At 46.9% G+C, this 114,831-nt stretch overlaps 6 protein-coding genes across 10 annotated transcripts; 2 read left to right on the top strand and 4 right to left on the bottom strand.

Moving 5' to 3' along the window:
* Positions 1-15,536: 15,536 nt before the first annotated feature.
* On the bottom strand, positions 15,537-39,695 carry RTF2 (replication termination factor 2). Of its 2 annotated transcripts, XM_064729797.1 has the most exons (10): positions 39,585-39,683; positions 38,808-38,902; positions 38,095-38,188; positions 37,265-37,404; positions 35,786-35,864; positions 29,933-30,010; positions 20,967-21,080; positions 19,329-19,383; positions 19,146-19,229; positions 15,537-16,919 (listed from the first exon to the last, which is right to left on the bottom strand). In XM_064729797.1, exons 1-10 carry the CDS (start codon positions 39,651-39,653, stop codon positions 16,738-16,740), a joined length of 990 nt encoding a protein of 329 aa, XP_064585867.1. In that variant the 5' UTR covers positions 39,654-39,683; the 3' UTR covers positions 15,537-16,737. The 2 variants fall into 2 exon arrangements, with proteins under 2 accessions (XP_064585867.1, XP_064585868.1); XM_064729798.1 differs by lacking the exon at positions 29,933-30,010 and having other exon boundaries at positions 39,585-39,695.
* Positions 24,423-31,611, top strand: LOC135456119 (beta-1,3-galactosyl-O-glycosyl-glycoprotein beta-1,6-N-acetylglucosaminyltransferase 7-like). 2 transcript variants are annotated; one of them, XM_064729796.1, is made up of 7 exons: positions 24,423-24,742; positions 27,234-27,534; positions 28,160-28,252; positions 28,905-29,935; positions 30,348-30,443; positions 31,151-31,378; positions 31,542-31,611. In XM_064729796.1, the coding sequence occupies exons 4-6, from the start codon at positions 28,960-28,962 to the stop codon at positions 31,375-31,377; spliced, it is 1,299 nt and encodes a 432-aa protein (XP_064585866.1). In that variant the 5' UTR covers positions 24,423-24,742; positions 27,234-27,534; positions 28,160-28,252; positions 28,905-28,959; the 3' UTR covers position 31,378; positions 31,542-31,611. The 2 variants fall into 2 exon arrangements, with proteins under 2 accessions (XP_064585866.1, XP_064585865.1); XM_064729795.1 differs by having other exon boundaries at positions 31,507-31,611.
* A 2,486-nt stretch (positions 39,696-42,181) lies between the features above and the next one.
* CASS4 (Cas scaffold protein family member 4) lies at positions 42,182-59,964 on the bottom strand. 2 transcript variants are annotated; one of them, XM_064729936.1, is made up of 7 exons: positions 59,909-59,964; positions 51,997-52,368; positions 47,687-47,791; positions 46,425-46,571; positions 44,606-45,925; positions 43,431-43,490; positions 42,182-42,813 (listed from the first exon to the last, which is right to left on the bottom strand). In XM_064729936.1, exons 1-7 carry the CDS (start codon positions 59,912-59,914, stop codon positions 42,400-42,402), a joined length of 2,424 nt encoding a protein of 807 aa, XP_064586006.1. In that variant the 5' UTR covers positions 59,915-59,964; the 3' UTR covers positions 42,182-42,399. The 2 variants fall into 2 exon arrangements, with proteins under 2 accessions (XP_064586006.1, XP_064586007.1); XM_064729937.1 differs by lacking the exon at positions 43,431-43,490.
* Positions 59,965-65,391: 5,427 nt separating this feature from the next.
* On the bottom strand, positions 65,392-76,993 carry CSTF1 (cleavage stimulation factor subunit 1). Of its 2 annotated transcripts, XM_064730023.1 has the most exons (7): positions 76,189-76,993; positions 75,203-75,364; positions 74,317-74,512; positions 72,476-72,753; positions 70,638-70,835; positions 69,771-70,161; positions 65,392-66,809 (listed from the first exon to the last, which is right to left on the bottom strand). In XM_064730023.1, the coding sequence occupies exons 1-7, from the start codon at positions 76,306-76,308 to the stop codon at positions 66,550-66,552; spliced, it is 1,605 nt and encodes a 534-aa protein (XP_064586093.1). In that variant the 5' UTR covers positions 76,309-76,993; the 3' UTR covers positions 65,392-66,549. The 2 variants fall into 2 exon arrangements, with proteins under 2 accessions (XP_064586093.1, XP_064586094.1); XM_064730024.1 differs by lacking the exon at positions 75,203-75,364 and having other exon boundaries at positions 76,189-76,991.
* A 243-nt stretch (positions 76,994-77,236) lies between these two features.
* Positions 77,237-82,316, top strand: AURKA (aurora kinase A). The gene is made up of 8 exons (XM_064729951.1): positions 77,237-77,478; positions 78,126-78,405; positions 78,932-79,007; positions 79,621-79,812; positions 80,043-80,181; positions 80,504-80,652; positions 81,187-81,361; positions 81,653-82,316. Exons 1-8 carry the CDS (start codon positions 77,425-77,427, stop codon positions 81,836-81,838), a joined length of 1,251 nt encoding a protein of 416 aa, XP_064586021.1. The 5' UTR covers positions 77,237-77,424; the 3' UTR covers positions 81,839-82,316.
* A 434-nt stretch (positions 82,317-82,750) lies between these two features.
* Positions 82,751-89,552, bottom strand: FAM210B (family with sequence similarity 210 member B). The gene is made up of 4 exons (XM_064729952.1): positions 89,381-89,552; positions 87,445-87,617; positions 85,259-85,500; positions 82,751-85,012 (listed from the first exon to the last, which is right to left on the bottom strand). Exons 1-3 carry the CDS (start codon positions 89,507-89,509, stop codon positions 85,284-85,286), a joined length of 519 nt encoding a protein of 172 aa, XP_064586022.1. The 5' UTR covers positions 89,510-89,552; the 3' UTR covers positions 82,751-85,012; positions 85,259-85,283.
* Positions 89,553-114,831: the final 25,279 nt, after the last annotated feature.

The following is a 114,831-nucleotide window of genomic DNA, read 5'->3' as shown; positions in this document are numbered from 1 at the left end:
TCCAGGATTTGGTGAATGGAGCAGGAGATGTTCTCCATCACCTGTGACGCTCCAAAAGCTCATTCTCAACAGAGAACCTGCAGTTGCTTTGTGTTCCTCCCACCCTCAGCAATGCTGCAGTGGCAGGTTTTTTCTCTATGATTTTTCTCTCTTATCACAGGGGCACTATTAGCACAAATAAAAGGACTCTGGTTCTCCAAAGCAAACAGAGACGTTGGCTGCAGCCCAGGGATCCCCAGTGAACAACTGCAACCTGCAGAGTGCATTTACAGTGGCTCAGCAGAATCCCATCCATTCATGTTCTGCACCATTTACAGTAGTAAATACTGTATTTCAGGTGTATTCCTCTTTGGCTCCACACCTTTAATTTGGTGATTTAACAGGGGAGAACATTTCCACACCTCGGGATCCTTCCCTGCAAGGATCCTGGCAGGACAGGAGCTCCCAGGCCAGGCTGTGCACTCTGCATTCATCCCACAGGCCCTGGGACAACCACCAAGCACTCAGGGCCTGCAGACGAAGCTCACTTTAATTAACGACACGGATTTGCTGCCCCAGAGTGACTCCCTCAATGCCAGGAGATGCCAAACCCTGTCTGGAGGCACCCAGGGCCAGATGAGCCATTCCCTGCCCACCTGGAGCAGGGACTGGGGGATTTCTCCTTTTCTCTTTTTGAGCTCTCCCAGCAGCAGACCCCAGCTCCTGGGTCATTCCATGCATTTTCTGCTGGATCAGTGACTGGAAGTGGCTCCAGAGGGCTCCCATGGGCACCAGGTGCCCATCAGAGGCAGTTTCTGCTTTGCTTTCCCAGCTCAGCACCCTGCACATTAAATTCAATTCCCTCTCCCACCACTCTCCCTGCCAGGCAGAGATTGAGGCCATTCCCAGGCACTGTATTTGGGAAAATACAAATACAAATTTCCTCCTGGCACAGCTGGGATGGAGGCACCTCTCTTAGCCTGGCCATGGCCTCAGCTGGAAACAGAAATGCTGGAAACAGAAAAGAAGGACTTACAAACACTCTGGGATGGAGTTCTCATCAAAGGAAATGCAATAGAAGGGAGAAAAAAAAAAAAAGAAAATTGGGAAGTTTTGTGACTACAAGGAAATTTTGTGACTGCCCGGTTTCCCAGGAAAATGCCGAGTGCTCCGCAGCCCCCAGCCCTGCAGAGGGCACCCGGTGTCATTGTCACGTTTGTGAAATATTGCAGTTGCTAATTAGGCAATAATGACCAATGGGAAGGGCATTTTCCAGCTGGTAACTGCAGACTCCTGGCCTGGAAGGTCCCTATCAGTCACCCAGGAGTTACTGAAGGACGGAGGAGGAGAGAAGCAGACCAAAAAGAGCAAAATCCTCATTTTTAAAGTGCTTTTCCATTGCCTGCCCAGCAGGGAGGGAGGGCAGGCACCCCAGGGCTGCTCTGCTCCTGCCCCTCTCTCCCAGTTCCTCCCATTTCCCAATTAATCCCCGTGCTCATGAAGAAACAGGACATTAAATATGCAAGGATTAGCTCATTTTTTAATATCTAGCTAAAAGGTGAAGCTGCAATTAGCAATAATGGGCCTGTGTGTGCTGATCCCTGCCCACTTTGAGGGGAAGGTTTACACCCACTCTGCTCCCAAACCGGGACATTTCCCCCATTTCACACCCGATGGGGCTGGCTCTGCTCTCCCTGGCAGGTGACTGCATTTCAGCGGCTCACAGTTAATTAAATTGCTGTGAATTGCTGCCTTTCCTCGGGGCTGACCCTACAGAACCCTGCGGGTGTGTTTGTGCAGGGGAGCAGCTTGGTTAGGGACACACAGACACACAGAGCTCCTGCACCTCTGGTTAGGGACACACAGAGCTCCTGCACCTTGGTTAGGGACACACAGAGCTCCTGCACCTCTGCTGGGGACACACAGAGCTCCTGCACCTTGGTTATGGACACACAGAGCCCCTGCACCTCTGCTGGGGACACACAGAGCTCCTGAACCTTGGTTGTGGACACACAGAGCTCCTTAACCTTGGTTAGGGACACACAGAGCTCTGCACCTCTGCTTGGGGACACACAGGGCTCCTGCACCTTGCTGGGACACACAGAGCCCTGCACCTTGGTTAGGGACAACAGGTTCCTGCACCCCTGGTTATGGACACACAGAGCTCCTGCACCTCTGCTGGGGACACACAGAGCTCCTGCACCTCTGCTGGGGACACACAGAGCTCCTGCACCTTGGTTATGGACACACAGAGCTCCTGCACCTTGGTTATGGACACACAGAGTTCCTGCACCTTGGTTATGGACACACAGAGCTCCTGCACCTCTGCTGGGGACACACAGAGCTCCTGCACCTTGGTTATGGACACACAGAGCTCCTGCACCTTGGTTAGGGACACACAGAGCTCCTGAACCTTGGTTATGGACACACAGAGCTCCTGCACCTTGGTTGGGGACACACAGAGCTCCTGCACCTCTGCTTGGGGACACACAGAGCTCCTGCACCTCTGGTTATGAACACACAGAGCTCATGCACCTTGGTTAGGGACACACAGAGCTCCTGAACCTTGGTTATGGACACACAGAGCTCCTGAACCTTGGTTAGGGACACACAGAGCTCCTGCACCTCCTCAGCCCAGCCCTGGGGCCACCTCCGAGGGACAATCAGGGACAAATTTCACATCCTGTGCCCTAATTCTACACTCAGGGCCTGGCAAGGGCACCCTGCTCTAAATACAGGCAAAGGAGAGGCAGGAGGGAGCAAAGGAGCTGCCAAACAGGGATGGGATGGGATGGGATGGGATGGGATGGGATGGGATGGATGGGATGGGATGGGATGGGATGGGATGGGATGGGATGGGATGGGATGGGATGGGATTCCTCTCTTTCCCTGGCAGGGAGGATGCTGGTGCTTGGATTTTTAACAAAACCCCAATTTTCACCTGAGTCCCCAGCTCAGATAACAGCAAAGGGACAGAAGGCTGACATTGAGGGGACTCTCCCTCTAAATCGTGAAATCACAGAAGGTTTGGCTGGAAGGGGCCTTAAAGCTCCTCTCATTCCACCCCTGCTATGGGCAGGGACACCTTCCACCAGACCAGGCTGCTCCAAGCCTGTCCAAATTGGCCTTGGACACTGCCAGGGATATCTATATTATATTATGTTATGTTATTTTATGTTATGTTATGTTATGTTATGTTATGTTATGTTATGTTATGTTATGTATCTGTCTATATCTATGTATCTATGTATCTATATGTCTGTCTAATCTATCTATCATCTATCTATCTATCTATATCTATCTATCTATCTATCTATCTATCTATCTATCTATCTATCTATCTATCTATCATCTATCTTTTCAATTCCTTACGGTTGTACCTTGGTAAAAACTGTAAAAATGCAGATGAGAAGGTGCAGAATTGTGAAAAGCAGATTTTGCTCTCCAAAAGGGGTGTCCAGAAATATTCTCCAGTCCAGGATCACAGCTCTGAGATGTCTCCAGAGCAGCAGGAGATCACACACAAAAAGCAGATTTCATGGTCAAGGTTAGCTTTTGGCTAAAGAAAAAGTGATAAAATTGTAGAGGAAATGTCACTTGCAGAGCTTTGAGCATTCAGATTTCTTTTTTGAGAGCAAAAATGAGCTGAAAGCTCAGAGTTTTCAGGCTGTTTTGCTGCCCTGTCCTTGGCACACCTGCAGACAGGCAGGGATTGCTGCACCTCGCTGGGAGCTGCAGGCAGAGCTGGGCAGCACAGGAATCCCATCCTCACACCCTCAGCAGGGTGGAATTCTCCCTTTGGGGAGAAGATGACAGCAGCCAAAAGGAATATGGAAAAATGAACCGTTCAAGCAAACAGATTTTTTTTTAAATGCAGTATTTTCTATTCCCTTGGCCCAAGGGATGCTCTGAGCATCTCTGTCTGACCCTCACTGCCTCCAAGCGATGCCAGCTCACCTCACCTGGATGCAGGCACGGGGCAGGGTGTTCCTCTCCTCCCCTGCCCAGCTTCTCCCATTCCCAGAAAAAGCAGGAAAGTCCTGTTACCCTGTCTGGATAACCCTGATTATTTGCTGTGAGTGTTCAAGCCAATCATGATGGGCCCACAGGAGCCATGAGAGGCTTTTCTGGAACTCCTCTTGGGGATCAAACCCTGCTCATTCCCCCCCAGGTGAAATCCTGCCCTCGGTGGGGTGTTAAACCAGCAGCACCAGTGGCACAATGACAGGACCTGTTATTCCCCAGTGCAAGGAGGTTTTCCCACTCTTGATGAGGAGCAGGAACCCATTAGGAATCATACGAAGCAGGATTTATATGCAGCCTAGATTGATGAGCCATGCTATGCTACCTTTCAAAAAAAATCCCAGAGCAGTCCACACCCAGCACAAATCAGGGGAATAAAGGCTTTTAGCAGACAGTCTGTGAATTCCTTAAAAAAATATTCCATCCTGCCCGTACAAAAGGTCGGCGAGGAATTTACAAACGGCCCTAATCCCCCCCTAATCCTTTAAAACACCGAGCTGTGATCACAGATGCTGCTTGGTGATTATGTGTCTTCAAGGGCTTGTTTGGATACTTATTTAAGAGATACCAACTCACTTTCGTCATGGAGACGTTCACCGTGGCTTGATGTGTTTTTGTTGCACATTCTTGCGAGGAGAAACCCAAGAGAAAGCCCAGGTCTGCAGGGAAAGGGCAGCCACCCCCTCCTGGTGCCACTGGCACAGATTCTGGGGACAACCAGAGCTCAACAGAGCTCAAACCCACGGGGGATGCAAGGGGAGAATCCTCTCCTTCCTCCCACCCTCAGCTGCCTCTTCTTCGCAAGTGGGGAGAGCAATGGCTCATCTCATTCTAAAACATATTTCAAGAATCATCTCATTCTAAAAAATATTTCAAGACTTATTCTAAAAAATATTTCAAGACTCATCTCATTCTAAAAAATATTTCAATACTCATTCTAAAAAGTATTTCAAGACTCACACCAAAAAATATTTCAAGATTCATTCTAAAAAAATATTTCAAGACTCATCTCATTCTAAAAAATATTTCGATACTCATCTCATTCTAAAAAATATTTCAAGACTCATTCTAAAAAATATTTCAAGATTCGTTCTAAAAAAATACCTCAAGACTCATCTCATTCTAAAAAATATTTCAAGACTCATTCTAAAAAATATTTCAAGACTTATTCAAAAAATAATATTTCAAGACTCATCTCATACTAAAAAATATTTCAAGACTCATTCTAAAAAATATTTCAAGACTCATCTCATTCTAAAAAATATTTCAAGATTCATTCTAAAAAAATATTTCAAGACTCATCTCATACTAAAAAATATTTCGATACTCATCTCATACTAAAAAATATTTCAAGACTCATCTCTTTCTAAAACAATATTTCGATACTCATCTCATTCTAAAAACTATTTCAAGACTCATTCTAAAAAATATTTCAAGACTTATTCAAAAAATAATATTTCAAGACTCATCTCATACTAAAAAATACCTCAAGGCTCATCTCATTCTAACAAATATTTCAAGACCCATTCTAAAAAAGCACCTCAAGAGGAGCTGCAGAGGAGGCACAGGGTGTGATTCCTCTGGTGGTGCCTTCAGCGAGCTCCTAATGGAGACTTTGGCTGCTTTGGGTTGTGTGTGATATTTCTGTGTGCGCAGATAACCAGGGCAGAGCCGACTTTTAACTGCTCATATGTGTTTAATTAGAGTTGCATTTTTAATCCTTTTAATTTGTATCTCTTTCTTAATAACCTCAGCTTGGCAAGGGTTGAAAAGGAAAGAAGTGTCATTTGAATATTGGGTAAAACCTGGTAAGAGCTGAGCAGATTGTTTAGCAAAAGGGTTTCAGAATGTTCTTTAAAGACTGTGGGTAGCAGTTGTAGCTAAGCCGAGGTTTGCATCCTTTGGGAATAATTTCAGAGTAGCTTAATAAAAATCCTCTGGAGCTCAATATATCATCCAAGGTATGGGGTGTTTAGCAAGTGTTATTTGTCTGTAATCTCCAGGCAGGTAAGATCACAGCAACTTCGATTTTTGCAGCCCAGTTCTGAAATCTCAATGCAATCACGCCATAAATTCATATTTAACTTTTGCACCAAAGGAGAAAAAGTCATTGCAGAGTTCTGCAATCGCTGCTGATGAAAGGAAACATGCTCAGAGGTTAAAAATCCCATGGGAATGCTCCAAGCTGAATGAGTGAAAACACTTTCAATAATCTCTGAGTCTTGAACCCAGCTCTGATGGGGAGGAATGAACCCATTTCACAAGCACTTGCTTCTTTGCTTCAGATAAATCTGAAATTTTATCTCAGGAAAAAACTCCCCCCTCATTAAACAGAGGATAACCTGAAAAGAACAGATAAAATCAGCAAAAACATTTGCAAATGCTGCCATGAATTTCACCCAACACTGTGGATGGATCTCAGCCTCTGAGACAGCCCAGACTCCTCAGGCAGGTGATTTCTGCTCTAGAAGAAACAAGGCAAAGGGATCATGTGAAAAAATCACATACACCACTGTGACACTTAGGGTGTTTTATGTGGGATAATCTCCTTCTCAGCAGTTTTGCTGCACCACCAAAATCCAACATTTTGGTGTGAAAAATGATCACTCTGGGCAGTGCCTGTGCCCCTCAAATGCAGGATTTGCTGGGTTTCCTGTTTCTGACCAGCTGCTAACAGAGGCCAGCTCTCAGCATCTCCCACTTTGGAGATTCCTCAGCCTCCTCCCAGAGCATGTGAGGGAGCAGCACACAGTGAACAAAAGTTTATTTTTCTTTGCTGTCATGCACAGGCTGTTTGCAAAGGGCCCATGAAGGCCTGAGCTGCTGGAGCTGGCTGGAAAGTGCACATTTCAAAAAAGGGCCAAGTGTTAAAGCAAGATCTTCATTTGTGCTCTGGCAAAACACGGCATCCTCATCCTCAGGACAGCTCCCAGCACCAGGAGCTCACAAAGCACCTCATGTTCCATTTCTGAGGATGGAAGGAGATAACTCAGTGGCCAGGCAATGACCAGAATGGGTCACCTCTCCCTGAGCAGCCCCAAATCCATCAGGAATTCTCTGCTCCCTGCCAATCCAGCAGGAATTCTCTGCATGGGCAGCAGCCCCAAATTCATCAGGAATTCTCTGCTCCCTGCCAATCCATCAGGAATTCTCTGCATGGACAGCAGCCCCAAATCCATCAGGAATTCTCTGCTCCCTGCCAATCCAGCAGGAATTCTCTGCAGATGCAGTAGCCCCAAATTCATCAGGAATTCTCTGCTCCCTGCCAATCCAGCAGGAATTCTCTGCTCCCTGCCAATCCAGCAGGAATTCTCTGCATGGGCAGCAGCCCCAAATCCATCAGGAATTCTCTGCTCCCTGCCAATCCAGCAGGAATTCTCTGCATGGGCAGCAGCCCCAAATTCATCAGGAATTCTCTGCTCCCTGCCAATCCATCAGGAATTCTCTGCTCCCTGCCAATCCAGCAGGAATTCTCTGCATGGGCAGCAGCCCCAAATTCATCAGGAATTCTCTGCTCCCTGCCAATCCAGCAGGAATTCTCTGCAGATGCAGCAGCCCCAATCCATCAGGAATTCTCTGCTCCCTGCCAATCCATCAGGAATTCTCTGCTCCCTGCCAATCCAGCAGGAATTCTCTGCATGGGCAGTAGCCCCAATCCATCAGGAATTCTCTGCTCCCTGCCAATCCATCAGGAATTCTCTGCTCCCTGCCAATCCAGCAGGAATTCTCTGCAGATGCAGCAGCCCCAATCCATCAGGAATTCTCTGCTCCCTGCCAATCCAGCAGGAATTCTCTGCAGATGCAGCAGCCCCAATTCATCAGGAATTCTCTGCTCCCTGCCAATCCAGCAGGAATTCTCTGCATGGGCAGCAGCCCCAATTCATCAGGAATTCTCTGCTCCCTGCCAATCCAGCAGGAATTCTCTGCATGGGCAGCAGCCCCAATCCATCAGGAATTCTCTGCTCCCTGCCAATCCATCAGGAATTCTCTGCTCCCGGCCAATCCATCCAGCATTCCTGCCCTGTGTGTGCCCATGCCCACACTGCAGCCCAGCCAAGGCAAGTCCCTGCAGGAAGCTCTGCAGCTGTGGATATCTGCAGGAAGGGATCTCTGCAAGCCTGCCCTGCTCTGCTCTGCTCTGCCTGCTCCAGTTTTGCCCTGCATTGCTGTGGCCACGCAGCTCTGGGAGGTTTTGAAATCAATAATGGTTGCTCTGGTCAAGGCTCTTGCCCAACGCTGTGGCTGAGGGGATGTTCCATGCTGGGGGTTGTGTGGTGCTTCCCAGAAGGCTCCAGAGTTCTCAGACACAATTGCAGAGTTTTGTTCATTCCTTTTGTTCGTGCCATTGCTGGGCTGTTCTCATATAGGTCATTTTCTGAGTGGGAAACAGGGATAACCCTGTGATGGTGACATTCTGTGTGCCACCAGCCCTGCAGAGCACACAGAATCCACCACAGATCATTTTCTGACTGAAACAGGGATAACCCTGTGATGGTGACATTCTGTGTGCCACCAGCCCTGCAGAGCACACAGAATCCACCACAGATCATTTTCTGACTGAAACAGGGATAACCCTGTGATGGTGACATTCTGTGTGCCACCAGCCCTGCAGAGCACGCAGAATTCACCACAGCAGTGAGGGCTGAGTGGGAGCAGAGTGTTTTATTCCATCCTGCCAGGAAAAACTCACTGATGTGACACTGGGAATTCAGCTGTTGAGGACAGCCTCTGCTCAAAGATTTTCACATTTTCACACCAGACTGCTCCTGCTGATGGATATCCTGCCCTGGGAGGTGGCAGGGAGTGTGATGCCATCTGATGGCCTCGTGTTGGGTGCACAGTAAAGTGTGACAGACCCAAAATGACCCCTTGGGGGGCTCACAGGGGTGTCCTGCCTTTCTGTGTGTGGCTGGGCAGGGATGGCTTGGTTCTGCTGGGGTGGAACAGCCGAGGATCCCATTGCTGGGGCTGTTTGAAGGGCAGCAGTCACACCCAGCACAGCTGCAGGTGCACTCCCAAGGGGAGCATCCAGAGCAAGGCAGGGATGCCCTGCACCACCCTGGGGCCAGGACCTGCCCCTGTCCTTTCTGTCATCACCCTTCCCACTGCACCCCCAAATGCTGCAGCCCTGCTGGGGACACAAACCCTGGGAACCCCTGCCTGCCTTGAATTTATCTCCTGTCCATAATTTTTAGCTACCCAGCCCTCCTAGGGACACAACTCTGGGAACCCCTGCCTGCCTTGAATTTATCTCTGTCAATAATTTCTGACTGATGTTGAAGCCAACATCATCAGCCACCCCTCAGTGAGGGTGTGCTGGCACCTGTGAGGAGGGATCAGGAGGGGATGGCACTGATTAACTCACCCAGCACTAATTAACTCACCCAGCACTAATTAACTCACCCACCCAGCCAAACCACTTTTCCTTAAAGTCTCAGTTATTTTTTTACACCAGGATGGTGCCACCTCTGTTTGCCCAGAGCTCAAACACCAAGGGAGGATTGAAACACAATTTATCAGCCTGTACCAATGCCAATGGGAACACAAGGAATGGGACAAGAGCAGAGCAAGTGCCACCCAAATTCATGGCCTGAAATCTCCTCCAGTGCCAGCAGCTCCCCTGGGTGCCAACCCATCCTTGTGCCATCTTCTCCCCAAATCCTGCTCTGCCTTTGATATGTTAATCCTGCATAAGGCAAATTCTCCCATTAGAATAAAGTCCATTCTGGTCTCCCTGCAATCTGCATGATCCAGTTCAAAGTTAAATTAAAAATCCCAACCTGTGTGAATGTTGCAATCGCATGATGAAATCTGTAAATCTATTTTTAATGTCTTAATGCCGAACGAGGCAAGGCGACTGCTGCTTGGCATTTGCTTTACACTTTTTGGGATTCTCATGCACTCATTAAATATTCACTCTGCAGCCTTTGCATTTCCAGTACTGCAGGACCCTAAAATAGAAGACAAGTTTTTCTTTCCCTCTTTTGTTTCTGAAATTCCAACTTGACTCCAAGATCTCTCCAAATCAAATGTGAAGCACTAAACACTGCAAGGAGAAAATGTTTCAAATTAATACAGATGCCAGAAAATAGGATTTAAATCCTAAACATGCAGCTATTTACATTGTTTTTAGGAGGTGACAGAGCAAAATGTTTGATTTAATTTTAACTTTGATATATGCAATGTTAATTCTCTGAGTAGCTTGTTTTTATTAAGGAGATATTTGAACATCGCTGGAACAATTCTCCCAAATCATCATCTTACAGAACATTTCTTGGGGGAGCAGTTTGTGCTTTTCATTCTGATCTGGGATGGAAACAAGCTCTGAAAGACAGGAATCTTTATTTTCTGTTCGACTGGCTTTGCAAAATGAGTGTATGAAGCAGTGAAATGGATTCTGCAGTTGTCCCTTGGGAGCTGTGCCATGAGAGCTCGGGCTCTGCCTCTCCCTCTGCGCCGCCACCTCTCTGTCACCACTGATGTCCCAGCCGGGATGAACTCCTCGGTATGAGGTGCATACAAAAATCGGGCGTGTGAAACCGCCGAGAGAGCAGGGAAGGAGGGCAGAGGCGATGGATTTGTCCCGAAATCCCGGATTTTCCCAGCAGAGCCGCGGGGCAGCGGGCACGGCCCGAGGGGGCAAAGGGGAGGTTGGGAACCGCTCGGGGTGCCCGAGGCTGGGAAGAGACGGGGATGGACACGGCCGGGATGGACAGCCCGGTGGTTCTGTTCTCCCGTCCCCTCTTTGTCCCCTCTCTTGTCCCTCTCCGTCCCCCTTCTATCCCCTCTCTGTCCTCCCTGTCCTCCTCTATCCCCTCTCTATCCCCCTATCCCCTCTCTGTCCCCTCTATCCCCTCTCTGTCCCCCCTCTATCGCCTCTCAGTCCCCTCTATCCCTCTCCATCCCCTCTCTATCCCCCCCTGTCCCTCTCTGTCCCCTCCTGTCCCTCTCTGTCCCCCCTCTATCCCCTCTGTCACCCCCGTCCCCTCTGTGTCCCCCCGTCCCTATCCCTTCTGTGTCCCCTCTCTGTCCCCTCTATCCTTTCTCTACCTCCCTGTCCCTCTATCGCCCCTCTATCCCCTCTCTGTCCCCCTCTATCGCCTCTCAGTCCCCTCTATCCCTCTCATCCCTCTCTATCCCCCTCCCCTCTCTGTCCCCCCTCTATCCCCTCTGTCACCCCCATCCCCTCTGTGTCCCCCCTGTCCCTATCCCTTCTGTGTCCCCTCTCTGTCCCCTCTATTCTCCCCTGTCCCCTCTATCCTTTCTCTACCCGCCCTGTCCCTCCCTGTCCCTCTATCGCCCTCTATCCCTCTCTGTCCCTCTATCCCTCTCTGTCCCCCCATGTCCCCCTGTCCCCTCTCTGCCCCCCCATGTCCCCCTGTCTGTCCCCTCTCTGTCCCTTCTGTCCCTCTGATTGTCCCCTCTCTGTCCCGGGGCGCTCCCGGCGCCGCCGTGCCCGAGCCGCTGCCGCCCCCTCGTGGCCGCCGCCCGGAAGCGCAGCCCGGCCTCAGCCCGCGGGCTGATTTTGGCTCCAAACTCCTTAAATAAAACAAAATAAAACCAAAAAAGTCTTCAAGAGGCTCAATCCACCCCCGTGCCAGCCATCCCTTCGGGATCGATGCATTCCGCAGCATTTCGGGATGCTCCAGGCGCCGCTCCCCGCTGCGGATCCCGCATTGCCCGGGATGCATCCCCAGGAGCGCACCTCGCTCATTTACAGGTGCTCGTTCGCAGGGAGCTGGGGAAAAGATGTGTGCGGCACTGAAACTTGGCCTGTTCAGTGAAAATCCAGCTTTTTTTGCGGATTTTGCCCACTGGAGCCTCGGCTGGCACTGCCCATGGAGCCTCCCCGCTGCATCCATTGGGACAGGAGCGCTGGGATGGGTTTAATGATTCCTAAAGGAATGGGAACGTGCAAACCAAATGAGCTTGGGGCAGCTGAAACCTCAATGGGGGAGTAAATGGCTGCAGTTTAAGAGATCCAAGCAGCCCAGGCCGGTCGCTGCTGACAGCAATTCAGATTGGGCGGCACTGAATGAAACAACAGCGCTTGTTCAGATATTAGGAAAGACAGGGGGGAAAAAAAGCTCTTGGAGAAACCAATCCTGCAGTGCTGGATGAGCTCCACGGGCTGACTCATGCGGGGCTCTGTCCCAGGAGTCAGCAGCACCAAATACCTGCGGAAGGTGCGAGGTGCGGACACCTCACCTGCCCCGGGACACTGGAATGGTTCGGGGCAGCACCGTCAGTGTGGAACAGCTGGGTAATCTAACGTGAAACATCAGAGCTCAACTCCATCCAACCGAGCAGACAATGCCGTTTGAATGGCCGCCTTCTCAATTTGGTTAATATAATTTATTGGTGCCAGCAGTGAAGAGGAGCTCAGATCCACAAAGTCCAGCTCTGGGCTCACTAAAATCCCATGTGCTGCCATTGGGAATAATGGCGCGTTCGCAGCAGCTGGGGCAGGCAGGGAGCAGCTGGAGGTGGCACCGGCAATCCAGGGCTGAGAGGAGCATTTATTTGCAGGTATTGTGGTTGGCCTGGCCAGCGCTAATAATCATTGCCATTCATAAGCATGAAAGAGTCAAGTATTCCCACCCCCCTGCTGCCATTTGAAAAGTATCTGACCTAATTATTACTATCCCTGTTGTGTAAATTCAGCACTTTGTCAGTCTGAATAAATGTACATTAGCCTTAACATGAGCGAAACAAGTTTAAACAATGAAGGCAGCTTTGTAAAGCTCCCTCGCTTTTTAACTTATTTGACACCACACTAAAGAGCCCATTTAGACTAAAGAGTTCAGCACATTTTGGGACCCATTAAATGCCCAGGTTGAGACTAGATATTCTCCTTTTTCTTTTTTTAATTTGTCCTCCCCAGTTGCTAAAGTCAGCAGAATTGAGCAAGAAGCTGCTTTGCATTTCTTTAGCTTTGTAGGCAAGTTGCAGAAAGCTGCACCCATCCCGGCCAGCACAGGGCAAACCTCACTTATCACTGAGACCAAGGCATTCCTTGGAATTAGTTTTAATTAAAAGAAATTGCTCTTAATTAAAAAAAGAAAAAAAAGAGGAAACTCATAGCACAAAAATGTGATATTCATGACTGCTAGGAAAACTTAGACTGTCAAATTGTTTCTATTTTAGGCTAACAACATAGAATTTAGAGTCAGGTCAGCCTTGCAGAGAATTCTGGAATTATGATGGTTGGAAAAGCGCTCCAGGACCATCCAGTGCCAGCTGTGCCTGGTCCCCACCCTGTCCCCAGCCCAGGGCACCCCAAACCTCCCTGGGCAGCTCCAAGGCTGAGCATCCTTCCCATGGGGAAATTCCTGCTGATGGAGGAGTGACAAACTCCAAATCTGTCCTGACTCCAGCTGCTGGCACATTCAGGACATGACCTGGAACAAGGAGAAAATTTACCCAGTCTTGGCTGCAGGACAAATGCAGATCAGCCCCAGGAGAGCAAAAGGGGCTGAAAAACCAGAGCCTCATCACCCTCATCATTCCCTGTTCCCTGCCCTTCTCCATCACTGAGGGCATTTCTGAGGGCAGCAGAAACAGAGAGGCAAATGAGAGGAAACAAGGGGAAAACTGGGCGGAAAAACCATCAGAGCTGAACACAAGGGGAAGGGGTTTCTCCAGCAGTGAGCCCCTGACTTTTGGGAAAACCTCTCAGAGATCCCACACAAAAACTGGGCTCTGCTGGATGTGTCACAAAGAGCTGGCAGGGAAACATTTTCAAAAGAGAATTTCATTTTACTCAAAGCCACAATGAAACCGGTTCTTTCCCAAATGAGATCTGTGGTCAGTCTGTAAATTGAATTCTGTCACTGACCTGTAAGAGATCCTTGGATCCACAAGAAGTTCAGTGCTTGACAAAGCCACAGCTCTGACGTGGGCAGCAGCTCCTCCCCAGGATCTGGGCTCTTGGATGGATATTCACATTAAAACCCTGGTTTACAGGCAGAGCTGCAGAGGGATTTGGATTCCATCCCTCTTACTCATTTTGAAGCTTGGTTTTAAGAAAAAAACCCCAACTCAATTATAATTTCTAGCTGTCAGGAAGGAATTCTATCAGCTCCATCCTCCAGAAGGAAATCCACACTGTCTAGCAGTAATCAGTTCCATTTGTGACCCTCCCAACAAAACCCTTTTTGTCTGTGATTTGTATTCAGCTTAGGACACGCTGATTTCAGCCCCTCTGTGGATTGTAATGTCTAAACAGCCTTTTTATTTTTAAATGAAACCAAGAAATGATTTGGCAGGGTCTGAATCTGAGGCAGAATCTCCCAACTGCACTGGGGTCTGGGCTCACACAAGGCAGCACACTCACAGACAACTCTGTTTGTTCAGTTCAGCTAAGAATAGGACATTAGTAAGAAATATTTTAATCTAACAGGCATCATGTTTTGAAGGGAATTTTCAGCTTTTTTGGCCAATTTGAGTGGCATGTGATGATCTCATGGTGTGGCAGCTGGAGAACAAATGAAGCTGCAGCTCTGACCACTGAGGATGGGCTGGGAGTGGGAACTCCCTCGGGTTTTGGGATTCAGAGGCAGCAAAGTGGAAAGGACCAGAGTGAGAAGGAATTTGCTGCATTTCAATCCAATCCCCAAATTCCACACCAAAACAGCCCCCAGTTATACAACTGGCACTAACTGGATTTTTTTTAAGGTTTTCAGAAGAGAGGCCAAGGCTTGAGCAGCATGGAAGCAAAACTGCGCCATGAATTCCCCAGAACTGCCCCATGGATGCAGCGCTGCCAGAAACTCCTGTGGATCTCACAAAACACAGATTTCACATTCTGAGGCTTCTGCAGTTCTCAACTTTCACCAGCATTCAAATTCACCTACATTAAAAGAAAATTAAATTGCCCTCTCCAACAAAGAGCAAACCACAACAAAGCAAACATCCTGCAGCAAACTATTCCCTTGAATCCATTAAAAATTGCCAAGTCAACGTTGCAGTGCCCATCCCGGGCTGCCAACAGCACTGGGCTCCTGTCTGCCACCAGCTGTGGCAAAAACTGCATCACAGGCCAGAAATATTTCATATTCCAGCCAGATTTCATGTTCCACATGCCAACAATACATCACATTCCTTCCCAGCTGGAGCTCTGCAAAGCCCCCACTGCAAACACCTCCATAAATGTTTTAAGGTGGGGATGGGGAAATACTGGACACAACCTGGCAGAGAGACAGAGCTGATGGACCCAGGGGTACAGGAAGAATCAGGCAGGAATTTGTTCTAATAAATGAGAAAATCAGAAGAAAAAGAGTTTCTATTATGGCCCAATGGGCAGGAAAACCTGGGACCAACAGCTTGCCTGATTTATCACTAATAAAGACAAATAAACTGAATATTATGTTTCTCTGTGTATTTTTAGCAAAGTATTAACTAAATCAAAAGCATTAAATAATTCCCTTTAGGATTTATAACTGCTGGAAGTAGAAGAAAAATGCAGTCCTATAAAATACAAATATGGTTTTAACATGTGCTGTCAAACAGAATTAAACTGCAAATAAAAACCCTACTATGGGACACCTTTAGTGCAGAAATTTCATTATCTGTAAGCAACAAATAACAAAGGATCATAATGAAAAGAATACAGAACAAAGCTGATCCCCAGCCATGCATACAAAATGTGCCTGAGTGCTTCCTGGAAGCTCCAGCAAACCTCAAACTGTTTGATGTGCTCACATCTCTGGGAAACAAAAAAATTCTTATTACCACCATAGAAATTCTGCAGCAAACCAATTTTTAATTATACCTATCAAAATAATAATAAAATCCCAGCAGTTTCATTCAAGCTGTTTGAATCATGGAGACCACCTATGCAAATATCAACAGAGCATTTGAATCTCCAGGTAACTACTGCCAATTATACAATGGGGACACTTTTAAAATTCTATTACAAGGATAATTAATCATTTTCACACACAAAGGTAACAAGGTAACATCATGCAGTGGTTTTTAAAGCCTCCTACTTCCTGCATTTCTATTCTGGTTAGCTTGTGCCAGGATTAGGAAAGCAGATTTCAATTTTAAAAGAGGGAGAGAGGAAAGTGAAGAAGTTGCAGCCTCCCCTCTGGTCATTCCATGTGGGTATTTTGGGATTCAGAGATGAACAAGGGAATATTCTGCTGCTAGAAACAGGCTACAGCAACATGGCCAGGGATGTTGCACAAACATTTTCATGACTGTGCTCTCATCTACTCTGTCAAAAGATAAATTATTTGAAAAAATCTGCAGAAGCTTTTAGAATTTTAGAGTTCTGCTGAGGGCCCAGTTGGCTTGACAAAAAAAAAAAAGAATGACATTAATGACATTATTTCTATTTTTGCTGTCAGAAAGTTACTGAGGGCTTGAATTCTGTAGTAATACACTGAAAGCTGTAATTACACAATTATTTTGTGGCACAAATGAACAAGAGGAGGAGAGCAGGAACTTCTCCTCTGAGGACACTGTGACTGAGTATAACACCCAACTGGGAGGAGAAAAGGAGAATTTTTGTGCAAAAATTCCAACATTTCAGAATGAAATCTGCTGCTGCAGCATGGATTCTGCTGGTCTGCTTCATATTCCCCAGGAGCTGCAGCTGACACAGGTTCTCCAGCTATGACCAGGTTTATAACCAGCTCACAAAGAGGAATTGCAGCACAAAAGTTCTGCACAGAGGGAGCCATGGGGAAGGAGGGAAGGAGGGAAGGAGGCAGGGTGCTCCTCATTGTTTCAGAAATAGTAAGCTGTGTGAGTAACCCAGTTGGAACACTCCTCCTTGGAACGTTTCGCTGAGCTGTGAGTTGTAAAAATAGATTTGTAAGCCTCAGACTTGTCCTCGCTGTCTGCAATGGATCTCTTGGTGCTGCTGGAAGCTTTATTGACTTTTCCTGGGACTGCTGGGTTTCCATTCTCTGAGGGGAAAAAGGAACACAAAGAAGCACGACAGCTTATGATGGAAAAAGGTGGTTCAATAAAGATGAAAAACAGTGTTTGAAAATTTAAATATATGCATTTTTCAGCTCTCTCATAAATATCTCCCATAACTGGATGCAACAGCTTTTAGAATTCACACTCAAAATAGATTTAGAAATCTTGAGAGAGGAATTCTGCAAATCTCTTGCACTGCAATTCAGAACTGACAACATTAATTCCTCCAAGTGAAAAATGCCTGATGAGCTCTGGTCTTTAGCCCTCACAGCCTGCAGTGCTGTTTGGAAATCAGCTCCCAAATGCCCAAAACTGAGTTTGAGCCACACCTTTCCCCAGGGAACCCCTCTGCTCCCTTCATTCTCTGCAAAGTTATGACCAACAACAATGCTCTGCATCATGTGGTGTCTGCAGTGGGGAAATGCCCATCCTCTTTCCTCAGACCATTTCTCTCAGTGTATTTTATCTCCTGCTACATAAAAATCCTTTTTTGTTTTTACTATTTCATCTCCCAAATTGCAGGATGGTGTTTGAAAAAGCCAAGTCTCTGGTGAAGAGAAATGAATGCAGAAATTCAACATCCTGAGTCAAACTCAGGCACAGGGGCTCCCAAGAATTGGATGTGCAACCCTAAATCCTCACAGAATTTGGTGTGCCACCTCAAATCCTCACAGAATTAATCCCAAATCCTCACAGAATTGGATGTGGAACCCCAAATCCTCACAGAATTTGGTGTGCCACCTCAAATCCTCACAGAATTAATCCCAAATCCTCACAGAATTGGATGTGGAACCCCAAATCCTCACAGAATTGGGTGTGCCACCTCAAATCCTCACAGAATTAATCCCAAATCCTCACAGAATTGGATGTGGAACCCTAAATCTTCACAGAATTTGGTGTGCCACCTCAAATCCTCACAGAATTGGATGTGCAGTCCGAATCCTCACAGAATTAATCCCAAATCCTCACAGAATTGGATGTGGAACCCCAAATCCTCACAGAATTTGGTGTGCCACCTCAAATCCTCACAGAATTAATCCCAAATCCTCACAGAATTGGATGTGCAACCCCAAATCCTCACAGAATTGGGTGTGCAACCCTAAATCCTCACAGAATTAATCCCAAATCCTCACAGAATTGGATGTGCCACCCCAAATCCTCACAGAATTTGGTGTGCCACCTCAAATCCTCACAGAATTAATCCCAAATCCTCACAGAATTTGGTGTGCCACCTGAAATCCTCACAGAATTGGGTGTGCAGTCCGAATCCTCACAGAATTAATCCAATCTACAGAATTAATCCCAAATCCTCACAGAATTGCATGTGCAACCCTAAATCCTCACAGAATTGAGTGAGCAACCCAGAAATTGTGTGTGCAACCCCAAATCCTCACAGAATTAGGTGTGCAACCCCACAATTGTGTGTGTAAACCTAAATCCTCACAGAATTAGGTGTGCAACCCCAACAGAAACAGTTTCCAAAAGCACTTTTTTCTTTTACACCCTCAGAAAATAAAAAAATTCATTAATATTAATAGAATTACGAGGTTGCTCAACAGCCAGGAGCAATTCTCATCAGCTGGGATGAAATATTTTTACAAGCCTCTCCTGTATAAAAGCAGACAGTAGAGGGCAGGTCAGGCATTGCTGATGGAATTTCAGCTTCTCCCAGTTTATCTACAGATCATCATTCTCAGATTCTTCCAATTATTCTGATTTTTTAAGGTACAGGGTTTAATTCTTCCCACAGAAACCTCAGACTTTAAAGATGTACCTATTCTGTTTGAAAATATCAGTCTGGGGACATTAAACAGCAGAATAAATAAATATTAAATAAAGAGAAGGGACCACTCTTTGGATTTAAGGCTGCTGTAGGTTCATCAGTTCATCCCAAAGTTCTATTCCAGTGTTCTCAAGGTCCCACAGCAAATCAGCAGGTAAAACAGAGGATTAAAAGTTAAATAATCAGGGGTTTTAAACAAAATTCATTCAAATAAAATGCCATAGCATAGTTTTTGATCAACTGTACATCAGGAAACTGCAAATTCTCCCCCACTACATCACAGCCAGGCAAACAGACACAGCAAACCCAAGAGTGTGTAAATAAGAATCTCCAATTTCATTAAGTCAAGTTCCCAACTTAAAACAATATTAGAATGACATAAACAAGCAAATCTGGCCCCATTTTCACATCAGGATTAACCACCAACCTGAACTTTTGGTGAAGATTATCTGCCTGCTTTCCCCAGAGCTGGAATTGACACAATCCTTTCCACTCTTAGCTTTTGAAGGACCTGGAGAATTTAAATAAATAAATAAATTTTAAAAAACAGAAAAATGAAATCCTGACAGCTTCAGGACTCAGAAGGTGAGACAGAATTTGAGAATATCACCTGCAGAGGGCTCTTGCTGAGAAGCTGCTGCTGCTGTCTTGCCTTTCTTTGATTTCTGAAACAACACAAGCAGAAATCTGTACAGACTGAAAGGAGAAAAACTCCCAATTCATATTTGATAGACACACAATTGAATTCAGAACATTTTTATTTCTTACCCAGTAGAACTCTTACTTCCACATTTTTTGTATTATTTCTACATGGAAAAAATAATTATCTTGAGAACCCTGCAGTTACATTAAAGAAAACTATGCAGGACAAAGTTGGATTTGTCTGGATTTAATATTTTGGGTTGTATACTTTGAAAGGGGGGTGTGTTATTATCATAAAATAGAGGGGAAGGGAAGGGAAGGGAAGGGAAGGGAAGGGAAGGGAAGGGAAGGGAAGGGAAGGGAAGGGAAGGGAAGGGAAGGGAAGGGAAGGGAAGGGAAGGGAAGGGAAGGAAGGGAAGGGAAGGAAGGGAAGGGAAGGGAAGGAAGGGAAGGAAGGGAAGGAGGAAGGAAGGGAAGGGAAGGGAAGGGAAGGGAAGGGAAGGGAAGGGAAGGGAAGGGAAGGGAAGGGAAGGGAAGGGAAGGGAAGGGGATAACAGCACCAGGACAGTGAGAATTGTGCTGCCACTGGTGCTGGGGCTCCCAGGCCTCAGAAGTGCAGGGACAGCAGAGCAGGTTCCAGCTGCAGGGACCAGCTGGGACACCAAACTCACCACCTGAGGCTGAGAGATTTGCAAATCCTATCCTGTAATTCCCCACCAACCAAACAAATCCCATTTGCATCCTCCCCCAGGGCACACAGAGTCCCAGGAGCAGGGCACGGTGTCCCTCTGTGCTGCCACCCTAAAGCCACAGCTGCCCTGCACACTCAGGCACTTTGCTGGGCAGAAATTGTGGGCAGCATCACCTCCCAGATTATTCAATATCATTTGCTCCAAAGCTACAGGTGCTTTTTAGGGCCCTGTTTCTAAAGAAAACCAATGCAACCAACCACTCACTCATCTGCTGAGATCTGCTACAGTCTAGCAGCAAACTATAAATTGATTTTTTACCCCCAACCTTTAACTACCAAGTACTGAGGGAAAAAAAAGAAAAAACCCTCTGAACAGACACCATGAGATTATCACTTTTATTAGAAGTCATCAGACATGAGATGCAGAGACTGTGAAAAACAGGAAGCAGAGCAGCAGGATTTTTATGGAAAAGCATCCTTTTGATGTATTGCCCAGGCCCAGAGATGCTGCACTGGCACAGATGAATAAAGCCCCTGTGAGGAGGAGGAATCATATGCTCCCCAGCAAGCAAACAAGCATTTGTTTGAAAACAAACCAGGGAAATATTTGCATGGCAAAATCGAGGGATGAAACCTCCATCTCAAGTCTCAGAGGCTGAAAGCATCAGATTTATGATTTATGGTTTATGTTCCTGAGATCCAGCTAAGTCTGAGCACCCTGAGCTGAGTCAGCACCAAAGGTTTGTAAATTCCTCCATCTTTATAAAGATCAGCAAATCTAAGAGCAGATTCGTTGCAGACAAGAATTCTTTCCATTTTATAATAAATTATAATTATATAATAAATACAATTATATAAAAAGATACAAATTGAATTAGATAATAAATAATATTAAATAATGTATAAAAATCTCACCTTTTCCAATTTACTTTTAAGTCTTCTTTCCTCCATCCTTTTCTTCAGAATTTCCACATCCTCTTTATTACCATTAAGGACAATCACATCTTCCTCTTGAAAGGGAACACCACACTTCATGAAAGAAAAGAAAGGACAAAATTGGATATTTCTTTTTCTGTCTCCTCTCAACAACACTCTGAACTAAATATTTTATTTTTGTATTTTCTTTTCATGGTTTCCTTGTTTTACTGGCACAAACGTACTTGAAAGTATTCCTAATTAGAATGGACTCAATTTACTGAATCCCACAGCTAAAACCCGAAAGTACTCTCTGATTTTTAGTTATGAATGCATCTGATAAAGACCTGGATGCCATTCTGCTCTTGAATTTGTCTTTCACCTTAGATAAGAAATAAAAACTGATGGGAACAAAGGTGTTATTCCTCCACATGTGGAACAGACAGAAAATTTTTCTCTTCAACTGGTAGACAGAAAAACATGAAGGGTTTTTTTATTTGGGTTTGTTTGGTTGTTTGTGTTAATTTTACTGTGGGAATAAAAAGGAGTCATAAAAGCAGAATAATTCATTACCCTTGCCTTGCTGCCTCACTGGATTGTATCACAGAGACCATACCCTTATCTGATTTATCAAACACTCCCAAGTTTCCAACTACTTTCATAAATTAATCTGGATAATGGCTGTAATGTGCTCTGTGTACCTCCACACGTTTCATGGCTGAAGGCACAAATGTTTTCCTGAGCACATTTGCAATAATTTGATGTACCAGCCCATTGACCATGATGTTTTCTTGTCTAAGATCTCAATTTGCTTTTTTGTTTATTTGTTTTTGTTTTGGATTTTTTTTTTGGGGTTGTTTGTTTGTTTTTGGGTTTTTGCTTTTTGCTTGGTTGGTCGGTTTTGGGTTTTGTTTTTCTGTTATCTTGTTAAATGCTTTCTATTAATCTGCAAGATTAATTTATAATCCTATCTCTGCCATTACTCTCCTTTTTCTAAGTGAAGGTTTAGAAAGGTTACTGCTGTATTTGCAGGAGGAATTAAACAAATGAAAGGACATATGGGCAGGACTTTGCTCAAGTGCTGAGCACAGCTTCAAAAATGAACCTGAGACTGAGAGGAGAGCCAGGGTTAGAGAGAGGCACAGCAGGCAGGAAGAGCAAAAGTCACACCCAGGAAATGGGGGAGTAGCTCATATTTCTCCATTTCTACTCATGGAGAAATCCCAGCCTGGGCTGATCTCACACTTGGGAGTGAGAAGAAAAAAAAACAAGAATTTCCGTCCAAAATCAAGAAATTGATTGTCAAAATTGAAAGTCAAATCAAGAATTGAAGAAAAGAATTTCAGTCTTCATTCTGTGACAGAAGCTGGCAGCTGACTTGGCTCTAAAGAAGCCCCACAAATTCCTTTATAGAAGCCCCACAATTTCTTTTCTAGGGTGGTTTCCTAACACAGCATTTTTCAAAAACGTTTCGTCAGCAGACTAATTCCATTAAATGTTGCATTTTTAAAAGAGCAAACAAATTCAGGTTCCCTTCTGGAAAACACAGGCTGAATTGTTCAAAACTGAAAAGTATTTACAAGAAACAAGGAAATGAGGACAGTGTTCTTTCCATTCCCTGAAAAAAAAAAAAAATTTTGCCATGACAACATTGGATTATGTCAGAGACCATACCCTTCCAAACATCTTAATGAGATAAAAAGCAGAAAGAAGTTTCAGTTCTGCAAATTCAGATGTTTCTTCCTTCAGATCAATTAATTAAGGTCTTGGGGCAGATGTTTCTTTTGTGATATCACAGGGTCTCCTCTGCTGTGCCTTGTTTATCTTGGGCCTTTAAATATATATGAAGGTACCTGCTGTAGTTCTTAGCACCTTGAATAGAGGACATTCCTAAATGACATAGTTTTTATCTTTCTTAAAGTATAAAATACAAGATTTTTAAAATAGTAATGAACTCTTAATTTAAGACTTCTTCCTGAATTCTAGAGTTTTACAGTTTCAGCTGCCTAAGACAAGAGTTGTACATTATTTCTTGCTGTAAATACATTGACTCATTTATTTTTTTATAGCATCTAAAATGTAGTTCTGTGCATGACTACTCCTGTCTTAATGTAACACAAATAAACAACAGGCAGATATGTTTTCATATCTAAATATTTACACCAGTGTCACTGCCTGGTGTCTTCAGAGGAACCTAAAGGCTCTTTCCCACATTTTAACAGTGAATTCCTGCATTTCTCCTGAACATAACCATTACCAGGAAATGCAAAATTCCCACCAGGACATGGGACATGGATGGCCACAACCTGAGTGTCCCTCTTCAAACAGGGACATTTAGGAGAAGGATTGATCATCTCACTGTTCATCTCCCAGCCACACAAGCTGATGTATTAAAAATTATTCTTGCTTGCCACATTTAACTAAAACTTGTTTTAAGAGAGAGAATTTTCCAGAGGTTTAGCCATTAAAAGTTCAGGAGTGTAAGATTTGCTGAACATGTTTTGTTTTTTTTTTTAAAAATGTCACCTAAGCCAGACATGCAATGGGTCAGGGAGCAAAGGACAAGTTGGAGCAGTGGAAATTTCCCACCTAGTCATTCACAGAATGTGAACTTCCACTCAGGAGCTGCAGCATTTGCTTCCAAACCAGTTCAAGAAAAAGCCTCAATTTACAGAGTTTCTCTTAAAATCAGTGATAATTTTGTACCTGTCATACCTGCAGCTGTGCCTTAACTTACTTTGAGGTTTCCTGTTTATTTCTGACCAACATGCTATTTTTTCAGGACATTTCCTCCCAATCTCAGCACATTTAAGCTCAACTTTCCGCTTATTAAAGAACTTTTAAAAGGCTGTAACAGCAAACAGTGTGTGTGGGAAGGTTCAAAGGAATCTGCTCCACAGCACAGCAAACCTTTCTGCCCCAGAGAACACACAGGGTTACCAACTCCTGGTGCATTTCGAGTTGTGGTTTTACAATTCGGGGTCTGCCCTTGTTTGTTTGCTTATCTAGCTTTTTGTATCAGCTCTTTTCATTTTCCTGGCCCAGCAGGGCTGCTCCTGTGCTGACAGAAGCGTTCAGACACAGCAGTCACACCTAAACCTCCTCCTCATCTCCTCACCCACCAGGGCCAGACGCTGTTCTGCAGAAGGGCCAGCAGTTCCAATCAAACCCTTTTTTTCTTATCTCAGGGCTTGATCTCCGTTTTGCACAGGCTGTTACATTTATAAGAGGCACTCACATTGAATTCTTTCGCTGACTTACACTTTAATTCTTTCTATCTCCCGCTAAGCCGCTTCTCCCAAGTGAGGTCTGTGCTTCCAGGAGATATTTCTCTTTTCATGAGAGATCCTTTTCAAGGAGATTTATTCTCTTTTCAGCAGAACCGGAAAGTTTCGGCAGGCGAACAGTTAAGGCCAGGGGGAGGAGGAGGAGGAGGAAGAGGAGGAGGCGGAGGCAGCTCGCGGTGCTGCAGCCGCAGCTCGGGGGGCTCAGGTGGGACAAGGGGGCACACACAGCGTTGTTCCAGCTCTTCAGTGATATTCCCAGCCCTGTGCAATATTCCCAGCTCCTGGATAACATTCCCAGCTCCTGGATAACATTCCCAGCCCGGTTCCGGCTCTTGTGCCGGGAAGGCAGCAGCGTTCCCGGACAGCACTGCGGGATGGAGCGCTCCGTTAATGGTTAACGGCACCGCCAGCCCTGCTGAAGGACAGTGAGCCCCAAAATCATCTTTTTTATTATTATAATTATTATTATGCTGCCGTCTCCTGGACCAGGTAAGGCTGCATCACTTGCTTCTTGCTTTTTCCTTATGTAAAGTGGTCATTTTACTGAGAAAACGCTGCGCCAAGCTTTGCACTTCCTTTCCTTCTTTACGAAGGATGGAGGTCATTAGTGCTAATTGTATTCTAAAAATCACAGTATTTATGCAACTTATTATTTTTACAGCTCTAGGACTTAAGGGTTTAAGTAGCTTGCATTGTTTTTGTTTTAAATTACTGTGAGGTCAAATGCACAAGGGGAAAAAAACGTAACAGGAAAAGAGGAAAAATAGCAAAGACAAACACTAAAACTTCATCAATTGGCTGTATGTGCAAATTACGCAGTGTTTTTAAATAATGATTTAAATAACTGGGTTTGCTGGAGAACTGTTTTTACTCAATGCATCTCAAAGTCCAGAAGCAGACTCCATGTTCTGACCCCCTTTTAAACAAAAAACAAAGCAGTGGGAAAAGCGTTTAAAAGAACTGATTTTAACATTCTAAAAAGGATTGAATTAGTCTTCTCTTGTTTATAAAATGTCTACATTAATGGCTGCGTAAATACCTTTCAAACAAAAAAAAAATCAGCTGTAAAAAAGTTGAAATAAGTATTTAATGCAGTATTTAATGCTTTTTCAGCATTTCATTAGTAGATGAAGCATTCCCAAGTCATTTGTCTCACTAAATTACAAGGTCATCCGAAGCAAACTTGATCTAAACTTTAATATTAGGCAAAAGCAAAGAGCACAGAGAAACCAGAATGTTTCAAGGTGCAGTGATGCAGTTCTAAGTGCAATGGCAGGAGAAACAGCAAAAAGCAAAAGGAGTTGTTACCACAAAAGGCACAGTGTGTGCTAATGGGGTCTCCATTTCACAGCCTTTTCCAGTCATCATCATAATTCCCCTTTCCTCTAGAGTTTACTTTGTTAATTGAGATGGAGTATCGTAGGCTTACAGCAATTTTCTGTAAAGCCATGTCCTTAAAAGCATCCACAAAAGTGCTTGGAAATCTCTGCTGTTTTTTCTGTTATTCCAAGAATGTCACACACTACTTGCAGGAGTTTTAAAAATTCATACAGCTCTAGATTTAGAAAACCTGTGCACAAGGTAAGAAATGCTGAGTTTCAGAGGCATTCTGCTAACAGAAAATCCTTGTCATGGCACTCTTACATAATGAGACTCAAGGGCAGGACAGTCCCAGCAGGCTCACTATGGACAGTGGACATTCCCAACAGGATCTCTTGCTCCTCAAGGAAATTTGGGATAAAAATCCTTCCAGCAGACAGGGCTGAGAGAATGCTGCTAAACAACAAATTTCATATCCAGTGGCACTGACAGCTGCAATTCCAGCTCTGAGTCTGGTACCAAAAAGCTTTCATTCCATAATATCCTCCCGAGGCTGAAAGATGTCAAATGTTCTTGCAGTTCCCCATAAACATGTTAACACTGCAGAGGAATTGCTGCCTCTTACCTGATTATGGGCTGTTTGTGTACTTTTATGCTGCCATAAAAATACAGTTTCTAGATGTCAAACAGTCCAGTAGGAAAAAATCCATGGTAAGCACTTAACAGCCTGAAAAGCCCCAGAAGCTATTACTTGCAGGGTAATAAAAATTCAGGGGTATGAAACAAGCAGCTTACAGCTTGACTCTCTGGAATTACACTTTGCAACCTGTCCAAATTGTATTTAAGGGAAAAAACCTGCCAAGCACCTTCATTCTGGACAGGTTCAGAGAATATTCCAGGTTGGAAGGGACCCACGAGGATCATTGAGTTCAACCCCCAAGTAAATGATCTGTACAGTGATGAACCCACAATCTTTTATATTTAATCAAGTATAAAATCCTAAATATTTTTACAGTTGTCTGCTGTTTTTAGTGTAATTCTTGTATTCAGAATGAACCTTCCCTGTGACACCCCAGAGATCTCATGACATTTGCTAATTCAGAGGAATCTCAATGTTCCTCCTGCCAATTTTTCCCTCAGAATAAAGAGTTTGTCCAAGTTCAGCTCTGTTAGAACCCTAGCTGCTGAGAATTTTAAACTTTCTGTACTACCAGATACTGGCCCCTAAGACAACACTACATTTAACCTGAAGCTGTGAGAAAGCTTCCAAAATTAAATAACAGAACTAAGATTCTAAGTGTGTCGTTTGAATAGAAGTGTGTAATATCACATAGTAGAAAACTTTAAAATTTAGTAATATAAACTAAAACTTTAAAATATAGTAATATATATAAGGCAAAATAGAAGTTTTAGAGCAGAAGGTGGTCCTTCTTCATATTCTTCTTTACCTTCTTCTTCATAAGTTTAACTAATATTGTGTAATGAGGGTAATTAGGGCTCCACAGAAATCAGTGTTTTCCCCAAATCCAGCCCCTGGGTATGAACATCATGGTCCTCAAGAAACCCCTGTGGGCTCTGGCACAGAGAGGATTCTGTGAAAATGAAATGAATGGATTTAACATCATTTTTAATGCAGAAATGCTGCTTTTTCCCCTTGCAGTGGCATCCCTGCTCTCCTGCTTTCTGCACAGCACCCAGAGGCTGCCAAGGACCTGATTTTCCGCAGCGTTTTGCTGGGGTGGATGGAAGGCTCCCATCAAGGTTGTTTACCCAGTCCATGGATCCCTGAGGAGCTGCAAGGCTGAAATCCCCTCCTGGGAGCTGCTGCCTCCTGCTTGGCTTGGAGCTGCCTAAAGAACATCCCAGGAAATGCAGGAGCCCTGCACCTAACAGGCAGCTCTGCTCTCTGCAATGGCACTGGGAAGGAGGCACCATTCCAGCATGAAATCCAGGGCATACCAGTAAGGAGAAAAAGATAAATACATTCTTTCCCAACAGCCTAACAACATCTTAAAAATGTGGGAATAAGGAGGGTCCCTTCCCTGGGTTCAGTTTGGTTTCTTGATGCTTTTTGAATTTCATGTCTCGTTGCTGCTTTAACTACAATGCCCTCTTTATTTGCAAGCTTTTCCTGGTTTTTTTATTAAACAAAAGTATTTTCCACTTCTTTCTAATGAAAACCTCGAGCCTTCTAACCACAGCAGCCATAAAAATACAGTTTCTAGATGTGACACAGTCCAGTAGGAAAAAATCCATGGTAAGCACTTAACAGCCTGCAAAGCCCCAGAAGCTATTACTTGCAGGGTAATAAAAATTCAGGGGTATCTTTATAAAAAGAAACTATCTTTATAAAAAGAAACTATCTTTATAAAATTCTGGTTTTCTCTGTTCCTGTGTAAAGCCAAATACTTCATGATTTTGACAGCTGCAACATGTAAAATATTTCAATGCAAATTTTGTTTAAAAAAAAGAATGGAATGAAAGAGAAAATTAATTACCTTTAAAATAAAATTAAAATATTTTAAAAAAATTAACTATTGAGCTCAATGGGAGTTGATGGACCTTCTCCTTGGTATTTTTCTCTAGAATTTTGAGCTTCAAGGATAAAGACTTCATGTAATTGCTGTGGGATTCAGGACTGCTACACTCTCATTCTTCTGACTGTTCAACAAGGCAAAGGTAAGGAAAAAACCACATTGGAAAAACTCCTGTGCTAATACTGCTGTAAATTGGTTATCTCAGAATGCCAGTACTGGCATTGTGTCCTTATCTCAGGGTATGCACAAATACCAAAAATAAGAAATGAGTGTTGTCCCCTTGTTCGGTTTTCCAAAGCTCAAATACAAAGATGTCAGAGGAAAGAAAAAATAAAAATCTCAGAGTCAGAAACATTAGCTGCCTTTATAAGGATAAAACCCAGTGTATTTCATGGATTACGTTTTAGCCTCTTCCTTCTGTTTATTTAATAAATTTTCTGTTGATTTAATTTACTGAATTCTGATCCTCTGGCAGAACTTCAAGTTTCCCAGGCCTTGAGGAAATCTCAGCAGCAGCTGCTGAGCACAGGGAGCTCCCACCTGAGGGGCTCAGACCTTGGTCAAGCAGTGAAGAATTCAAAGCCATTTTGGGTCCTTTTGTACCATTTTGAGATCATTTTGTCCTGGAAAGACAAAATTCCTGCCTTGTGGCTCTGCATTCCCAGGGCTGAGTGCTGAGTGGGCACACACAGTTCCTCCTGGTAGCAATCCCAACGTTTATAAATGCAGCACTGATGTGGCATCTATTAAAAAAATAAACAGTTTTTTCCCCTCTATCTCACTTTTTCTTTCAGATGATCTGAATGTTTAATTGGACTATGATAAGAAGACAGGAGCTGGGAGTAAAAGATGAACCCACTTCATGCAAAGAAATCCAGATTTTTAGTGTGTGTTGCTGCCTGCATGTCCATCTACACCTTCATTTACCTAATGGTTCCACTTTATGATGAGTCAGATGAGCAAAAATTCCAGGTCAAAAGAGCAGAGTGTGGTTTTTACCCCGATGAACTTTGCTCTGCTCTTTTTGTGGGGAAACCTGCAGCCTCTAAAATTGGAAACTTTTGTCAGAAGGCCTACCAGCCCAAAGCCCTCAGCTGCATTCAGACTTCCTGCAGCTGCTCCACAGTGCTGAAGACTCTGCATTTTATCACCAGCCCACTGTCAGAGGAAGAAGGAAATTTCTCCTTGGCATACATTATTACAATTCACAAGGAGCTGGAAATGTTTGTGAGGCTGCTAAGAGCTATTTATATGCCTCAGAATATTTACTGCATCCACATTGATGAAAAGTCACCCAGAGGTTATAAAACTGCTGTACAGAACATCGTTAACTGCTTTGAAAATATTTTTATTTCCTCCAAAAGAGAACACGTTGTTTATGCAGGGTTTTCAAGATTACAAGCTGACATTAATTGCATGAGAGACCTCGTTAACTCCAAAGTTCAGTGGAATTATGTTATTAATCTGTGTGGCCAAGATTACCCCCTGAAAACAAATAAAGAAATCATAGAATATATCAAAACCAAGTGGAACGGGAAGAACATCACCCCTGGGATAGTGCAGCCCCTGCACGTGAAGCACAGGACAGAGGTCAGCTACAGGGAGTTTGTGCACTCGGGGGTGCCCTACGTGTACCCAGCCAAGGTCAGGAAGGCTCAGCCCCCACACAACCTCACCATCTATTTTGGCAGTGCCTATTACATCCTCAGCAGGGCCTTTGTGCTCTTCACCCTCAGTGATGCCCGGGCTAAAGCTCTGCTGGAGTGGTCCAGGGACACCTACAGCCCTGATGAGCACTACTGGGTCACCCTCAATCGATTACCTGGTAAGAGTTGGGTATTTCTGCTGCAAATAAACCCAGCAGGGCAGGGAGAGGCTGTGAGCTCGGAGCTGAACAGCTCTGAAAGGCAGAAATAAAATAATTCCTTCAGCTTTGCTGCTGCCCCTTTGAAAAGTCATCTCTGGTGGCTGAGAAACAAAGTTTGATTGCAGGAAATGGCTATGTCAGTGCAGACCAGGAGTTGGAAAAATTCTGGTTAACAAGTTTTTTGCTGCATGAAAGCTTTTGCTCTCAAGAAATTTTAAAAAGTGATAATACTGAGAATGATACCTGTTCTTATGACATAAATATCTGCAAGTAAATACTTAATGTGACTGCAGTTAAGAAATGTCCAGCAGTGAAAATTTCCCCTGTAATAAGCAGAAAAGAATCTTATCAGAGCCTTTTGTTTTGAAAGATGCTCCAGGGGCTACACCCAATGCAGGCTGGGACGGAGACCTAAGAGCCATTAAATGGAAAGATCAAGAAGGGCTCTCACACAAAGGCTGCAAAGGTAACGTCAGGTTTGATCATGAACTTAAATTTCATTCACTGGTGAGCGTTAATTGATTACATATTATTTAAAGCAGCTGTTAAATGTGCCTCAGTGTTCATTTATAATTTATTTTGGAAGTGTTAAATAAAACAAGGCACCCTATAAATTACTGCAGTATATCCAACTGAAGAGATTTTGATATATATGTTATATTAATATATTAGTTACATATTTTATATATTTTGAGATGAGCACAGTATCCATCCACTGACAACCCTTCTTTCAGCCCCTAATTATCAATGCACTAATTTGTCTGATCACTTCTCAGTGGAGGGGCTTTACCTGACAAGGATGTTTGTCAGGAACTTTTATAAATATTGGCTTGAATCCCTTCAATCTGAACAACAATAAGACAGAATAGTGCTGGCCACATGGAAAGCATGCAGAAATAATTAAAATCCCCAAGTGTGCAAGCTGTGCCCGGGTGTGATTGAGCAGGGAATCCCAGTAGGAGCTCAGAACATCTGATGCCCACCCACAAGATTTTATTGAGCAGAGCAACATGGCAGGGAAGCAGCTGGAGGTAACAAACATCTATTTATGTAAAACACAAATATTCTAAATGTCTTTATAAATTGTGGCATTACCCAAAGGTGAAAAACTTTTAAAAAACGCTTCCGTTCATCTTCCCGCTGCTGCCACACCTCTGTGATTTATCTCTGCAGGTTATTACGTCAGAGACATCTGCATTTACGGCCTGGGGGACCTGCAGTGGATTATTGAGTCCCCCCACCTGTTTGCCAACAAGTTTGAGGCCGGCAGGGACCCGCTGGCCCTGGAGTGCCTGGAGCGGCGGCTGCGGCTGAAATCGCTGCGCCAGGCGCGGGTGCCCATCGAGCAGCACTGGCGCCTGCAGGAGCACAGCCCCTTCAACATGCAGCTGGATGTGTGAGGCAGCCCCTCAACATGCAGCTGGATGTGTGAGCACAGCCCCTCAACATGCAGCTGGATGTGTGAGCCAGCCCCTTCCACATGCAGCTGGATGTGAGCCAGCCCCTCAACATGCAGCTGGATGTGTGAGCCAGCTCCTTCACAACATGCAGCTGGATGTGTGAGCACAGCCCCTTGGACATGCAGCTGGATGTGTGAGCACAGCCCCTGGGACATGCAGCTGGATGTGTGAGCACAGCCCTTGACATGCAGTGGATGTGTGAGTGTGAGCCAGCCCCTGGACATGCAGCTGGATGTGTGAGCCAGCCCCTTGGACATGCAGCTGGATGTGTGAGCCAGCCCCTGGGACATGCAGCTGGATGTGTGAGCCAGCCCCTCAACATGCAGCTGGATGTGTGAGCACAGCCCCTTGGACATGCAGCTGGATGTGTGAGCCAGCCCCTTCAACATGCAGCTGGATGTGTGAGCACAGCCCCTTGGACATGCAGCTGGATGTGAGCCAGCCCCTGGACATGCAGCTGGATGTGTGAGCCAGCCCCTTGGACATGCAGCTGGATGTGTGAGCACAGCCCCTTGGACATGCAGCTGGATGTGTGAGCCAGCCCTTGGACATGCAGCTGGATGTGTGAGCCAGCCCTTGGACATGCAGCTGGATGTGTGAGCCAGCCCCTCAACATGCAGCTGGATGTGTGAGCCAGCCCTTGGACATGCAGCTGGATGTGTGAGCCAGCTCCTCAACATGCAGCTGGATGTGTGAGCCAGCCCTTCAACATGCAGCTGTGTGTGTGAGCCAGCTCTTGGACATGCAGGGATGTGTGAGGCAGCCCCTTGGACATGCAGCTGGATGTGTGAGCCAGCTCTTGGACATGCAGGGATGTGTGAGGCAGCCCCTTGGACATGCAGCTGGATGTGTGAGGCAGCCCCTTGGACATGCAGCTGGATGTGTGAGCACAGCCCCTTGGACATGCAGCTGGATGTGTGAGCACAGCCCCTTGGACATGCAGCTGGATGTGTGAGCCAGCTCCTTGGACATGCAGCTGGATGTGTGAGGCAGCCCCTTGGACATGCAGCTGGATGTGTGAGCCAGCTCTTGGACATGCAGGGATGTGTGAGGCAGCCCCTTGGACATGCAGCTGGATGTGAGCCAGCCCTTGGACATGCAGCTGGATGTGTGAGCCAGCCCCTCAACATGCAGCTGGATGTGTGAGCCAGCCCCTCACAGCAAACAGCAGTAAATGTGGATATTCACAGCCACAGCTTCTCTGTGCATCCAGGGTAAAGCACAATCCTGCACATAAATGGGTTTATTTATTCCCATAGCAATGGGTTCATTCCCAAACAATGCCTGAATTCAAGGGGGGGGGAAGTTCATCGTTCATTAAGTGACTTGTTTAGCTGGAAAATTAATATTCCTCATGTTCACAGCCAAAGCATGAAAATAATAAAATGGAAGCAGTGACTGAACAAATAAAAAATATGGGGAAATAACAAATTCAGTCTTGGCCACTGAATGTCTCGTGAAATGTTTTGAATACTGAAGTTGATGCTAAAATTTCAGAGGTTGTACAGAAGTGACAAGCAGCCCATGCCACTGGGGGGTGAGGGGTTGTTTTTGTTTCCCAGGGCCAGCCACATCCTTAATTTCATTTTGTAGCATGGCAACCTCACTGCTGCCCTTCTCCTAATGACAGAAGGATCCTGCAGCACATGTTTATCTTTATCTCCAAGTCTGTTCTGAGTCTCTGCAGGAGTTTAGGGCAAGGAGACAGGGAAAATGTGAGGCCAGGGATTACAGGAAAACTGAGCAAAAAGCCATTTTTCAAATATTTTTCCATCCCTGACTGAGAGAAGCAAAGATCCTGCAGCAAGTGCAGTAACACCTGGACAACTCAATTGATTAAAAACTGCAAACTATTAATAAAAATTAAATAAACAAAAAATTTTAAAAGGAGCAATTTCAATGCAATCTTCAATATCCACCCAAAACATCCCCGAGTTTTTACAAGAAAACTGGCTACAGATTGAGCCTATTCTCAAAAAAAATCAAATGACCCAGCAACAAGACATGAAAGTTCCTTGTTCCAAACTTATTCCCAGGTTGCTGGAACTTTACTCCTCATTTTCCCACACAAGTTTATTGGAAACATCATTTCTGCAAATGAACTTTAACCTAAAGAAAGGCCAGCTGGTCCCTATTTATTTACAAACTCAACCCAAAGCCCTGTGCTGGGTTTCATGGATAATCCAGGACTTATCCTGAGGCTAAATATTTCTGGAGATAGTTTTTTTTTATGGAGGGAAATAAAGCTAAAAAAGAAAAGGAAAATAAAAGCCAGGCACATGTTCATGCTGAGCTTGTCGAGAGTCTCTCTCCAAACCATGACTGAAGCTAATGAGTGTCTGGCATGTACTAATCACTGCAATATTCATAATTAATTTCTCTCCAGTCCACTGTGGGGCACTGCCAGCATTTATCCACTCCATGATGTCTTTTAAAATGAGAATAGAAGGTTCCTTATTGCCATCAGTGCAGCAAATCCAGTCTCCAGCTTTCACCCCTGGCACCACTACATAGAAAAATTGTTGTGCATCACTTGCAAATTGAATTAAAATGAAAAGTTCAATAGCCAGGCACTGTGTATCATGGGCTCCTTTTGCAGAAACTGAACCAGGCAAAAAACCTGCACAAAAAAGCCTCTGAAAATACAATTTTGGTATGACTTGGAAATGTCTTTGCAGCATGACCTTCTTCGCTTAAAGGATTTTGGATTTGAAACAAAATTTTAGGAAAATCATCATTAAACCATTCTCAAGTAATAAGAAATATTATTCAGCTCATTATTGTGATTACATGACCACATCACCTTGAAACACACATGGAAAGCTTTCATGAATTCTGGGTTATTATGTTAGGAGTTTCTCAATCAGACCTCAGCAAATATTTGTTAATTTGGTGCCCTAGGAGCAGAAAGTTCCAAAGTGAGCCAGGAACCACTGCTGCACACCCAGCTCTGCATCTGACAGCCGTGGCATAAATTCAGAAAAGCATAAATTCATATCTAAATTTCAGAAAGCTTCATATCTAAATTAAACCTGGGCTTAAGTGTTTGATATGGCACAGAGCTGAATATTTAGGGCACTGGTTCAAGTCTGTGTTTATTTGACTCTGAAAACAAGTCCAAAATAAACTTTGGAGGGATCCAAGAAAGTACATTTGAAATGTAATCTTTGATTACATTTTGGAAAGTTAAATGTAACTTTCAAAGTGACCCCCAGGACTCCAGCACCAATCCCAGAACCTCATTCCTGTCCCCACACACTTCTAACATATTTTACATCCATAGGAACTTCTTTATCAATTATTTCTAGAAGAATCTTTCTGAATGTTATGAAGAATTTCCAGCTCCATGCTAAATACTCATTACTGAAAAAAAGGCCAGGGAAAAATAGGTGAGATTCATTTGGTTTTTATAAAATGATCAGACTGGGCAAACCCTGGACAAAACATCTCACTCCTGAATTTTATGCTCTGGTTACACCCATCCATCAACAAAAATTTAGATGCAAACAAAAAAACCCTCATTAAAAATAAATGAATATCTGCCAAGAGGAAACAAAGCCATTAGGACAAAACAAAATGAGCATTGAAAGCAGCAATATGAGATTAAACCTTACAAAATTCAACAATTTACCAAGACAAAAGTGTTTCCTTCCCAGGTCTTGTTTAATATAAATATATTCTATATTTTATACAATATCAGGGTGTTCACAGAAATTAAATAACTGCCCAATCTTGCTGATAATGAAAGTAGTGATAGGAAAAAAGGGCATTTGCTCATTTTATCATTGTCCTTAGCTACAAAAAAACCTGTACCATGAGATCAGCTATGTGAAATTAGGTCAGTATTTTCTACAATAATTTATAGAACTGCTGAGAATTCTACAAAGTTGGCCCCACCCAAAAATAACAAAAAAAGCAATGCCCAATGTTCTCAGAAATACAAAAATTAACCAGAACATAGAACCAGTTTAACCACAGAACAGGTACTGATAAAACACGAGCCATGTGCATTCAGGAAGAAAAAATTACCAATCAAACAAAACTCCCAAACCAAACCAATCACCCTTTTAAGAACTGAAATTAGTACCAAATATTGGGGAAAAAGTAGTTACTGCACAATTGAACTCTGAGAACAAAAATACTCACTTTTGTCATTATTTAGAATATGATTTTAATTACAAACTCCATGAAGATACACTTAAGGCCATCATGGAACAGAACTTTCACAAGTTCCATTTCAATTTGCATACTGAGATTAAAAACTCCCTTTTTAGAGCAGCAAATGCAATTGTATAAAGACACACAAAACACACATGGCCCAGCTGCTTCCACAGCTGGCAAAACTCACCTTGTGACAAACTTCTGCTTTGATTTCCTTGAGAGCACGCTCAGAGAACACACAGCCACAGTTCCTCAGGAAGCAAAACCTGCCAACAAAATACAACACACAATCATTTTTGGGGAGTTAAGAGAGATCTGTGCAGTGCTGGCAGGTCACAGCCCACCTTCTTTACAAGTTCTTGCACCTAATTAAATTATCAGCATAGTTAAGTGGGTAATTAATTTATTATTAATTTGCACAATGTAAAAAATGAATGAAAAGTATTGGCTACATTAAACCTCAATAGGTATTTTGATTTTTTATCTTGAGTATCTCCTGGCTAATCCCTCTCTGGAGGATGAAATTCTTTGCAACCATTAGCTGTGAACTCCTCCTCTTCTCATCCCTCAGGTGACACAGAAGTTGCTGCTCTGCCCCAACCAGGCTGTGAGGAAATCTCCTGCCCCAGAGCAGTAAAATACAGATTTATTTAAAATGCAGGGCTGGGACAGAGAATCCATCTGCAGTCTGATCCTGACACAGGGAGAGACAGAATGTGAGGAAAGGCTGGGAAAGCTGGCATTGTTCACCTGGAGAGGAGAAGCTTTGGGGTGAGCTCAGTGTGGCCCTGCAGGGCCTGGAGGAGCCCCAGGAAAGATGGAGAGAGGAGGATGGAGGGACAGCACCCAGGGAATGGCCTCAAACAGCCAGGGGGCAGGGATGGATGGGATACTGAGCAGGAATATCCTTGCCCAGAGCAGCTGTGGCTGCCCCTGGATCCCTGGCAGTGCCCAAGGCCAGGCTGGATGGGGTTTGGAGCCCCCTGGCACAGTGGGAGGTGTCCCTGCCAGGGCAGGGGTGGCACTGGAGGAGCTTTAAGGTCCCTCCCAACCCAAATCAATCCATGATTCCAACTGCTTGGTGTGACTCCAAGGGAGGTCACATCCCATCTCCTGTGCTTCAGCCCCCAAACAACCTTTAGGCATTTTCCTCTGCCAACACTGCCCTTTCTCCTTCATTACACATCTCCATTCAGGAAAATATTAATTTTATCTTTCCTCTTAAATATACCATGAAAGAACACCCAGAAGCCTCTTGAGCTCTGAAAGTTCAAGCTTTAAAGCTAAATACTCATTACTGAAAAAAAGGTCAGGGAAAAATATGTGAGATTCATTTGGTTTTTATAAAATGATCAGACTGGGCAAACCCTGGACAAAACATCTCACTCCTGAATTTTATGCTCTGGTTACACCCATCCATCAACAAAAATTTAGATGCAAACAAAAAAACCCTCATTAAAAATAAATGACTATCTGCCAAGAGGAAACAAAGCCATTAGGACAAAACAAAATGAGCATTGAAAGCAGCAATATGAGATTAAACCTTACAAAATTCAACAATTTACCAAGACAAAAGTGTTTCCTTTGCCAGGCAGACATTCCCCCCCAGCCCTGGGTTAATTCCCAGGCAGTTTCCCTGCTCTGGGTGCAGCTGGCAGAGCCTGACCTGTGCCTGCCGTTCATCTCCAGCCCCACCACGGGGCAGATGAAGCGTGCAGCCTGCAGGTCGTCGTACTTGTCCCCCTTGATGCTCTCCTTGTCCCCACACCAGGCTGGGTTATCCACCAGCTGCAGCTCTGTCACGTTCTGCAAAGGAAAAACACAAAACCTGCAGCAGAAACAGGAGGGCAGTGCTGGGGGCACAGCTGGAGTGCTGTGCCAGCCCTGGGCCCTCAGTTTGGGAAGGATATGGAGGGGCTGGAGAGGGGCTGGGAGCACAAACGCTGGGAGGAAGCCCTGAGGGAGCTGGGGGTGCTCAGCCTGCAGGAAAGGAGACTCAGGGCTGCCCCCAGCACTCTGCAGAGCTCCTGAAAGGGGCCTGTGCTCAGCTGGGCTGGGCTCTGTCTGCAGCAGCACTGACACAACCAGCCAAGGGAAATTTAGGCTGGATTTTAGAAAAAGGTTTTTTTCCAGAAAGGTGATAAAGTCCTGCAATGGCTGCCCAGGGAATGAAACATCCCTGGGTGTGTTTAACAAAGCCTGGATGTGGCACTGGGTGCCAGGGTTCAGTTGAGGTGCTGGGGCTGGGCAGGACTCAATGATCTGGAAAGTCTCTTCCAACCTGGTCATTCTGGGAATTCTGTGAAACCTTGAGCTTTTTTCCCTGTGATTTCTGAGCCATCCTTATAACAATCCTTAACATTTTTGCCGTTGTGTTTTGTTGTTTGAACACTTTAATCCACAGTGGGAGCACAAGCAAATGGAGATTTTTCAGCATGACTCCCAAATTTAACTTTTTGTTTTAACTTCTCACCAAGTTAAACACAAGGTGTTTACCTTAATGCTTTTGATATGGGATGCAGATTCCATGGGGGTTTTATCAGGGGATTTGTCCAACAAATACTCAATGATGGCATCTTTGTTGTACAGCCTGGAACAGAAAAATCCCCGGGGTTATATTGGGTTGCCACAGTGTTTTGTACTTATAATTTTACATTTATAACTTTAATTTATTCTATATTTTTATATTTAAGTAATTTTACTATATTAATATAATGCTATAATATATAATTAATATTTAATACACAACATTAAAATTTGTTTTAATATATCTGTATTAGATTTATATTATTTAATTTTGTATTTATAATTTTCTATCTATAAGTTTAATTATTAATAAACTTAATTAAATAATTACTCAATTAAATTAAATTATATAATAAATTCTATAATTCTCTATTTAATTATTTTAATATGCTAATATAAAGTTATAATGAAATATATAATATATTAACATAATGTTACATTATATAATTAATATTTAATTATTACATTATTACTACATTAAAAATGATTTCGATATATTTAAAGTAATTATATATTATTTAATTTTGCATTTAGAATTTACACTTAAAACTTTAATTGATTTTATATTTTCATATAAAATTACTGAAATATATTTTACTTATTTTTTACAGCATTATTTAACGTTGTATTTAGGATTTATAATTTTTATTTGAACTCCTGAGGAGTCCCTGGCACATTCCCACCTGCCCAGCTCACAGGCCACGATGGGCCGGCGCAGCTTCTCCTGGCTCAGGGCACAGTAGAACCACCTGGCCACCAACTCAGCAACTTTGTCAACCTGCAGGGAGAAAAACACTCATTAGTTTAAAAAATTGTAAATTATTTAAGCATAAAATCAGCTCATACGTGAAGCATTCATCAACCCCCAGGTTTCTTACCAAACCTGCTTTGTGCACTCAGAGTTAATTCATAAAATAACTTCAGCCAAAGATTTTGGTGAAATTCCTGATCAGTTCTCCAGCACCTCCCTGGACATTTCCATTGTCTGACCCCTTTCCATGGGGAAATTCCTGCTGTGCCCACCCTGAGCTGCCCTGGGGCCGTTCCCTCTGCTCCTGTCCCTGTCCCCTCCTGGCAGGGAACTCCAGAGAGGGAAAAGATCCCTGGGGATCCTCCTGTGGTCCAGGTGAGCCCCTTCCCACTCCTCAGGAATTCTCCATTCCCTTCCCACTCCTCAGGGATTCTCCACTTCCCTCCACTCCCAGGGATCTCCTTCCCTTCCCAGCTCCCAGAATTCCATTCCTCCCAGCCCTCAGATTCTCCATTCCCTTCCCAGCTTCCTCGGAATTCTCCATCCTTCCACTCCTCGGAATTCCCATTCCTTCCCAGCTCCCAGATTCTCCTTCCTCCCACAGACCAGGCCGCCTGAGCCGCCACCAGCGCCACACTAACACAGGGGCCCCGGGCCGGGCCTCCCCGTCCCCGCAGCCCCTCAGCCCTCACGGATATCCCTCCCGGACCTTCTCGACTTTGCGGGGTCCCTTGACCAGCTCGTGCCGCTTGGGGATGGTGCCGCCATCGCATCCCATGGCGCTTCCGGGTTCTCCTTCCTCGCGCACTTCCGGGTACGCCTATCCATTTCCGGCGCACGCCAATGACGCTGTTGCCTAGCAACAATCACTTAGCGGCGCTAACTGTTGCTTAGCAACGAGCGGCTGGGGGCGTGGCCTTGATGCCTGGGCGGGGCGAGGCGGGCGAGCCCATCGTGGCGGGACCGGGGGTGTGCGGAACGTTCCAACTCAGCGCGGGGGGGGAGGGGGGTGTTCCCAGTGCCCTTCCCGCCCCTTTTCCGCAGGTTTATCCTTTATTTTTATGAGGAAATCGCCCGGGACAGCCATTTCGGGAGGATTTCCGGCCAAACCAGGCGCTCCCGGCGCGGTGCGGGCTGGCGGGGGCGCTGAGGAGGCGCGTCCCGCGGTACCGGAGCGAGTTTAACCCACAGGAATTCCCTGTGGGGTGCGAGCGCTGCCCCGAGTGCGGTGTCGCGATATAGTGACCCATGTCGGCGATAAATCACTCGAAAACAGGGGGGGGGACAAGGAGAACCATGCTGAGGGGACAGCGGGTCCTCGGGGCTGCTCACACCGTGATTGTCCCTTGTGAGGGCGGACACCCAGCAGCAGTAAAATAAATTAATTAGAACCACAATTAGCGCGGGTGTAGCCCCGAGATACCGCAGTGTCTCTGTCACACCCTGAAATTTTTATGTCCAGCAAATTAAGGGATAAAATTTAAAAGCTGCACAGGCCGAGGCTCTGAGGGCTGGGCTGGAGCCCCCAGCAGGGAACAACATCTCCTGTCCAGCTGCCCAAAGCCTCTGCACCTTTAGTGATTATTTATTTAGAAATAAATGGGTTTTTCTCAGCTGGATAAGTGCTCTGAGCTCCAGGCTGTGACAAGAGGATGGTGTGCTCCCTGTGGATTTATCAGAGTCAGGGCTTCTCCCAAAGTTTCCCTCTGTGCTCAGGTACCAGCCTGGTGCATTTCCTATTCACCAGACTTTGTACTGTGTTACATTTGTTAAAACAAAAAATTAGCTTTGCAGCTGTTAAAAAAAACAACAAAACAACCCTGTAATTAAAACCTTTGAGTAAAGTCCTCAGGAAACAATCGCTATTGGGATATCATAAGTTACAGAACATTGTGCAGCTACATTTAAAGACACTTTACAGGAATAGAAAAAACAATTGAAAATACATTTATCAGACATACATAGAGAACAAAAATTAAGAAATCAGTCCAATAATCAGCAATTTTTGCTCCAATACACAGCAAGCATTCCCACCCGGCCACTGTGACAATGACATTTCCAGGCAGGATGTGAATAGTGGAGAAGAAAGTGCAGATTTAATTCTGCATTAGCTGCTGTGGGGATCTTCAACTGCAGTGGCACTGAGGGAATTCTTGATGGGAATTCTGAGTCGGGGGATGTTCACCTGCTACCAGGGAGTTCTTGGAGGGAATTCTGAGTGTGGGGAGATCTTTACCTGCCCTGGCACCCAGTAAATTCCTGGTGGGAATTCTGAGTGAGGGGATCTTCACCTGATACCAGGGAGTTCCTGGTGGGAATTCTAAGTGGGGAATCTTCATCTGCTACCAGGGAATTCCTAGTAGGAATTCTGAGTGGGGATCTTCACCTGCACTGGCACGCAGTGAATTCCTGGTGGGAATTATGAGTGAGGGGATGTTCACCTGCTACCAGGGAGTTCCTGGAGGAAATTCTGAGAGAGGGGATGTTCTCTTGCTACCAGGGAATTTCTAGAGGGAATTCTGAGTGGGAGGATCTTCACCTGCTACCAGTGCACACAGGGAATTCCTGGTGAGAGTTCTGAGTGGGGATCTTCACCAGCACCCAGGGCGTTCCTGGTGGGAGTTCAGAGTGGGGATCTGCACCTGAACCAGCACCCAGGGAACTCCCAGTGGGAATTCTGAGCGAGGGGATCTTCACCAGAACCAGCATCCAGGGAATTCCTTGTGGGAGTTCTGAGTGAGGGGATGTGCACCTGAACCAGGGAATTCCTGGTGGGGATTCTGAGTGTGAGGATCTTCACCTGTATTGGCACCCAGGGAATTCTTGGAGGGAATTCTGTGTGGGGGGATCTTCACCAGCACCCAGGGAGTTCCTGGTGGGAGTTCAGAGTGGGGATCTGCACCTGAACCAGCACCCAGGGAACTCCCAGTGGGAATTCTGAGTGAGGGGATCTTCACCAGAACCAGCATCCAGGGAATTCCTTGTGGGAGTTCTGAGTGAGGGGATGTGCACCTGAACCAGGGAATTCCTGGTGGGGATTCTGAGTGTGAGGATCTTCACCTGTATTGGCACCCAGGGAATTCTTGGAGGGAATTCTGAGTGGGGGGATCTTCACCAGCACCCAGGGAGTTCCTGGTGGGAGTTCAGGGTGGGGATCTGCACCAGAACCAGCACCCAGGGAGTTCCTGGTGGGAGTTCAGAGTGGGGATCTGCACCAGAACCAGCACCCAGGGAATTCCTTGTGGGAGTTCTGAGTGAGGGGATGTGCACCTGAACCAGGGAATTCTGGTGGGGATTCTGAGTGCGAGGATCTGCACCTGAACCAGCACCCAGGGAACTCCCAGTGGGAATTCTGAGTGAGGGGATCTTCACCAGCACCCAGGGAGTTCCTGGTGGGAGTTCAGGGTGGGGATCTGCACCTGAACCAGCACCCAGGGAACTCAATTCTGAGTGAGGGGATCTTCACCAGCACCCAGGGAGTCCTGGTGGAGCTCAGGGTGTATCCCAGGAGCAGCAGTGGCCCCTCAGTCCATCATGGCCCTGAACTGCTGTGTGTACTGGGCCAGCTGCTCGGCCTGCTCCCTCAGCTCCCTGCTGGCCTCGGCGTTGGGGAATTTCAGGGCGGCGTTTTTGGTGGCCAGGGCCAGGTTCTTGAGCAGGCTGCAGAAGCGGCTGCTGCTGTGCAGGATGTCGCTGCGGGCCTCCCTGTCCTGGCTCTCCTGGCACAGGGAATCCACCAGCCTCTGGCCCACCATGATGATGAGCTTGCTGTGGGAGATGAAGATTTCGGGGGGCTGCTGGCTGCTGAGGCTGGCGCTGAACACGCCCAGGGCCTTGTGCAGGGCGGCGAAGCACAGCCTGCAGTGCTCGGGGAGGGGCATTCTCCTGCCAGGCTCCTGCCTGCTGCCATTTTCAGTCTTTTTTGCACATGGCAAAACCTGGAGGAAGGGTTAAAACAGAAATAGGTTCAGCCTGGTGTCACACGCTGCTTGTTTCTTTGGTTGCTCTACCCTGAGTTTTTGTGGTCTCCAAATCGCCATACCCTGGAGCCCTTACAGTAATTTCTCTTTCCGTAAAGTGTTGGAAATTCTCCTGATTGCCTTTCTCCCCTAAATACAGTTTTAATATTGGATAGCACACAAAGTGCTGCAGCTAAACATCAGTCCTTTACACAGTCTGGCCTTGAAGCTTTCAAATAATACAAAACATTGATCTTTAATGGACTTAATTGGGGTTATGAATGATTAAAATGCACAAAACAAGAGTCAGTTTAGTGCCAGTGCATGATAAGATACTTTGAAATACTGATTCTCACAGCCTTATCTCAAATGATGCTGAAAGGCAATAAAATAAACTGTATGACTTTAAACTGGAGTGGAAAATAAGTGCTCTTCACAGGTTTTCAGCAGTAATTCTGGGAAAATGATCTCTGAGAAGCAGATAGGACTCTGTGTGTAGAGATGCATGTCTGAATGCAAATTACCCTGAGTTTTAGCAAGCACAGAAATCAGAGACTAACAGCCCTCATAAATAATATTTTCAAAGTCAGAAATACCTTTGGGTTTGACTCTGTACTCTTCTTTGCTACTTCTTTACCTGAAATGACTTTCTGTGCCTGTTGCAAATTAAAATGAAAGCAAAGTTGAAACAACTACATAAAGTATTTAAATATAAATGTGGTTTTCTCTTATTTCATGGGGAAACAACTACTTGTTCTGCAGCCTTCATGTTGCAAATAGAAATGGGGGAAGGAGCTGTAGGTTTTTTCCTCCTAAAAATGATCCTGCAAGATCTGAGACTGAAACCAACATCAACAAAACATTTCAATGTAACGTTCCCTAAATTTTAAGGACAAACAGCATTTCTTCGGGAAACTAAGGGAGATATTCTTAGTAGATACTTTAGTGATTCTGAGGAGATTCTTACAATCATCCAGAATTGTTCCAAAAGATAATTCACAGAGTTTAATTTCTATGCAAATGGGATTTCCATCCAAGTTAGGAAGGAACATCTCTTGTCGTGCCAAACACAATGTAGTGGCAGGAAGAGAAAAAAGAGAAGTAAGGTATTGCTAACTTCCAATGAAACCTACTTCCCAAATGAATTCAAGCTGGCAAGAATGATAAAAATGTTTGATTTCCTCTGTTGATTAAAATTACTGCTCATTGTACACGTGCCATCCAGCACTGTCCCAAAATCCTGGATCTGTGTGAATCTGGAAAGGGGGATGTAGTGCAAACTGCATGTGGCACTGCAAAGTAAAATAGTGCTGCTAGTGAACAGCCCAACATCTGCAGAGGGTGAGTGTCGCAGACATTTTTTCATAGAAATCCTTTCTTTGGGATTTGTCCATCTTCTAAGAAGCAGAGCCCCAGAAGAAGAATGTAAACAAATTGTTATCAGCTGCTGTGAAATGTAGCAGGTGTCCCTGTGATTGGCTCATCTTCCATGTGTACCATTAAAGGCCAATCACAGGAGCAGCTCAGGGACAGATTCCCTGGACACAGAACTTTGTTATTCATTCCTTCTATTCTATTGTTAGCTGAGCAGCTCTCTGCAACTTCTCTTCTTATTCTTTTTAGTATAGTTATAATGTATTATATATCTTATATAAATAAATCAAGCCTTCTGATCAAGAAACAAGATTCTCATCCTTCTCTCACCCCAGTGACCGTCTAAAGCCACTGTAATATGTGAGAAGTTCAGAGAGGGAACCCCGGTGTCACTGACCTGTAACTGGACATAATCACAATCCTCACTGCAGTTCTCCTCTGGTTTCTGCACAGGGACCTGGCTTTGGCTGGGTTTCTCAGGAGCATTTCTCTGCAGTGACTCAATTTCTACTCTTCTTGGCACTGGGATCTGTTTTGCCATTTTGCATTCTGGGTTCACTTTTGGTTGCTTCTTTTCTTGCTCCTTCTCGTTCCTCCTGAAGAGCAGCTTCCCGTTGGCGATGATGATGGACACAAACCTCTTGATATCATCTGGAATTGTCCTGGCCACCATAACGAAGCGATCCAGGTCGTCAGGGTTGCTCTGGGGCTTCTTGAGCACCAAAGCCTCCAGGGCCCAGCTGCAGCTGTTGAGAGCTTCCCTCGTTTCTGTCAATATTTTGTAGGAGTTCATGAGGATTTCCAGCTGCTTTTTAATTCTGGCCTGCAGGTTGCTATCCGTGAGGTTGGAGGCGTTTCCCTTCAGGGCTTGAGCAAAGGCCAGGAACTCTCCCAGTGACACCTTTATGTGGTCCACTGCTCTGTGGATCTCCTCCAGGCTTTTCTCCAGGTGCTCCTGCAACCTCCACTTGCTGCTCACGAAGATCATTAAACTGGCGACGGAGCTGGACACGCCGTGCTGCAGCCGGGTCAGGGTCTCGATGGCCGCTTCCAGCTCCAGTTTGATCTCTTGGACAGGCTCTGGTGATGGTGACAGCCTAGAAAACGACTCAGCAGAAGAGCTGGAGGATGAGGACAGAGTGCTGCTTCTGCTGTCCACATTAGAGACACACAAACTGTCATTTTCCGACTTGGCATCCACGGAGAGCTGTGGAGAAGCACCGTGTGCTTGGTCACTGTTGTTTTCCACCTCTTTCTTGGAGTGCCCAGCACTGGGCAAACCTTTGGGAATATCATAAACGTTCTCCTCAGAGATCTGGCCGTCAGCCTTGGCAGCCAGGAGCCTCGGGGGCAGCTCGGAGCTGCCGTTGTGTGGCGGGAGGAGCGCGTCCCGTGAGGGTGGGACGTCGTACAGGGGGATTTCTGGAAGCGTTAATTTCCGCTGTGCCGGCGGTGGAATGTCGTACAGCTGTGGGTTCCCAGCCTTGCCTTCAGCTGGAGCCTTGTACCTGGCTGGGGGAATGTCATACAGCACCCGCTTCTCCCCAGCCTGCCCAGGAGGGCTGGCTTTGAATCCCGAATTTTCAGGGGAAACTGGGATATCGTAAATCCATTCGGACTTCCGAGGGTTTGGCAAGGTGTTGTAATGGCCCCAGAACTTCCTCTGAGATTTATTTTCTGAGTCATCGAGCTCTCTTTTGGGAGGGACATCATATAACTGCAACAGAGCACACAGGGTTCATAAACCATCTTTAGAAACAAGAATGAGAAGCAGAACTGAATTCTCAGGGCACACAAATGTGTGCAGTTCCACTGATGTCAATGGAGCAGCACCATGGAAAGGCTGCCTGTATTTTTTATTTTCTAACATGCACAAGCTGCATGTATAAAAGGTAAAATATTTGGAGCACAGGAGATTAGATCCTACAGCAGAATCCATAGCCAGTGACATCTGTAGACACTTGATTTTTCCTGACTCACATGCACACCCTTTCAAGCAATAAATCACCAACAGACATCACTGACTCTACTCAAACACCTTCAATAAATTTAATTTTTGCTTGATACATATATATGTGTACAGCTGGAGTCTTAGCTGGAAAAGGGGCATTCAGGACCATTTGTTGTGTAAAAAACAGTGGGGAAGAGATGGGAAACCTGTCCCTGCTCCAAGGCAGGAGTGACAGATTACTGTGTGCCCACCAAGCCTTACTTACACTGCCTGCTGGTGAGTCCTGGCTGCCAGCTCCTCCTCTTTCTGCCTTGGATGGGATCTTGTAAAGCTGCTTCTGCTCTGCCTGGAAGCTCTCAGTGGATCTGCCCAGCACGGAGCCCTTCCTTGTGCTGGGGGGAGTGGCACCACTCTGCTCAAAGGGAAAATCAATTATTTATTTTAATCCTTTTAGAGCCCACCGGGGCCCTGAGTGGGATCAAAGGCTTTGGGCCAGACATGAGTGGGTTGGGTCTGAGCAGGGATCACCCAGGGAATCTGTGGATAATGATGGGCTCAAGCCTGCACCCCAACATTAATAGATTTCCAATAGTGACAGTGGATTGGAGGGTGACAGTGCCACCTCTCCAATGACACTGGACAAACCAACAGTCCATCAGATTTCTCCTGCTCCATAAAAGAATGCAAAACAATAAGTTATTTACATAAAGTGTGTGAGAAAGCTCGTTACAAGAATGTAACCATCAGAAGGTTTAGAAAATCTTAAATCTTTAGTTTAGAAAATCTTAAGTTTAGAAAATCTTAAAAAACCAGGGTGACATGTGACATTCACTGAGCCCAGGGCAGTGGGACAGCAGCAGGGACAGGATTGTGTAACAGGACACGTCACAGTGGTGTGACCAAATCCAGGGTGTGTTTTTCCCAGGAGGAGGGTGGGGGGGTGACATTTAATTTCTTGTGGACGTGAGCTCGTGGCTCTTCTCTGAACACCCCCAAATCACCCCCAGCAAATGACAGCACCACATTTCCTCATGGATTCCAAGGCAGAGAGGGTGACAGCTCAATTCTACTGTCACCCCATTTGCTTTCTGTAAAACTGGGAAGAAAATAATCTATATTTAGCTCAAAACCTCAGTTCTCCTGAGTTTCTTAGAAATTTAGAGAGCAACGTGTCTTCAATCTCGTGCATTTCTAGTACACTTCCATTTTTTCTATTATAATTCCGAGGTAGAGAGAGTGACACTACTGATGTCTTACTGAATTTTCTGTATCAGTGTCAACCTCTCTGCCTCAGAATCCATGTGGAAATGCCTTACTGAGAGAAAAATTGGAAATGTTTATTAGAAACGCACCAGATTTAAGACACATTGCTCTAAATGTCCAAGAAACTGGAGAACTGAGGTTTTGAGCTAAAAATAGATGATTTTCTACCCATTTTGACAAAAAAGCTAAGAGGGTGAGAGTAGAACTGAGCTGCAGATGTGCTCTGAGGTGCTCCAGGGTGGCAGCTGCAGGGCCAGGACTCACCTGTGGCAGAGGGGACCCTCGGGGCTGCGAGGAGGGGACATCGTACACCTCAGCCCTGATGTTGGGGGCTGAGGCCCTGCAGGCTCTGGGCAGGGTGAACAGGTGCTTGGAGGGGAGAAAAAATAGTAATAATAACAATATTAATAATATTAATAATTGTAGTATCAAATAATAATAATAATAATAATAATAATAATAATAGTAATTTTAAAAAAACTGTATCAGCAAGAAGCTTTGAAAAGTCATTCAGCTGAAAAATCCACTGATTTAATCACAAAAATCCACTTAAGAGTAATCACTCTGAAGTGATAAAAACCTTCAGCTCTTCACTGAAAGTGAGACACAGGAACTGACCTCACAGGCAATAGCATGTTTATTCTCAAATAATTCTCCTTTAGCAGCATTTCTGGTACATTTTAGATAAGATCTGACCTGGCACAAAGACAATCTGCCTTACTAACCACAGGGCAGAAAAGATTTGGAGAAAATCCAGCTGCAGTTATCACTTAAAGCTTTAAACTGCCCAAAAGCAGAACCACTTAAAAAAGGAAGTGGAGAAATTTCAACTTCTCCAAGGCCACAGTCATTGGGTCAAGCCAATTTAATGTCAGAGCAGCAGAAAAATGCAGGCTGAGCATTATTCTGTAGTTATGAACAAATGACTCATTTGGAAGGATTAAACCTTGATGTCTTGTCCAGCTCCATAAACAGGGAATTGTATCTTTGCAGTCAGATTGATTAAAACATAATTTGAGCAGCCATGACCAGATCTGTGGGACAATTAATGTCACAAAATATGAATGCTGGGTTAGGACTTTTCTTTTTTAGAATCAACCACCAAAAGATGGAATTTTGTTCATCCAGCCTGCCTTGAGCCTGGCTGCCCTCAGCAAAGCACTGACCTCCAGAAACACTGCTGGGGTGAGATGTTACAGGAAATGTGAAACTGGTTTTAAACTGGAAGGAGTGATTCCCATCGTGCAAATCCTGCAGCAGGTAAATGTAGGGGAAATATGGGAGAGGAAGAAGAGTGCAGCTTCACTCTGCCTGGTTCAGCTCTCATGTGGGAGCAGGGAATGAGGAGTGAGCACAAATCCTGAGTGCTGTGATGGAGAATCACAGAGCCACAAAATGCTTTGGGTTGGGAGGGATCTGCAGGACCATCTCTTCCACCTCCTGCAAAGGACAGGGACATCTCCCACCATCCCAGGCTGCTCCAAACCCCCTCCAGTGTGGCCTGGAACTCCTCCAGGATTGGGGAATCCTGGGCAGCCTGGGCCTGAATTCGAGCATCTTCCTCACAGAGGCACAGCTTCCCTGAGGGAAAGGGTAAAAACCATCCTTAGGCCAGGTCTGCTTCCAGATGGACAAATCTGAGAATCCAGCAGGAAGGAAACTCACTGGATATCACATGTTGGCACTTTTGGCAGCCCTGTCAGTGGCAGTAGAAGCAGAAGGTGCCCTGGGTGTGAGGCAGGAGCAAGGAGGTTTCTCTGTGGGGTGAAAACACCCCGGCTCTGAGGGATTCATTCTTGTTTCACTGCTTCAGTCAGCTCCCTCAAAGACTCACAGTGGCTTTTCCCAGCTGCTCAGAGCACAGCTGAGTATGGCAGGAGCTTTGCCAGCTGTGCCACAGGATCTCTGTGGGATGGTCTGGATTGTTCTGTGCTCCCTGAGCTCCCCTGCCCTGGGGACAGCCTGTGACCACCGGGGTGCAGCTGGTGTGGGGACAGCTGGGACACTGTGCCACAGGCAGCCCCACTCTCAGCTTCTGGATAACCATCAAATGGGACGTTTCTTTTTCATTCTTCATTCTTTTTCATTCTTCATTCTTTGTCATTCTCCATTCTTTGTCATTCTCAGACCAGGCACAGCGTAGGTGGATAAATTCATGAAATGAGGCAGGGAGAGCCCAGGAGCTGCTCTGCCAGACCATTCATCCACATAATGAATAGATGACATTTTCCACCTGATTTGCTGGCACAACATGGAAAATGGATGCCAGTCTCTGATGCAGTTTGCCAGAGGCTCCTTGAGGGTCAGGAATGTGGAGAAATCAATGACAGCAAGTGCAGAAGAGTCTCGTGTAGCTGTACTCAGTTTGAGTTTGAGCTGTGGTTGTGCAGTGCAGCTGAAAAGGAGGTTCTGGTCACCAGGGATGCCCTGAGTTTGTTGTTTTCCAGCCCCCAGCTGGCACCCAGCAGGAAGCAGCAAGGAGGTTTCCATCACTGGCCTTCCCCACAGCAGGAGGCAAGGGGGCTCAATGAGCCCCATAAATCAAACCATCATTAAATCAGCCTAAAACACCATATAGCTGAACCTTCTTCCTTTTCCTTTCTCAATTAGAATTTCAAATGTGATTTCCATATACAGGATAAAGAGCCACCGAGGGCTGGAGAGCTCACAGAACTGAACAAAACCTCGCACTCAAACTCTGTCCCCACCTGCTCTATTTCCCTTTCATTATGAAACATTCCCCACTCATTTTTTCCTGAAGAAAGCACAAGGTTTTGATGGTAAAAACCAGTGAGATGTAATCAAATTGCTTGTTCCATGTATGTTTGAAAGTCAGACTGGGAGAAAGAAGAGCCAGGCCTTGGAGCTGTAATGAAACCCTGGAAAACCAGTTTGTTCTCCTCTATAACTGGGGGAACTGGTGGCAGCTCTCCTCCTGTACACCTTGGTCAACATCTCAGCAGCAGCAAAAATGGGCTGGGAGAGAAACTGAGGGCACAAAACTTTGTGTCCTTGTGTGTGTCTGCAGGGGCTGCTGCTTGGTGCAAATGACAGCACAAGGGACAGGCAGCAGCATTCTGAGCTTGCTGGGCTGCTGGAGACAGTAAAACCCAGAGCAAACGCAGCAATCCCACACCACAGGGTGATTTTTTAAAAATTATGAATCATATTTCTGTGCAGATGGATGTAAAACTCCACATGGGCTCTGGATGGCTGCTGGAGAAAGTTCTGTGTCTTGTTATTTTAACTTTGTAAATAATTTATAGATCCTCCCAAACAAATGGTATATTCTTTACTTCCTGCCCTGTTTTACAGCTGTTTTAAACTGTCAGAAAGGTGAGGGAGCACAGAACGTAGAGAATCTGTCACCCAGAGCAGCATTTCTCACCCCATGCTATAAACTGATGGGTATTTCCTAAACACCATCCATTCTTCTGCTGCAAACTGCACTGAAAATCCCGGGCTTCCTTATTTCCCTCTCCCAGCCATTATTTTAACAACAACATCTGGGTTTTTCAGAGCTCACCTGGTGTGTGGAGTGCTTGGTCCTCTTGCTGAGCATTCATAAATTGATGGGAATTTCCTAAACACTATCCATCCCTTAGCTGCAAACTGCACTGAAAATCCCAGGCTTCCTTATTTCCCTCTCCCAGCCATTATTTTAACAACAACATCTGGGTTTTTCAGAGCTCATCTGGTGCGTGGAGCGCTTGGTCCTCTTGCTGAGCAGCATTTCTTAACCCATGCTATGAATTGATGGGAATTTCCTAAAAACCGTCATTCCTCTGCTGCAAACCCCAGTGAAAATCCCAGGTTTCCTTATTCCCCGCTCCCAGCCATTGTTTTCACACCAACACCAGGTTATTCCAGAGCTCACCTGGTGCGTGGAGCGCTTGGTCCTCTCTCTGAGCAGCATTTCTCACCCCATACTATAAACTGATGGGAGTTTCCTAAACAGCATCCACTCCTCTGCTGCAAACCCCACTGAAAATCCCAGGCTTCCTTATTTCCCTGCTCCCAGCCATTGTTTTAACAACAACATCTGGTTTTTCAGAGCTCACCTGGTGTGTGGAGTGCTTGGTCCTCTCACTGAACAGCTGATGGGAGTTTCCTAAAAACCATCATTCCTCTGCTGCAAACCCCACTGAAAATCCCAGGCTTCCTTATTTCCCTGCTCCCAGCCATTGTTTTAACAACAACATCTGGGTTTTTCAGAGCTCACCTGGTGTGTGGAGTGCTTGGTCCTCTTGCTGAGCATTCATAAATTGATGGGAATTTCCTAAACACTATCCATCCCTTAGCTGCAAACCCCACTGAAAATCCCAGGCTTCCTTATTCCCCACTCCCAGCCATTATTTTAACAACAACATCTGGGTTTTTCAGAGCTCATCTGGTGCGTGGAGCGCTTGGTCCTCTTGCTGAGCAGCATTTCTTAACCCATGCTATGAATTGATGGGAATTTCCTAAACACCATCAATTCTTCTGCTGCAAACTCCACTGAAAATCCCAGGCTTCCTTATTTCCCTGCTCCCAGCCATTGTTTTAACAACAACATCTGGGTTTTCAGAGCTCACCTGGTGCGTGGAGCGCTTGGTCCTCTCGCTGAGCAGCTGTGCCGCCAGAGCTGGCACCTGGTACACGAGCTGGGGCTGGACCCAGCCCTCCATCTTCTCGTAGGTGGCCGAGGGCACCGTGGGCACCGTGGGCACGGAGGGCACGGAGGGCACCTGGTAGATGCCGTGTGCGGCTGGCGGCTCCGGGCAGGGCGGCAGGAGCTGCAGGCGGTTGGCAGGGGCCAGCCCGTGGTGGCCGTGCAGGGAGCAGTGCCACCAGCCCTGGCTGCCCGCCACGTGCTGCTCCAGCACCGTCACGATGTCCCCTCTGCGGAACGCCAGCTCGTCCGAGCAGTCCGCCTTGTTGTCGTAGAGAGCCTTGGCCAGGCAGTGCTGGGGACACGGGCACACACACAGTGTCACTCTGTCACTCTGTCACTCTGTCATACCCATGCCAGGCCTCACTTCCACCCTGCTGTTCCCACCCTGCTGGGATCCTTTCCCCACCTGGGGCTCGGTTTGATTCACCCACCCCTCTGCACATTGAACAGCCTCTCTCCAGCACTGAGCTGGAAAATCATCAAGCACGGTCAGTGGAGCTCTTCAAAAGAGATTAAAAAGGAAATAAAACCCAAAAAACAAACCCTAAAGGTTTTCCAGCTAAGGCAGGGCTTCATTAAATGCCAACTTTCAGGACAAACCCTCAGTACTGTGGAGCTGGAGAGCACATCTTTGCCATCACAGTTAAGTGTGGCACTTTGTTGTTGCAGTAAGGCAGGAAAATCATCAAGAAAGGCTTGAGAAAATCAGGCTGCTCTGGCTGTCTGTCATTTCCTCTAAGACAAGCTGGCACTGTGCAAGTGCCCAGTAAAGCAATCCTGGTGTGAGCAGTTTGTTAACATAACAATCTATTCCTGGGTGAAAAACAACCAGTTTTTACACCATTACATAGAAAAATGAAAACTATCCCTCACAAACAACTTTTCCTGCATGTCCACGCCAGGGTTTGAGTGACCAGTCAATACAGGATAACATCTTGTTAATGACCAATAAAGTAATTAACAAGCAAGCTCCTGACCTGTTGGAGTCACACAGTTCTGTAAAACTGTATTAAAAGGAGTTATGTGAATGAAGAATGGGCTTGTTCCACCTTGAAGAAAACGGAGTCCGTGTGATTTATTCCCATACTTTGTGTCTGCTATGGTCAGTGCAATAAAGAAATAGATAATAATAAAATTACTGTGATACGTTTCTTCATCACCTTTTCCTGCTTGAGGCCTTTAAAGAGCACTGCTAATCATTATTTAGATTTATTATATTAGACTTGCATATATTGAATTTGCAAGCTAAAACACAAGAAGTTCCACCTCAAATGAGGAAGAACCTCTTTCCACGAGAGCCCTGGAACAGCTGCCCAGGGAGGGTGTGGATCTGCCTCTCTGGAGACACCCAAACCCACCTGGATGCATTCCTGCCACCTGCTCCAGGTGACCCTGCCTTGGCACTGGGGCTGGACTCGGTGATCTCCAGAGGTCCTTTTCAACCCTAATTGTTTGTATAAAAAACAGGGATCTATTCTGTGATCCCTGTATGAAAAATAGGCATCTATTCTGTGATCCCTATATAAAAAAATAGGGATCTATTCTGTGATCCCTGTATAAAAAATAGGTGTTTTTCCCATTGTCATTCTGTGAATTCTTCATCTCATAATTATTCATTACAAGATCACAGAATCATGGAATGATTTGGGTGGGAAGGGACCTTAAATATCATCTCACCCTACCCCTGCCATGGCAGGGACAGCTTCCACTGTCCCAGGCTGCTCCAAGCCCTGTCCAGCCTTCCAGGGATGGGGCAGCCAGAGCCAGCAGGTAGCTTTAGTCACCTGAGGCATTTTGGCAAAGGGTAGAGAAAGCTGTGGATGTCATTTTTTAGGGTTTTTTTCAGTACAAGATAGATTTTGCTTTTAGCTTTAAAATGGACTGTCTGCTCCTCAGTCAGTGGGACACTGGCTGTGCCTCAGCATGAATTTCTTATCAGAAAGTGCAAGTAATGTCCAGAGAGATAGCACCCAAATAGGAAACGTGATGCCTTGTATTTTTGTGCAGAGCATTTGCTGTGGGGCAGCAGCTGGCCTGAGGCTGCAGCACAAGAACTCAAATGTGTCAGCTCAGCTGGCGACCAGGGCCCGCTGTTGGCTGCAGGCATCTCCTGAACAATGGCTTTTTGTGGGACAGGGGCAGCTGCCAGGGGGGACAGCAGCCCCCTTGGCCTCCTGCTCCAGCCTGGCTCGTGCCTGGAACATGGGAGTCACTTTGGATGGGGACAGTGCCAAATGTTGGAGTCAGGAATCCCCCCTGGGCCAGGCTGGGCTCCACACTGACAAAAAATGGAGAACAAAAAACTTTTCCTGTTATTCAGCAACACTGCTGGCTCCTGGGTGCTGCACTGCCACACTCCTGAGGGACAGACCCTCTCAAAAAAAGGAGATCAGCCAACTTTTCCTGTTTTTTATCAACACTGCTGGCTCCTTGGGCTGGGTACTGCACAGACACACTCCTGAGGGACAGACCCTCTCAAAAAAAGGGGAACAGGGAACTTTTCCTGTTCTCCATAAACACTGCTGGCTCCTTGGGCTGGGTGCTGCACAGACAGACTCCTGAGGGACAGACCCTCTCAAAAAAAGGAGATCAGCCAACTTTTCCTGTTCTTTATCAACACTGCTGGCTCCTTGGGCTGGGTTGCAGCACACCAACAGACCCTTTCCTGAAAGGGGGGACAGAACCCACCTCTCAAAAAAAGGAGAACAGAGAACTTTTCCTGTTCTCCATAAACACTGCTGGCTCCTTGGGCTGGGTGCTGCACAGACACACTCCTGAGGGACAGACCCTCTTCTTCTGCCCCTTTTCCACATGAAGAGCCTCATCCAGGCACACACAGGAAAAGGGTGAAGTGCCAGCAAGGCTGGGCTCAGGGTGTGAGCCTGGTGGGGCACACACAGCAAGGCTGGGCTCAGGGTGTGAGCCTGGCGGGGCACACACAGCAAGGCTGGGCTCAGGGTGTGAGCCTGGTGGGGCACACACAGCAAGGCTGGGCTCACGAGGTGTGGAGCCTGGTGGGGCACACACAGCAAGGCTGGGCTCAGGGTGTGAGCCTGGTGGGGCACACACAGCAAGGCTGGGCTCAGGGTGTGAGCCTGGCGGGGCACACACAGCAAGGCTGGGCTCAGGGTGTGAGCCTGGCGGGGCACACACAGCAAGGTTGCCTTCCGGCACCACACAGGTGTAGAGAACCTGGCGGGGCACACACAGCAAGGCTGGGCTCAGGGTGTGAGCCTGGCGGGGCACACACAGCAAGGCTGGGCTCAGGGTGTGAGCCTGGCGGGGCACACACAGCAAGGTTGGGCTCAGGGTGTGAGCCTGGTGGGGCACACACAGCAAGGCTGGGCTCAGGGTGTGGGCCTGGCGGGGCACACACAGCAAGGTTGGGCTCAGGGTGTGAGCCTGGCGGGGCACACACAGCAAGGTTGGGCACACACAGCAAGGTTGGCACACACAGCAAGGTTGGGCTCAGGGTGTGAGCCTGGTGGGGCACACACAGCAAGGCTGGGCTCAGGGTGTGAGCCTGGTGGGGCACACACAGCAAGGTTGCCCTTCCTACGTGCACCCACACAGCTGAGAGAAACCTTTGGTTCACACTGTGGTTTTAAAAGGCATCTAAATATTGACATTTCCCTTTTCCTGTGGAAACAGCACCCTCAAGGTGCTGCTGAGCCTCATTTTATAACCAGAGACCCAAACCTTTCCATCAGAGGGGTCCCTGCTGGAGGCACAGCACACAATCCTTTGGTTTGGCCAATGAAGATGTGCAAATATCCCAGGGCCAGCAGCCCCCAGCCCGAGCCAGGCTGAGGCCTGGACACTGTGGCTCAGATTTTGCATTTCTGGAGCTCACATTTGTGATCAACACAAACCCAGAAACCTCTAGAATCATCCCAAATCAAGCCAAGCAGGAGATTATTAATGAATCAATTAAATCATAGGGCACTCTGGGAGACCTGACCTGGCTATAAAACAGATCTGTTCATGGATCATCTCATATCCCATCCAGAGAGATGGAAGGGGAAAATGAAGGCTTTGACCAAAGAAGTGATGGAGAGAAGCCCTAAACTCCAGTCTGTAGAACATGACTGAACTGAGATTGTCAGACCATGCACAAGCAGGGTCCGTGGAGCTCTTAAAAAGAAGAGATTAGAAAGGAAATAAAACCCAAAAAACAAACCCTAAAGGTTTTCCAGCTAAGGCAGGGCTTAATTAAATTAAATTCCAAGTTTCAGGACAAACCCTCAATACTGTGGATCTGGAGAGCACATCTTTGCCATCCCCTGTCGTATTTCAGTATTTCAGCAAAATGTAGACTATTTCAGCAAGGTGCAGAGTATGTCAGCAAGCAGGGGCTGTGCTGGGGCACTGGGAGCTGCATTTCCCTGATATCTGATATACTGATACCTTGATATCCCTGATATCTGGCTGTGCAGTGTTCCCTGGTGCTTTGTGTGTTGTGTCCTTAAATCCCCAACGTGTAAGAAGCACTAAAGCAGCCCAGGTGAGGTCCAAGTGATTTTCCCTCTTTGCTTGCTGCCCCATCCCCATCAGCAGCCTTGTAAAACCTCTCCTAAGACAGAGAACAGCAAAAAGCCCCACAAAAAGCGCCTTGAGAGGCAGTGCTGGGGCTCTGCTCTCACTGGGTGGGTTTGCACAAGCTGCTGACCAAGCACAGACCTGGAAAAGATCCAAAAGTGTCCCCTGCAGCCCCAGAGCCCACAGGGCAATGCAGGTGGGTCCCACACTGGGGGATTGACAGTGCAGGTCCTGGAGCAGCTTCACCCCAAAAGTTCTCATCTGGCTGCAAGTGCATCTCCTTTATTGTGGGGTTGTGGCTCAGATGTGGGCAGAGTAATTCCCCTCCAAACTGGACTGGTCGCATCTTTGTTGTTGGCAGATCCTTACCCAGCCCTGCTCCCCTACAAAGCCCTGGCAGCCCCTGGGAGCAGCAGGGATGAAAGCTGCTCCCTCATGTTTATTAATGGAGAAACTGTAATTAAGGGCAGTAAAGCTGATCAGTGCCCAGTTCTATAATGTAAAATTTTATACCCTCAGAGCGACATCTGTGCTCTGTGTACACAATAGATATTTATGCTAAGGATGGAACATCCCACTGTTACTAAAATCTCCTGGTGCCTCTCCTATCCCAAGCCTGATCTTCATGCAACAGAAAAAAATATCATTATTAAATATATCCAAACATTGCTAGAAAAATCCAAGTGGACACAGTGATGTACAGCACGTGAGAATTTCAGCATCTTGCCCACAAGCCTCACAAAAGAATTTCTCTATGCCCCTATCCCACTCAGTTTGTATTTGGAAATGTCAATTTGCTACCCTGTATTATTCCATGTGAATGGGTACAGCATTTCAGATTAAAAAAAAGATATTTTTTATTTATTATCTTCAATTTGCTTCCTAAAAACCCCTATTGAGATCACATAAATAAACTGGGAGTTTATTCTCTATAAACTGAGAATAAACTCCCAGTTTAATCCTGGGAGTTTTTGTGGATTGAAATATTTCTCATGTTGCACATCAATATATGAGTGAGCTCTTTTACTGCAGGAAAGCGGGACTTAAAATATTTGAGGAGGAAGAGATAGAGGGCTGTGTTTGCTAAACAGTTCTGCTCATCCATCAGAGACACCTCTGACATGTTTACAGAGCAGCTTCCAGTTAATCTCTTCACCTCCCAGCAAAGCTGCAGAAATAAACATTCCCCAGCATCCCTGAGCTGGGAACAGCCTTCCCTGAGAATTCCCTGTAAACCCCAGACCACTCTGAGTCACTGAAGTTTTGCTCAGTTCATTGTAGAGAGTTCACATCAACATCCACAGAAAAAAAGGAAAATTTACCTTAAAAGCTCAGATCATTCTCCACCTGCATGTGCAGCATTTCCTGTGACCTACAGAAAGTCTTTCTGCATTTCTTTGCTTTGTTTGTGTATTTTGGAAAATAAATGTTCAGCTCATGCAGAAGTTTTGTGTGAGCTTTGAGGAGGAATGAACATCAGGACTTGCTTTTGTTGCTTTAATTGATTTTGTGGGGGTGGAAGCAGGTGCTGATCACAGGTTTTGAATTTTAAATTTGATCAAATACAGAAGCACCACTTAAAAAAATGAAGCTTACAAATCCTGCAGCTTCACACAGGGCACGGCTGCAGAGGTGGGAATTACAAGCTGCGGTTCTGCGAATTTCCCCCAGACTCTCTTTTCTCCACAAATGAAGTCAATCAAATCCTGTGTGTGTTAAAATCACCAGAAGAGGAAATTGCAGCCAGGATTTCACCCCACTCAGAGCATTTTTACAGGAGTGCTCTCATGCCCATGCTCAAGGGAAAATAAACTGCCCATTCCAGGGGTGTGTGTCCTCAAACCTTTCTTTTTCCCATTTACACCCAATCACTTCGGGGTTTTTTTTTACTTTTTTAAAACTTTTCGTATCTTAATTACACCTGACTACATTTATTTCTAAATGTAGTCTATTTTATTTCTATTTGCAGTCCAAATGTAGTTTATTTCTTCTACAGCAAGTCCTGCTGAGTACAAGTGTCCTCCTCAGAGCAGCATCCTCACCCTCCTGTGAAACCCAAAGAAACTCAGCAGGAGCAAATGGACATTTTTCATTGAAAAATAGAAATTTTCAGGAATTCCTGCTGCTGGAGGTGCCAGGGGTCTGTCCCTGCATGCTGTGCCCTTTTTCCTTGGTGTGGCAGCAGTGGGGAGCTGAGGGCAGGGTGGGGATTTCTGATCCACCAAGGAGCAGCAGCACAACTCCCACAGCTGCATCTTCCTGGCTGCACTGAGCAGCCCCCAAATTCTTGTCCTCACCCCCAAAATGTTGTCCTGACCCCCAAAATCTTGTCTTCACCCCCAAATTCTTGTCCTGACCCTGCCCTCTGCCCAGCCCTGCAAAGTGGTGTTTCTGAGATGAGTGAGATGCATTGAATAAACGGAGGAGTGGATGGTTTCTGAGTGAGTATCACTGAAATTGTCACGTTTCTCTGGGCAGAGAGGGTTTCCAGCTGGGCTAATCCCTGGTGAGAGTGCCCAGGCCCGGGCAGCAGCTGTGCTCTGCTCCCTGGCTGTCATTAGCAGGGGACACATGGGGACAGCCCAGCCCTGCCTGCCTGCCCAGCTGAGCCACCCCTGTCACAGCCCCAGCCCCGCTCTGCACAAAGCCCAGGCACAATCGGCTGCAGAATGGGTTTGGTCCATCACTCATCCCCCCACACACCAGGAGAAAAGAGTATTTCCCAAAAGTGAGTATTTCCCAAAAATGAGTGTTTCCCAAAAATGAGCGCTGCTTTCCTCCCCTGCAGGATGTGGCCAGTCCTCACCCTCGAGTGCAAAGGCTTTCCCAGGCTCACGGAGCTCAGACTGAAATTACTCGGCTTTTTCCTCATCACACAGTGACCTCAATTCTTGAGACATTTCCATTACCCATTTTCTGGGAGTCAATGCAAAACCATCATCTCTTTTGAGGTAATGCACTGCTCAACTCTTCACCTCGTTTTTATTTTTTTCCCAAGAAAATGTGGAAGTGACCAGTCTGAGTCACTCATGATCATTTCTAATAAACTTGTCATTACTCAATGCACACAGAGCAAGCCCTCACCCTCCTCTGCCACACTGATACTCTTGAGAAACTTAATTTGGGTTATATTTTATAAATTCAGTTAGTGATGTGCAAATCAGCTGAACACACACACACTGCAAAGAGACCCCACCAGATGCAGATTTTACCCTGTGCCCTCTACAAAAGGAATCAGGAAAGTCACTAAATCCACTGCAGCAGAAAGAAAAGAGCCCAGCACTCACACTGACCTTCATTTTGCTGTGTGTCCCTGTTAGTCCATCACCTGAGCAGCAGCAGGAGGAGGATGAGGAGGAGGATGAGGAGGGTGTCCCAGCCCTGCCGGCGGCTCAGGCAGCTCTGGAGGCTCTGCCTGGGAGCCTGGGGAGGCAAAGCTCAGCCTCTGCCTCCTCCTGCTCGCTGGGAGCCCCAGGAAAGCAGCGCTGGCGATGGGGGGAGCTCATTACGTGGCAGAATTGTCTGCAGGGAGCTCTGGCTGCAGCTGGTGGTGTGCGGGACACACAGGCTGCCCTGCTCTAACACAAAACCCGGGCTGCACCGGGAAGCGTTTTTGCTGCAGCCTTTTTTACTCCTGGTTTGTTGTGTTTTGCTTTTTGTTTGTTTAGGTTTTTAAATTTTTTTTTTAACTTCAAAGTGCTGTGAGTTTTGATACACTTCTAATCAGTCTTTAGAAAACGGAACAGATCCCCTTTGTGGTTATAAATCCCCTGTAAAACCACCTCACCCTGCAGAGGCAGAAAAGCCAAACATGACCTGCAGCTGAAGGGCTTTCTTTCTTAGACTATTTTAAAAAAATCCTTGAATATTATTAAGATATAATGTTATTTAAAATTATTACTGGTTGCTATTTGCTTGGCAGCAGCTGAGTCCCGGTCATGCTGGTGCACAGGTTTTACCACTTTGGACTCAGGATGTCTTGAGGGTTGGCAAATTTTTACTGGTTTTGCCTTTGTACACGTTGGCTTTTCTCTGGTAAAAGCCTCTTCCTTCCTCTTTCCACAGTAGCTTCAAGATTAAATTAGACACTGGCTCCCAAAGCCACAATCCTGCAGCTAGAAAAGACTTTAATATCTTGAATAGAAAATGCTGAATTGAAAACCTTCATCAGCCAAATCTACACCTCTGGGGTGGGAGCTGCTGTCCAGAGGAGAAAGAATTCCTGGCACAAACCAGCCCATTTCAATGCCTTTGTGGTTTTTCTCTTCTTTCTTTTTTGTGTTTTAAACATCAGGAGCAGCAGTTTGAGCCCTTCATGCAGCTGATCAGGAGCCGTTCATTTGCTGCCCTGGAGTTTCTCAGGTGCTCCAGCATTTGAAGTGATGGGGTATCAGTATCAGTTACAAACCCACAGCTTGTGGCCACAGAACTGCTTTAAAATACAATTAAGTGTTCCCATGAATGAACCCCAGAGGGGATTCCTGCTATGCTGGGACGCCTCTCACTGTCCCAGGGAGCTCCAGCCTGGCCTTGGGCACTGCCAGGGATCCAGGCACTGCTCTGGGCACCTGTGCCAGGGCTCAGCACCCTCATAGGGAAAGATTTTTTTCCTAATATCCAACCTAAACCTATTCTGTGTCCATTTGAAGCCATCCCTTGTCAATCCTCTCTTCCCATCTTTCCTGCAGCTCCTCCAGACCCTCCAGGCCACCCTGAGCTCACCCCAGAGCTTCTCCTGTGCAGGTGAACAATCCCAGCTCTGCTCCATCCCTCTGCCCATCCTGGAGCCTCCTCTGGGCCCTCCCCAGCAGCTCCAGCTCCCCCAGGTGCCAGGGCTGGGCAGGGGAGCTCGCTCTGACCTGGGCACAGAATCTCTGCCACCCCCATGCCCGTGTTTGTGGGTGAGGAGGGGAGATGTGAACCGGGAGAGAAAAACTCCAGACCCGCTTGGAGCCCACCCAAAGGCTCTCCCATTGTCCCCCAGGCAAAGCTGTGGCCCTGCAGGAGCTCGGAGGGGTTTGAGGTTGCAGCCAGGGCTGCAAGGCTTCCTGTGCTGCCCCTGGAGACGCAACAACAACAACCAAACCAAACAACAGCCCTGCTGAACTCGCCCCGAGCTCCTCACAGGGGCTTTCCCCTGCAGGTGCAATAGCTGGGGCACAGGGATCATTGCAGAGCATTTCCTGTCACAGCAGCGCTGCTGACACTTCAGGGAGTCCAGAGAGAAATTTAAAAAAAATTGTATTTTTATATCATTCAAGTATTATAACAATCAGTACTGCCCGGGTGGTAGGGGACTTATAAAGAGTTTTCATCAATGATGTTGCAGAAATAATTTTGGTGTTTTATTACTCAGCTGAAGTTGACTGCGTGGGCTCTGGCCATGTCTAAAGTGCTCACAGCAGAACAGGCAATCAGTTTGCTACCATTACATTGATTTATTGACAATCCACTCTAGAGAACTGGAAATATATGTAAAAATAGAAAATTGTTCTATATAGATATGAAAAATACCCTGCCTCAGTTACTGATGACTCAATGTGAAAAGTTGCCCCCTAATCTTTACAAGCCTTGATGGAAAATTTGGAGTGTAAAAAAAATGACTCATTGAGCTCCTACTAAGCTTTTCCCCCTCACCACATTTTGTATTAAATTTCCAGGAGGCAGTTTGTTTACAGTAAACACTGAGATCATAATTCACAATGAAAATCCTAATTCCAGTCACTTTTTAGACTTGCAGACAGCAGGACAGCAAGGCATTGACTCTGAATCAAGATTTCAGCATTCTCCAACCCTTACAGCTGCAGCAGGGCCTCTGATCTATAGAGAATTAATCTAGGTGGAATGTGGATACAGAAATAAATGTAACAAACCTTATACACTGGGTCCTGTCTTTCAAAATAGGAACACAGAGTGTTTCAAAATGTTTTCTGGTTTGCATGTAACAGAAAGAAATTCTGTCATGCAAGAGGGCACCAGGGCTGGCAGAGAAAGGATCTGTGTCTCCAATGTCACTGCAGCACAGCAGTAAGGTGGAACCTTGCTTTTGTATCTTTATAATTTCACAAATGTGTTTATTTCCAGCTCAATTCTGCTTTATCCAGCATCCTCACCAGAAGATGTTTCTCCCAGTCAGTGCTTTTGTCACCATGAAAAGCACAGGGGGACATCAGGTACAGGAGAGCCTTCTGTCTCCCCAAACACTTCACAGAGTGACAGAATGAGGCTGGCAGAGACCCCTGAGACCTCTGAGTGCCAGCTGTGCCCATCCCCACCCTGTGCCAGCCCTGAGTGCCACCTCCAGGAGTTCCTGAGACACCTCCAGGATGGGCACAGAACCCTCCCTGGGCATTTCCAGTGTCTGACCCCCTTTCCATGGGGAAATTCCTGCTGTGCCCACCCTGAGCTGCCCTGGGGCCGTTCCCTCTGCTCCTGTCCCTGTCCCTGTCCCTGTCCCTGTCCCCTCCTGGCAGGGAACTCCAGAGAGGGAAAAGATCCCTGGGGATCCTCCCGTGCTCCAGGTGAGCCCCTTCCCACTCCTCAGGAATTCTCCATTCCCTTCCCACTCCTCAGGAATTCTCCATTCCCTTCCCACTCCTCAGGAATTCTCCATTCCCTCCCCACTCCTCAGGAATTCTCCATTCCCTTCCCAGCTCCTCAGGAATTCTCCATTCCCTTCCCACCCCTCAGGGATTCTCCATTCCCTTCCCAGCCCCCTCAGGAATTCTCCATCCCCTTCCCACTCCTCAGGAATTCTCCATTCCCTTCCCAGCCCCTCAGGAATTCTCCATTCCCTTCCCACTCCTCAGGGATTCTCCATTCCCTTCCCACTCCTCAGGAATTCTCCATTCCCTTCCCACTCCTCAGGGATTCTCCATTCCCTCTCCAGCTCCTCAGGAATTCTCCATTCCCTTCCCAGCTCCTCAGGAATTCTCCATTCCCTTCCCAGCTCCTCAGGGATTCTCCATTCCCTTCCCACTCCTCAGGAATTCTCCATTCCCTTCCCAGCTCCTCAGGAATTCTCCATTCCCTTCCCACTCCTCAGGAATTCTCCATTCCCTTCCCAGCTCCTCAGGGATTCTCCATTCCCTTCCCAGCTCCTCAGGAATTCTCCATTCCCTTCCCACTCCTCAGGGATTCTCCATTCCCTTCCCAGCTCCTCAGGAATTCTCCATTCCCTTCCCAGCTCCCTCAGGAATTCTCCATTCCCTTCCCACTCCTCAGGAATTCTCCCGCTCACTCCCAGCTCCATTCCCTGCCCTGACAGCTCCAGTCCCTCAGTGTCGCTCTGGCCATGAAGAGCCAGAACTGGAGGGATCTCCTCGCTGCTCCTCCAACATCACCAAGAATCCCACTGAGTTCAAACACCAAACCCTTCCCTGCCCATAACCCAGCCCTACCTTTGCAGGTGTGCTGCTCCTGGGGATTTTATCCATGGTTGTCATTGTGCACCTGGAGCAGCACAGAGAGCCAGAGGAACCAGCGGGATGGGGACCCTCGAGCCGTGCCCGTGTGGGGAACTCCCCTCAGCCAAGTCCATCTGACAGCTCTGCCCTAGCAGCACTCGCAGCCTGCAGACAAGCTGCTCATGTGAGATAATATCTGAGACAGCAGAGGTGAAAGGAGGGCAGAATAAAACCCAAGAAAAGCCCTTTTGGCGACTCAAGTAAGAAAGCGCCGCGTCAAGCGGGATTTTCCTTGGTCTTCCTGCAGCAGCTTGTCGCAGTTGAGCAGTGGGAAGTGTGAGCCCTCTGCCCGTGCTCCTGTTTCCTCTTTTGCAGCAGTGAGAGCGGGGCTGTGGCACAGTGAGGAGCTGCACAGCCCCGATAAGGCAGCCCAGGGCAGGATTCCACTGCAGCTCCTCCGGCTTTCCAGGCAGTCTCAGCTCTCACAGCATGAGGAGCAGGAGCCCCAGAGTCCCACAGGAAAGGTGTTCCCAGAGTCAGGGAATGCTTTGGGTTGGAAGGGGCTCAGGGACCACCTCATTGCATGGGCAGGGACACCTTCCAGCAGAGCAGGCTGTGCCAAGCCCATCCAGCCTGGCCTTGCACACTGAATTTCACCCCAGGGTTTCCTCCCTCAACAGGATGAGTTCAGTTTTTCCCAGCCCTTCTTTCTCCAACAACCTCGTGGCCTCAGGAGGATGCCCAGGATATGGAAAGGCAGCAGGGTGCCAATGGCAGGATGGTTTTGTGTTATAGAAGTGACTTTTTGCTCTGGCACTGTGAGTTCAAGCCCCCAGAGCTACGGAAGCTTGAGGTGAGAGCTCCCCCAGTTCACAGCCACAGCGGTGCTTTAACACATGAACCACAAAAAGAGGGTGGTAAAAGCAGATTCCAAACACCACTAACAAGTGCACGCATTACAGACAGGTGCTTTAGCAGAATTAAAAGAAAGGTGGCACTCCAAAACTAAAAAAGCCACTGCTGCCACCCATCCCACATCACGCCTCAGTGACTGTGCCAGGACTTCCCTTTCCCTGCCCCCAGCTCTGCCTCTCCTGTTTCCCCACCAAAAAGGCACCAGCACCACCATCCCTCAGCACAGAGGCACAGGAGGAGCAAAGAGGATCCAGCCTCAGAAATGTTCTGCATAGAGGGAGCTTTCAAGAGAAAATTAAATTTCATTATTTAAATAAAAATCTCCCACATTCTACATCTCGAGTCTGTAATTGTACCTGATTCAGGTGGAACACAACAGATGCATCATTCCCAAGCCCCAGCCTCCCATATTTGACCATTTCACCTTTGTTTTACAGAAAACAAACACAATTCCCTCTTTATGTATCAAAGAGCTTTTTAAAAGGCAATCTTTATTTAAATACAGACAAAACCTGTACCCTCACCAGCCCTTGACAATTCCTCCGTGTAATAATGGAAGTTAATCCAGCAGCAGGAACCAGCTCAATTTCAAAACCCTCACCAAGGCAAGTGCTGAGCTCTGGCCCAGCTGTGATGCCCAGGAGCTCTGCACGAGGAGGCCTCAAAAAAACCCAAATTTAAGGCTCTGCTCAGGCAGATCTCTGGGAGAATAAGTAGTGAATTTTCCAACTTGGAGAAGTTTTAAGCACAGTTTCTCAACAATGGGCACTGGGTTTGTGACTAATTAAAAAAGAATGTGATTGAAGTGCTGTGTAAGACATAGATGAAGATTTCTCGGTCAAATGAAAACAGTGACATTTCTGAGGTACACATACAAAAATTCAGATGCACAGGTTTCTTTCTTTGAGAGGATATTAAAGGTCTCTAAGGCAAAATTATTTTCACTTGAAGCAGCACTGTCACATTTTAATTGCAATGTGGATATTCCTTAAAACTATTAGGAATTCACTTTGAGGTCCCACTTGTTAAGATAAATTCAGAAGAGGATGAGATGAAGTCTGACTTTAACACGAGAACTAGAAGACCATTTCTTGAATTCATCTAAACAACTGAAAATCTTGTTTGAATTCTTATGGCACAACTCAGAACTGCAGGCCTACTCGGCCAAGAAACAAAAAACACAAAAGAATTCACCAAAACCCCAGACTGAAGGATACAAACCAGAGCTTTACAAATAATGAATTGTGGCTGAAGGCAGCTTAAGGCTTTGTTAAAGTTTCTACACCAAGTTCTGCTGCTCTTTGTGTGATCTCTTCTCTGCCAGAGTCCAGAGGGATTGCACAGACACAACACAGAGCAGAACTGGCTCCTTCTGAGCAGGACACGGTCCCGTTATCTTGTGTGTGATTCCAGGCAGGGGAACAAGCTCAGCCCTTCCTGCCAGGACCACTTCATCCTCCACCCCCTCCCTTCAGTACAATTAGAGATGACTTACAAAAAATTAAACCACGCACGCTAATAAAAAAATTAGCGTGGGGTGCAAAGTCTCGATATTTGCAATTTTCCTGCCAGGTGTGACAGAATGCAAAGTGGCCCAGCCCTGCAGAGCTGCCTCAGTCCGTGGTGGATCTCCTGTACCAGAACCTGGCCCGGTAGTCGTCGCTGCAGGTCATGAAGCCGGGGTTGGTGGGCGAGTGCACGATGCAGCGCACGATGCTGTTGTGGCCCAGCGACAGCAGGTTCCTGCGCTCGGCCGTGCGCGAGTCCCAGCAGCACAGGCTGATGGTCCTCTCGTCGGGCAGCAGCACGTAATCCTCCGTGTGGTTGAACACAGCCTGGGTCCTGTGCACCTGGCGCCCGCTCAGACCCGCACCTGCACACACACGGCACAACGGGGGTTAGGAGCTGTCATACATGTGTGTCATGGATGTATTTTATACACACAGCACAATGGGGGCGTTAGGAGCTGTCATACATGTGTCATGGATGTATTTTATACACACAGCACACGGGGTTAGCTTCATACATTTGTCACAGACGTGTTTTATACACACACACGGCACACCGGGGGTTAGGAGCTGTCATACATGTGTGTCATGGATGTATTTTACACACACATGGCACAACGGGGCGTTAGGAGCTGTCATACATGTGTGTCATGGATGTATTTTATACACACACGGCACAACGGGGGTTAGGAGCTGTCATACATGTGTCATGGATGTATTTTATACACACACAGCACAATGGGGGCGTTAGTTTTCATACATGTGTGTCATGGATGTATTTTACACACACACACGGCACACCGGGGGTTAGGAGCTGTCATACATGTGTGTCATGGATGTATTTTATACACACACAGCACAATGGGGCATTAGGAGCTGTCATACATGTGTGTCATGGATGTATTTTACACACACAGCACAATGGGGGTGTTAGTTTTCATACATGTGTGTCATGGATGTATTTTATACACACACAGCACAATGGGGGCATTAGTTTTCATACATGTGTCATGGATGTATTTTATACACACATGGCACAATGGGGGTTAGGAGCTGTCATCCATGTGTGTCACAGACATGTTTTATACACACACAGCACAATGGGGGCATTAGTTTCCATACATGTGTGTCATGGATGTATTTTATACACACGTGGCACACCGGGGGTTAGGAGCTGTCATACATGTGTGTCACAGACATGTTTTATACACACACGGCACAATGGGGCGTTAGGAGCTGTCATACATGTGTCATGGATGTATTTTACACACACACGGCACACCGGGGCATTAGGAGCTGTCATACATTTGTGTCACAGACGTGTTTTATACACACACAGCACAACGGGGGTTAGGAGCTGTCATACATGTGTGTCACAGACGTGTTTTATACACACACAGCACAATGGGCTGTGTTTTCTACAGTGTCATGGATGTATTTTATACACACACATGGCACGTGGCGTTAGAGCTGTCATACATGTGTGTCATGGATGTATTTATACACACACGGGACAACGGCGTTAGTTTCTACATGTGTGTCACAGACATGTTTTATACACACACAGCACAATGGGGGCGTTAGTTTTCATACATGTGTGTCATGGATGTATTTTACACACACATGGTACAATGGGGGGTTAGGAGCTGTCATACATGTGTCACAGACATGTTTTATACACACAGCACAATGGGGGCGTTAGGAGTTTTCATAGCTATGTGTCACAGATGTATTTTATGGAAAATCCTGTCTCGTGAGAAGCTGAGAGCAGAAATGAATGCAGAAATGAAACATAAACAATGAGTATCTGCTCCTGTGGAATGCAACAGGTGCATCTGGGATTGGTCTCATGTGGTTGTTTCTAACTAATGGCCAATCACAGTCCAGCTGTGTCAGACTCTCTGGTCACAAGATTTTATTATCATTCCTTTCTATTCCTTGCTAGCCTTCTGATGAAATCCTTTCTTCTATTCTTTTACTATAGTTTTAACACATAATTTTCTTTTAATATAATATATCATTTTCTTTTAATATATTATATCATTTTCTTTTAATGTAATATATATCATAAAATAATAAACCAGCCTTCTGAAATATGGAGTCAACATTCTCATCTCTTCCCTCATCCCGGGACCCCTGCAAACACCGCCACATCTATGAGTCATTTTCCCTAAGCATCAATTTTCTCTGCTGTTCTACTACTTCCACAAGTAACAGGTGGTGCAATAACAAATATTCTTTTGTAGTTGTATCACAGGACCAGAAAGATTTGAGTCCAGCCTGTGCCCCATCCCCACCTTGTCACCAGAGCACTGAGTGCCATCTCCAGGTGTTCCCTGGATGCCTCCAAACCTCCCTGGGCAGCCCCTGACCACCCTTTCCAGGGGGAAATTCCTCCTGCTGCCCGTGTATATATGCTAAAATTCCTTAGGGGACAGAAGGAATACCCCATGTCCAATCCTTTACCTAAGATATTTCTGCATGAGGCTTTCAGCTGTGACCAAGGAGAGGAGAACCCACAGAGCCTGACAATCCTTGAGGACCTTTCAGTGTGTTTCTCACTGAAACATGAGCTAAGCATGAGCTGCCTTGGCCATACCCTCAGATAAAGAGTGTTTCCCACAGACCCTCCTGGATCCTGCAGGGTTTCCCAGGAAGGTGCTGCTCCCTGCTGGCTGCTCCCAGCAGAGCTGACTGCAAACAAACCCCAAAAGCTGACACACACCATTTCCATTTCCAGCATCTTTTGTGCTCCTATTGCTTAAACACATCAGTGCTTGATCCCAAAGACTCTCACACAGCTGTTGCCACATGCAAAGCTTCCACAGCCTTCATTATTCCCTAAATCCTGCTGAGATCCAAGCATGGCACTGTCAGAGTACCCTGCACACAACTGCATCCTTGGGGAAAAAATACACAAAAAAGGGAACAAACCAGCTGCAGGTACATTTCAGAGCACTGCCATGGCTACAGAGCCACAGAGTTAATGGTTAAATCAACTGCCCTGAAGCAGCCTCAGTGTTTCTTCTTACTTTCCCCAATTCAGTGGTAACTTCCCTCCAGAATAATGGAGTGAAAAATGATCTCAGAAAATTCTCCAAAATCTACTCAGACTGAAATATTTGTACACTGATACAGAGAAGCTTCAAGCTTCTCTTCTGGAATTGGTCTAATGGAAATACTTTAAAAAAATCCTGGGCAATTTATTCTCAAAGCAGCAGTTTCTCCATTGCCTTTAAGAATTATTATTTTCTGACAGTATTTCCAGCCCTGCCACAGCTCAGCACCTGGAAAAGAAGGTGTCTGGAAGGTCACCTGCCACATACCTGTGTATTTCACCAGCGTCCGCCCAGTGGATATCTCCCAGAGCTTTGCCACAGAGTCTTTCCCACTGGACAAAATATACTTGGAATTTTTGGAAAAAATAGCAGAACAGACTTCAGCTCCATCGTGTGCCTTCTCAAAGGTGGTGATGCAGCGGTTGGAGACCCCATCCCAGAGTTTGATGCAGCCATCCTTGCTGCCTGTCACGTACATGTTGGCGCTGGCGTTGTAGTTGACGGAGCAGATGGCGTCCGTGTGCTGGTCCTGGGGGTTGCAGGACACGAAGCACTGGAAGGTGTTGATGTCGTACAGACGAAGGGTTGGGTGCTGGGTCCCCACCAGGATGAAATCCCCAGAAGGGTGGAAAGAAATGGAGCGTAACATCTCTGCTTCCTGTGGGGTTACAAACACACGGCGGGGTGAGGAAGGGAAAAAGCTCAGATGGAAGGGCTGGTGCTGGTAAAGTGCTAAAAAATCTACTGGAATTATCAGCACAAAATGGAAAATGTTTCCTGTGAGATTGAAGTGACAGGCTGCATTGTTTTTGTCCTAGAGCCTGCAGTGCCCCCTTATTTTAGGATATCGCCTTCCCCAAGCCCACCACCTAATCCCAAATATTCGTCCAAATCAAAGTAACAGAACTGACTTCCAAGTCAATTCAGATTAGAGTTGGTCTAATGAATAAAAAGCTGGCAAGTTCTATTCTTAAATACAAGTGTCCATGATGACAGAATTAAGACACAATCTCTGTAAGGTCTGCAAACGCTGTGCCTGTGAGCTCCTGCACCCCTGATCACCTGAGGCACAGCTGAGCCCACACCACCTCAGCACTCAGACATCTGAGCTGGGCCTGCCCTGAGCAGTCTCACCTGGATGTACTTGAAGGCTCTTTTGGCAGAAGGTTTTGAATAATCAAACAATTTAAGTGTGTAGTCCCTTGAGCCAGAAGCCAGGATCTGTTCTGTTGGGTGGAAAGCCAGACACGTCACCTCATCCACGTGATCGTACAGAGTCCGGATCACCGGGTGGTTCTCCATGTTCTGCTGGGCTGTCTCATTCATCATCACCTACAAACAACGTTCAACATGTTGCTGCTCTTGGAAATAAAGCAGGTTTCTGACACGAAAAGTAGGTTTTAGGCTTGCCAGAGTGGCTGAACAGCAGCTCCTCTCTGACACAACCAGGCACACAATCTGTTCCCTTGGTTATCTGAAGGCCCTTTATAGGTCAACAAATAAGATCCTTGTGTCTTTATGAAGGTCAAAACAACTTGGCTCAAGGACAAACTACTTCAGTAGCAGACAACTGGTGCAAGAAAACATCACCTTCATAAACAGCCCAAAGCAAAACACTGACTGCTGGGAAGAATCAAGAGAAGCTGCACCAAACCTGCAGCTCTCTGCTGAGAATCTAGTGTGTGCTCTATGCAAAAAAATCCCATTTTTCATTGCCACCTGATAACTGTCTTGGAAAAACATAAAGCAAAGCAATGTGTGAAACGGTTCTGAAATACCCAGAGAAAACACAGGTGGCCAGGGGGCTGCAAGGCCACAGGTGGGTTTTACATGAACTGTGCTCAGACATCACAGCCACAATCAGCACCCAGCAGAAACCACTCCTGGCTCAGCTCTCTCCCTGCTGCCAAGGGTGACACCAGTGTCCTTGCTCTGGCTCTTCCTCCTTCAAAGGGACTTTATGAGCAGCTGCTGGAGTAGGGAATATGTTGAGACAGGTATTTAGTCCAACCCACTGAGGCAGCCACAAGGTACAGATATGAAATGAAGAGAACTCCCAAAAGTGATTACAATCCATCATCCCAATAGGCATGGCATAGATGGGATTCCAATTGATTACAATCCATCATCCCAATGGGCATGGCATGGATGGGATTCCAATTTATTACAATCCCTTATCTCAGTGGGCATGGCATGGACAGGATTTCAATTGATTACAATTCATTATTTCAATGGGCATGGTATGGACAATACTCCCAGAGTGGTTACAATTAATTATTTTAATGGGCATGGCATGGACACAATTCCCAGCATGGTACAATCCCTTATCTGAATGGGCATGGCACGAGCACAATTCCCAGAGTGGTTACAACCCCTTACCTTGATGAGCATGGCACAGATACCATTCCCATCATGGATACAACCCCTTATCTCAATTGGCATGGCACACACACAGTTCCCAGCCTGGTACAAGCCCTCACCTCGATGGGCATGGCACACACACAATTCCCAGCCTGGTACAAGCCCTCACCTCGATGGGCATGGCACACACACAATTCATGCATGGTACAAGCCCTCACCTCGATGGGCATGGCACACACACAATTCCCAGCCTGGTACAAGCCCTCACCTCGATGGGCATGGCACACACACAATTCCCAGCCTGGTACAAGCCCTCACCTCGATGGGCATGGCACACACACAATTCATGCATGGTACAAGCCCTCACCTCGATGGGCATGGCACAGATACCATTCCAGCTGGTACAAGCCCTCACCTCAATGGGCATGGCACACACACAGTTCATGCATGGTACAAGCCCTCACCTCGATGGGCATGGCACACACACAATTCATGCATGGTACAAGCCCTCACCTCGATGGGCATGGCACACACACAATTCATGCATGGTACAAGCCCTCACCTCGATGGGCATGGCACACACACAATTCATGCATGGTACAAGCCCTCACCTCGATGGGCATGGCGCTCTTGGCCAGCATCCTCTCGGTGTCCAGGATTTTGATGGAGGCGTCGGCCGAGCCCGTGGCGATCAGCTGCCCGTCCCTGCTGTAGGTGGCCACTCGGCAGGGTCCCTTGTGGGATGTCACATAGCAGGTCTCGTACTCAGAGGCCTCGGGGGACATGGTCTGCACGTCAGCATCGAACTCCAGGTCGATGCCGGTGCCCGGCGCCACGGTGTCCGAGCGGCCGATGGCGTACTGCACGGCACTGTCATCGTTCTCCATGCCTGGGGACAGCAGGGGGACACTCAGCACTGCCAGCCTGCCCTCAGAGCCTGCCATGCTCCTGGGAACGCCTGGCAAAGGCAGCCCTGGGGGGAGAGCTGAGCTGGCAGAGCAGGTTGGGTCCCACAGCTCTGGGCAGGAGTGAGGGACAGCTGGGCTGGAGCTGGCACAGCTCCTCACGAGCTCTGGGAGTGCCCCAGTGAGGACTGGGAAGGGCTCATCAGTGCTCTGGGAATACCCCAGTGATGACTGGGAAAGGCTGATCAATGCTCTGGGAATACCCCAGTGAGGACTGGGAAAGGCTGATCAATGCTCTGGAATTCCCCCAGTGAGGACTGGGAATGATCAATGCTCTGGGAATACCCCAGTGAGGATTGGGAATGATCAATGCTCTGGGAATACCTCAGTGAGGACTGGGAATGATCAATGCTCTGGGAATACCCCAGTGAGGATTGGGAAAGGCTGATCAATGCTCTGGGAATACCTCAGTGAGGACTGGAAGATCAAGTCTGGGAATACCCCAGTGAGGATTGGGAAGTGCTGATAAAAGCTCTGGGAATTTATCAGATTGGGAAGTGCTGATAAATGCACTGACAATCAGTCACAGGCCTCTGGTCACACAGGAGCAACAAGCCCCAACACTAATTACATGAGTTTTAAGGTATAAAACCCAAAGCATTTACTGATTCTTCTCCTATTTTATTGCTCTGAAGCCAAACTATCCCTGCACTGCAAGGGAAAAGCTTGCTGGTCTCCAAGCCCACTTCCCAGACTTTTATCTTTATTTCCAAGATGCAGCTACAGACCAGAGTTCAGCACTGGCAGTGGTAACAGGGCAGACACAAGAGCTTTCAGCCCAGTGGTGATCTTTTTGCTGCTTTCATGTCTAGAATTTGCATTTCAAACAGACACAAAGCTTCACAGATTTATACCCTCAGAACTCAGCTAGGTCAGGCAGCAGAACCAGTTGAGTTACACACGGTGTCGTGGCCAGAGCTCTTCCAGGACTTGGCCAGCTTCTTCCAACAGCAGCTCAGGGGTTTCCCTGTTCTCCCCACACTGTGGCACTTCCAGAGGAAGCACAGGGAGAGAACAGCCCTGCTGAGACCCCAGAGAGTGCAGCTGTCTCCTGGGGACTGATCTATAAAAGCCAGCACAGATTGCCAATGGAAGGACTTGCTCCCTCTCCAACACTGTCAGGAACAGCCAGATTGGAATTATTTCTTTCTGAAGTCAGCAGAACTGTAAGGGTGAGATTTTCCCTCAGATCTGGGGGCTCAGTGACCCCATTCACTGGGGTGTTTTGAGAAGACACCCAGAATCCTGAGTGTCCTTAGAGGAGTCCAAACAGATTTGGGCAGCACTCAGGGATCTGGTTTGTTGGTAATGAAACAGAAGTGCCCTTCAAACCCCACAGAGGCAAAGGTTGTACCCAGAAGTACAAGTGCTGTGCTATTACCAGACACCACCTTTGCATCAAAGGTGTCTTTGCAGTGACACCAACCTCTTAATGCATTGGGGAATTAGAAACTAGACTTTTATGTCAGCTTTTGATTCCAGCTTACCTAACTTAATTAGGTGCAGCAGTTGTTCAGAGGGTGCACACACAGACTGTGGTTTGATCTCATTTATCAAGCCATTGGCAATGTTGATGTATCCATCATAGAGCAGCTGGCTAATTATCAATTTGTAAAGTTGCTGGCGGTCTTTCAAACTGACTTTTGTCCTATACATTGTGAGCAGGGACTGCCTTGGGGGGGCCTGGAATGAAGAACAGAAATCACATACAAGAGAGTTGCATGAAACCACCAGAACCTTGGAACAAACCTCAGGGCAGACACTAAATATTGCTGTGGTTTTGGTGGAGAGCAGAGATGGGGAAAGAAAAGCAAGGGGAAAGAGGAGGGAAAAGGGAGAGAAAGAAGAGGAAAGGGTGAAGAAATGGTGGGAGAAAGGGAAGGAAAAGGGAGAAAGAGGAGGAAGAGGCAGGAGAAAAGCGGGGAAAAGAACAGGAAAAGAACGGAGACAGGGGAGGAAGACAGAGGAGAACGGGGAGGAAGAGAGGGAAGAGGAAAAAGAGAGGGGAGAAAAAGGAGGAAAACGATAGGAAAAAGGGGAGGTAAGAGGGAGGAAAAGAGGGGGGAAAGGGAAGGAAAAACCTGTTGCGTTTGTTCTCTGTGTCAATGCAAACCTGGCCCACACAGCGAGGCGGGCCGTGCTGAGCGGAGCAGAGCCGGCAGCATGTGCCAGCGGAGCCGCCGGTGCTGCCGGCGGGCCCGGGCTCCGATGGATGGATGCACGGGGCGCGCAGAACAGCACAGCACGGCACCGCGCCGGGCCCGCCGCCCGCCCCGCGCCCTCCCCGCCCTCCCGCCGGCGCGGAGAGGCCGCGGCCCCGCGCGGGCGGTGCCGGAGCCGCGGGCGGGCGGCCCCGGCGGTGCCGGTACGTACCGAGCCTTCCTTCTGCCGCCCGCGCTCTGCCCCTAAGATGGCGGCGGGAGCGCGGAGCGCATCGAGCGGCGGCGGCGGCAGCGGCGGGGGCGGCCGGGCCCGCAGGACGCTCCTCCGCGAAGGCTGCTGCATCGAGCGCCCGCACATCGATGGGAGGCGGCTCTTGGGGGGGGCGACACAACGGGGCGGCGTCACGTGAGCGCCACACCCCCCGCGTCACGTGCGGGAGGCGGGAGCCCCCCGGGATGGGGGGGGAGATCGCGGGGACCCCGGTCTCGTTTTGGAGACCCCGACCCCGCTTTGGGGGCCTCGATCCCGTTTTGGGGACCCCCATCCCCGACCCCGCTCCGGGGAACCCGACCCCGTTTTGGGGACCCCCATCCTCAACCCCGCTCCAGGGACCCCGACGCCGCTTTGGGGACCCCCATCCCCAACCCCACTTTGGGGGGCCTCGATCCCCGTTCCCGCTCTGGGGGTCCCGATCCCTATTCCGCCCCCCTCGCCGCGCTGGCGATCCCGGGGTCCTTCTCGCCGTTCCCCCTTCCGGGGGTCCTGGGGGCCCCTCTCGCCATTTCGCCCCTTCCGGAGGTCCCTTCTCTCCATTCCGGCCCCTGCGGGGGTCCCGCTCCCCATTCTCTTTTCCAGGAATCCCGGGGGTCGCTCTCCCCATTCCTCCCCTTCCGGGGATCCCGAGGGTCCATCCCCGTTCCCCTTCCGGGGGCAGCGGGGCCCTGGCGGAGGCCGCAGAGCCGCGCTCAGGGCGGGATCGCGGGCGGGGGAGCGGCGCTGGCCCGGCCCCCAGCGGGCGCGGGGGGAGCCCGGGGCTTCTTTTGTGTCGCAGCCGCAAAGCTCCGGAGCGCCGCTTCCGCCAGACCCCGGATCCCAAACACGGCGACGTGAACGGGCTGGGAATGAAGCGGCTGGCGCTGCTGCCCGGCCCGGCCCCGTCCCCAGCGCAAACCGTCCCCTCCCCGAGTGCTACTCACGTCAGCCTCGAGAAAGGGCAGCCGGAGCGGGCGCGGGTCGAGCAGCGGGGCTGCCATGCTCCCCATGCCCCGGGGCAGCTGTCGTCTATCACACGCTGCAGCGACACGGCGACCCGACATCTTCTTTTTACCTATCCTGAACCACTTGTAAACACCAACACACACAACCAGGCTCTCCTTCGCTCTTGTTTTCAGCACCGCGGAGACACTAAAAAGTTCCCTTGGATCGCAGTTCTTCGCAAGCCCCGAGCGCCGGCTGGAGTTTCCTCGTTCCGCGGGGCCTCGCAGGGACCCGCGGGCTCGGGGCAGGCAGCGCCTCACGCCGCGCTCGCTGCGCTGCTCGCGGGCCGCGTTCGCTGACCGGCCGCGCTCCCGCTGTCCCGGCGTCCCCTCGGGAGCCGCGCGGCTCTGGGCGCTGCCGGGGGCTGCGGTGCGAGGAGTCCGGCCCGGGCGGTGCCTTGGCGCTTGGCGCTCGCCCGCAGCGCTGGCGGCACGTGGCGCTGCCCGGGGCCGCTCGGCCGGGATGCACCGGGAGGCTCCGGCCCTGCTCGGCCCGTCCGGGGGGGCACCCACACAATGGCCCCGCTCGCGCTCGGCCCCACGCGCGGTGGCAGCAGCGCCGCTCCCCGGCCTGGCCCGGGGGTGGACGGGGGTGTCTCGGGGGGAGTCTGGCGGCAGCGGGACTGACCTGGCGGCGCTCCCGGGCGCGGAGCGGAGCGGAGGCGGCGGCGGCCACAGGTGGGAGCGCGGCGCGTTACGCGATTTGCGTAGCGGAAGCGGCGGCTCGGCCGGCGGGAAGTGCGCGGGCGGCGCGCGCCGGGGGGCGCGGCGCTACGCAAACTGCGTAACGCGCCGCGCGGCGACAACGCCGGCGGAGGGGCGGGCGCGGCGCGTGCGCCCCTCGCGGCGCGGCGGAGCGCGTCCGGCAGCCAATGGGCTGGCGGGCCGCCCCCGGGATGAGCCAATCAGCGTGCGCGGACCGCGGGAGCGCGGCCAATGGCGGGCGGCGGGGGTTTAAAGGGGTATTTAAGGCGCGGCAGTTTGAATTCAAACAGCTCCGGCGGCCCTGAGGCGGCGGCGGCTCCGCGGGAGCGTGGGGCGGGCAGGGGGAATCGGTCCCGGCCCGCTATCGATAACGAGTGGTAATCGATAAGGGACCCGGATTCCCTGTGCTCCGCTCACCGAGCCCCTCTCGCCCTCAGCCCGAGCCGCACGGGCCGCTCCCGCTCTGGCGCTATGGACAGGAACATGAAGGAGAACCACGCCGCGTACCCAGGCCGCGCTGCCAAGGTAAGGTGTGAAATACGCGGTTTGTGTGCCTCTTCCTGAGCAGCTTCCTCTGCTGCATCCTTGGTCTCCATGCTTGGGAATTTGCTATTAAAATTCTAGTCTGTTCAAGGGGTGGTCTTTAGTTCTTACTTTTTGGGTTTGTTTCTCCCTGTTTCATATTAATTACAGGTTTCAAACTAGTAATTTGTCTTTCAGTAGCTTTCACCTAGAGAAAACAACCCATAGCTGATTTTTAAAAATTACTGTTAATGTTAGCATATCTTATTATATAGGGAAAGCCTCTTTATATTATAAGTATTTAAGAGCCCTTAAAGAGAAAGTGCATGTGTATAATCAAATTGTTTTAGATACAGTTTCTAAAAGCAAGCACTGTGCAAATGTTACTATGGATACACATGTGCAGCAGTGCTCAAGATCACCCTGAGTATTGTATTTTTTCATTTAGAAATACAGGCACCATCTCGTTTGTTTATATAAAACTGAATTGGGGTGGTAAGTTTTTGGAACAGTATAAGCAAAATTTCCTTTTAATTAACTACTCAATGCATGTTTTTTAGTGTTTCTGTTGAAGTGCTTTTGTGTGAGTGGGGCTGTGAAGGTTCTGCTGTGCTGCTGCACCATTAACACGTTCTCCTTTCTCTCTGAAGGTCACCAATCCCATCGGGGATGTCCCCAAGCGTGTCCCCGTGTCGCAGCACTCAGCCCAGAGCCGCTCGCTCACCAGTGGAGCTCCAGCCCGAGTTCTGTGTCCTGCAAACTTCGCCCAGCGAGTCCCCGTGCAGCCCCAAAAACCTGCACTGACAGCCCAAAAACCACCCAAAAACCAAACAGCGCAGCAGCCCCGGCCCAAAGCGCCCCAGCAGGCCACTGTGAGACCTCAGGCTGCCAGCAAGAGCAGTGAGAAACCTGCCCAGGCTGCAGCACCTGGTAATTGTGAGGGTGATTTCCCTGGGAGCCCAGCTGTGGCACTCAGGATGCTCCTAAAGCTGCTGCTGATCCAGGGACGGTCCTGGAGGGAAGTTCTTGGTTGTGCCCCCAAACAGAAGAGCAGCACATGGTTCACTTTGGGTGTTGCTGCACCATCCTTGTAAATTTATCTGTGAATTAACCAGTTAGAGACAATATGGTGTTAAAAACTTCCAGGTGCTCAGCAGCGAGCTGGGAGTTAATGTAATTTGCATTGAGACCTCACAGGTTCTCCAAGATTCATGCACAAGGATACCTTTGTCTGGGGAGGGGGAAAGAATTCATGGGTTTTTATGCTCAGAAAGCTTTTTAAATTGCATTTTGCCAGGGCTGTTTGTTTCCCAGCAGTCAGCTGTGCTAGGTTGCTTAAAATGTCCTGGAATGGATTCTAAAAGCTGCTTGAGATGATGCTCAGGGGTTAGATTTGTTCCTATGTGTGTGTTCCCATGAGTCTGGTTCATACATTGCTTTCCTTCTCTGTACACAGCACAGAACCCTGAAGCAGAAAACACCTCGAAACAGAAAACAGAAGAGACCAAGAAGACAAGTGAAGAGACTAGAAAGTAAGTTCTGGGCCTAAGCTCTAGATAACTGAGCCCTGCTGGAGCTCCTTTGCTCTGGAGCCTGGTGACCCCCACACTGTGCAGGCACACACAAGGAAAGCAGCCTTTGGCCTGGTAATTGCCAGGAACAAGGACTTGCTGTAATCTAAAGAAAACTTTGGGCTAAATGCAGAGTAGCTCATCCCAGGGGAGAGAGAGCACTGATAGCTCTGCCCCAGTCACGAGATGTGCTCCTGAAAACAAAACCTCCTTCATCTGGGCAGGAGGCTGCAGGCTAATTTGGGATGAAGCTGAGTTTGTTTATGGCAACTTTATGTTGTTTTGCCATGCCCTGGTGATGTGTCTGGGTTAGGAGTATCTAAAGGAACCCAGCTTGGTAAACAGTCTTCATTTTGTTCCAGTGTGGTTGGTGTAGTGTCTGCAGAAGCCTCAGGAGGGAAGAATATAGCTTTCAGAACTTCCTTTTGAAATCTCAATGCCTTTATTCTCTTAGTGTTTTCATAAAGACTAAAATCTAGTTTAGAGCACTCAACATCTCTTGAACAGGAACGTTATAAACTGTAAATCTGAGTCAAAGGCAACACCACTCCAACTTTTGACTTTCCTCTTGCAGAAGGCAATGGTCTCTTGATGATTTTGAAATTGGTCGTCCTCTGGGGAAAGGAAAATTTGGCAATGTTTACCTGGCACGTGAAAAACAGAGCAAATTCATTCTTGCACTGAAAGTGCTCTTTAAAGCACAGCTGGAGGAGGCTGGTGTGGAGCATCAGCTGCGAAGAGAAGTGGAAATACAGTCTCACCTTAGGTAAGGTTTAGTGGCTATTCACTCTGCTTTGTTTGCATGCAAATAAACAAAGTAACCTCCATTATGATAAGATTTCTTCTTTATGATAAGATTTTGTGTGTTGTGAACTGAAGGAATGGATGAGCTGAAATTCCTGTGCTTGCCTTGGGAGTTGGGGGGGGAGCAGGACAGGGAAATTAAAGGTTGTGGACAAACACTGGATTCAGAAGAACACTGAAATCTCTTTGCAGGCACCCCAACATTCTCAGATTATATGGCTACTTCCACGATGTGACAAGAGTCTACCTGATCCTGGAGCATGCACCTCGTGGGGAGGTCTACAGGGAGCTCCAGAGGCTCACCAAGTTTGATGAGCAAAGAACTGCTACTGTAGGTTGTTCCAGCTTCCTCTCCATTCCTCTTGTGTCTGGGATCTCTGCAGGACAGAGCCAGCCCTTCAGATCAACTTCTGGGGGAACTGAGATTCCTTAGCTGCTGGTTGGCATCTGGGCAGGGAATGACTGGGGAGGGCTATGCAGGAATTCATGTTCAGAATTGTTTAATATTGCAAGGCACAGCCTGGATTGCCAGGCTTCAAGGGTTAAGGAATAATTGCTTTAAGTTAAAATTATGATTATGCCTGCTGCAGCCAGATAAACAGGTGATAGAATCTTAAAGATTGTGGCTTAAAGGTTGTTTTTTCTGCACCCAGTACATCACAGAACTGGTAGATGCCCTCTCGTACTGTCACTCCAAGCGTGTGATCCACAGGGACATCAAGCCGGAGAACTTGCTGCTGGGATCCAATGGAGAGTTAAAAATTGCTGACTTTGGGTGGTCAGTGCATGCTCCATCCTCTAGGTGAGAATTCCCTCTCTTGTGCACTGAAATCCTTCTGTGGAGTCAGTTTTGTCACACAGCTGAGGAAGGGAGGAACGTGGGACCTTCTAGAAATCCTGGGGAAATGCTGCTATGACAAAGGTTCTAACAGGCACCTGGTGTGGCAGAGGGTTGTTGTCCTGGGTTTTAGTTCAAACCTTGCTGACCCTCAGAGGAAGGTTGGTGTAGGGTTACAGTGGTCTCTGAGATGGCAAACCTGCACTTGGGCTCAAACATTACTCTGGCAATTTGGTTGTTTCTGAGACAGTGGGAAATTGCACCTGAGAAGGGAGGAACAGGTTTGTTCTAGCCTGTGGGATGAAGAAAGGAGCTAGGACTGACTGATTGCAGGGACTGAGATACTTTCAGAAGTAGAAAATGCCCTGCTGGCTTTTCTTTCCCATCTATTCTGGGTGGTGCTGAAGTACAGATGATTGCCAGCATTAGTTCTTATCTGGCTCTTGAAATAGATCCTCTAATTATCTTAATCAATAATTAACTTGGACTTTTCTTCAGGAGAACAACTCTCTGTGGGACACTTGACTACCTACCTCCTGAAATGATTGAGGGAAGAACACATGATGAAAAGGTGGATATTTGGAGCCTGGGAGTTCTGTGCTATGAGTTCCTTGTAGGGAAACCACCTTTTGAAACCAAAACCCATCACGAAACCTACAGAGCTATTTCAAGGGTAAGTGCCAGTGCTTATCTGGATTAGCTGGGCCATGCTTTTAGTTCTAGAAAGGTTTCAGCAAACTTTGAAGCATAATGAAGACAAACATAAGAATGTACAAATACTTTCACAAGCAGTGAGAAGCTTGTTTGGGGTTATAATGAAATTATTTTACCAACAGGCAGAAGGTGCACAGCCTACAAGGCTGGCACAGCTTTCAAGAGGTAACTTGAGTAGAACCCTTTGGTTTTATCATTTGGTTATTGCTAAAGAACTTTTGCATGATTGTTACTGTCCTTTTTGCCTTAGGTGGAATTCAAGTTTCCTCCATTTGTAACAGAAGGTGCGAGGGATTTAATTTCCAAGCTCCTGAAGCACAACCCCTTCCATCGGCTGCCCCTGAAGGATGTGCTGCTCCATCCCTGGATCACAGCAAACTCCACCAAGACTCCCACCAGCAGGAAGAGTGATGGTGCTGCCCCCTCCAAAACATAGCTTGAGGAGGGTGACTGGTGGGATGGACAAGAGGAGCCCTGTACTGTGACTACTGTAATGCTTACAATAGGAAAAGCAGGTCTTGGAATTAGTGGCAATTGGGATGCAAATCCTTGGGTTGGTTGGTGTCTTAAACTCGAATTGCAGCAGAAAATTATTTGACTTTTCTCTGGAGCTTGTGGAATATTTAATGTACTTGAAATCAGTTCCATGTGGGCCAGTTTGCTGGTGTAAGTATGAAGCTGTTGGAGGCTCTTGTGCTGAAATGGTTGTTGTTCCACCACGGGGAAGTTGTTCTGGCTTATGGAACAGTGCAATATCCTGGAGATGCCTGCTCAGGGTGTAACCTGTGGTGTAACCTGAAACTGAGCTGAATGCCTTTTTCAAGTGTTCCAAAAATGATGTGGCAATTGGTTTTGTCTCTAGTTTTAAATGTGAGCACTCAATTTGTAAAATAAAACTTGTTATACTGCACCAAGCAGGGTGAGCTTCCTTGTGGCACTGCTTGGTCAGCACCAGCACAGCTGAGCTGCTGCTCCCAGGGGTGAATTCCCAAAGCAGAATTCCCACCTCTGTCAGAAGGGAAGCTCAAAGTGCTGGTGCCACACATTGACCATCCCACAGCCCCAATTTAGGGTTGCAAGGTAAGTACCAGATGTGCTGCTACTTCACCTGCTTGGTTTATTGAGAGCTTGGCCTGCTCTGTCCTTTTTCCAATTTATTCAAACATTTTCCAGCCCTTTCTCTCAGAAGTACTTTCAGATTATGTTGGCTAACAGCAAGTAACAACACCAGATGTTTCTAAGACACTCCTTAAAATGCACCAAGGGTAAGGCCCCTTGCCACCAAAATCAATGTCAACTCTTTTCCAGGAAAACACTTACAGCAAACTAAGAGAAAGCAATTTATTGATTTTCAGAATAAGACTTTGCTATTTTACAAACAGTTTTAAAAAATGATCCTTCTACAAGCAAGGATTCCAGAATTCAAAATATATTCTCAAATTAATTTAAAATATACTTTGCAAAAATCTTCATCTAAACAAACTGCCAGTAGTTTATACAACCACAAAAGTAATCAGAATTCTGGCCACAATTTATATTAAGCTGTTTCTTTACAGAAGAAAACTCTAGTGCTGGGTGCCTTCTACTGGCTTGTAAATGATTTTATTGTTTTAAATGATTTTGTATGATTTTGAAAAAACTTTGAATATTCCTTCCTTATTACATTTAAGACAAAGCATCTTTCTCAGAAATTATTCTAACTGAAGTAAACAAGGCTGCCTTGGAGTTATTTTGGAATTCTTATCCTTGGTCCACATGAAACCTGGGCATTTCTGGGGGGGAGGGAGTTAAGGTGCAATTTAATATTCTGGCTGAGGGGAGGCAAGAGGCTGCTCATAACAAGAAGTTATTTGCTCCTTGTTCTTCCCTCAGCCTGCTCTTATCAAAACTCCACCCTTTCTTCCTCTCTAGTCACTAAATTTTAGCAAAACTAGAAAGCTATTTCAGAGTATTTTCCTGCTATTTTACTGAAATCAGAGCTCCAAACCCAGGCCTACCCCAGTGTGACATTAATTAATCTGTTGTAGGATCAGGCTGCAGCTTGACTGGGATGTAGATATCCACCCCTGTAACTACATTCTAACACCACAGTGTCCCCACAAGGAAAGGCAAAGGCAAAGCCCCCTCATTGCTACATTCACCAGTCTCAGCCCACAGCACAGGAATTCTTCCTGGGAAGCTGGGATTTGGAATGTTTGCACTTCTGGTGCAGATGATTTGAGTTTCACCCATGGGAGCAGAAAGCAGCTGGGGTTAAAGATTTTTTAAAAAGTGTTTCCAGTACAAAGGCAGATCTCTGTTATAAATCCCCAGCTCCTTTCTGCCTTGATGCTGTCTGGAGTATGTTCACATGGGTAATTCTGGTTACACTGATTTCAGTAGGCTCAGGGTTTCTTCTGAGTCTATAGACACTTAAAAACAAAGGGACTTCAGTAAGGCTGGCTCCCAGCCAGCACATTTTCAAACAAAATCTTGGACTATGGAAGCAGCACACATAGTTTCAGAACAGTGCTTCACCTATTGTGCCTAAACCAATTATGACTGCAATAATTTCTCATGTGGGTACTCCTACTGAAGTCAGTTCAGTGCCTGTGCTGTACTGCAAGAAGGGCTATAACAAAAGCCTGTTCTAACAAAAAAAACACCCACCTGCCACTTTAGATTCCAATACATGCCCTTATCAAGAGAAGTACCCATGTAGTGACATATTGTTTATTCTGCTGGAAAGACACTCTCAGTGTTACTCAGCTACACAACAATAAATAAAAGCTATGACTGGTTTTAAAAGAAATAAAAAAAGGCTCAAAAGCTGGCTTATAAAGACCCAGAACTATGCTCCCTGTCAAGCATTTATATTCCCATTTCAACAGGTTTGTCCTAAGAATAAGCAGCAAAAGGGACAGGAGACAGGGACAGCACTTTTCACAGTGACATTTACCTGAAGGAACAAGTGAGAAACCAAGATGAGATCGACCTGAACCCAGAGCAGTCTTTGAAAGAAACGCTTGCCCTGCAGAGCTGTGTGTCTGCCCTGGAGAGCAGGGCAGGGGCTCAGGGGCTGGAGGCAGAGGGGTTTGAAGAGGCTGGCCAGGGGCTCAGGGGCTGGAGGCAGGGGGTTTGAAGAGGCCAGACAGGAGCTGGAGGCAGGGGGTTTGAAGGGGCTCAGGGGCTGGAGGCAGGGGGTTTGAAGAGGCTCAGGGGCTGGAGGCAGGGGGTTTGAAGAGGCCAAGGGCTGGAGGCAGGGGGTTTGAAGGGGCTCAGGGGCTGGAGGCAGGGGGTTTGAAGAGGCCAGGAGCTGGAGGCAGGGGGTTTGAAGAGGCCAGGGGCTCAGGGGCTGGAGGCAGGGGGTTTGAAGAGGCTCAGGGGCTGGAGGCAGGGGGTTTGAAGAGGCCAGGGGCTCAGGGGCTGGAGGCAGGGGGTTTGAAGAGGCTCGCCAGGGGCTCAGGGGCTGGAGGCAGGGGGTTTGAAGAGGCCAGACAGGGCCTCAGGGGCTGGAGGCAGGGGGTTTGAAGAGGCCAGCCAGGGGCTCAGGGGCTGGAGGCTGGGGGTTTGAAGAGGCCAGGAGCTCAGGGGCTGGAGGCAGGGGTTTGAAGAGGCTCAGGGGCTGGAGGCAGGGGGGTTGAAGAGGCTCAGGGGCTGGAGGCTGGGGGTTTGAAGAGGCCAGCCAGGGGCTCAGGGGCTGGAGGCAGGGGGTTTGAAGGGGCTCAGGGGCTGGAGGCAGGGGGTTTGAAGGGGCTCAGGGGCTGGAGGCAGGGGGTTTGAAGGGGCTCAGGGGCTGGAGGCAGGGGGTTTGAAGGGGCTCAGGGGCTGGAGGCAGGGGGTTTGAAGAGGCCAGACAGGGGCTCAGGGGCTGGAGGCAGGGGGTTTGAAGAGGCCAGAGCTCAGGGGCTGGAGGCAGGGGGTTTGAAGAGGCCGGCCTTGCGGCAGTAGCGCACCACGAAGGGCACGGACACCACGGTGATGCTGATGCGCACGGGGGCGAAGAGCTTGTGCACAGCATAGGCCAGCACGAAGGTGCTGGTGCCAGCTGCCATCCGGGACTGCAGAGAGGCCTCGCTGAAGCCCAGCTTGAGCAGCACCGCGCTCATGTCCACGCCGCTGCAGAGAGAGAGGTGCTGCTTTAGGGTGGCATGGAAAATACAAAAATCCAAACTGCAGGGGGTTTGCTCACAAAGGTTCGTGTGAGCAAACGCTCTACTCAGCCTTTAGAGATGGAGTTTCTCTTAGTGATTCTTAAAGAGTAACTGTAAAGTAACTAAAGTGAGGTTTGCTGAGAGGAGATGCTACTTTAGGTAAGGACTAAAAATACAAACTGCAGGGGGTTTGCTCACAAAGGTTCATGTGTCACCGCTCTACTCAGCCTTCAGAGATGGAGTTTCTCTTAGTGATTCTTAAAGAGTTACTGTGAAGTAACTCTTAAGTTTGCAAAGAGGAGATGCTGCTTTAGGTTAGGATTAAAAATACAAACTGCTGGGGGTTTGCTCACAAAGTTTCGTGTGTCATGGTTCTACTTAGACTTTAGAGATGCAGTTTCTCTGCAAAGTTATTTTTAAAGAGTTACTGTCAATCATTACTCTTAGCTGAAATGATGAAAGAAGTGTCTTGCACACAGAGTGATTTGGGAAGACAAACTCACTTCTGCTTCTCCTCATCAGCACAGCAGATGCTGTGGCACAGCCCATGAGCACCATGCTCATGTCCATGCCACTGCAGAGAGGAGATGCTGCTTTAGGTTAGGATTAAAAATACAAACTGCTGGGGGTTTGTTCACAAAGTTTCGTGTGTCATGGTTCTACTTAGACTTTAGAGATGGACTTTCTCTGCGAAGTAATTCTTAAAAGAGTTACTGTCAATCATATTACACTTAGCTGAAATTATGATAGAAGTGTCTTGCACACAAAATGATTTGGGAAGACAGAAATTCACTTCTGCTCCTCCCCATCAGTACAGCAGATGCTGTGGCACAGCCCATGAGCACCATGCTCATGTCCATGCCACTGCCGAGAGGAGATGCTGCTTTAGGTTAGGATTAAAAATATAAACTATTGGAATATGAAACAACACACCACAACAATAAACTGCTGGGGGTTTGCTCACAAAGTTTCATGTGTCACGGTTCTACTTAGACTTTAGAGATGGAGTTTCTCTGCAAAGTTATTTTTAAAGAGTTACTGTGAATTTGTGTTGGAGTTTCACCTTCCCAAATTTATATTAAACTATATTCTGTGTCTTGGGGAAATGTATCACCTAAGTACAAACCAGCTGAGGTATCTGCTGGTAGGCTTAGTGTTACAAAATGACAAATTGTCTAAAATCTACCAATTGAAGGAGGTGTTGAGGAGCTCAAATAGGCATTATCCACCAAATTCATTAATAGAAACATAGCAGATTTCATCAGGGATTCAACCAGACCTGAAGGAAAAAAATGTTGTCACCCTGTGCCACAATGTAGTAAACAGGAGAAATCAGGCATTCACCTATTCCCACTGGAGTCAGGAATGAGCAGCAGGGAATGTTTGGGGTAATAACACATTCCCCTGTCTCCTCAGCTGGAATACCTTGTGTAACACGCATTCCAACAAAGCCACACACAACTCCCCACCTGACTCCTGTATTTTCACTCTAATCCTCTTCTAGTGGCTGTTATTTTCTGCAGTTCAACTGCACAAACTGTGTTCAACACCCAGAAAAATACCTTTATCTCTAAGCCCCAGAGCACTTTTGCACGGCTCTATCTCCCCAGACCAAGCAAGAACAAAAGCTATCTGCAGAACAAACACATTTTCTGCCTGGTCAGTTATGGTGGTGCTGTGCCTGCTGTTTTCCCTGCTGATGAACCTGTGCAAAATGTCCATGTACAACTCTGCTGTCTCATGCCTGATGGGAGATCAGGTCCATTTATGGACCCATCCATACTCAAAATGCAGGAGGGAAGGTCCAACAGGCATCAAGAGCCTGTCTCCTGTCAGGGATAAGCACAATGGTAAATGTATTTTACTTTTACCACCATCTAGAGATGACAGACAGCTGTACAAACCTCACCTTGACACAGCCAGGTAGAAGATTCCCAGAGATACTAAGGAAATTCCAACATGGAAGGAAACCCCTACAGCACCATATTCTTTAAAAATTTGTTTCAGCTGCTGGGATTTGTTGAGTTTCTTGTTTTCAGCACTGGGCTCAGTGGCTGCATTTTTGAGGGGTTCAGCTGCATCCTAAAAAGAAAACAATTAGAAGTATTTGTCAGCATAAAGCAAAGATCATATTACAGTTAGCTGAAATTATGAAAGAAGTGTTTTGCACACAGAGTGATTTGGGAAGACAGAAACTCACTTCTGCTCCTGCACATCAGCACAGCAGATGCTGTGGCAGAGCCCAAACAAGCTCCCTTCTCCCACCTATTCCTGTCAAAGGAATGCACTGATCATGGTGTAAACTCTTACACAATTCAGGTTTCATAATTAAAAGCAGATTATTTGATCCCAATGTGTGCCAAGGCACGCCCAGACAGCTGCTGGAGCCATGAGACTGAGGTGTGAGAGCTATTTGCTTCCACCCCCTGCCCAGCTTCACCCAGTGACTCCCCGGGGCACAGCTCTTTGTTCCAGGGGCACTGCAAGCCCGCCTGGTACCGCTCCACAGCAGCTCCCCGATGGAAGAGATCCAAAGTTTAAGTTCCTTTAAATCACCCTTAGTGGACGAGCTGATGAAAGGAAGAACTGCAAGTGTTGACAGCCACAAGCAACTCTGTTGCTACGGTGTAGGCAACAACTGCTGAGAGCCCAAATGCACCGAAAATCTTTGTCACAGCACAAGTCATTGATAGATTTCTATTTGAGTACCTCTCAAGTGCAGAACTTCGTACTAAACCATATCCCAAAGTAATCTGAAAAGAAATCAAAGGAGGGCAGCTGTGCTGGCAGCCCTTGGAAACTCCCCATGCTCGCCAGAGAAGAAATACTGACAGGGAGAAAACATTTCCACAAAAACCTCAGGATTTGTCTCTAGTCGGGAGACATTAGAGGAATCCTTTCTTTCCAGCTGAGCTCAGCAGCAGAAGTGACAATGTGACACCACCACAGGACAGGTAGAGCCACCAGGTGCCTGCCACCACTGTCCCACTGTGGTTTCAAGGCATACAAATTCGAAGAAAAATATTCTTGATTAATTATTGCACTTGCTAAGATTGTAAATTAGCACACAAGACAGTCTTACAACCCTCAAGGTAAGCACACCGGCCGCCCAAACCCTAACCCCACATTTGTTGGCTGTTTTTCTCTTTTGTAATTATTTGTGTTACTTTGTATTTCATTTTGACAGGAAGTCATACAAATACAGAAACAGGAAATTGTGTAGCTTAGCTTATCCTGATTCTTGTCGTTCTAAAACTTTAGATTTTTCTTTTGTGACTCATGAGCTCTGGGTCTTAGGGATGGATCATAAGGACTGAAAAATTGCTTGTTCTGACCTTTCAAGTCCATTCCAATTCCACTGTATTCAGAGGCTCACACACCAGGAATGGTATTGAAGCAAAACATTAAAAAAGAATCATTTCAACAGATATCATTTGGAGTATCCAGGGCAGTCACGTAGGGAATAATGCCCAGCTTAGCAAGCAAAGCCGCTGCCAATTTCCATGTTACTCTGCGACAATATTCCAGCTAAAAAGCCGATTTTATTCGCATCATTCAGGCGATTTGAAGCATAAAAACACATCTAGAACACCCCGTGATCCTTCACAACGAGGCAGCAGAAACCACGCTGCAAATTACACTGCAGGCATTAAAGCTCACCCTGCCAACGTGCCCACCAGCAGGTGCGAAACAGCTCCCATAGAAACATGATTTATTGATCCCATGGGGGCTGGGAGAGGGGATTGAGGTTAAAAGCACGGAAATACACCCTAAAAAGCCGAGGAGCAGGGTGAGATCGGGGCGTTCAGCGCCGCCGGGCAGGCGGCCCCTCAGCCCTCACGTACCTTGGCGCGGGCGCGTTGAGGGCCCGGCCCCGGCGGCAGCGCGGCCCAGGCGGGGCAGGGGGAGCGGGGCAGGCGGAGCGGCGACAGCAGCGGCGACAGCAGCGGGGACGGCCGGCACAGGCGGTACATGGCGGCACCGCCGGCACACGGCAGCGGCCCGGCCCCCCGAGCGGCATGACGGGCCGGGCACACGCCCCGACCGCCTCCTTAAAGCCGCAGCGTTCGCGTTGGTGAGGCGCGGATGTCCTGTGGCACAGCGGGTTCGTCCCGGCCGTGCCCAGCCCCGCATTGGGCTCCTCACGGATGCGGCAGTCACGGCTTCTCTTGGCAGCCTGTGTTAGGGCCTCCTCATCCTCATTGCCAAGAATTTTGCCCTAATATTCAGTCTAATCCTTCCCTCTTTCATTTTGAAGTCATGCCCTCTCATCATGTCACTCCAAGCACTTACAAATGGTCACAGAGCTACAGAATATCCCGAGTTGGGCTGCACTCACAAGGATGATCCAGTTCAGCTCCAGGTTCTGCACAGAACGCCCCAACATTCCCCAACAAACGAGAGGGATTCTTCCTCAGGAACTGCAGTGACAGGGCGAGGGGGAATGGCTTCAAACACAGAGAGGGGAAATTCACAGCCCAACAATCCCAGCAATCGCACCCTGGGCATCCCTGTCTGAATGCGCAGCCTCGGCCGTGCCCATTCCCTGGGGAGCCTGGGCAGTGCCCAGCACCTCTGGGGAAGAACCTTTCCCAAAATCCAGCCTAACCCTCCCTGGCACAGCTCCAGCCGGTCCCTGGGTCCTGTCACAGCACCTTGCACTTGGCCTTGCTGAATGAACTTCACCAGGTTCACAGTCTCACCTCTGAAGCCTGTCCAGGTCCCTCTGGATGCCATCCATTCCTCCATGACCACCCGACACAGCTGGGAGCTGTCACAAGCTTGCCCTCATAACTGTGGTCACGAGGGTTTCATCCCTGCATTTTTCTGAAATGCAGAAAAAAATGCATTTTTCTGTGCCACCGCAGACACGGCTGCTCATGTCAGGGTGAAGGGTGAATATCCCTGACACTGCCTCCCCAAGTGGAGCCCCAGCAATGAAATCCTGCTCTCTGCCAGCTGCAAAGCCTTTCCTCTTCAGGCACGCTGTGTTTCCGCGGCCGTGTGAGCACACAGGCCTGAGGACAATGGGAGGACTGTGTCGATAAATGAGAGGAATTTGCCGTTCAGGAGCCCGGAGTGGAGCTGCACAGGACAGCACAGCATGGTGCAGTGCTGCTGGGTGGCTGCTGTCAAGTGCAAGGCTCCACAGAACAGATAGTTTCAGAAAGGATCTCAGGGGAAGAGAGGCTGAGAGCTTTTCTTGTATTGAAACAATCTGTTCTGTCTCAACAGCACTGCCAGTTCCATGCTTTGCACTGCCTGTAGTTCTTGCTTCATAAATCCAGCCCCTGTCTGAATGCTTTGGAGAAGAACACAATTCTCAGAACACAATCTCAATGTTTATTACTGCTCCAAAGCAGTTTGCTGTGTGTTTTCTGTGACTGCTTACACACCAACACCACTGGAGCAGACAGGTGATATTGGCATGGCACTGCTCTGAGCAGACCACACTACAACTTTGTCCATTTTCTTTCTGAATAATAAAAAAATCCCAGGAGTTCATTCTGGTCTCAGCAAAGGAGATGTCAGGGGCAGCTCTGGGCTCTGCACAGGGACACTGGGTCTGTCTGGGAGATCCATCAGAGCCTCTCTGGGACAGAGACCACGGAGCTGCTCTCCTGTGACAGATGTGTGGCTGCTGCTGGACAGCCAAAAATCCCGGGCAAGTGCAGAAAAGAGCAGGAGGTCACTTAATGAGGCATGAAAGCATTAGGGCTGGCACTTGTATATGCACAGCCTGGCTGTCTGCTGCCCCCAAATCTCAGTGGGAGGTTTTGTTTGGAAGCAGGAAGGAACAATATGATAAACAGCCAGTGATATATGCTCAGTGAAAAGGGAGCAAACAGCCAGGCTGGAGATACCTTAATGTGAAGATGGTTTATAAGAAAAAGATATTAGCTGTGTCCTGCTCATTGTAACTAAAACCAAGGGGAGAAGGTACAGCTTTCAGAAACAGCTCAAGGAAAGGCATCTGGACAGACACATATTTACAAACACACCTCAAAATGTTTTGGTGTCTGCATTAAATATAAGATAAACTGAAAAGAGGCATGCTGCAAAATGCATGCTGCTAAAAAAATGCACAGATCTCAACAGTGTGTTCTGCAGTTCTGAAACACAAGTGTGGGGTGTGGAGATGTGAACCCCAATTCCAGACGGCTCAGGGATATGGTATTTAAAAATAAATCTAAATTACTGACACACTTTATCTACTACATTTGTGCTCTGTCTGAAACCCTGTTCCATCTCTCAGCCTGTTCCTACATAGATAAACTCTTATTTTCCATTTGCAATTTTCCTACAGCCAGAGAGTGCTGCTCTGGTTTTGTGTTATTTGTGTTATTGCACTCACTGTTTATCATCAGTAAAAGGGAAGCTGGGAATTGAGCTGAGAGCTATTGAAGAGGCAGTAGGTAAAATGTCACCAGGAGATGCATTTGAATTTCTGTGAGGCAAAGACTTTTCCATAATGACCATCCTCTATAATTTGTCAGAAAGGCTTGTCATGTTTTTATCAGAATGTGTATAATGTAGTAACACAGGGGGTACTCTTTATCAAGGTATCTATTATAAAGCTCTTAGATGACAATTTCCCTTCCATAATTTGACTTTCTGAAGTCAAAATCTCTCTTGGTTTGACAGCGCTGGAGGAACAGTGCCAGAACTGAAGTGTTCTCTAATGTACAATTTCTGTAACCAGAAATCCAGGATGCAGAGTTGTTCAGTCTGTGCTTTGCTGAGAGCCCAAGCTAAATACAACCACTGCTGCCTGTGGGACTCTGCAGTGAGCAGCTTTAGGAGTTAAATCCATTTGCAGGGATAAATGAGATCAGTAATTCAGTAACAGCTTGGGAGAATGTCTTAGCCAACCTACAAGGATGTTTTGATGATGAAGAAATCTTAGAAGTCTGCTAAGTTTTCTAAATTGCATGAGAGCAGATTCATTACATGTTTTTAGAATTATTTAATCTACAAATAATTCAGGGATTGTGAATGTGCTGGCACCAAAATTTAATGCCTTCTAATGGACACGTAGGAAGTGGTTCCTGTGTGAGAGTGGGAGGCAATTTCTTCTTCGTGCTGGAAGCTGTGTCATTTAGCATTATTACAGATGTAGTAATGTCATGCATAGAAATGTAATGAGATGAGCTGTGAACTGATCATGAACCTCATTTAGAACAGAAGCTAAGGTAAATTTTTTCACATTATAGTAAATTAAGGGCATGGCATGTGAACTAGTTTTAAGTAGCCCTGTTCTTTAGTACATTGGCTTTTTCACATCATGTTCCCAGAGTGTTTGAATCATGAAGACAAGATAATGGAGTAGTTGATAAGTTGAATAAGAATAAAAATGATATCAGGAAAGGAATATCCATCTGCAGTTGATAAACATACTTATTAGTGAAGTTCTGGGTCACGGATCCTTGAGTACATGCAATCAGCTTTCAGGGACATTCTTCTCAAGCAAACCAGTAGAAAGTCATTAACTCTTGGGGAAAAGACTGCAGTGCTAGGATTGCTAAATCCAGTGAAATCCAGCCCAGGCATTTTCATCTTTGAGAGAACTTCAGGGCAAGAAAAACTTCTCAACAGGACAGCAAAGAAGGAATTATTTGTTTATTTTACCTGGAAATCCTTGAAGAACGGGGCTGTGTGAGCCTGTCCTGGAGATGTGGAATCCCTGATTGTCCAAGCAAGGGGAACAGTGGGTTCAACTCAAATCCTCCTTAATCGGGAAATTTACATGATGACTTGCGGGATCCTCTGCACAAGGGGGAACTTCCCCTACCCAGCAGGTCTTGCTCTTTAACCCTACTCTATTTCTGGCCAGGATGTTGTTCTGGCCAGGATGTATCACAGAAATCATTTCATCTACACACCGCCCGGGTATGCAGAGAAAATCATTCCGTGACGCATGGATTTGACTGGATTTCCCATCAATTTTATGCAGTCAAAACCCACAGAGATTCATCGGTTCAAGGTTGATTGGTTGCAAGTCACGTAGTTCTCAGTGTTTGGTTTCCTATTGGTTACAGATCGCTTCTGATGCTAATTTGCTCCTCATTCTTATCTCTTCTTCCCTGACCAGGTGCTCAGACCACCCCAGGGCTGTTGTTTGGAGCTGATGGTTCGTTAATTGCTGTTGATGGACGTTATCCTTTGAGTATCTTCTGTGCCACTCTCAGTCTGTTGAGACAATGCCCATGGATAGAAACTCTAATTCCCTTCCCCCGGGGCAAAAGCGAACACAGGCTGCACTTGATAATACCAAAAGCCTTTTCCAACCTAGTTCATTCTATGATTCTGTGAAAACTGACTAAAGTTATAAAATAAAAAAAAATTAAACTTGGTGTATTTTCCAACACCTTGGTTGACACAAGGCAGCAGCATTAATTCTCCTCTCCACAAGATCCTCGCCAGTGATCCTCTGATGAGATGTTTTTTCATTTGGCCGGTGTGATGTGCAGCCTTTTGGGTATATGTGAGTGCAAATCACATCCTGCCGGGTGTGGGATTGATAGCCCGGCAGCGCAGGGAGGTTATTTCCTCACAGAGCAGCTGAACTACAGGAGTGACAGCAGAACCTCTTCCTTGGCACCCGCTGTGTCACCCTAAGGGTGGCTCAGCTCCGTGCCCCAACATCTCCTTCTGCCCCAGCTCTGGCAGCTCTGCGGTGTCCGGTTTTTCTCGGCTGTTTGAGGGGCCTGGAATGGCCCGAGGTGGCCTTGGGGCAGCCCGCGTATCGAAGGACGAGAAGAGGCTTCAGTTCTTCTTTCGGTTTTTATGTTTATTAATTGTTTATCTAAAAGATGTTCTTTCAGCCGAACAGAGATCTGCTCAGCAGTCAGCCATGGGCACACTGTCTGCCCTCCCGGGCAGCCACGTATCTTTATACCCATTGTTACGTGTACAATATTTATCATTTTTTCCCAATACCATTTATTCTTATTACTCGGTGCACTTTCAGTGCCACCATGGCCAAGAAGATGGAGGAGAAGAGGAGGAAGAAGAAGGACAGGACACGCCCCAATTCCTCCATCTTACTCCTCTAAACCCCCCTGTACATAAATCCTAAACCCTGTGTCTCACCCTCTAATTAACCAATCCCTTCACCATTCACCCCGGTGAAGCCCTCATCCTTGTCGTCTCCTGTGTAGGATCAAAGTCCAGCCACCAGACACTTCTGGCAACATTCCAGGACTCCCGAGCCCCCCAAGGTGGTCTCGGTGGCTCAGCACCTCAGGACTGAGATCCTGAGATCCGACACTGCGGCACACAAATCTCCCTTCACAGCAGCACTGCAGCTCTCCCCTTGCTGAAACCATTCACCTGGGCTACGTGTGAGGAGCAATGACTGCTGTACCCACTGCTGGTTCCTTGAGATGTGCTTGTCATGGAGCCATTCTCCATTGGAACACAGGCTTTAACAAAAACCTATCTATCTTTTTTGGTGTTGTCATCTCATTGCAAAAGTCCCATAACTTCTCAGTGTTTTCTCATGGGTGGCTCCCCACAGCGGTGACTTCTCCTTCTCAGCAGAGCCAACAAACTCCACCCCTCTCTGCTCACCCAGCTAACCCACTTTTTGTAGCACTCTTTGTATTGGACACAGCTGTGGCCTGTTAAGGGCAGGCCTGTTCCTGATTTTGGTGATTGGTACAGCTACAGCTCCTCAGGTGTGAGACAACCATCTGCACTATCTTTATTTTCTTACATTCTATCCCTCCACATTTTGGTACCCAGCAAAGTTTGCATAACTCATGTCTGTGAGGAATTTATCATCTTCTAGCCTTAGATTGATATTTATGTTACACCGAAGTGCAAACAGTCACTCCTGTACCTGGGCTTTGGCATTTGGAGAAGATTTTTGATGGTTATTTATTTATCATTCATTGCAGCCCACTCTATTTGTCATTCAGGGCAGCCCACTCTGAGGTGCGGTGTCTGCTCCAGACCTGCACCTCTAGAAATGAGCTTTCAAACTTGGAGTAGCCCAGCAAAAGTGCAGCGTCTTGTGCTGATTGCTAAACACAGAGAGGCTGCAAATGATGCTGTGTGCTGAGTTCTGTTTAACATCTGCTGCCACTAACATGGGCAAAGTGGTATTTTGTGATGTGAAAAATGATGGGGCCAAATTTGGCAGCTGAGTGTTTGAACTGCTTTGCCTCCTCAAGGTATTTCATACCTCATTTGATTCCCATGGACTTTTAAATTTAAATTCAAAAGCTTCTACTTTAGATTTAATTTTTGATTCCTCACATTACTGATGATAATTTAGCTTCATGAGAACTTAAGAAAAATTAGGCAAGAAATGTTCCAGGCAGTTAGGGAACAGATTGTCCAAGGCCAGGTTGGACAGGACTTGGGGCAACCTGGGACAGTAGGAGGTGTTCCCTGCCCATGGTGGACTGGATGATCATGAAATTCCCCTCCAACCCAAGCCATTCTACGTGGTTTGTATTTGTTTTTCTAAATGTTCAACAATTTCAAATTGTTTTCCAAGTATAAGAGCCAGTTGTTCTTTCCCCTTCAGGCTGGAAAGCTGTGTAAATAGCTGATAACATCCTCTTGTAGCAGCCCATAACTCGCATTCCCAAGGGCAGATTTTGCTGCCCTTTGCTCCTCACCAATATTGCTGTAAAGCCAATTGTCAGTCCATTTAGACGGAACAAGTACCAGCCAAGGCCACATTCCCTCTTTTCCACCTCTCACTGCATAATGCCGTAATGAGATTCTGGTCAGACGGTTCAGTGCGATGCAATATTCAATCTGTACTCGGAAAAGGCTGCTGTGAATTGCTGGGCACGGTGATTAGCCCCTGTTTGTCCGAGGTTACTGGAAATTGTCACATCTTGCAGGTGCTGTGCTGGGACACGGCCTTGGGGAGGAGTGACGCACTCTGCGCTCCGAGGGACACAGCCTTTGTGCAGCAGGTCCTGGTGGAGCTGGCCAGGAGAAACCGGCCTGTGAACAGCCCTAGAGCAGGAGAAAGGGACCACGGGGTCCTCAAACCCTGCCAGCCCTACGCTCTGCAGAAGGACAAACAGCAAGTTCTGCACAAGGGGAGGTCCCATGCTGTCGGGTTTTCGGCTGTTTGAAGGGCCTGGAAAGGCCCGGAGTGGCCTTGGGACAGCCCGCGTATCGAAGGACGAGAAGAGGCTTCAGTTCTTCTTTTCGGTTTTTATGTTTATTAATTGTTTATCTAAAAGATTTTCTTTCAGCCCGACAGAGCTCTGCTCAGCAGCCAGCCATGAGCACACTGTGCTGCCCTCCAGGCAGCCACCTATCTTTATACCCATGGTTACGTGTACAATATTTATCATTTTTCCCCAATACCATTTATTCTTATTACTCGGTGCACTTTCAGTAATAACCAATCCAAAAGTGCCACCATCACCAAAGAAGATGGAGGAGAAGAAGAAGAAGAAGAAGGACAGGACACACCCCAATTCCTCCATCTTACTTCTCTAAACCCCCCTGTACAGAAATCCTAAACCCTGTGTCTCACCCTCTAATTAACCAATCCCTTCACCATTCACCCCGGTGAAACCCTCCTGTCCTCATACAGGTGTCGTCTCCCGTGTAGGGTCAAAGTCCAGCCACCAGACACTTCTGGCAACATTCCAGGACTCCCGGGCCCCCCAAGGGTGGTCTCGGTAGCTCGGCATCTCAGGACTCAGATCCTGAGATCCCACACCATGCTTGCACCTTATCTCTGTTCTTGCACCTGGCACAGGGTTAGATGGGATATTAGAAAATAGTGAATGTCTGTGAGGGAGGTGAGGCCCTGGCACAGGTGCCCAGAGCAGCTGTGGCTGCCCCTGGATCCCTGGCAGTGCCCAAGGCCAGGCTGGGCAGGGCTTGGAGGCCCCTGGGACAGGGGAAGGTGTCCCTGCCATGGCTGGGGCGCTCTTTAGGTTCCAACCCAAACCATTCCATGATTCTCTGATTCTGTGTCCTGACACCGGCAGGAGAGGTGGTGCCTTCTTTTGGTGTCTTCTTCTGCTCTCCTTTTCAGCCAGAATTTGAGATACACCAAAAATTGTAACTACTTGAATAACCAGACTCTAAATAATGATAATATTGCATCTATACAGGCATTTCACAGATGTGAGTAGCTTATAACGAGCCCACGGCTAGGGAACAATGTCAATTGCAGCCACAGCTCTAAGCAGCTTTTTGGTCTGCTGATCTTTCTAACATTTAACAATGGGGAACATTCTGTTAAAGCATCTAACCTATCATTTTTAAAAGATTTATGCCATGTTTTCAAGTGTGAATTGGTGAAGTAGAACGACTATAAATAGAGTCATTGTGTCTGAGGTTGTTGGCTTTGAGATCTTACAAAACAAGGAACCTTTCCTGGGGCTCTGGGTATGCTCCCAGCTGTTATAGTGCCAGGAGTGTTCTGTTCTTGCTTCATGGTGGTGCTGATTGTGTGATCTCAGGAGGAGAGACCCTGCTCTGTGGCTCTGGGAGTGTGCCCACCTGTGATTTGGTAAGTTCTCTGTCACACTGGCACAGGTGCCCATCCCTCACGCTGGGCGTGAGCAGAGATGTTCTGTGGATATCAGTGACATCCTTTAACACCTGACAGCTGGCACATCCTTTGGCATACCTGACACATCCTTTAACATACCTGACATCTGGCACATCCTTTGACATATCTGAAGAGGAACTGCAGGAACTTGCTGGAGACTGTCCGGTTTTCGGCTGTTTGGATGGCCTGGAAAGGCCCGGGGTGGCCTTGGGGCAGCCCGCGTTTCAAAGGACGAGAAGAGGCTTCAGTTCTTTTCTCGGTCTCGGTGTTTATTAATTGTTTATCTAAAAGATTTTCTCTCGGCCCGACAGAGCTCTGCTCAGCAGCCAGCCATGAGCACACTCCCTGCCCTCCGGGCGGTCACCTATCTTTATACCCAAAGTTACGTGTACAATATTTATCATTTTTCCCCAATACCTTTCACCCTTATTGCCCGGTGCACTTTTAGTAATGACCAATCTCAAAGTGCCACCATCACCACAGAAGATGGAGGAGAAGAAGAAGAAGAAGAAGGACAGGACACGCCCCAATTCTTCCATCTTACTTCTCTAAACCCCCCTGTACAGAAATCCTAAACCCTGTGTTTCACTCTCTAATTAACTGATCCCTTCACCATTCACCCCGGTGAAACCCTCCTATCCTCATACAGGTGTCGTCTCCTGTGTAGGGTCAAAGTCCAGCCACCAGACACTTCTGGAACATTCCAGGACTCCCGAGCCCCCCAAGGGTGGTCTCGGTAGCTCGGCACCTCAGTCCTGAGCTGCTGAGATCCCACAGGAGACCAGGCTCCAGTGTCAGGAAGACTTTGCCAAAATCCCTGCACCAGAGGGATGTTGCCAGCCTGCTGATGATATTTGTGCCCTGCCAGCTCTTGCCTTACATCCTTCAGTCAATGGATGGCACTGCTGGCTTTCCACAGCTGGGCTGCTCTGGGGAGCTGAATTCTGAAGTGCATTTGTGACTCACTGCTGTGAAACCAGCCGGTGGGAAGGGGCTGCTCCAGCATCCTTGGGCAGCCAGATCCTGGAGCAGGGATGGGGACAGGCCCTGGCCCCAGCACAGCACCCTCACTGCCCAGCCCTTGTGGGGAGTGGAATGGTTTGGGTTGGGAGGGATCTTAAAGACCAGCCCATCCCACCCCTGCCATGGACACCTTCCACTGCCCCAGGTGCTCCCAGCCCTGTCCAGCCTGGCCTTGGACATTCCAGGGATCCAGGGGCAGCCACAGCTGCTCTGAGCCCTCTGTTCCAGGACCTCACCTCCCTCACAGTGAGGAATTTCTTCCCAATATCCCAGTATTCATTATTTCTTATTAATGATGAGTAACACATTCCTCATTATTTGTTATCCTATGGGATACGGCATGAGAATTCACTTATTATTCATGGATTTAGCAAATTTATTGGTTTGTCGCAGACTGCTCGCTTGAGCTCACTGAGGCAAATTCTTAATTACACTGCTGTGATCCCAGAGTTGGTGAAATGGGAAAGAAGAGCAAGGACATAGAGTAAGGTGAATTTAAAAGGAGAATCAGAAAGGAGAGCTGAAAAATGGAAAGCTATAAGGACCTTGAATGTTGTACAAAAGTTATTAAGCATTCAAGGCAAAAAGAAACAGAAGAAGTGCAAGGGAAGGTCAGAAGAAAAGCTGTCTGTGAACAGATCTTTCTCCAGAAACCTAGATAAGCCCTAAAAATAACCCAATTCCAAAAGATCCTAAAGAAACAACCTGCAAACACTCTTGGTTTAGCTGGGTGCAGCTCAGTGACATGAGCAGTGCTGCAATTATAAAATGGATGTAAATCAGAGTGCCTTAATTGCCAGCCTGACAGAAGAGAGATCCAGTCCTGTGCAAGCCCCAAGTGGTTTCTGTGGTGTCTCACCCCACAGACTAATTGGTCACTTGCCTTCTAGAAGTGCTTTCAAGATAAATAAGAAAAATAATAAATTGGGAGAATATTTTGCTTCTAATTGGGTGTCAGATGTATTAAACCCTTGAGAAACTGAAGAGTTTGCTAATAACCAGAAACCCTCAGCTTTCTCTGGCGCTGCCTGCTTTGTTCTGAGTTGTTTGGGGAATAATCAGCTTTTAATGGATGTGACATTCACCACAGCTAACCAAGAGGCTTTGGTTTGGGAGAAGTCCTGCTGCTGCCAATGTGGGAATGAATTTTGCTGGCCTGAAAAGAAAGAATTCCTCATTTTTGGTGTTACAAAACCCAATTTTGCCCGTTATTTAAAAGCTTTCAGCTGCCTCAGACAGTACTGCAGGACAAGTAATTGTACTGGAGAAAAAGACCTGAAATACACATTTTCTGCTCTAAACTTCTCCGGGCTAAGCAGCTCTGTTTTCTGCTGGCTTGGGAAGTAAATAAACATCAGTGTCTCAATTGCTGGGAATGGACCTTAGGAATTCAGCTTGTTGATGCAGCCTTTGGGGTTTGGAGCTCCTGGATGATCCTTGAACCCACAAACATCAGGCATGTGCTTCTGAGTGGTTTCCATGGAAATAACATTAAAAGCTATTTAAAGAATGGGAGCAAAATGTACACATCTTTTATGGATTTTTACACCAAAATAATTGATTCTAAAAGCTGGGGTGAAGCAGTTCACACTCCGATGCAATGGGGCCCAGAAATGTTTAATTCTGGTTTTGTGAGGAATTAAGTGTTTCTAAATGCTTGTGACAGGAAAACACTGTGCAGACAGAAGTTTCATGAGCATTTATAATTCTGTTTTATCTTCGTTTTACTTGCAGAGGAACTCTCCTGATGAACATGGCAGTTTTTGTAAGTTGGTATTTAATATCAGTATTTAATTCTCAGCAAGCAGAAAGGGCTTGAGCTTAGTTCAGATTCTTTCTTTTTTGTTTTCAGAATAAACTCAAGAATTTAGGAGGAAATTATGAACTCTTTGGTCCATTTTAAAGTTGAGGAGATGGCATGAAGTGACAAACAGAGCATTCAGCACTCACAGAGACCCCAGAATAATAACCTGGCATGTAAACAGGCAGTGAAAAAGGAGGAAACCAGCCTGGAAAAACCCTCTGCCTTTCCTGGTAACTGCAGGGGCAGGGAAGGGAAAGAACAGGCTGGGAATGGGGACAGAAATGATCTGAGAAGCAGCTGCCAGGGGATAGTGACTACAGAAAATGTCCTTTATTAATGCAACAAGACTGGAACTGCCTGGGCAGCGTCACTTTTAGCTGGGTCACTGTTGCTCCAGTGTGACATCACCACCAGGGCTGGGGATGATGAAATTAATAGAAAATGGGCATGTTAATTAAGAGCCAGGTCAGCTGTCCTCTGCTTTTGGTGACAGTGTCATCCAGCTGTGATAGCTGAGTAGATTTTCTCACCCACCAGTGGCAGACAGGAATTTTTTTAGCAGCTGATAGACCCCAGATCAATAACTTACATAAAGCAGCTCCTGAGTCACCTCCAGCAAGTGCACACATGTGAAAGTGGGAAGGAATAGTCTGGAGCTTGTGCTGCTCTGGTGTCACAGAGTGGGGGAGGTTCAGAGGGTCCACAGTGGCTCTGGTGCAGCTCTTTTCTCTTTCCTCCAGTCTCCCACAGTTCCTCTTGGAACAGGAATTCTCCCCAGGTGTCTCCCACAGTTCCTCTTGGAACAGGAATTCTCCCCAGGTGTCTGCACAGCTGTTTCGATATTGTACCCAGGTGTCTGCATAGCTGTTTCTCTTGAAACCAGATGTTCTCCCCAGATGTCTCCCATAGCTATTTCTCCTGGCACCAGATGTTCTCCCCAGGTGTCTCCCACAGTTCCTCTTGGAATAGGATTTCTCCTCAGATGTCTCCACAGCAGTTTCTCCTGGTACCAGATATTGTACCCAGGTGTCTCCACAGCTGTTTCTCTTGAAACCAGATGTTCTCCCCAGGTGTCTCCCTCAGTTTCCCTTGGAACAGGATTTCTCCCCAGCTGTCTGCACAGCTGTTTCTCCAGAACCAGATGTTGTCCCCAGAAGCAGAGAGGCAGCCCTGGCTCCCCTGTGTCGCTATAGGACACGAAAGAACACAAGCTCACACTGCTGTTCTCAAGGTGAAGAAAAAGAGAAGTTTATTTTCTGACTTTAACATTTATAGATTTCCAAAACTGACAGTGGATTGGAGGGTGACACTGCCACCTCTCCAATGACACTGGACAAACCAACAGTCCATTAACTCTCTCGTCTTCCATGAAGGAATGCAAAATCCAACCCCATGGGCAGCCAGCAGGACACATCAGCACAGCACCCACGGTGCTCGTTAAAAAGCACTTACAAAGGATTTATTCTCAAAAAAACAAAATTCATGTGAATGAGAAACAGCTACGTTCAGACTTCTGCAGCAGAGACAAGTTGTTGGTTTTTACAGAATGTAAATCAGCTTGAAGTATTTGCTCACCGCAGAATTTTATGTGCTTCAAGAAGTTTCAAAAGCACAATTTCTGAGTAAATAAACCTGAGCTGAGAGTCACGTAGTCTTACACGTGTCACTTCTGGACACAGAAGTGTTGAGAAGTTCACTGCAGAGTCACTCAAGCTGAGAAAATCTAAAACCAAGTGACACCATGCCACTCTGCCGTCCTCGAACTGTTCTGCACTGAGCAGCTCCAGCACCAGGAACTGGAATTTCCCTCCTTTCAGAAAGTTTCCCTTTTAGGCTGGAACAGACAGAAGATGTGACCCTGGGTGCACATGGCAACATTTGCCTCTGCCCACGTTGCCAAACACAGCCTGACCTTGCACAGACCATGGTCTAAGCAAGAAATGCTTAAAAATCCTTGGGGCTGTTCGGATTTTTAGTTGAAGGAATGAGGAGATAATTAGTTCACAGGAAATACTTCAGTGGACAATGCCAATCCAATTGAAATGTTAAGCTGTAAATTCATGCTCAGCAGTAGATTTTTTTTTTTTTATAATGATGTGAAATGCCAGCTAGAAAAGTGTTTTCCATCTAGGTTAACAATAGGGGTTCTTGCATAAGCCACTGGAGCTTTCAAAAAGTGCTTAAAATAATTTCCTGCAAACTTTAAATGGAGTGAAGATAAAATTTGGAATAATTTCGGTGGGTACCTGCATTATATTTAACTGGTTGGTATCAACATCTGAATTGAATTCCTAAGGCAGCAGCCATAGGTGCTCACAAATTAGGGTCTCTATTACATGATTACATGCTTTTAATTTAGTTGTTACAAATGCTCCAAATGAATGGAGAGACCTTTATTTTTAGGAAAAAAAAAAATCCTAATGTTAACTTAAAAACCTCACCTCATCCAGCTTTTTATTTCCTGCTGTAGAATACCAGGGGCCAACCTTACATTTTTCTTCTGTAGCTGAAGCATTTTTGTATTTTTGTGCATTAGAAAGGTCAAGAGTGTCCAATATTCAACTTTCTGGACATTTTTTGAAGTTCATGGAACATCACCAACTGTTTTTCTCTTCTAAATATACAATTTTGTTCTAAACATGCAGTTGTGCATTTCATAAAGGTTACAGAGTTTGTGACATTCCCATTCTCATATCTTTGTTAATATGAAAAGACCTGAAGGTTGCACATTTGAATGCTCAGAGGTTGGCAACTAGCAAACAAACCCAGATGAATAATCTGTAATGAATTCTGGTTCTACTTTGGGGTTTTTGGGGTTTCTTGGGGTGTGTGAGCACAGGAAAAAATCTGATTAACAGACTTGTCTCTGATTTGCAAACAATTCTGATTTCTTCTTCACATTCTTTTTTAAGCCACAGTGTAAGACTACTGTGAGCTCTCAGGCTCAGGTTTAATTGTACCTCAGAAAAATTTGGTGGCTTTTTTGAACACTTCTTGAAGCACATAAAAAGAATTCTGGCAGTGAGCAAGTACTTCAAAGCTGTATTTGCATCTCTGTAAAAAACCCAAACAACTCTGTCCTCTGCTGCAGAAATGTCTGAACGTAGCTGTTTCCTCATTCACATGAAATTTTGTTTTTATTGAAGAATAAATCCCTTTGTAAAGTGCTTTTTAACGAGCACTGTGGGCTGCTTGGTGCCGACTCGTGTCCTGCTGGCTGCCCATGGGGTGTGGGACAGCTCCTTGCTGGCCAGCTGCTCCGAGCATTAATCCAATATGCAGATCCCCAGCCTTAATGAAGGACTAATTAATGCTCTGGCAGAGCCTCAGCAGCCTGGTGCTCCTTCAGGCTCACACTGGGATATCTCCTGAGCTCTGGGCACTCTCTTGGCCAGGAAGGTGAAGGAGAAAATCATCCAATTCCTTTAAATTCCCCTCGGAGCTCAGTGCCAGCTCCAGAAGGTGCAGCTGCTAATGACCTAGATGTGATTCACCCATTATCAGGTAATCTGAATTTAGCTGAAGCGATTGAAATTCACGGAGCCGAAGTCAAAAACCTCATCTCCTTTATCAGAGAGCTGCCCATAGAAATGAGCAAAGAATTTCAAGTTAACAGAATGATTTCCAAATTGAAAACTCTTTAGACTGCCCAGTGGAAGAAAAGCTGAAGGAAATGCGATTTCCCGTGGCTTTAGATGGGCTTTTTTGGATTCTGGGGTTCTGAGAAGGCAGAGAGGAGGCTCATACGTGGATATTCTGAATTATCCCCAGGGAGGGAACAGGCTGAGTGCCCCATCCTGCAGCTCTGCTGGCAGCAAAGCTCACATTAAATCCTGGCTTTCCCATGAAGAAGTGATAGTCTGGCAGAGTATTAACCAGTAATAAGTCATCTCTTGGTTTTACAAAGCTGGCATTACTGCATGAGCAGCTCCATGTCTTATTTTATGTCCCTGGATGAGAATGGAGCCTGGACAGTGCTCTTAAACACAGCCTTACTGTCCAATGGAATACTTACAATTTCAATTGCTTTTGTGTTTATAAAAGAGTACACGGATGACACAAGCTTTTGGAAAGACCAGGGAATATTTTAAATTTTCTTTTGTTTTTCCATGCTTTGACATCTCTCTTTTGTATATCCTGGCTCTGAGTCACCCTCAGTCTGCAGCTAAGCATTGCTGATGAATTCTCCCCTGTATCACTCATAGGTCATTTGTTTCTTTGTCTCTGTGTTTGATTTTCATCTGGCACTGATGAAACCTTGCACGGGCTCTCCAGGGTGGCCGCCCCAGCCTCCAAACTAACACAGGATTTTTCTCCCTTCACGTATTTTTGCCATTTTTGAATTGAAGCAGCCATATCACACACACAGAGCTGGGATTGAACTGCCCGGTGATAACTCCCTGCCTCCTCCTCCTCCATCCTTTGTTCCCTTCTTCCATTTTCTGTGCTCCTGTGGTTTTGTACCCTGGGGTGACAGAGCTGACCTCTGCAAGTTGCCAGCTCTGGAAGAGTCCTTCAAAATCCTTTGTGTGATAAAGAGAAATTCCTGCCACGGAGCCCTTGATTACTTTTTTGTCTGCAGAGAGCAGCAGCCTCTGAGTGCTGGGACACCCTGAGGTTGAGTGCCCTGAGTGCAGGCAGAGGGAGAGGAGGTTTTGAAGAGGGATCCTTCCCATGGAGAGAGAATATTGCATGGCACAGGGCAGGAAGGAATTTCACTAGACTCGAAACAATGCCTGTTCCTTTGAATCAAGTTGTGAAGTTATCCTAAGAGGCGAGGAGGAAAGAAAGAAGAAACAATCTGTGGGTTTTTTCTGCCCACCTTGACCCCACAAACAAGGATGGGGATTTTTTGTGCTTTAAAAAATATCTGTGGTTAAAAGAAAATCAAACAACCAAACAAACAGCCCACAATAAAGCAACACGAAAAACCTCTCAACCAACTCCCTCTAATAATAAAAAAAGTTCCTTTCTTGCTGTTATGCTTTTCTAGGGCTGAGATTAACCATGGAGCTTCCAGCCTGGGGGAGCTCTGTCAGGGTTTGGGGGTGTGGAGGGATGAACTGCAGAAGAGCTGGGACTGGGATCTGCTCTCAGGGGCCCCAAAGCACATCCAGGCTGTGCCCAGGCCACAGCAGGGCTGTTTGTCACAGCCAGGGCTTACCCACAGAGGGCTCTGGGGGTGACAACTGAGCAGGAAAACTTTCAAATGTCCCACGTTATTTTCTCTTTCACACCAAGGCAAAAGCACCGATTCACACCTTAGAGCAGTCCAGCTGCATCACTGAAGGATTCAGTGAAAGGTTAAGTGATACACAAAGCCACAAACAATCCAGAACAATTTCTTCTTTTGAATTCTTATTAATTCTTTTGAAATCTTGCCTTTTGACATAAGTTGGCTCAAACTTTGAATTCCAGGCTCTGGGGAGCTGGACCTCAACCCTGCTCTGAGACTTTCTGACCGTGTCCTGTAGAAGATCTGAATCCCCTCAGCATCCAGCAGGATTCCTCCTGCCCCAGCCTTGCCTGCAGCCCCAGCAGCTGAGAACACCCAGTTAGGCCATGATAGTTTCAGGTTGTATCAGGATGAACTCTGTACTTTCAATCTAATCTAATGTTTGATCTTTCCGACCCCAAATCAAAGCTATTTTCTGAAGCATTGCCATGGTGATGCACAACACAGAGTGTTGTCATTGCCAGGGCTTTTAGAGCTTTATTGAAATGCTTTTGAGCTGCAGAAAAAGATCTATGGGAAATAATGGTACATTATGTCGGAGATTGATTTACAATGGGCTGCTCTATAAAATATTTAATAGAATCTCTAAAATTATATCAAGACAAGTTACCAGAAAATTAAAAATACCGAAGTATATAGAGCTGCAAACATGGGCATTAGTGAGTGAGTACAACCAGGCCTCTCCTTCCAGAGCTAGGAAGGAAAATATGTTTGCTGGCAAATTGAGTAATTGTTTCTGAAAATTGGCAGCTCCCTCGTTTCTGGGTAAGCCTTCAGCATTACCTATTCCTAAGAAACTTCTTTGTATTCACAGAGTGCTTACTATTGTGAGGCTAATAGATATGTTTTTGATGAACACATTTTTCCATTTGAACTGTGAGAGCAGTAACCTTTGGTCATCCACAGACAAGATCATTTAAATTCTAGGCTCAGTGCAGCAAATTTGCTCAATTCAGAATCTGATATGCACATTGGCTTAATTATTCTTGGTTTTGGCTTTTTTTTTTTCCATTGTGATGAATCTTGTGTGATGATCAAATAGTGACGTTTATTTTACCTGTGTGGCAAATTCATTTGTGGTCTGATGGATTTATTTCTCCCCTATTCTACCCTGCTTTTTAAAAATACACAGGATTGCTTTTATTGCTTTTTCAGAGCAGCCTTTGTAAACATGTAAAGATTCTGTACGTCTAATTCCATCTCTCCCAAAAAGCAGCAATGGGTGTTGGATGTGGAATCCTGACCCTGCTGAGGATTCAGCAGAATCTTCAACCATTCCCAGGTGTCGGTTTTCGGCTGTTTGAAGGGCCTGGAAAGGCCCGGAGTGGCCTTGGGGCAGCCCGCGTATCGAAGAACGAGAAGAGGCTTCAGTTCTTCTTTCGGTTTTTATGTTTATTAATTGTTTATCTAAAAGATTTTCTTTCGGCCCGACAGAGATCTGCTCAGCAGCCAGCCATGAGCACACTCCCCTGCCCTCCAGTCACCTATCTTTATACCCATTGTTACGTGTACAATATTTATCATTTCTCCCCAATCCTTTTTATTTTTATTGTCCGGTGCACTTTCAGTAACGACCAATCCCAAAGCGCCACCATCACCAAAGAAGATGGAGGAGAAGAAGAAGAAGAAGAAGGACAGGACACGCCCCAATTCCTCCATCTTACTTCTCTAAACCCCCCTGTACAGAAATCCTAAACCCTGTGTTTCACTCTCTAATTAACTAATCCCTTCACCATTCACCCCGGTGAAATCCTCCTATCCTCATACAGGTGTCGTCTCCTGTGTAGGATCAAAGTCCAGCCACCAGACACTTCTGGAACATTCCAGGACTCCCGAGCCCCCCAAGGGTGGTCTCGGTAGCTCGGCACCTCAGTCCTGAGGTGCTGAGATCCCACACCCAGGTAGCTCAGACTCCACCCAGTGGAGATGGGACCCAAACCCATCCAACCCCCAGGTCAGGCCAGGTCCTGCAGCTGTTCCTGAGCTGAGGAATCAGGCTGGGATTCAGGCTGCCAAAACAGCACTCAGGGCTCTGCCTTTCACCTTGCAGAGCATTCATTCAAACATATTCTGTCATTTCCTCTCAAACTTCTCTTTGCCACTGATGGCAAGAGAAACATTAAATTTGCGTGCATCAATTACTAAGCAGTTATGTTAACCACATTGTTAGGTTCATTAATACTGCTGGAAAGTGAGGCTAATTATATCCTGCTTCCCATTTGGGCTGTTGTTTCTGTCTGAGTTGTAATGTGACTAAATTGTTATTTTGATTATGCTGATGAGTTAGTTCATTCTCATTTATCTCCTGATTCTTTTCATTCAGAAACCTTTGAAATGTGCACAGATGCTGCAGTCCGAGAAGCCTCCCACAGAAATTCGAGCAACACAGTTCTGTTCTTCCCAGTTCAGAGTTATTGGAAACTGGGAGGAGGAAGAGAATGGGACATTCTCCATCCATAAGGATATATTAGGTCATCAGATGGATTTTCTGAGTGAGTTTGGGCAAGTTATCACAAATCAATGCAAATTAGTTCAGCTTTGCATCCAAGCAGCCCAATAAATGGATTGGAGCAGCAGATTTGAACTTGCTTCTGCTAACAGTTACCCTGATCTGCTCCTTTTTCCAGCAGGCCCTTACCAGGTCTGGAAAAATCCTTTACCAAAGATCTTTGTTTTCCATTCCTTGTGAAAAATCCTTTTCCAAGGATCTTCGTTTTCCATTCCATGTGAAAAATCCTTTTCCAAGGATCTTTGTTTCCCATTCCATGTGAAAAATCCTTTTCCAAAGATCTTTGTTTTCCATTCCTTGTGAAAAATCCTTTTCCAAAAATCTTTGTTTCCCATTCCATGTGAAAAATCCTTTTCCAAGGATCTTTGTTTCCCATTCCATGTGAAAAATCCTTTACCAAAGATCTTTGTTTCCCATTCCATGTGAAAAATCCTTTTCCAAGGATCTTTGTTTTTCATTCCTTGTGAAAAATCCTTTACCAGAGATCTTTGTTTCCCATTCCATGTGAAAAATCCTTTTCCAAAGATCTTTGTTTCCCATTCCATGTGAAAAATCCTTTTCCAAAGATCTTTGTTTTCCATTCCTTGTGAAAAATCCTTTTCCAAAAATCTTTGTTTCCCATTCCATGTGAAAAATCCTTTTCCAAGGATCTTTGTTTCCCATTCCATGTGAAAAATCCTTTTCCAAGGATCTTCGTTTTCCATTCCATGTGCAAAATCCTTTTCCAAGGATCTTTGTTTTCCATTCCTTGTGAAAAATCCTTTTCCAAGGATCTTAGTTTTCCATTCCTTGTGAAAAATCCTTTTCCAAGGATCTTTGTTTTTCATTCCTTGTGAAAAATCCTTTACCAGAGATCTTTGTTTCCCATTCCATGTGAAAAATCCTTTTCCAAAGATCTTTGTTTCCCATTCCATGTGAAAAATCCTTTTCCAAGGATCTTTGTTTTCCATTCCTGTGTCGTTTCCCAGCCTGAGGCTCTGTCAGTCTGTAGGATGCTGCCTCTCCTGAAGGAGGCACCTGACACATTCACGGGGCCGTTTCCTAAATGAAGGCAGAGATTGCACAAGTCCTTTGGTGATCATCAAGAGCTCTCAGTGCTGGGGCTGACACCGCTCCTGCCTGTCCCTGTTCTCTCCCTGCCGTGTCAGTGGAGCTCCCGGGAATCAGGAGGGAGCAGAGAATGAAGCTGAGTGCCAGGAGAGTCTCCAGTCCAGCGCACACCAAAGAAGTGACACAGCTCTGCCTTTCCTCATCCATGCACAAGGCTCACTAGCACTTGGTTCGCCATGTAAAAATAAAAGAAAATGGAAGCAGAGCAGTTAAGGAACAATTGGGAATTACAGAATTGTGTCTGAGCACTTTTGGTCACTTGAGGGCCGTGGCTTGACGTGTTTGGGTTGGTGTCACTCTGCTTTCCCACCCCTGCAGGTGTCCCAGGAACCCCTGGACGTGGCACTCGTGCTCTGGGCTGGTGGCAAGGTGGGATCAGGCACAGCTTGGAGGTTCTTTCCATCCTCAGTGATTCTGTGACAACAACAAAATTCTTCAGCTATTGCTGAGCTTTGCCAGAGCTCTCTTCTTCCTGCCTGTGACATCCAGAGTGGCCTTGAGCTACAGAGAAGTGACAGAGCCACCACAGCTGTCCCCCCACACCCTGGGTCTCACCCTGGCATTGGTGCCACTGACTTCTCCATTCTCAGTGAGCCATAAGGACAAACCACCAGCCCCGATAACTTGTTAATTAAACCAATAAATGGATTAAACACTGCACTTCTTTACACACACAAAAAGAAATTATTCGGATTTCCAAAGAGCTTTTTGGGTTTGGGTATCTGGAGCCCAGTCCTGCTGCCTGAGTAGCTGTAGCCAGGAATTCTGTGGTTGCAGGCTCCTCTCACAGGAACACCAGCTCCTATTCCTATTCCTATTCCCATTCCTAGTCCCATTCCCATTCCCATTCCTAGTCCCATTCCTATTCCTGTTCCCATCCCATTCCCATTCCCGTTTCTGCCCATTTTTGTTTCTGCCTCTCTCTGAGCTCAAAAGCAAGCTGAGCACTCTCCCTGTGTCCCTTGCCAGTGTGGATACAATGCAGAGTAACTTAATTAAGTTGCTCTGGGGGGAAAAGCAGAGCTTGCAGCAGCCAGATGAGAGCACAAAAAAAGGCAGAGCATCCTCTGCAGTTGTACTGCAAATGGAATGATCAGCTGTACTGCAAAAGGAATAACAGATCCAGCTGGAAAAAAGGCACTTTGGAGAAGCTCAGGGATCCCACATTGTGCTCAGAATCAGGACCCAGCTCATTATAAAAAAGCAGTACAAGTGTTGGGCATTTGTGTTTCTTGGTCTTTCTAATTGGGCAGCGGCATTTAACGAAACTGTGACTTTTTTTCCTCATTAATAATGCAAAGCATTTAAGCAGCATGTAGCAGTGCTTTTGGAGGCTTTGCTGGTAACTTGTGCTGCTCGAAGCAGGGCTGGTCCCTCTCAGTGAGAGGAGAAGCTCGGGCTGGTCATGTCAGGCAGTTTCTTCCTGCAGGACAATCCCCAGGTGGGTTCTGAGGATCTCATTTCCCCCAGGCTGTACAAACAGCTCTGCTGCCCTGCCAGCAGTGTCCAGCACCCTGAGGAGCCATCCTCAAGGACAGCTGGGCTGGCAGTGCCCAGAGGTGTGGGCACATCTTCCGCCCTGGCATGGATTGGCTTCTTCTCTTTTAGAGACTTTTATCTCTGTGTGTGGCACAGGATGCTGGGTCAGAGATTGAACAAGTCTCCATTCTGCTGCTTTCCTTCTCTCACAAAACTTCCTGGTTCCCTGAGGCTTTTAGAGGGAGAAATAGCCTCTAACTTGTTCTTGGACAGAAAATAAAATGCCCACAGGCTCTCCACTCTGCTTGGGGCATCATTAAGGCAGCTATAATTGCACTAATTTTAGTGGAAAGGAGCCTACTTCAGTTCCCTGAGTGCAGCAGGAGTTTTGAGGTTGTTGTGATGCTGAAAGTTGTGATTTTGGTTGTTGTGATTTTAAAAGTTAAGCACTGCAGCTGTTTCAGAAGCTGGCTTACAAAAGTATAAATCCAAACTCCTGTTGATGTTAATTGCACTGAACGATGTACTGAGCTAATTGAAAGCTTTTAGCTGGCTTGGTTATCCATGCACTCCTCACTTCCTTATCCAGGAGTCCCAAATTACATATAATGAAAAAAATGAAAGCATTAAATGGTTGCTGCAAGTGCTTGGAGTGCAGTGTGCCATAACATCCACGTCACCAGCACAGGAAACAGAAAATGTTCTTGTCTGGAACATTTCCATTCACAGAACGATTTGCTTTGAGAGGGAGTTTAAAGGGATCTCCATCCCCTGATCTCCCACTGTCCCAGGCTGCTCCAAGCCCGTCCAGCCTGGCCTTGGGCACTGCCAGGGATCCAGGGGCAGCCACAGCTGCTCTGGGCACCTGTGCCAGGGCCTGCCCACCCTGTGAGTAAATAAAGAATTTTTTCCTTGTAATTAATCCCAGTCTTCCCTCTGCCAGCTTGAAGCCATTCCCTGTCACTCCTTGTCCTTGCCCCTATCCCTCTCCAGCTCTCTTGAAGCCCCTTTAGATAGTGCTAAAAAAGTTCATCTGCAAGACATGGGGAAGGATTAACACTCAAGGTCTGCAAGAAAAATTTTTTAAACCAAAAAAGCCAAACAAACAAACAAAAAAGCTTTCTTACCGTGTATTTGTGATTCTGGAAGGTTTCTGAAAGCTGTAAATTTCCAGTTAAGGATTGTAGATTCGACAGTAAAAATGTTGTGCAAGATAACAGAAATTCCTCAGTTTTGGTGGTTAATATTGAAGCACCATGTCTCCATAGAGGAAGGGATACAGCACATTGTCACAGCAGAGTGTCATTGTCACAGCACAGTGTCACAGCACAGTGTCATTGTCACAGCACATTGTCCCTGCACACTGTCCCTGCACATTGTCACAGCAGAGTGTCATTGTCACAGCACAGTGTCACAGCAGTGTCACAGCACAGTGTCCCTGCACACTGTTACACCATTGTGCCTGCACATTGTCACAGCACAGTGTCCCTGTACACTGTCACAGCAGTGTCACAGCACAGTGTCACAGCACAGTGTCACAGCACAGCGTCACAGCAGTGTCCCTGCACACTGTCCCTGCACAGTGTCACAGTGTCATTGTCACAGCAGTGTCACAGCACAGTGTCACAGCACAGTGTCCCTGCACACTGTTACACCATTGTGCCTGCACATTGTCCCTGCACATTGTCCCTGCACAGTGTCACAGCACAGTGTCCCTGCACATTGTCACAGCACACTGTCCCTGCACAGTGTCACAGCACAGTGTCATTTTCCCTGCACATTGTCCCTGCACATTGTCACAGCAGTGTCACAGCACACTGTCCCTGCACACTGTCCCTGCACAGTGTCACAGCACAGTGTCACAGCACAGTGTCACAGCACAGTGTCACAGCACAGTGTCACAGCAGTGTCACAGCACATTGTCCCTGCACACTGTCCCTGCACAGTGTCACAGCACAGTGTCACTGCACACTGTCCCTGCACAGTGTCACAGCACAGTGTCATTGTCCCTGCACATTGTCCCTGCACATTGTCACAGCACAGTGTCATTGTCACAGCACAGTGTCACAGCAGTGTCACAGCACAGTGTCCCTGCACACTGTTACACCATGTGCTTGCACATTGTCACAGCACAGTGTCCCTGCACATTGTCACAGCACAGCATCACAGCAGTGTCCCTGCACACTGTCCTTGCACATTGTCCCTGCACACTGTCCCTGCACATTGTCCCTGCACATTGTCACAGCACATTGTCCCTGCACACTGTCCCTGCACAGTGCCACAGCACAGTGTCACAGCACAGTGTCATTGTCACAGCACAGTGTCCCTGCACAGTGTCCCTGCATGCTGGGGTGCCTGTCTCTGTAAGCAGACAGGGACAAACACTCCCTGTTCCCTCTCCAGTGCAAGGCCACCAGGCTGTTCCTGCCTTGAGGCCTGGCTGATGAGAGGATCTGGAGGAGTTTCAGGAATGCCTACCTGCACACGGATCCAGCCATGGGTCCCTGCAGGTGACTCACAGCCTGCACAAAGGCTGGATAATCCCAGAGCTCCACCAAACCCAGCTCCTGCCCAGCTTCTCAGGCTGCAGCACATTTCACCCACTCTTGGCACTGCCAGGACCCACCTGGTTTTCTTCTTGTGCAGGTGAATTTCTTGTAAAGGCTGCAGAACTGAATGGCTGCAAAGACTTCCCCAGCTTTAATTTTTCCATGGTTATCCAAGCAGTGCTTGGTTTGAAGCTTCCATCAAGAATCTCATCTTCACCACAATGAAAAACAATCTGCAGGAGCTATTTATCTTTGCTTCTGTTTCCTACATGCTGGTCTTGGATTGTGTAACCAACACCAGGTGGACACTGAGGAGTTTTTCTGTGATAAAGCAGAAATATTTGTTAGTGATTTATATATTCAAGGATGATAAAAGCAGCCCCAGCAGCAGCCAGTGAGCAGAGCACTGCTGGAGGGCTGTGCCTGCCTGGCTGTGTCAGCACAACCATGATTAATGTATTGATGGTGCTTGGCAGGGACCTGAAAACAATTTTCCTTGAAAACAGTGCTGTGTTATGTCCTCCAGTCACCTCCTCCTCTGAAACTGCTGTGAGGATGATCTTTGCTATTGATAGTAGAGGTGAGAGGATGAAAAAAAAAAAAAAACAAAAACAAAAACACACCATCCTTTTGTGCCAATAGGTCCTAGGAAAGGAAAGAACTGAGTGTTCCTGGTTCTTGGAACTTTTGGTGCGTCCTGTTTTACCCTGTAGCTACACCCTTATCCCTGCAGCATAAAAATACCTCCATAGAACATGAATTCATCTCCTGGAGGACAAGAGAACTGAAGAGAGGAAAGCATTAAGTCTCTAAATTAAATTAGTGTTTGTATTACAGCCCTTCCCAGTCCTGACATGGAGCTGCTGGTCTTTGGCATGAGCTGCACCACCAGGGTGGGTGGGGAACACAGAGGATGTAACCCCTTGGAGCAGCTGTCAGGGGGAGTTTGCAGAGCCATGGAATCACTGAGGTTGGATCAATAATGGTGAGGGTGCTTTAAGCTCATTGAGTCTACTTGTGAACCCCACACTGCCTCTAAACA

This window comes from Zonotrichia leucophrys, chromosome 20, assembly GCF_028769735.1.
Source record: "Zonotrichia leucophrys gambelii isolate GWCS_2022_RI chromosome 20, RI_Zleu_2.0, whole genome shotgun sequence".
Taxonomy (NCBI): Eukaryota; Metazoa; Chordata; class Aves; order Passeriformes; family Passerellidae; genus Zonotrichia; species Zonotrichia leucophrys.
The sequence above is the reverse complement of the archived record's forward strand: the minus strand, read 5'-3'. Positions and strand labels throughout refer to the sequence as shown.

Coding starts and splice junctions, on each gene's coding strand:
- LOC135456119 (XM_064729796.1), top strand. CDS start 28,960: ATGAACCCACTTCATGCAAAGAAATCCAGATTTTTAGTGTGTGTTGCT. Junction 29,936..30,347: donor CACCCTCAATCGATTACCTG/GTAAGAGTTGGG, acceptor TTGTTTTGAAAG/ATGCTCCAGGGGCTACACCC. Junction 30,444..31,150: donor CTCACACAAAGGCTGCAAAG/GTAACGTCAGGT, acceptor TTATCTCTGCAG/GTTATTACGTCAGAGACATC.
- RTF2 (XM_064729797.1), bottom strand. CDS start 39,653: ATGGGATGCGATGGCGGCACCATCCCCAAGCGGCACGAGCTGGTCAAG. Junction 30,011..35,785: donor AAGCAGAAGTTTGTCACAAG/GTGAGTTTTGCC, acceptor TCTGCCTTTCAG/AGCTGTTCAGCTCCGAGCTC. Junction 19,230..19,328: donor TCAGCAAGAGCCCTCTGCAG/GTGATATTCTCA, acceptor TAAATTCTCCAG/GTCCTTCAAAAGCTAAGAGT.
- CASS4 (XM_064729936.1), bottom strand. Junction 43,491..44,605: donor GTGATTATGTCCAGTTACAG/GTCAGTGACACC, acceptor AATTTGCAACAG/GCACAGAAAGTCATTTCAGG. Junction 42,814..43,430: donor GTACAGAGTCAAACCCAAAG/GTATTTCTGACT, acceptor CCCTTCCTCCAG/GTTTTGCCATGTGCAAAAAA.
- CSTF1 (XM_064730023.1), bottom strand. CDS start 76,308: ATGTCGGGTCGCCGTGTCGCTGCAGCGTGTGATAGACGACAGCTGCCC. Junction 70,836..72,475: donor AGAGCGCCATGCCCATCGAG/GTGAGGGCTTGT, acceptor CGTTGTTTGTAG/GTGATGATGAATGAGACAGC. Junction 70,162..70,637: donor GAGCCTTCAAGTACATCCAG/GTGAGACTGCTC, acceptor GTAACCCCACAG/GAAGCAGAGATGTTACGCTC.
- AURKA (XM_064729951.1), top strand. CDS start 77,425: ATGGACAGGAACATGAAGGAGAACCACGCCGCGTACCCAGGCCGCGCT. Junction 78,406..78,931: donor TGCCCAGGCTGCAGCACCTG/GTAATTGTGAGG, acceptor CTCTGTACACAG/CACAGAACCCTGAAGCAGAA. Junction 80,653..81,186: donor GTGCATGCTCCATCCTCTAG/GTGAGAATTCCC, acceptor ACTTTTCTTCAG/GAGAACAACTCTCTGTGGGA.
- FAM210B (XM_064729952.1), bottom strand. CDS start 89,509: ATGTACCGCCTGTGCCGGCCGTCCCCGCTGCTGTCGCCGCTGCTGTCG. Junction 87,618..89,380: donor CTCAACGCGCCCGCGCCAAG/GTACGTGAGGGC, acceptor TTTTCTTTTTAG/GATGCAGCTGAACCCCTCAA. Junction 85,501..87,444: donor TTCTACCTGGCTGTGTCAAG/GTGAGGTTTGTA, acceptor CTCTCTCTGCAG/CGGCGTGGACATGAGCGCGG.